Source organism: Cetorhinus maximus, chromosome 20 (genome assembly GCF_964194155.1).
Source record: "Cetorhinus maximus chromosome 20, sCetMax3.hap1.1, whole genome shotgun sequence".
Taxonomy (NCBI): Eukaryota; Metazoa; Chordata; class Chondrichthyes; order Lamniformes; family Cetorhinidae; genus Cetorhinus; species Cetorhinus maximus.
In genome coordinates this window covers 62,356,145-62,500,323 of record NC_135898.1, presented here as the reverse complement: position 1 = coordinate 62,500,323, position 144,179 = coordinate 62,356,145, and the positions used below count along the sequence as shown (strand labels likewise).

Sequence of the window (144,179 nt, the reverse complement as noted above, 5' to 3'; positions counted from 1 at the left end):
TGTCAGACCTGCTGAGTTTTTCAGGTATTTTTGTTTTTGTACAGCAGAAGCTTATTTTGTTGAACAAAGGGTTTCAATTGATCTTAAAAATGCATTGCATAATTTCAGGAACGTGGGGCTGATGTTACATTCAGATCAGCCATGATCTTATTGAATGGCAAAGCAGGCACAATGGGCCGAGTGGCCTACTCCTGCTCCTAATTCCTATGTTCATATGTTCAATGCAACTAAGAAGTTCAATATCAGTGATATCAATGCACCAGTCAACATATTTATAGTGTACTATCAACATCACTTAACAAAAAACAGATTAGTTGGCTATTATCACTTGGCTGTTTGAAGGAGCTTGCTGTGTTCAGTGTGGTGCCAGGTCCTCTGCATTACAACATTGTCTACACTTCAAATACTTCAACGGCTATAAAAGTACTTTGGGATATTCTGAGATTGGGAAAGTTGCTATATAAATGATTTTCTGGTAGATACACCATTGTGGTACTGATGGTAAATTCTTCTATGTTGAGATTTGTGATTCTGTCATTCTTGTTGTTTTGACAAGTTTGTATTTTTTGGCTGCACTTTTCTCTTGGCGTACCCTGATTTCTGTGTTTTACGGCATCAATGTGTGATATATTATGTGAGTGCGATTGATATATGTGATTTGTTGTTTGTTTAAGTACTAACACACAAAATTGACAGGCAGAAAAAGACAAGCTGATCCATCAAGCCTGCCACACAAAAATTGTTTGATGCGTCATCTTTTTTGAGTGACTTCTCTCTGCTGAAAGCACCTGGGTTTTGCTGGTGTATGTTTATGCCAACCTTTTATTCTGAAGTGTTGATCTAAATGTCTCTGGCTACACGATTGGCCAGAATGTTTGATGAAGGTTTGTTTTGTGTTATTTGTGCTGCTAGCTGCCCCATCTGTTTATCTCTGTGTTGAGGTTTTTGCTTCTAATTGCAATGGAATGTGATGCCTGTCTGATTGTGTGCTGCAATGTTTTTGTAAGCATCTTGTGAGCTTTAGCTAGTTGCCTTGATAGACCTGAGAATGGAAACTTTTCGTTGAAATGGGTCCTCGTGCCTCTCTATTTTTGTGCCCGTACAATGTCTTGTACACTGCACTATCGGGTAGGTCCATCCTTTGTCTTGAATGGAAACCAGGGCAGGTGAGCAGTTCACAGTGCCTGAAGTCCAATGTTTGGAGTTCCTGCCTCTAGCAAACTCCTCTTATGCTGATAGCTTTGTAGGGCTGGGATGGAAGCTCCTCCGCCAAAAGATAATCTTTGACACAAGAAGGCGGATTTTAACTGACAGAGGATTTCCAATCAAAGACCAACCACTGGCTTCAGTGATTGTTGTAATGTGCCTTTAAGGGATATCAGCATGACATCACTAGAAGGCAAACACGTCATGTGATCCAGTTTTAGTTTGCCTTTTGCTTTGAGCAGAGCACACACACACACAGATCTCTGATGCCTTCAAGTTTTATATCTATGTATAACTGTTCTCATGTACCTTGTCTTAATAAATGAACCTACAACGTGTTTACCCAGTCCCTTAGGAGTGATTGGTGCCTTGTGCCCTGTACAGTAAATAAGCCCAAGGTATTCTATCATTATAATAACACAACATGATGATTAGCAGTGGCCAGACATGTGGTCATAAGATTAAGTACAGATATGACATGGTGAACAGCCTTAGATTGTGTTAAATGGCATGAGGAGGCCCTTGACATTGTGGTCAGGCTGCAAAGAAGTCGCAGTGATAGAGTGTTGAAAATAGCAGGGGACTACAAAGAAAAGCTTGGAGACCCAGTGCTGAGCTAGTGCTCAAGTAAAGAGCTGGTAAGCAGACTGATCCCTCGTGGTGAGATTGCAGCATGTAGCCTGTCCATCCAGTGAGTGGGACAGCACATCGAGAGGACCAGCACCAGGTTAGCTCAGTTGGGAAAGGCAAGTGATCAAGGTGTGGGGTGGATTGATAGTGAGCAAGGGAGAGTCAAACAAATAAAAACAAAAAAAGCTGTCTTTAAAAAATCAGGCCAGAGAAGGTTACAATATAACTGGTGGCTTTGTGAGTGGCTGAACAATGAATTGAATAAAAACCAAAGACACCATTACTCTGTGGTGCATTCCCACCACAACCCATCTTCATGGGCGGAGCTTTAGAAAAGTGCATGAAAACAGCTATAGTAACGCTCAACCCAGGTACTATAGGATAAGGAAGGTTAAAGGGATGTTGTCAGAATATCCACAAAGTTCCCCAGTTTGAATTGGGATGCAGCTGATCTATTATCCAAATTCAGAATATTTAACAGCATACAGAGCTATGCTTTCTTGATTCAGGTGTATCTGAACCAGACAAGCAAACCATAAAAATTCACCTGGCAATTGGGAATGAAGGTCTACCCAGGCTGAACATGTCAGGATTAACAAAAGAAAAGCTAAAGGATCCCCAAAAGATAATGGACTACATTAGAAGACCGGTTCACAATCAGGTTAAACTTCCCTATTCATCAACTAGAGCTCATGTCACTTCAACAACAACCTACAGAGCCAATAGAGCACTTCATCAGCAGATGCAGAGGAAAGGGTACGTACTGTTATTTTTCAAATGCAGGGCTAGTAGACAGATTGTTGAATTTGTGATTGCATCCACTCCCATGGAAGCATTCCAGAAAGATCTGCCCAAAACATATAGCATTGAAGAGCTACTCAAGGATGGGTGCAAGTATAAAGCAATCCTCGCAGGTCAACAAAGTTTACAGGTCCTAAGTACAATCCCAATTGTTGACACACTCACTAGAAGATCAAACTTGTGTGGTCTTCTGCATGCACCAAGGAAATGCTCAGCTTTTCATCAATTCTGCAAGACATTTGGCAGAAAGGGGCATTGGCAGTGGCAGTGCACTAGAGCAAAGGCTGATGCAGCTACAAAGAGCCGTGTATTGATCTAAACAGATTGTACACAATGGGTATCTTCAAGAAATAAGAATGACCATTCAGTACCCCATCAGAAACAAACATACATGAGGCGATTGCCAAACCAGAAAATGACGATGATGTGCATGACAAGATGATGACCCGTGATCACACATTTCACACCATCAATCTTGTGGAAAACATAGATGCCATCTCACCATCTCATGCCAAGATTCAAATGATCTGTCCTAAGAAAGTTGGTAACGATTTGTTATTGGCCAAGATTGAGAGAGGGGCAAGTGCTAACATAATACCTGTGTGAACTCTGAAAGACATGTATCCACAGACACGGAAGGCCATGGTAAAATCTACTGCCGTGGAACTTTTAGCATTCAACGTTTCACTAATTCCATGTGCCAGATTCATAGGGCTGGAGTGCAAGTACAGTCGATCCTCCTGGGTGTCACAGATGTTTTATATCGTGGAGTCTAAAGGCCCAACAATCAGAGGTCTACCAGATTGCCATGAACTCACGCTAGCATCAATACATGGAATCAGTCAGACCCTACAAAGCAGATCAACCTCAGAAACTACTCCTATCACCTCAGTTCATGACCTAACATCAAAATAACCAGATAAAAGCAAAATACAGTGGATGCCAGAAATCTAAAACAAAAACAGAAAATGCTGGAAAAACTCAGCAGGTTTAGCAGCATCTGTGGAGAGAGAAACAGAGTTAACATTTCGAGTCCGTATGAAGAAGGGTCATATGGACTCGAAACGTTAACTCTATTTCTCTCTCCACAGATGCTGCTAGACTTGCTGATCAAAATATTCAGAATGCTTTGACCAAATTGGCAGTTTCAAGGGAGCTGCAACAACACACTTGCAGTAGAATGCAAGTCCATCAATTGGTCCACCACATAAGTGCAGTATCCACATGCAAGACAAACTGAAGGTTGACCTAGACAAAGTGGAGAAAGATGGCATCATTAGAAGAGTACAACAGCACACAGATTGCTGCAGTTCAATTACATATGTCATAAAGAAGGACGAATCATTGAGGGTATGCCTCAATCCATGATGTTTAAACGCAGATTTGAAATGTTGTTCTTACAAAATACCCACATTAGAAGAGTTAAATCCAAGATTTTCAGATGCAAAATTCTTCTCAAAACTTGATGCCAAACATGGTTACTGATCAGTACATCTTGCGGAGAAGTCCTAAGAGCTTATTAAATTTTGTACCCCATTCCGACGATACCCTTTTCAGCGACTTTCTTTCGGGCTATCTGTTAACCAGAATCTCTTTCAAGCTGACATGGACCACATCACACGCACGGTGCCAAGATGCATCTGTATCCAAATGATATCACAGTTGTGGGAAGGACAATCTGCATTTATTGATACAAGCAACATGGAATGAAGGATTAGCGTTCAGCAGTTTGAAATGCGATATCAATGTGCAGCCAATTAATTTCTTGGGTTCTATTTTTTCCCAGTGCTGCCATATGTCCTGCTCCAAGTAAAATAGAGGATATTAAGGCCATGCCAACTCCTCAAGATAAGGACGATCTTCAAAGATGTCTGGGTCTCTTTAATTTCATGTTTCCATACATTCCCAATTTTGCTCAGAAATCTTCATCGCTAGTGGAACTGTTGAGAAGGGACTTTCCTGTGGCACGAAGATTGCCAATATTTCTTTGAATCACTAAAACAGTCATTATCAGAAGCATCGATGTTGCAATTTTACAATCCTAGGGAGACAGCTACCCTGGAGATAGAAAAGTCTGGGAGCGTGCATATGATAAAAAGGCAAACCAATTGCATTTGCTTCAAAATCTCTGCCGTAATGCAATCAAACTACTTCAACACAGACCAGGAAACATTAGGTTTAGTGTTTGGAATCACGCGTTTTCATACCTAACTCTTTGACAAAAGATTTGTGATAGAGACCAACCACAAGCCACTGGAGATAATTTGGCGAAAACCATTTACCAGTGCACCACCAAGATTGCAACATCTCACGATAAAGATTTAAGGTTAGGACAGTGAGATTAGGTGCAAGCCAGGTAACTTGATGATCACATCGGATACACATATCAGATTGCCAAATGCAGCAAAAACAGAAGATCTACAAGTTGACCTCATTGACATCAAACTTGAAGATGTTCTCCAAATTGATCTGGAACATTTTGCGCAATGCAAATGCCAGCAGCTACAAGAAGAAATGGGGAAAGATTCTACGCTACAGAGACTGTGGAAAACCATTGTCGAAGGATGGTCTGATTCAATTCAGCATGTCCACAAACAGTTGAGACCATTTTGGCCTTATTGGGATGAGCTAGACATCTGCCGGGAAGTCATTTTTTTAAGACAGGCAGGTCATCATACCAGAATCTTTGCAACCTGATATTCTTCAATAACTTCATCATTCGCACGGGCATAGATCGGACAAGAAAACTCACAAGAGAGGCAGTCTATTGGCCGGGTATGAACAATGACATTGAAGTCATCATCAAGAAGTGCAAGGCATGTCAAGAGCATATGCTAGTTCAGCACAAACAACCATTGTTTCCACATGAATTTCCTATCCATCCTCGGTCCAATATCACACCTGACCTCTTGCATGTCCACGGCACTGATTTCATCGTCATCATTGACTAATTTGCCAAGTACCCCATTACTTGACAATTGCGCAATATAGCAAGCACAACTGTTGCACACACTCTAAGTGCTATTTTCAGTTCATTTGGTGTGCCTAGAGAGATCATTACAAATAACAGTCCATAATTTATTGGTAAGTCATTCCAGGATATGTGTGAAAAGTGGAATATCGATCACACTACTTCTTCTCTGCATTACCCTAGATCTAATGGCCTAGCTGAATGAATGATTTGCAGGATGAAATCCCTAATTGTCAAATGTGGACAAACCAAGCAAGATCTACACATTGCAATGTTACATCTGAGATGCAGCTATTTAAGTGCAACTATTCCATCACCGGCAGAGCTGCCTCAGGGAGATTTGCAAGTGCTCACTCGTGCGCAAGTGCGAAGTTTGCACTCACACTCCCTCCACCCGCCCCCCACGACACCCCACACGCAGGCAGCAGTGAGCACTGCCACTCATGTTTCACGCTGAGCAGGCCAGCCAGCATGAAATCGTGATCCAGCCCCGATCGTGGGCGGTGGTCAGCTTCTCAACCGCTCCTGTCCAGCCCCGCCGAGCCTGCCTGACAAAGGTTAAATTCTGCCCTAGATAAAATTGTAGCTTTGGAATTAAGTATGCAGTAAATGAGAAACATGTGACTTCAGGTTCACGACTGGTTAAAGGTGGCTTGCAGCAGGGGAAGTAGTGTTCCTGGTGGATTTCGGCTACCTAGGAGCTGCTTTTCCTGTTTGGGGAGCTTTGCTGAACGAGGGGAGAGGAGGCATTAGAGCAATGCGATTGGGTGGCAGCTGTGAAAGAGGAACGGGGCATGGCTGACCACAGGAGGGAGTTGGCAGTCCTCTGAAGGCTCATGGGGGACAGAGGGAGGAAGCTGAACTGCACAGGGAAGGCCAATGTCCATAGACAGTAGGTCAAGCTTGTTTGGGGGGGAGACCAAAGGTTATATAGGAAGGTCAGTGGTGAGGCCCTCAGAGTCGAGGGTAAGAGAGGGTAGGTCAAGGATGATTGAGAGGGGATTGAGGATGATGGATATCAGATTGTGAGTAATGGGGAAGGCAGTTCCAAGAATCCAGGGGCTGACCAATTCCAAAGGAAGGGGTAGTGTGGCAGCAGGATTACAAACTCCTCACAGTCACAATGATGCTGCTGGATGGCAAGACAATGTCTGTCTGGGTGCCATTTAAATATGGCGCCCAGACCTTTAACCCCTTGAGGTAATGGTGGGGTCGCTGACTTCCTGTCTGCCCCTGACATATGATTGACCAGGGGCCTCGACTCTGCGTATCCAATTGGCTGTCTGCTGTGTGGTTGTTATTGTGTGGTTGTGTGTGACCAGCTGCTGCACCTCTGAACGGAACTGCTACACACTTCGGATCCCACCTCGACATAAGAAGAAGATCTGTGCTCCATGCATGCAACATTCTGGAGTGATACTTACACCCACAGCCTTCTGTTTCATAAGCAAGAGTGTTACCACTGAACCACAGTTCTTGCTTTAGTAAGTAGGTAGATGTAGCCAAGAAAATGCAAGCTCTCAATTTCACACACTGATGAAAGAAGCTGACCTTTAGAAAATAAAGCTTACTGACTGAAATAGAGAAAAGGGGGTAATAAGTTCAAGAATTACTTTATATCTTCATAAAATTAACATATACAGGACCAAATAATACAGAAGTAGATAAAAACTGCATCAGAACATCAATAGAAGAACAAATGCAATTAAAATAACTTGGACTTTAAGAAACTGCTAACAAAAAAAGATTTTTCCAACTCTAAGATTTCATCAATAGTATCACATTGATGAAAGGAACATCTACAAAGAGGAATAATGATCAAATGAGCTTGCCAACATAAGAAATAACTACAGAGCAAGCTCTGACAGTGAGAAGATTATAGGCTATGGAAACGAATCAAAGGCCCCTTGACTAAAGTATGTGATCAAATCCTCCATTTGTCAATCATGTAGTTGGTTCACCCCTACAACAAGAACTCTGAGCAAACAAATAAATGTTTCTCACCATCCTCTCATTTAGACTTTTGCTGCAGTCAACAATGATTCAAGAAAGTGGAAGAGATCATCCTGGAGTGACCATCCTTCAACAACACTAAAAAGAAAACTATTTTTGGAATATATCACTCTATATGATTTAGACATGGATGATTAATCAGCTTTGGAGACACCAATGATTCTGTTTTTGAGGTCCATAGAGATGTAACCTATGAAATATCAGATTAATATCACATTGTTCTGAACAAGGGTCTGCATCCAAAGTTTCAACTTGTCTGTTCACTCCACTGATGCTCACTGGCCTGATGTTAGTGCCCAGCTTTTGCTGCCATTTGCTGGGAAGTTGTTTGAGATTGTGCGTGATTGTAGTGCAGAGATAGTTCCCTGATTGGTTGCCACATGTATGGTGAAAAATCAGGAGAAGCCCTAATATTTGTAACAGTACTAGGGGCAATGCAAGCTTCACTGACACCTCCCTCCGGGTAGTCTGTGCCATCATCTTATGAGGCTCCCTGTTCTCAGTACTGAGCAATCTCACCCTCTGGTTCTGACTTCTACCAAGGGAACTTCTAGGGTCGCATCCAAGAATCTGAAAGCTCTTCCAGCTGCTGACACCCTTCCCTCCAACACCCCTTCACCACCCCAGCCACCCCACCCTGCACACACGCACACACACACATGCAAGGGGTGCTGCTTCAATCATTCAGACAAGTCAGTCTGCCTTTTAATGGGCTATCTCACCCTCTGCCTCAAAAATCCATCTTGGATAGCATTTAAATGAGGCAGAGCCTCTGCATTCCCGGCCTTTCTAGGTTCATTACCTGCTACTAGGCTCCACCACAACCTTCAGACTTCCCTGTTATCAATGAGGCCAACATAAGTGGATTCAGCAGGCTCTAGCATTTTCCAGGTTTAAAACAACTTATCTTGTGAGTACTGCAAGTATTGAAGTAGTCAATAAACTGACTTTGGGAAATGGGCTATATAGTAGGTAATTAAGAAGATTTCCTCAAATGAGATCCTGTGCAGGATCATATACTCCTTAGTCAGTATTGATACGGATCTAGTTAGTGTCTGTTTCCACAAGCTGCAATAAAATAAATTAAGTCTGACAGCAGTAGCAATAGCCGACCTTGAGAGAGAATTAGAGAATCACTTCTCCTTATGATATTGTTCTCCTTCTCACACACTGAGCTGAAACTCCAATTATATTGATTTACAATTGGAGATTATATGCACTAGTGCCACAATGAACAAAAGGAATAGCAATATTGTTTGTTGGAACGCTGCTCTTTTACTCGCTTGAATTCAGCCACTGTTCCTGGATTTTTCACTTAATGTAATTTAGTGCACATTGTTCAAATCAAAACATTGCATTTGCAGTAAACAAAATACACATGGCATACGTCTGTTGAAAACAAAGGAAGAAAGATGTGACTTTACCATAGTGACTTTTATGACCTCAGGATACCCTGAAGCGCTTTACACTTTGAAGTGTGGCCATTGCTGTAATGTCGGAAATGTGGTAGTCAATTTGCATAGAGCAAGCTTGCACAAACAGTAATATGATAATGACCAGATAATCTATTTCTCACAAGTGATGTTGATTGAGGGACAAATATTGGTCAGGACATCAGGGATAATTCCCCTTCCTTAATCTAGTGCCATTGGATCTTGTATATCCAGCTGAGAGGGTAGATGGTGCTTTGGTTTAACATCTCTTCCAAAAGACTGAACTTCTTCAGTATTGAATTGGAAAGTTGGCTTCGATTTTTGTGCTTAAGGCTCTGGAGTGGCTCTTTAACCTATAATCTTCTGACACAGAAGTGCAAGTCCTACCAACTATGCCACAATGGACTCCAATATTTATTCCTTGCTGTCAATTAAAATAATCTCGTCATACGGATGTTGTGCTTATCACAGCCTCTCAAATCTTCCTGTTTGTCATCTTTCTGACATTCCTCTGCTTGCCCATTGCTTTCTTCTGAGAAACCCATTGTCCCATCCATCGTCAAACATTGGGATTAAGTACACTACAGGCACTGCAAGAGGTACATTGATTAGAATTAAAACAATTCTATTACCTTCCACTTCTCCAAGATGGATATTATCATTATTTTGCTTTCAAGTCAATGACTCCAATACCAAAATAATTTATTAAGTAGCCTGAGTAGATTAAGTAGAATTAAAGCCATCAGGCTGTCTTCCATTTATATAAAGGACCCAGCCATGTAGACTCATTGCAGTAGATTCTAGCAGGCAGTCGGCTAATGGACTGCACTGTTTGGCTGCCTGATCCTGCTGGGAGAGGTAACAGCCCTCAGCTGCTCTTGCACACAACTCAGAATGGGTCCACTGCTTCTGGAATCATATATGGGCATTCCAAACCCTGGACACTGGTCCTAGGTCCTCTCCTCAAGTTATTTTGTTGAATAGCAACCATCTAATGGTCTCCACCCCTCCATCATTTTCACATGGTCCATCTCTGACACTTCTCTTCCCTTCCTTGACCGCTCTGTCTCAATTTCTGATGATAGACTGTCCAGCAATATCCATTACAAGCCTACCGACTCCCACAGCTACCTCGACTACAGCTCCTCACACCCCGCTTCCTGTAAGGACTCCATCCCATTCTCTCAGTTCCTTCGCCTCCGTCGCATCTGTTCTGATGACGCTACCTTCAAAAACAGTTCCTCTGACATGTCCTCCTTCTTCCTTAACCGAGGTTTTCCACCCACGGTCATTGACAGGGCCCTCAACCATGTCTGGCCCATATCCCGCGCATCCGCCCTCACGCCTTCTCCTCCTTCCCAGAAACATGATAGGGTCCCTCTTGTCCTCACTTATCACCCCACCAGCCTCCGCATTCAAAGGATCATCCTCCGCCATTTCCGCCAACTCCAGCATGATGCCACCACCAAACACATCTTCCCTTCACCCCCCCTGGCGGCATTCTGTAGGGATCATTCCCTCCGGGACACCCTGGTCCACTCCTCCATCACCCCCTACTCCTCAACCCCCACCTATGGCACCTCCCCATGCCCACACAGAAGATGCAACACCTGCCCCTTCACTTCCTCTCTCCTCACCGTCCAAGGGCCCAAACACTCCTTTCAAGTGAAGCAGCATTTCACTTGCATTTCCCCTAACTTAGTCTACTGCATTCGTTGCTCCCAATGCGGTCTCCTCTACATTGGAGAGACCAAACGCAAACTGGGCGATCGCTTTGCAGAACACCTGCGGTCTGTCCGCAAGAAAGACCCAAACCTCCCTGTCGCTTGCCATTTTAACACTCCACCCTGTTCTCTTGCCCACATGTCTGTCCTTGGCTTGCTGCATTGTTCCAGTGAAGCCCAACGCAAACTGGAGGAACAGCACCTCATCTTCCGACTAGGCACTTTACAGCCCTCTGGGCTGAATATTGAATTCAACAACTTTAGATCTTAAACTCCCCCTCCCCCCATCCCCACCCTGTTTCTCCCCCCTCCCCCCTCTTTTTTTTTCAATAATTTATATAGATTCTTCTTTTCCCACCTATTTCCATTATTTTTAAATCTAAAACTAAAACTTTGTTAGTCTTTCCACCCCACCCCCACTAGAGCTGTACCTTGAGTAGCCTGCCTTCCATTCTTAATTAGCACTTTTCTTAGATAATATCACCACCTTCAACACCTCTTTGATCCTTTTGTCTGTGACATCTTTTGATTATCTGCTCCTATCACTGCTTGCTTATCCCCACAATCACCCCACCCTCAACTTCTCTCTCCCCCCGCCCCCCCACCTTAGACCAGCTTATATTTCACCTCTCTCCTAACTATACTCAGTTCTGCTGAAGGGTCGTGAGGACTTGAAACGTTAACTGATTTCTTCTCCACCGATGCTGCCAGACCTGCTGAGTTTTTCCAGGTAATTCCGTTTTTGTATCTAATGGATCACCGTGTTCCTTATACATGCAGGAATTAGAATTCTACCCATCTCCACCTCATTTTTACCATGCACAGTCAGAGCTCAGCTCCAATTTATCCATATATTCATGTAAAAGCTGAGTTTCGGAGACTAAATGTTTAGCCACAAAGTAAAATCTTTTATATGAGTAACATTTTCGAGGGGTTGAAGTCCACCCTCTCTCATCATCTCGCTATCGCAGAGTTGCCAGGTCAGAGACTGTTCTTGCCAATCCCACCCCCAAAAGTAGCCAAACAGTATTTTTATTATTGAATTTTAAAATAAGCTCCATGGAGACAGACATTAATTTGTCTAAACTAAATTCATCCAATTTATCAAATTTAAAAATAAAAGCTATATGTATAAATTTACACAATTTCATTCAGTTTTTTCACAGCAAAAAAATTACTATTTAGCAGCAGAGCATGCACTGAGCATGTATTAAGATCCATAAAAATCATCCTCCTTCAGAACCAAATAACGCACCCCAATCTGCTTCTTGATTGGCACCATCATATGGATCATCAACATCATCAGTAGCAATCATGTCATCATTAGCCATATCATTCCACAAATAATCATCTTCTGTGCCATCAAGTGCATTGGATATCCTTTTCACATTTCCATCCACATCCACATTTCCTGAATGATTTAATGACAATCTCTGTTTTGATTTCAACTCTGGCCTCTAAAACCCATTCACACAAAGTTACTATCGACTTGATAAATGTTTTCTCTTCTCTGATCATCCATCGTTCCATTTTTTCCTCATGCTGAAGGGCTTGTTTAGAGAGACAACTAATGGTTGAACAAGGCTGGCTAGACCATCAGGAATCACTGCAATATCACTGTTTTGTGATCTAACTTCAGCGACATAGTTGACAAGATGTGATGAACATATCCCAGATGAGAAGACTTTTTCTTTACATAATGCCCCAGTTAGAAACTCCAAACTTTCCTCAGCCATATTTTCAAGCCACCTTCATCCATCCATCCTTTCATCGTGAACGTGGATGACTATTTCTTTAGCGAATTGCTGTTTTGGGAGGTTTTCCCCTTAAATATCACCACTGATTTAACTTTGTCCCATTGGACATACACAACAGCACAATGGTGAATCTGTTCTTTTTGTGCTCAGTTATCTTCACTAACATTGTTTTCTCTCCAATTTTGCTCACCATTTGACTGGCTGCCACGTCAAAATTCATGGGAGTCTCATCTATGTTCCTAATACAGGTCAATCTGTATCCAGTCTTTTGTCGATTGTTTGATTATAAGTCACTGAAATCTGATAAGCCTGTCATCAAGTTCTGCTGTGAGATGCCATGAAATCTTTGTCTCCTGTTGCAGTACAAAACTGTTTCTCTTCATAAACCTGGTACACTATCTATGGTTGGCTTTGACATTTGTAATGTCCAGTATTTTTCTTGTTTCAAGGTGAAGCTTTGGATAGGTCCGGGGAAAGTGAGAATCCATTCTGGCGATTTTCACTGATGTATTTTGCAACTTCATTTTCCAACTGCAGCCATCTGCTAGGTTTTCCTCTGTTTGCATATTTATTCTTAGGCATCTGCCTAAGCTGTGAAGAGAGCTTCCTCCAATCCCTGAAGTTCTTCTCCAATACCTTGAATTATCCAGCTGCTGCACAATTGTTTTTATTCTTTCACAGGATGTGGGTGTTGCTGGCTAGGCCATCATTTATTGCCCATCTCTAATTGCCCTGCAGAAGGTGATGGTGAGCCACCATTTTGAACCGCTGCAGTCCATGTGGTGTAGGGTACACCCACGGTGCTGTTAGGAAGGGAGTTCCAGAATTTTGACCCAGCGACAGTGAGGGAACGGCAATATAGTTCCAAGTCAGGATGGAGTGTTACTTGGAGGATTATTTGTCTGCTCTGTGATCTCAATGACTTTAAGTTTGAACTCGGCTGTGTATCTGTTGTTCTCCTTGATACCATGTTGCTATATTAGAGGGTGAGATTGGCAAGAACACAGTGCACACAAGTGAGTGGTAGCCTTGATATCAACGTGTTGATGTGCATGAGGAGCTGAACAGCCACCTCCAATGGTGTGTTATTCTATGATTCTGTGGATGAGTAGGTTTGTGTAGAGTAAAGGGTGATGTAACTACTGATGTAACTATAATGCACGTAGAGTACTGAGATATAGATAGATCTGTAAATAAACAAAAATGTTTTTCACAAATAACAGTCTATGGTAGCATTTTTAGGGTAACAGGCAAACCCTAAATAAATGCCATCTAGACTCAACTCAAGATGAAATAGTTTGCACCAGGGTGAGTTTGACTTCAGCGGTGAGTGGGCAATAAGTAGAAAGTGTTTGGATGTTTTGGTCAAACGTTGGGTGTTGACTTATACACGAGATACATACAAAATGAAAGATTTTTGGCCAAAAGTTGGGGATCATCTTTTACACGAGATCGACCATTACTCCAGTATATATGGTAATTAACTTTGTTTTAAAAGCCAAGAGACTCGGAAGAGAAATGCTGTCATTCTATACCCTATAAGTTGTAGGGTCTACTGTTCAGTAGCTCTTAATAAGTCTTCATAGTCTTAAGTAGGTTAGCTGTATATATTTATTAACTACAAGAACTATGTACATACATAGAGTAAAAAGTTCAAGCTAGGAACTGTCTCCATGCTTACTTGTCCATCCGGCTATGTCCAACAATGCTGATCCCTAGGTGTGGGTCATGTGTTCTCTTACATCACTGTTTGGGCCGTATTGTACTCAGTCCCGTGTTAACCCTATATGTGCCAGACCCTTATGCTATGTAAGTGGGTACATATGGGGTGGGATTTTCTGGCCCGCCAGCAGTGGGCATCATTGGCATGATGATGCCTGCCTCTGGTGGGGTCAGAATATCCAGGCCATGGGGAATCGAGAAACAGAAGAATGCTCAATATCTGTGCCTGGGTTGTATGAATGCATATTTTCAGCAGCCATTTAAGGTGATGCAGAAATCTTACACCAAAAACACTAATATGTTAATATGAGTTGGATCGTCATGATTCTGGGCCATTACCTGGTTCCAAATGGATTTATAATAAAGCTCAGTAAAATGGACACTGAGTAGTGATAGGCAGAAGCTGGAGATGGCTTTTAAAATGTGAAAGGCCAAAAAAAAATATGCAAAGTACCAACTATGAAAACAACCCTAAATTTCTTCGCACTTTTCCTATTTTGTTTAAACCACTTACAAGAGCTCAAGAAATAGGAGTAAACCATATGGCCCATTGAGCCAACACTGCCATTCAACTTCACTTTCCCACCTACTCCCCGTGTCCTTTAATTCCCTGAGAGACCAAAAATTTGTCTGCCCCAACCTTAAATATATTCAGCGATTGAGCATCCTCAACTCTCTGGGGTGAAGAATTCCAAAGATTCACAAGCATTTGAGTGAAGTAATTTCCCTTCATCTCAGTCCTAAATGATCGGCCCCTTATCCTGATACTATGCCCCCCGTGTTTTAGATTCCCCAACCAGCGGAAACGGTCTGTCAACATTTACCCTATCAAGTCCCCTCAGAATCTTGTATGTTTCAATGACATTGTCTCTTGTTTTTCTAAACTCTAGAGAATATAAGCCCAATTTGCTCAGCTTCTCATCATAGGAAAAGCCCCTCATCCAAAGGGCCAATTTAGTGAACTTTTGCTGTACTGCCTCTAAGGTAAGTATATCCTTCCTTAAATATGGAGACAAAACCGCACACTGTATTCCAGGTGTGGTCTCACCAAAGACCTGTATAATTGTATCAAGACTTCTTTATTCCTGTATTCCAACCCCATTGCAATAAAGGCCAACTTGCCATTTGTCTTCCTAATTGCTTGCTATACCTGCATGCTCACTTCCTGCGTTCCTTGTATGAGCAGATGACGCTTAGTAGCAGGTGAGATTTTGTGACACTGATTCTGTCTCTGTCATATTTTACATCAGCTCTGGAAATTTGTACAATGTGTTTGCTCACAGGAATTTGCAATGTCGAGGTTTCACCAGAGAGAGGAGGAGCAGTTGAATGATGCCAGGCAGCTGATGTTTCAGTATATGAGGATTATGCTCAAGCATAATTAAACCCCCAGCCACTAACACTTGTGGAAGCACAGTTACTTTGACTCACCCAAGGTATTCTGTGCGAATAGCGTCTGATTCAGTTGCGACGCAGTGACAGAGTTGTGCCATCTGCTGCAATCTGACCTCCATCCAAAATGCAGTGCAGAAAAGCACTGCCATTGACTGTTATGGGTCACTCCAGCTTTTGTCTTTTAGGCCAATGATGTATACTATGGGAAAGTACCCTGGAGTGCCAAACACTGTAACCTTTTTCACACCCATCCGGCAGCATGTAAGTGGTACTATCATTATCTGGGGAAACGATTCTGTGGGTAGTGTGTCCACCCAAACATAAAACTGGCATTGCAAATTCACTACCTTTTATAGAAACCACCCCATTTTCATTGATTTCAAGTTAAAAATTACTCATGCAAGAACAAATCAAATTAACATTTTCCCTGTACTGTGAGCATTACCCTACCAAAGGCAGCAGGCTATAATTAACCTGCTGCTGTTGAGTTTGCTGAAGCTACATCCATCTTGACCAAGCTGTCATTGCAAATTCTCAAATGGCATATTCCCTATTACTGCATTTTATGACCAGCTAAACCTATCCTGCTGAGATTTCATTTCCTATTCACCTCAGAGTAAGCTTTGCCACTTCATATTTTTTTATTTGTTCATGGGATGGTCTAGGCCATTTAAGAGTCAACCACATCAGATTTCCTTCCCTAAAGGGCATTAGTGAACCAGGTGGGCTTTTACAACAATGGTCATTCTTAGACTTTTGAGTTTTTTTCAATTCAAATTTCACCACCTGCCATGGTGGGATTCAAACCCTGGTCCCCAGAGCATTACCCTGGGTCTCTGGGATACTAGTCCAGTGACAATACCACTACATCACCACCTCCCCCTTATATAAAGATCTTTTTTAGATGGAGTTAGGTCACAGATTGTGATGATTACATTGAATGGTAGAACAGCTTCAAGGGGTTAAATGGCCTATTCGTGTTCCTGTGTTCAGTTAGTCCAATGTTTTTATATCATGGCCAGCCTTTCCTGTATTTTCCAGGTGCTTTTACTGAAATTAAAAACAAGATTAATGATCCTCATTTATATAAAGAGAAATGATTTGACGAAAGGTTACATTTTATTATTTATAATATACTATTATCCCACACGTTTGTTCTTTTTTCAGTCTTTCTAATTGCTGCTGCTGTTTCATTGCCTATCCTCAGCTGTTTCTGTGATTTCTCATTGTCTTGATTTTGTTCTTTGTTTTCTTGTCTTTGTCTTTCATGTCTTTATTTACCATTCTCTCTGTTACCTTCGTTTCACCTCATGTTTATCTCTCATCACATTTGTCTTTCATTTAATTTGACTTTTTCTCTCAAGCAGGATAGATAAAGGGAAACCAGTGGATGTAATACATTTTCCAAAAGGCGTTCGAAACGGTACCACACATAAGGCTAATTAATAAGATAACAGCCCATGGTGTTGGAGGTAGTATATTAGCATGGATAGAGGATTGGCTAACTAACAGACGACAGAGAGTTGGGATATGGGGTGCATTTTCAGGATGGCAACCTGTAACTAGTGGAGTGCCACAGAGATCAGTGCTGGGGCCATAATTATTTACAATATATATTAATGACTTGGATGAGGGAAATTGATGTACTACCGCTAAGTTTGCGGATGACACAAAAATAGGTGGGAAGGGAAGTGGTGAGGATGACCCAAAGAGTCTACAGAGGGATATAGGCAGGTTAAGTGAGTGGGCAAAAACATGGCAGATGGAAGATAATGTGAGAAAGTGTGAGGTTAAGCACTTTGGTAGGGAGAATAGAGGAGCTGAATATTATTTAAATGGAGAAAGACTGAAGAAAGCTGCAGCACAGAGGGATTTGAGGATCCTCGTGCATGAATCCCAAAAAGCTAGCATACAAGTTTGCAGGTAATAGGTAAGGGAATTGGAATGTTGGCCTTTATTTCAAAGGGAATGGAGTATGAAAATAGGGATGTCTTGCTAAAACTATACAAGGCACTAGTTAGATCACACCTAGACTACTGTGAACAGTTTTGGTCCCTTTATCTAAGGAAAGATATACTGGCATTGGAGGCAGTCCAGACAAGGTTCACTAGGTTGATCCCAGGGATGGAGAGATTTTCTTATGAGGAAAGGTTGAGTAGGTTGGGCCTGTACTCATTGGAGTTTAGAAGAATGAGAGGCGACCTTATTGAAACATATAAGGTTCTTAGGGGGCTTGACAGGGTAGATGCTGAGAGGTTGTTTTCCCTTGTGGGAAAGTCTAGGACCAGAAGGCATAATCTCAGAGTAAGGGGTTGTCCCTTATGAGAGATGAGGAGGAATTTCTTCTCTCAGAGGGTAGTGCATTTGTGGCATTCTTTACCGCAGAGGGCTGCAGAGGCTGGGTCGTTAAGTATATTCAATGCTGAGATAGACAGATTATTAATCAGTAAGGGAATCAAGGGTTATGGGAAAAAGGCAGGAAAGTGGAGTTGAGGATTATCAGATCAGCCATGATCTCATTGAATTGCGCAGAAGACTCAGTGGGCTGAATGGCCTACTTCTGTTCCTACATCTTATGGTCTTATGGTCAAAGAGCATGTGCTCCGCAAAGTCATTACTAGTGAACTTCTGGAGAAAACATTTTCACCCGGAAATCTCATGTTGTTTCCAAATTTTTCCATTGCAATAGAAAGTTTGAGAAGCAATTGACTGTAGCGGGGATATTACTTTATTTGTATCCATTTTAATTTAGGGTTAACGTGATAAATCTGTGGTAAATTTGATTTACTTTTGAACTGCTGCCTTTACCCAATAGGAACAAGGTGGTAGTGGGCCGATAATACCTCCACTTACTAGCCCGTTTCCACAGTCTTCCTCAGGAACTTCAGCAGGCGTAGTCACCCGCCTGGTAGTAAAGCAACTGGTGATAAAGGGGGCGTGCAGGATTGTTATTGCACCAATCTCAAAGGACCCTAGCTGGCACTCACTGAGGACAGAGGATCGCAACTAAAACTGGCATAAACCAAGATTAATGCACAATATCAAATCAATTTAAGGGTAAATGTCGGGTGGACAAGCACAGTATATCCTGAAGTACCATTCGACCACTGAAAACTTCCACATTTTGTTTGTGTTTGTAATGCTGATGCTTCTTAAGGATTGATTGAATAAGTCACTTTGTCATTCCAGACAAAAGTTAGTTAATTCCGTCTGCTGAGTCTAACCACCTCAGGCAGACATTTAGCTGTTAGCTGCTCAATTCTGTTGGCAGGGAGTTCTGTGCTCCAGATGTGGCATAGTAGCTGTTGCTCCCACATGGATCAGTACACGAAGTATTTAATCCAGCATGAAACTGGTTAAAGAGCTATTGCTGTTACCAGAAGACAGCTTGTTATTCTAACTACTGCTTTGGTGGATTTATCTTAGCATCGTTGGTGGTGAAATTTATGATTAAAAATTGTAACTGAGGGAGACAATTTCATACCGTGGACCCTTAACTATTAATTTAATTTGTTTATTCATTTTCATGGAATGCTTAGCAGTAGGCATTAACAGCATATGGAAAATGCAGACTGGCACAAACAGATGTACCATCCCCCTGCCCCTCAGGAAAAAGCCTCTCTTACATAAGACTAGCCCAAATTATATTAGTAGAAAAATCTACCCTTCAATTTTTATGGCTCAGGGTCAGAAATGTTGGACATTTTTTTCTGCGATTTACAATAAAAAAGCAACGATCATTGCTAACTTACTTTCATTTTCTTCTCAATGCAGGGAATTCTGTATGGGTCATATGGGCATATAGTTTGTGGAATATGGTGATAAGTGTTTATTTAGTTATTTGGAAATCTTTTCACTGCTGTGTAAGTGCTGACTGTTCAAGTTTACAATTTTCAGTCATCCATTTTCAATTTCCAGATGTTCATCTTACCTAATTTATTAAGGACATGACCCCAATGAACCTTAAGCACAGCTTCCTTTATCAACAAATTAAGTGAGAAGAGAACTGAGTAAGCCAAAAAAACAAACCAATATATTATTTTCTTAATTGGTGATATACATTCCAACAAACTACATATTTAATTCATTTTTATTTGATGAATGTTGAATTTCATTTATTGCCCAGTTTGCACATCTGTGATCACCATTTAAGTCTTTAGATATATAGAAGGCAAGCTCACATTGCTGCAGCAGATGTGCTATTCTAAGGCAATAAAAACAGTGCACATTTGTATTTGGTACACACTGTATACTTGCTTCTACTGCTGTTGTGCTATCTCCCACACATACCCCACTCATACTCTCTCTTTCATTCTTAACACTCTTCTCTGGGTCTTGATGACATTTGAGCAAGTGCAACTACTTCCTCTCAGAACCTGTGTTGTTAATTCTTGACACTATTTCCCCATTCTCCCTTTGGTTCTATCTCTGGTCACGATTATTGACTGCAGTTATAAAACTCATTGGGCAGAATTTTGCCCTTGTCGGGCGAGCGTGGCTGGGAGCGGGCGGGACCGGTCAGAAAGCCAACCGTCGCCCGTAATCAGGTCTGGACCGTGATTTCATGCTGGCGTGCCAATTAAGACCCGCCCAGCATGAAAAACAAGCGGCAGTGCTCAGCGCTACCTGTGCAGGGTGGGAGGGCAGGACAGCAAGCGGGGCGAGTGTAAACTTCGCGCAAGCATGTGAGTGCACCCTTGAAAATCTCCCTGAAGCACAGAGTTGCCTCAGGGAGATGAGCAGTTTCAAAAATTAGATATTAAGATTTTAAAAATGTTATAAAGCATGCCCCCTCATGTGAGTTTTATTTTATTTTTATTTGATTTTGGAAACCTCATCCCGCCTGTGGATGAGGTTTCCAAAAAAATGCAAAGGCCACTTGGTCTTTTCATCTGCCTGCCACCCGTAAGGTTGGACGTGCAGCGACAAATTTGTTTCATTGACCTTGTTAATGGCCTTAGTAGGCCTTTTAATTGTTGGCGGACGTGCTGCTGACCCCGGGGCACGCCCGCTGACTGAACTATTGCACGACTGCGCATTGATGTTGGGACGCTCGCTCGACTTCAATGCGCGCCATTTTACACTCGAGCAGGTCGGGCGCACACCTGCTCACCGAGGTAAAAATTCTGCCCATTATTTTTGGCTTTTCAGTTTATTTCTCTGTGGCTATTTTATCATTCTTTTTTTGACATTCTCACACTGTCACAAAACAATCTGTCCTGGCTTTGACCTTTGAGTTATTGGTGTCTTTTCTACTACAGCAGGGAAGGTCAAGAGGAGATTTAATAAAGGCTTTAAAAGTATGAAGGGTTTTGCTGGGGTGAATTGGGAAATATGTTTTTGTCAGATGGGCCACATGACTTCTTTCTGTGCTATAAAGTTCCATGGTTTTATTGAATCCTTTTGTTTAATGCTATTATCCAAATTTAGGCTTGTATCTTAATATAGTTCTACTTTTCTCCAAAAAACCGCCCTCAAAAAAGATTTCCATAAAAACCTTCCGAGGGCATTTTTTTAGAACCAATGATTTATGCAAGGTTCCTGTTATTGTTGAAAAGAATCACATTCATCTTGCATTTCCCCAACATGCCATCCAATTCTTCAATTAATCCAACAATCAAATATTGAGGAAGCTGTAGTTACTTTTATTTCTATTGTTTAATATGTTTTCCAGATGTTACAATGAAAAACCTTTGATTGATTTAGAAGTTTTGACTCCACTGCATGAGTGACTAAGTCAAGGTAGTGTTTTCAAATCATTTTCCCTAGCTGCTGCTATGCTTCAATTTCATATTATTGCCAACCTATTCCCTTGGAGTATTGAGTGTATGCATTTCAACATTAATCACATTAATTATTTGTTTGCATTGCACTCAGCATTGTATTTTAATCATATACTTAATTCTTATATCGTATATATATGTTAATGAATCATTTTTGTACCAAAACTAAATTTTCTTTAGCCATTCCCCTCTGTTTCTAAGGCCGCTGGCAGCATGTCAAGAAAAGGGGTCTACCAGATGCTTCTACCCTCTAACAATAATGAGCAGGAGTGCGCAACTGGGATTTTTCTTTCCTCCTAATGAGAAAGTGCGTTCTAGTCTGTTATTCTGATAGTGAGATGTTGATCTCAGCAAAGCTATGTTAAGAATTGCAGATGTGAGCCCATTTCCTACTAGTCTGTGGTAGAGTGAGTTGAACAGACTGACCTTTCCAATCCTCCTCCCCTGTATTGCCATGTAGAGAACGAGTTTGTCCCTGCTTCCTTGCTGGGCTAAATTATATTCGTAACTAACTGTTATCAGTATGGGAAATTGTAGATGTAAAGTCATATGGTAACATACATTGATGACATTACAGTATGGAATACTGCTTCAGCAATCTAACAGAGAGGCTTAATGTGGTTGATGTGGGGTGCATAGACTTCTAAAAGGTGTTTGATAAAGTGCCACTTAATAGGTTTGCCAGCAAAGTTGAAGCCCAAGAAATAAAAGGGTAAAAAGGACAGTGACAGCATGAATAAAAAGATCTAAATAAAATAAAATAAAGTCGTGGTGACGAGTTATTTTTAAGATTGGAGGAAGGTACACAGTGCTGTTCCCCAGGCATTGGCGCTAGAACCACTGCTTTCCTTGATCTAGATTAATGATTTAGATTTGAATGTAGATGGTATAATTTCAAAATTTTCAGGTGACACAAAACTTGGGAGTATTGTGAACTGTGAGGAAAATAAAGATAGACTGCAAGAGGACACAGGCTGGTGGAACATGCAAACACATAACAGATGAAATTCAATGCAGAGAAGTTGGAAGAATGAGGAGAGGTGATATAAAACAAAGGGTACAATTTTAAATTGTATGCGAGAACGGAGAGATCTGGGAGGTAAATGTGCACAAATTGTTGAAGGTGGCAGGGCAGGTTGAGAAAGTGATCAAAAAGGCATCCAGCTTTTATTAATAGAGCAATTAAATATAAAAGTAAGCAAGTTATAATGCATCTCTATATAACATTGTTTCAGCCTCAACTGGAGTATTGTGTCCTATTCTGAGCACCACACTTTAGGAAGCGTGTGGAGATTTTAGAGAAAGCACAGAAAATATTTAAGTGAATGGTGCCAGTAATTTGGCCTTCAGTTAGGTGTACAAATTGGATAAAATAAGGATGAGAGGAAATTTGATAGAGGTGTTCAAAATCATGAGGGGTCTAGATAGAGCAGATATAGAGAAACTGTTCCCATTGGCAGAAGGGTCAAGAACCAAAGGATACTGATTTAAGCTGAATGGTGAAAGAAGGAACGGCAAAATGAGGAGTGCGTCTCACTGAGCTGCTGTTGCAGAGAGCCAGGACATGATGGGCCAAATGGCCTCTGACTGTGCTGTAACCATTCTATGGATCTATGGTGAAAAGACTTGACAGCATGACACCCAGCAGAAAAACTGTCAAATGGTACATTTTTACAAAGTTCCACTGCTGGAATTAGCTTTTATTGTGATTACATCAAAAATGGTTTGCATGTAAATTCAAAACCTATTACTAGATTTTCCCTCTTCTCATGCCATATAAATTATTGTCTCCCCGTTAGTTTGGTAATTTCTTGTGAGCTATCCTGATGAGTGCAATATGAAATGTTTAGATAGCATGTCTCTTTTTTCAGCAATATTAGATTGTCCTTATTTCTGTGACGTTTACTCTGTTAATGTAAGCTTTATGTGGGGAGAGATTTGTTTTGCATGGTGCCGCTTCTGGCTGGAATGATATCAGCGAAGTAGGTCACACGACCCATGGAGGTACGGGCTCACGGTGCTGCCTGCGCTCCCTGGGGAATCGACGGAGTCTTTTAGTGATGCTATGCAAATAAATTTCTCCCTCAGCTAATCTGGCAAGTTATTCTCCCTTTGGATTGGGAATGAGGAAAGCTCTGGGATACTTCGGCTTCTATGTTGTAGCATGTAAGAAACCATAAGTTCCCACCAGTTTTAGTCTCATTTGCAGTACTTTAGTAATATAATCCTGTGAAACTGGTGTCCTGTTTTAGCTACAGTGGGAACAAGCTGACATATTCTAACAATATTCTGCATTCGAACCAATCTTTCAAGAAGCCCTTTGTATTGTTCCTAAACTAAGACACAGTGTGTGAAAATGAATTCTTCTAATCTTCTTCTAAGCGGTATTTCCAAATGTAATGATTTTTGTCTGTTTTCCCTGCTGAATACACACTGTGGAGAAAGAAAGCCTCAAGAAATTAAAGAGAAGCTAAAAACCTTAATGACATTATTTCATAAAGTTCATTATTCCCATACCTAATCTGGTTCCTTGTTTTAATTAGTTGAAGCCCAGCTGCAGAGCAAGACTTTACTCAGTGGGATGCATCAGAGAGCAGACAGTTTGCACTGAAATAATTGCCCCTGACATTGATTTCAGTTTTAAAAAATCAAGTTGCTGATATTATACTGGTAAAGAAAGTCTGGCAGCTGCCTACCAAAGCAGAACAGGCTTCATGTTGAACAATTTCATTCATTTGCAGGGAAACATTTGAATAATCACTCCTTGTCTGTAGCAAAGTAATAATGAGACAGCATTCTAGCACTATTGTTCAATTTGAGTGGAAAACTAACAATGTTAAAAAAACTCCATAACAATGTTCTTGCTAAGAGGATCTATAGCGAGGAAATAAATCTCTAAGTCCTAAAGTTGTAAATATTTGCAAATGGGTTAACATAGAAGTTGGGGTATGTCAGACACAAGACCCTTGGGGGAGATATTATGTCTTGTTGAGCCCATTTTGCCAGCATAAATGAACGCAGCAAGAGCCAACTTCAGGGACCAATGCCTGCTCCCAGGGGCTGTCTGAAAGACATCAGGCCTGATATCATGCTAGTTCATTTTTCAAATGTTCTTACCAGATGACCAAAACAAGTATTAACCTTACACGTGTAAATGTGGGGATTAATACCTGTGTTAGGCCCCATCCTGCAAACAAGGAGTCAGCAGAGATCATCCCACGCCACCGGCAAGGGACAACATCATGAGTGGCACTTGTGGTGGACTCTGCTTTTCCAGAATCAGCTTATTCAGCCATAAAAAGAAATGTAACCGATGATCTCATCAGACCTCACCAAAGTCCTGAGGCTGCATTCCCATCATCTCTCGCAAATGGAAGGATGTCAATCATTACACTCCATCTTCCAAATTGGGTTGCGATGAGTGGAGAAAGCATTGGGTCTGCTCCCTTTGAGATTCTTAAGCTGTCACTACAGCCTAAGCAGTAACCTCCACTAAAAGGTACTTTATATTAATAAAATCACAAGAATCTTCCAATTGGGTCAGCTCTCTCTGCGCATCACTGGTTATGCACTAGAAAACAAATGACAACAAATCTCTAGGCCCTTGTTTCTATCTTCTCTGGTCTTTGGAGGAGTATAAATAATTTTAAAGGTTAGATTTTTATGTGATTAATTCTGAAGATTCCTCATTGCTATTAATATAAGTCTCTTGAATGTCTCAGCGATCATGCATGTCATGTGTTGTAGCACAGTGCAATTACAGACCAGGAATGAACCTTCCTGGACTGTAATCGCACTGCTGTGCCACAAGACATGATGTACATGATCACTAAGACTTTCAAGAGCCTTAAGTGCATAATGAATGCAACACAGACCAGGAATCCAACCTGGACCTTCCTGGTCTGTGCTCTGTTGGCTAATTTCAGCTAGGGCAATAATAATGTTAAGGGGTCAGTACCCTGAGAACACATTACTCCGATGTTCAGGAGCAGCATGTGCCCCCAGTATCGTTAGCTGGACTGTCTGCTAGAAGTTGAATACCCAGAGACCTGTCATCAGGGTCTGACGATGAAATCACCTTGCCAGACTGACAAAAGTCATTAAATCTTTTACTGCACCAGACCGAGATCCTTGAACCGCATTTCTGCTGTTGACTGTTTCAGCCACCTCCAGCCATGCCTACTTTGGGCTGGGTGGCCTTCATCTTCCACCCTCTGGGAAGAGGGCAGCCCTCCTGTCCCTCACAACCTCTAGGAGAGCCCCAAGGTCAGCATCTGAAAACTGAGGGGCAGCTGTACCCTGGATGCTAGGTCTTAGCCTGTCGTCACCTGTTTCCCTGGTTCTTGCATTTCTTCTTTCAAAAGGCTGCCTCAGTAATGGTTTCCCAAATGTTTTTTTATTGGGCTTCTGCTTCAGTGGTTCCACCACCCAACCAGCCAATTAGAAGCCTCCTCTGCAAAAACCATGGCTTGTGACTACTTCCTCTTGGGCTGAGGTCATGACCCAGCTAGGATATTGGCATGTTGGTATATGTTTCGAAGAAATTTTATTTGTTTTTTATTTATCTTTCATGTTTTGTTTGATTATCATTTGCTTTCTAATTAGGCTTTTATTTTGAGTGGCTAATTAACCAACACATGGTAATAAAACTCTGTTTTTGATTACCTAGTAACAGCAAAGTTGTTGATATTCTAATAGGTTTTTTTCACTTCCAATGCTTTAGTGAAATTTTTTCCTGACAAAGTAACTTAAGTTTCCTAAGAAACCTAAAAATTGTGCCAGGAAAATGACAAGGGAATATGTTAGTCCTCATTACTCTTGGTGTTGGCTCATTATTTCCATCTTTAAAAATATTTCGTTCTTTATGAATTTTAACTCACAGGATTACGTAAAAGCTTTCCTTAACTATAAACTGAAATAAAATGAACTATTGTTGGAATAGAGCTAACAACCCACAGAAGCTAGGGAAATGGTCTCAAGCTAATTCTGAATGGAGCACTATTAATATTTCATAGCAAAATGCATTTATGGAATATCATACATAACATCTAAGGTGAACAGAGTTTAGAGGGAGGCCATTTACTAAAATAATAATTTTGGGACATACCCTTTTAGGAATTCAAGGATTTACAAATAATCTTATATGGTTAGCACCTAGAAATCCTGTGCTCATTGCTGTGTCTGGAAACTACATGCAACGTCTCATGATTGTATGAATGATGTATTTATTGGCTAACTTAGAAAAATGTTGAGTCATGATGTTCCAACAAAGTGGTTAAAATCATTTACGTTGCATCTAAATGGTTGAAAGTTCAGGTCCCCGAGGTGGTTAGCATTCCAACCTGATGAGCAACACATACTGAGCTTCAAATGTTTCAGCTAGGGTTCCTAGCTGAACCAGGTTTGCAGTATGTGTGGTAGCAGGCGAGTAAAATGGCGTTTTATCTGCTGGCCGCGATGGTGGGTTTTCATGCAGTATCATCTCAAACCCGATGCATTATTTATGCATTCCCGGGAAACACGCTGTTTCCATGGCGGACGGGGTCTCATTCTCCCCCCACACCGTCACCTCGCCGCTTCAACACGCCAAGCACCACATTTAAAGCACAGCCGCGATCAGTGCTTCCAGCCCAGGACGGCAGCAAAGAAGACATGGCCCCGAAAAGCAAGAAGACTGAAACTCTAGAGCACCTTTTGGATGCCGTGGAGGCCCACTGTGATGTCCTCTACTCTCGCTCTGGCCACAGGAGGGGCAGCTACATTACGGCTTGGTAGGCAATGGCAGTGGCGGTCAGTGACAATGCTGCACAGAACAGGTTGGCCATCCAATGCAGATAAAGGATTAATGATCTCATCTGTTCAGCCAGGTTATGGCAAGCAGCTCATCACTCTAAACTCACACACTCAAGCCCTTCACACATTCACTGGCATCTCACTCACTGCCAGTTCAAGGGACATCACCACCCATTCTCACACACACACCCTCACGTGTCCATCTGGCCTCATCACCTCTGGAGACTGCCTCCTCAGCCCTCACCATCTTGGGGCCACTTTCACAGATCAACTTGTGCCCCTACACACACCCTGTACAGTACAGCCTTCATCCTGCAGCCTCTTCCTTTGCCTGAGGCCACTTCTCCCCCATCCCCAAGCAAGACCTTGCCCTGCAGCTGTTGAAAAGCCACCCATATATGGCTTATCTGGTAGGCAGAGACCTGCCATGAGCCCCCCTAAAAATGATGTGGTGCTGTTTGTGAAACCTAGTGCTGATGCCTGCGAGTGCTGACCAAAGCAAGGTAGGCAAACAAACCTTAAAGCCCTGAGTGAAGTGCAGCTTGCCAAGTGCACGTCACTTATGTGCTATTGTGAAACACGTCGGCGGGAAAACGTGGATGGACAGTCCAGTGGGGCTGGGGGATGGAGTCCAATGGGCAGGCCTAATAATGATGTGCATGCATTACACCGAAGTTTCCAACGCCCAATGGTGGAGAATATGGCCTGCCATCAGCAGGCTGAGTGGACGATCGTGAACTGATTTCACGCCCTCGTGAAACCAACCACGCCATATTGTCTGCTCACGCCACCGAATATGCCCGACGCCGGCAGGCAGGGAAAATCCCGGCCGAAGTCCTAAAACTGAAACAATATAAAAGGTTATAGTTATAGTAAGCACTAGAATTTATAACTAGACAAGTCAAATTAATTAAATTTTAATCTAAATTAAAGTAAATGTGTACTTGCTGTTTAAGAATGGTTATACAATTGTGTTCATTTGAATCTGTTGAATGTGCATGATGTACCTCTCAACTTCAACATATACTAGACTCTCGAGTGGCCAGTGACACAATGAAGCTGAAAAGATAGAGTAATTAGCTATAGTCCATGAATGACCATAGGAATCCCCCTCCATTAAAGAGAGACAATTGGTTATATGGCTTCAGGAGTACCACTCCACATTAAGCATGGGATATTGCAAGGAGATAGGCCAGCATGGAGGTTGAACCCATGCTGGCAGTGTTATTCTGCATCATACTCTAGCCATCTAGCCAACTGTGCTAAACAACCCCCTGATGCTGAAACCATCTGCCTTAGTAATTTAAGATTATATTTTGGGACAGAAGGTAAATATGGAAAATTCTATGTGATCTTCTTGATATGTAAAAATATGACTGGTATAATTTCATTGAATAAATTAAATAAAGTTTATAACATCCTGTTGATATTTCTATTAATGTCACTAACTTATTCTGGTCACTGTTGGAATTGTTTATAGTACTATCAGTTAGATCATGCACCTAGTACTGGTGGCCAGCAAGGAAATTGCCAAACAAAATTATTTACATAATACATTAACTTCATAGCATGAGGATAGTGATATGACCTAGGGATTTACAATTTTTCAACATAAAAAATCAGTATTGATTATTTGAAACTACAGATGCTGCATAGTCAAAAGCTGTAATCTAATCCTGATGTGCAGCTGCTTACAACAAACTCCTGCGACATACGAAGTCATCAGACCCCGTATGGGTTATAATCTTATAATTCCTTTCAAAATATGTGCCTGATCCTGTATATTTATTTTATGCAAAAGTGAAGGAATCCATGGTTTTAAGAAAATGACCAATATTTTATTTGCATGAAATAGTAATCAATTTGTGGGGGAGGATAGCTAACTTAAGTAGTTAAGTCAGTAACCCAATTAATGTGATCGTACGGTCCTCTTATCAATACCTCAAACTATCTGATCCAATTAGTTTCAGCTCACTGTTCCATTACCCAAAGTGAAGGAATCCATGGTATTAAGAAAATGACCAATATTTTATTTGCATTAAATAGTAATTTAACTATGGATTGTCTGATTCAAAACTATAGGAATGCAGTGTGCATGTGAAATTTATCCAGCATGGGCAAAATGTAACTTTCCTCTTCCTCTAAGATTTCTTTTGTTTTTAATATGATATTAAAGAATTGATGCTCAACCGAGTTGTCTCTGTCAGTTTGGAGTAGATTGCTCATGAAAAATGTGTAACTGTGAAAAAGACAGTGGTAATTTCTTATGGAAGAAACAAAATGAAAATGAAGGGTGTAAGTAGCAGACATTTATTTGATTTTTTACATATAAGAGAAAACAAGAAAGATCTAAGATATCACTTAATCTGTAACACACATACATTACTCCAGTTTTATAAATATGCAGGTTCAGATCTTCTTACAACATATTAACAAAGGTTATTGAAATCCAATAAAGTTAATTGAAAGTTGAGTAACTTTTGAGCTTAAATTTGCGACTAATGCACGGCTATGAGGGACGAAAAATAATTGTGTGCACAAAAAACAGGCCATGCAAACAGTGACTCAAACCATTTGAGATTGTAGCCTGTGGTTATGTAAAACCACTTACTGCATATTGTAGTAAATCCTGTGTTATTAAGCCAAAAGGTAGCTTTGTCTACATGCCATGCATACTTTCTTAGTTTAAGCACTTACCAGAAGGGCACATTTATCAAAGGAACCTATTGCTACAATTACTTATAATAAGTACTTATATTTATATGGTGCCTTCAATGAAATAAAATGTCCCAAAGTGCTTCACAGGAGCATTATATAACAAAATAAAACACTAAGTCATATAAGGAGATATTAGGTCAGATGATCAAAGGCTCGGTCAAATGTTTTAAGGAGTGCCTTAAAGCAGGAAAGTAAGGTAGAGGGTGGTGAGATTTGGGAGGGAATTCCAGAGCTTAGGGTCAAAGCTACTAAAGGCAAGGCCCCAGTGATGGGGTGATTAAAATCGGGGCTGCTCAGGAGGCCAGAATGAGAGGAGAGTAGGTACCCTGAAGGGTTTTGGAGCTAGAGGAAATTACAAAGATAGGGAGGGGTGAGGCCATGAAGGGATTTGAACAAAGGATAAGAATTTAAAACCAAGACGGTGCTTGACCGGGAGCCAATATAGGAGTGATAGGGAAAGAGAACCTGGTGCGAGTTAAGACATGGGCAGCAAAATGTTAGTTGACCTCAAGTTAATGGAAATTGAAAATGAGCGACCAGCCAGGAGAGCATTGGAATACTTGAGTCTAGAGATAACAAAGGCATGAATGAGGGTTTCAGCAGCAGATGAGCTGAGACAGAGGTGAAGTCGGCAATGTTATACAGAGGTGGAAAGGGCCTTACTGATTGCGCAAATGTGTGCTTGGAAGCTCACCTTGGGTTCAAGTGTGACATCAAAGTTGCAAACAGACTGGTTTAATCTTGGAGAGCTGCCAGGGAGAGGGCTTGAGTCCATGGCCAGGGAACAGATTTTTGAGCGGGATTCAAAAACAATGAGAATCAGCCTTCTTAATATTTAATCAGAGGCTCCTTTTCTTAGAGTAAATTTTTATGATCCTATAAGGTAGAATTTCTACAGTGATCTATCACTATAGCTTCAGTGGAATCCCTGGAGAAACAGCATAAATGGCCATTTTTAGTTATTTATATGGTTGATGTACAAAGGGACCTGGGGTGTCCTTGTACACCAATCACTGAAAGCAAGCATGCAGGTGCAGCAAGCAGTTAAGAAGGCAAACAGTATGTTGGCCTTCATTGTGAGAGGACACGAGTAAAGGAGCAAGGTTGTCTTACTGCAGCTGTACAGAGCCTGGATGAGGCCACACCTGGAGTATTGTGTGCAGTTTTAGTCTCATTACCTTATAAAGGATATATTTGCCATAGAGGGAGTGCAGCGAAGATTCACCAGATTGATTCCTGGGATGGCAGGATTGTGGTATGAGGAGAGACTGGGTCAACTAGGCCTATATTCACTGGAGTTTAGAAGAATAAGAGGAGATCTCGTTGAAACATATAACATTCTGACAGGGCTAGACAGACTGAATGCAGGGATGGTGTTTCCTTTGGCTGGGGGATCTAAAACATGGGGTCACAATCTCGGGATATGGGGTAGGCCATTTAGGACTGAGATGAAGAGAAACTTCTTCACTCAGAGGGTGGTGAGCCTGTGGAATTCCCTTTCACAGAAAGCTGTGGTGGCTAGGTCACTGAATATATTTAAGAAGGAAACATAGATTTCTAGATTCTAAAGGCGTCAAGGGGTATGGGGAGAGAGCAGGAGTATGGTGCCGAGATAGAGGATTAGCCATGATCATACTTAAATGGCGGAGTAGGCTCAAAGGGCCGAATAACCTAATCCTGCTCCTGACAGTTTCCGTCAAAGTTACAATAGCAGGTATATCAAGCTCTTAGAAAATAGAACTAATGGCAAGGTTTTCAACTGTACGGTGCAGGCTTATCTTGTGCCCTAATTTGTACAGGTTGTGCAAGGGTTCAGCATGGGCCAGTAGTCAATGTGCTTCAAGTAGCATCCATTAGCGACATTCAGTTGTGGGTCATCCATTTAGTGCATGTGATACTGTTGGATATTCTTACCTTGCCAGGTTGCTTAAAGCATGTTGCCGTCTTCTGCATGTGCTCCTGAGTCTTGCAGGTATTGCACACAGCATTGAGCCTGTCTGCCATCTTCTGTCAGGCATGTTGCACTGTTGTCTGGCAGGGACAATGTCCTAAATGCCAATCAGGACAGCTAAAAAAAATATTTTCAGCCTTTCTAAAAGCTGGAAGACATCTTGCCCTTGTACACTTACATTAAAGTGGCTGTATCCTTTTAAATTGTTTCCACAATTTTTAAGAGGGTACGGGGAAAATGTTATAATCACTTAATATCATTACCTCACGGTCTGAAGCTAAGTCAAGTCTTTCACCACTGGCTTGCTGTGCCCGCCACTATGCTAGGACTACATAATTAACCCCCAGTCTATTTCTGCTTGTAAACTTTGCCTTAATTAATCACTCAGTTGTACACTTTAACAAGCTTATTGATTTTTATGCATAGTGGTTTCATGTTCCTGTTCTGCAGTCATGTGTTTTATTAGGATTTCTTCACTTTCTGTTGAAGAATAAATAAAGCTTTAAAACAAAAGAAAAATATTGTTCAAAGTTTTTTCATAACTGTGCTTCCCTTACAATGTTATTGTCGTTTTGATAATAAAGGAAGTTATAATTATAAAATTCTTTCAGAAATATTTAGTTTTAAACACAAATCCCAAAACTCAAGATTTCTTAAGAATAGAAAAACTCAACAAACATTTATCTCTTTATCAGAGATTAACTCCAAATACCTACCTTTTACCACACCAACAGTTCCTCTTTCCAAAACAGCACCCACTTGCCTTTTGCATTCATTTTTTATTATCTGCTTTATAAATTATTCCATCGCTCAATTACCCATTGGGCACGATTTTAAGATCCCCGCCGGTGTGTTTGAAGGTCAGGGGAGAATTGTAAAATGCAGCCCTTGGTCTGCCGTCCTCCTACCTGCCCATCCAATACCTGTCTCCATTTTTCTGGGGAGGCGGTGGAGGTGTCAGGTGCCCTGTCCGCCCTTGGGCCCATTGAGATTTTTAAGTGTCCAATTAAAGGCCACTTAAGCGCCTCATTCTGCTCCACTGCAATTTTGCCTGTGACAGGGGAGGCCCACACTAAGCAGGTAGCCCAGCAGTTTTTACTACGCAGGTGGTTTCAAGCAGGGAGGGGAACCTCCTTTTGGGTGAGCACTGTGCCCCATTGGAGGCACCTCCCCCAGGCTCATGCCCCTCTTTAACCCTCCCCTCCTGGACTTTCAAATGCAGCCCCCCCAACATCCATCACCCCCACCTCACTGAAGCCTGCCAGCCTGGCCCTGCTATTTTCCCAGGCTTACTTGATGTCCGGCCTCCATTGGCTCGACAGTTTTTGACTCGGCAGGCAGCCTGCAGTCCCAGCAGTGGCCACTGCTTGAACCTGGCGCTGTCGAGACTACAAAGCTGCCAGCCAATCGGATAGGCTGGCAGCTCTCATAAGGCGGAGGTTCTCCCAGATGGGAGCCAAATTCTCGCCCTGAGCCAATTAACGGCCTGCCAAGCATAAAATGGCTGTGGGTCAGATGGCTTTCTTGTGGGGAGCTCCAGGCTATGTTTTCAGCTGGTGCGGGGAAGGGAAGCATAGTGCCCAGTAAATTCCAGCTCACTGGGTGAAAACATTTTGACTGACTTTCCCTTGTCCTTGATATTAGGATTCTTTGCAATTTTAAACAATTCGCTTGTCCATAGTTTGTTCTGGTATTGAAATCTTCCATTAGATCACCTCAAAATCTCTTTTCCAAAGAAAACAGCCTGGTATCTGAAATCATTTTTATTGTTTCTATCTCTACCCTTTCAAGTGCAATAATAAACTTCCTATGATTAGATAACCAAAACTGCATACCACTTCAACTGGACTCTAACCAATGCCTTAAACAGCAACAATTTGTAATCCCTTAATGCAACCTAATACCTTCTGTGGCTTTTATCTTTAGGACTGGAGTAATGGCTTTGTAGAATTATCCAATTAACCAATGTAGCTTCTAATTTATTTTGTCGTGCTGCCAATTTGTTGAAGTGTGCTGTCCCTTTAAATTTTTTTGTGTGACCACATTCACAGTAACTTAAAGAGGCCGACTTGTGCATAGCCTTTGTAGAAGCTTTTGGGTTGCTGCATGGTCCCATAGCCATGCAGCTTAGAGGGAACACTGACTCTAGCCCTTTAATCTCTTTTCCAAGCAGTGCTGCTATTGTATGAATTATTTTACACTTAATCACTTTAAAAAGTGCATGTTATCTTTTGGCCTATTTACATAAAAGATATAAACCTTCCAAAAATGGTTGTTTTCAAGCGTTTGCCATGTATTCAATTTTGATATCATCTGCAAACTTGGAGATTTTATTTAGAATCCGAGAATGCTAACAGGAATGAAAGAGCCATTTTGTCCATGAATAGAAAATGGTTTCAGCCATTTGTTAGCCTCTTGTCTGCTACTGTCAATAGGAAAGCCATTTGACAGGACATTAGTTGTGTGTGAACTGATAAAAAATACTAATGCCTGAATTAACACCAGTCTTATTTTGTTCATGGCTCAGTAGCAATTGAGCAATTAAAACATAAGCCAAAATAAGAATATTTAATGACATTAACAACTGCTAACATACTGAAGTGTCTAGCACTAAACATGTACAGCTGGAATTTGCATTGTAGCTTTTGAGTGTTGATGGCAAAGTCCTTAATTTTTTAATGCCTTTTGGATACCATACAGATATGCCTGCACCTTGATATACTTGTATTAAAATGATATTTAAAGTACTTACGTGTGCTTTTCAACACTTTGTCCTTTCCATTCCTGACATGTAGGCTCCAGTTGCAGCATGGTCCATTGGCACTTTCCAAAATGACCATTCTGCAAATGTGAATTTAGATAATAAATATATGGAGGGGTATTCAATTATGGAGTGCACCGCAACCAAGTCAGATCCTGTTCTCGTCTAACATTCACAAACATGCATTATCAAGCAGAGTTCTCTAGTTAGGAATCAGGAGCGTGAATTTCGGCAAAATTATTTCCGTCCCTCTAACCCTTAAGCAACGAAGCCGGTTGTGCTACCTGATTTTCTGCTCCTGCTAACTCAGCCTGTAACAGGAAGCAAATCTGATATCTGGTCTTTATGGCTTGCCAGTTTTAACTTATTCATTCATGGGAGTGTTGCTGCATGGCTAGGTCAACATTTTTTTCCATCCCTAATTGCCCTCGAGAAGGTGGTTGTGAGCCATCTCCTTGAACCACTGCAGTCCATCTAGTGTAGGTCCACCTATTAGGAATTAAGTTCCAGGATTTTGACACAACAAAATTGAAGGAACGGCAATATAGCTCCAAACCAGGATGGTGCGTGACTTAGAAGGGAACTTGCAGGTGGTGACGTTGCCTTCCATCTGCTGCCCTTGTCCTTTTAACTGGTACAGGTGTGGGTTTGGAAGGTGCTGTTGAAGAAGGCTTGGCGAGTTGCTGCAGTGCACCTTGTAGATGGTATACATTTGTGCGACCTTGCACTGATGGTGGAACAAGTGAATGTTGAAGGTGGTGGATTGGGTGCCAGTCAAGTGGGCTGCTTTTCCCTGGATGGTGTTGAGCTCCTTGAGTGTTATTTGAACTGCACTCATCCAGGCAAGTGGAGAGTATTTCATCACAATCCTGATTTGGGCCTTGTAGATAAAAGCTTTGGGGAGTCAGAAGATGTAGTGCTCATCACAGGCTGGGGGATGGTAGTGTAGTGGTAATGTTGCTAGATTAGTAACCCTGATGCCTGGACTAATGCTCTGGAAACACAAATTCAAATCCCACTAATTTTCATTTGGAATTATGCAACAAAATATGACTAATAATAGTTAAGACAAATGTATCACATGTTCTCTAAACACCTGGATTGTCAGAAATAATGGACACCTAACATGACATTTTGGTTTATTTGTATTGCATTTCCTTAGACTATATCAGTAAAATGTTTAATTAAAAGTTAAAATAAAGCTGCTGGGTATTTTAAATATGAGATTATTTGTCATTGCAAAATCAAAAATAATTTGAAGTAGTTTAAAACATAGACATTTTCCTAATGATTTGTAATGATTTCTTGGCATAAAGAAATCCAAATATGCATGAAATGACATTGCCAAAAACCATTAGTAAATAATGGCTGGCTGTACTATATTGATTTTTCAGGTCTACAGTTAAGAGTTTAAGGAGCTATTTTCTGGTAGCAATGCACATGCACTTCACATCTTCGGAATGGGCTGGAAACATCTCCAGATTTTCTGAGGATCTGTGTTATTGGAATTAACCATGGTCTTTTACTGTTGACTGGGTTGAGTGCTGGTAACAACGAGGCTTGGGCAGTGGGAAACCTGGGCCAGGCGATTAAAATTGCTACTGGTGCACAACATAGCTGCAGCTGCACTTCCTTTGTGGGAGAATTACCATTTTTCTGAGGCATTTTGAATGATGACGTAAGACACTGCAAAAGTGCAGGGAGGAGGCAGAAGTGCTCCCTTTCAAGGCAGCTTGTAACTCAAGGTGAAGCAGGAAATGCAAAGGAGGCTTGTCATTCAGGGACCTGAGGAGCAACCCTCTTGAAATGAAACTATCTGTGCTGCATTTAAAGAGATAACATAGCCTCTGCTATCAGGAGATCTCCGAACTAGATGTAGAAAAGCGATTCAGCGGTTTAAAGAAGCTTGCCAAGGGGCTCAGGCATCAGTTAGCAGCAACAACTTCTTTCACCTCAACCAGCAGCATACACACTCAGGATGTTGTCTCATATTTACAGACTTCTTTGGTTGTTTTATCATTAGTCACAAATATTGATTGCCTTGTGATAACAAAAATTTCATATTTCATGATTTTCAATAGGGTTTAAAAGTTCTCACCTACAACCACCTGCTTGCTGCATGTTCTTGCACTCTTGTTTTGGGAGGCAGGTGATCAATTGGCATAAAAAAAGCAAGACTCTGATTCAGTCAGGACTTCATCACATTCTTCAGGAAGGATATGTACACTGCAGAGGAGAAAGACAGTAAATTCGAGGAGGTACACTAAACCTTAACCCTTTAATCTGCCAGAAAAAAACTAATTCTCTAATCTATGGCCCTCTACCTGGTTTAGAGTGGGGCCCGCACGTGGCCAAACTGCACCTGCAGGCTATTATCCAACCTTAAAGCTTTTTCATCCATCACTGAATTTGCCAGGTCTTCTGTTGCTAGGAGACTTCCCAGGCACTATAACATTATAGCATGGGACATGCTGGTTACTGAAATGTGTTACAAGGAGTGTACTGCAGATTATAACATATGCTTCTTCCCATTGCAATTCCATAGGTCAAACTGAGGATCTTCAGACCCTTAGGATCCAGGGATATCTGCCTAACAAGACAATCACCGACTTCAACTGTGGCAAGCACCAGCCCAGGAATGTCAACTCTGAGGAAGAGCAAGGTGCATCAGATCAAACACACTGGGCCAAATCTTCCGTGGAGTGGCAGTCACTGTCAGATTTGCCACTCTGCTCCTATTTTCTTACCTTAGACTGCAGCTGCACATTTCTCGCCCAGACTTTCAACCTAGGCCTGCAGAGAAATATGTAGCGCAACTGTTTCTGGAATCCTTCACTGTAGAGTAGGAGCATTGGGGGAACCAAAGCCACGCCCCCTTTTTACAGCACCAGCTGCCATACACCAATAACCTTAAATGTCCCTGCCACTTTGACAAGCTACAACAGCAAGGTAAGTGTGTAAGGTAAGTAGGTGAGGGGTTAGGATGGGTCAGGGCGGGGGTTTGGCTGATTGGGGGGGGATGTTGGGTGGTTGGAGGGGTGGGGTGTAGGCCGGGATCAGGGGTTGGTGCTCATAGTTGGGTAGTCAGGGTGGTGTCAGGGGTGGGGAGGTAGTCACGTAGTCGGTGAGGTAGGGGCTAGTCAGGGAGTACTGGGTAGTTGGGGGTTTGGGAAGGTGGTTGAAGTGTCGGGAGGGTAGTCGGGGGGGTCGGGAGGGTGGTTGGGGGTGTAGTTGGGAGTTCAGGGAGGTAGTTGAGGGATGGGAGTGTGGGGAGTAATCAGGAGGGGGGTCAGGGAATGTAGCCAGGGGATCAAGTGTGGGCTTGTGAGGGTCAGTAGTATAATTACCCAGGAGTTAGAACTGGTTTTAATCCTGAATTTTCTTGGGTGACAATTCTGCTAAGAGAGTCGGAACCTTCCAAAGTCTCCGACTTTAAATTGGAGTTTCAGAAAGTTTCAGACTCAAGATAATTGCCCAACAGAAGTCGAAACTTCCCGGGCAATTCCCATACAGTCCTTGGAACTTCCGAGGGGTCCCCCAGCTCATCTTCCCTGGGTACCTCCAGGGAACGGAAGATCTGGTCCATTCTGTGTAACAAGGAGCAAGTTTAAGAAGGAAATGAGGACCAGGAAAACGTTGGCTGAAGAGCCAACTCCAGGTCACCTTGAATCACAAGATTAAGCTGAGATGTAAATAAATTGAAATGATAAGCGACAAGAAGCTCGGGGTCATTCTTGTGGACTGAATGCAGAATTCTGCAAATCAGCCCCCCCAATTCTGCATTTGGTCTCCCCAGTGTAAAGGACACCACATCGTGAGCAGTGAATACTGTGTACTAAATTGAAAGAAATGCAAGAAAATCATTGCTTCACTTGGAAGGAATGTTTGGGGTTTTGTGTGGGGAGGATGCATGTTGAGGTGCTATAGGAAAGGGAGGGGGTCAGCACATGACCCCTGCACTGGGAGCACACTATTATCTCCATTCTTTGATGCCTGCATGGAACAACAGCCTTCCCACCTGTTACAAGATCCAAACTCATTTTAATGGCAACTGGGGGGCCAAGAACTCCAATACCCAACAGGCCTCAGGAGAGGACCAGGAGCAGGGGGCGTTGTAATGTTTTGTAGTTCTTCGGGCCTGTAGAGTAAGAAAATGATGCAGAAGCCTGGATCAAGTGACTGTGAGCAGAGTGCCATAATCAGAGAAGAGCCCCAGGCAGGGGACAAAGAGACGGGACAAGGAGAGGTCCCAAAAATGAAGTCCCAGACAGGGGGCAGGGAGACGGGTCAGGGGTGAGGTCCCAGTTAAGGAGAAAGAGAGAAGAGCAGAGAAAGGGCTGGGGTTGGTAGACTTTAAGTAATGGGGGCTCAGGAGAAGTTCTGGAGTTAAGAGAAGGCAACAGAAGGTTGGTGATTCTGTGCTGCAGGTTGCTGGGGTGAAGATAACCCTATGAAGTAGTAATGTTCTGCTTGGCGCAACCGAAGAGCTGAAATTGTGCTTGTGAATTGATGCTAGCGTGTAGACTCGGGAATCCAGGGAAACTGAGTCAGGAAGACGAGCTTGAAACACTGTGAGGTGGGCTGTCATTGAGGCTGTCCAAGGTTGAGTGACGTTTGGAGAGAATGCCAAGATGAGGTCTTTGAAGGTGAAGATTATGAGAAGGACAGAGTTCAAACGAGATTAGGTGACCTACAGTGCTTACTGGCATCTGGGCGGGTTGTTAAGAAATCTATGGAATCTGTCTTGGTCGCATCTGATATCTGATATTTATTGTGCAGTATAGTGTGTTTGACCACAGTTAGTCTGATAACTCACATATACCTCATATTAACTCTGAATGTTAGATTATAAGATAGATATTGTAAGTTGTTTTATCTTTCTGGTCTTGTATAGTAAAGTTTATTTTTGTTTGTTCACAACCCTTGGAATCTTGTGACTTTATTCACTGAGCAAGTATCTTGGATCTCAAACTTCGTCTACTTTAAACAAAAAGTTATTGGTCCCTAACCGGATCTTACCAAAACCTTGGGGGTCTAGTCCAGGATCATAACACACCACACTTGCTCCACAACACTCAGATCATTTAGACACTGCACTTGGGCTGATAGCCCCTAAATTAGCTTATAATCGCCACTGTAGCAAATAATGGTAGTTATGGGGTACATACACAACATTTTTTCTGTTTTTTGGAGATTACCCAGTTTGGGTATTTTGTGATTCATCATATGTTTTATTGTGATGCCTATGTTTAGTCATATTTCTTGGACTTGTCCTTCTTTATGAATTTCATTTTTTTATTTTTTAGTTAGAAGTTCAAGAGTAATATTTAATGCAAATTAGCCACCAAACAAGTCAATGGTACTTTTTATAGGTGCATGTTGAGTGGGGTCTGCATTATACACACACCATGGCAAAGCTAGAACCATATTTTCTTAAGCAAATGCATTGAGGATAATTACTAGAAACATGTATTGTGTACGAATTATATTTTCAATAATTTAATTACTCAGTAGCCCTCATTGCATGATTCTTTTAGGTGGTCTTTTTTTAACCTCAGGCCATTTTAAACATGGGGTAACAATTCACATATGCACATGTCCTCAGGTAACCAGCAAAACATATTAATAACATGGACCCTGTATATCCCTCTAACTGCATACATTTGGCTGAGGAATTCTTTTTAAGGTTTCCATATGTGTATCAGGTGCACTATAAGATGCTGTATTTGTTCTGTAAATTTGGAGAGGTCAAGAAATTTCTAATCTGAATTTGGAGATGATTTTGCTTTCTGAGGTAAACGTCATCTCACAGGTTCCCCAATAAACGAGAGCTGATATAGACCAACATCTTTGCTTGATTTAATGGAACATTGTTTAGGTTACTGAACAGTCATGAGCTGTGCAACAAAATAACATCGTAACATAAAGGATGGTTTACTTGACAATGCTTGATAAAAGTTGCTTTGCCACACTACACAACCACCATTACTGGAGATCAAGTGGCACATCAATCTTCAGGTTTAAGCATTGGGCTTCACTTCCCAATATCCTGGTTCATTCTCACTTTAGCGCTGTGTGTAGGCTCACAATCATACAGTATGTAAGGTGACCCATTGTGTCTGCCAGTTCTTTGAAAGAGCTATTCAATTCGTCCCATCACCCCACAATTCTTCCTCCCATAGCCCTGAAAGTTTTTCCTATATATGGTGTCAGGTTGTGTTTGATTCAGTACTGAATCCTGTAGGTGTACTGCTTAGGATGTGATACCAGGCTATCCTTGGTGGAACTTAGTGGTGTATACATTAATGTACAGTTAATGTGCACGCTTTGATGCATCAGGGTGATGACTATTTGCCATATAATAGAGGCAATGCTGTGTGATGAATGACCATATTCTTTCCAATGTAAATAACTTGCAATGCAATCTGTGGCCCAGTTACAGCAGAATACAATGTTGCCACGTATTCCTGCATTCAACAGCCAGCATGTATTTTGGATCCAGGAACATAATGGAGAATTTCACTCTGGAACTGTGAAGCAAGGGTTTGCCAAGAAGGTGAGAAGCAGGACAAAAACAGAATTACCTGGAAAAACTCAGCAGGTCTGGCAGCATCGGCGGAGAAGAAAAGAGTTGACGTTTCGAGTCCTCATGACCCGAGAAGCAGGTATGGAGAATGGTAGTAGTTAGGGAGTCTATAGCCAAAAATCTGAGGTGGGGGAGGGCAGTATTTTGATGAAAGGGTGAAAACAGAGGCTAAATGGTCCCTCTGCTAAAACATGCCTGTTTGAAAGTCTGGTTTTAGCAAACAATTGTACCTTAATTGCTGATAACCATAATTTGAACTTGCCTGGAGGTGCTAAAGCGGACACCTGCTGGTTTAGCACTCAAATGCTATTTAGATGCAATTGCTGTGGAACAGTATATTGGGCACCACTCACACACTTGTACTAACGTGTAGAGTGTGCTGGCTAACACACAGTGTGACGGGTTTCAAGATGCCTCAAGGGCTGAAGCAAAGGGTGCACAGGTCCTCAGACATTGCACTGGTGGTCCTGGTTGAGAAAGGATGCGTGTAGCTGCAGGGGAAAAGGAGTCCACTTTGTTTTCTTGTCCCTCCCTCCTGTAGCACCTGGTTTAGCTCTGCCGGGCCTCATGTTCTCCTCCCATTCCTCTGCAGACCAAGAGGGACCCCTAGCAAGATGCCTATGACCAAGCAGTGCCTTTCTCCTGGTGACTCCTATAAGAGTAGCAAAGCACTTACTGTTCTTAAGTGAAGTGCTCAGAGAATTTCCAGAATAACTGTTGATAATGTGTTGGTGAAATCATGACAAACTGTTCCAGAAAGTCTCCTGATGTGTTTCAAAAGTCATCTTCAAACCTCCAGCAGCAAGTGAACAGTAAGAGGTGAGTATGCCTTTAAGTTGCATTCAACATCCTCAGCCTCCTCTTTTAGGAGACGGCATTAAGTCAAGCATTATTCACCAAAATGCCGTGCAGCTTCATTAATGAGCAATAGTGGGTAATTTAAGTGGCAATCAGCTCTTAACGATCCCCCTTTACCAAGATAACATCTTGCGCTAAATCAATATTTCAGTTCAAGACCTAAACTCAGACCTTGGAGACTTTTTAGCATCAAAATGAGCTGGCAAAAATTGCCCCCATAGTCTTTTTTGGAGTTGTGAGTTTCTCCAGGAGCATGGAAGACCAAGCTAAGGAATGCTTTTAAAGAGTTTTGATGGAGTGCAGTTATGTGCAATTATTGATTTAAAATGATTACTGAGAGCGAAGAGAAACGTTTGGAGACATTTACTTACATAGGGTTGTAGAGTATGGAATGCTTTGCCACAAGGATTCGTTGAGGCAGAGACTAATTAGGATAATTGAATGTGTTTTTCAAGATATAAACCTACAAGTTGATGGGGAGAGAGCAGGGCAGGGGGAATAATTTTGAATTGCTATAGCAAAAATTGGGACATCCACATTATCCATTTCCAATTGGCAGGTGTATCACATGGGGAATGATGTGTACATTTTCACAACTTTACTTATAACCAACCCTTGCCAGCATGTAGGCACTATACATTTGAATTAAATGACTTAAGCTCCTATCTCAGCATATTTCGAATTCTCCAGACTTTCAAGATAGTTAATTAGAGGTCAAGAGCTGAGCTTAATGGCATTAATTATCAATCTACAATGATTCCATGACTTTACTTTCTACCACGCTGAATTAAAACCTGGTTGGGTCGATAACAAGGCATATAGGTTGATATCTAATGCAAACCAACCGTAAGTATTTTTGTGGGGCAGTTTGAAAATTAGGCTCTTGTAGTCAAGTAATTTGTTGTATGACTCCTAACTGGCATGAAAGAGGACAGACAGTGGTTGCTGGATGGTGAGATGGCTATTTATCTATAGGGTGGGGAAAATGAGTTAGTTGCTGGGATAGTGTCTGGAGGGCTGTGAGCAGACTGTGCAGTGGTGTCTGGAGGACTGTGAACCAATTGTACAGTGGTGTCTGGAGCACTCTGAGCCAGATGTCTGTTGTACAGTAGTATCTGAAGAACTGTGAGATGACTGTGCAGTCACATAGGGAGGAATGCGAGCTGGCTGTCTCCTATGGAGTGGTATCTAGAGCACTGTGATCTGATGAAAAGTGATGGCTGAACGATTGAGAGTCTGCTGTGGAATGGTGCATGTAGGGCTATGAACCAACTGCACAGAGGTGCCTAGAAGACTGAGAGCAGTCTGTCCGTTGTACAATGTTGTCTGAAGGACTGTGAATGAACTGTACAGAGGTGTCTGTAAGGTTGTGAGCCTGCAGCTATGGACTGGTGTCTGGAGAACTGTGAACCGGGCTGGGAACCAAAGTGTCTGTTGTACAGTGGTGTCTGGAGAACTGTGAACCGGGCTGTCTGTTGCACTGTGGTGTCTGGAGGACTGTGAACCGGGCTGTCTGTTGTACAGTGGTGTCTGCTGGAGGACTGTGAACTGAGCTGTCTGTTGTACTGTGGTATCTGGAGGACTGTGAACCGGGCTGTCTGTTGTACTGTGGTGTCTGTTGTACTGTGGTGTCTGGAGAACTGTGAACCGAGCTGTCTGTTGTACTGTGGTTTCTGGAGGACTGTGGTGTCTGGAGGACTGTGAACTGGGCTGTCTGTTGTACTGTGGTGTCTGGAGGACTGTGAACCGGGCTGTCTGCTCCTGCACTGTTAGGTGGGAGGAGGGATTATGATTTGACTGGTTGCTGCTGAGCTGCAGCTCTATTGCCTGTGGGTTTGCTGCTGAGTCTGAGAGTGGAGCTCGGTGAGCCGGCTGCTGACTGCACAGTGGCCGGATACTCGTGTTCACTGTTTCTCATTCAAGAGCGGAGGAAGAACCCTTTACGGGAAGTTTATACAGAAAAGCCGGAGAACAAAATAAAAAGAGGAAGGACGGAGAAATCAAAAGAGAGAAGCAGCGACTGAACTCTCCCTTTGCCCTTGTGCAGCAAGATCGGGGGCGGCGATGAATTTTAAAACCCCCGAAGTGAAGAATCTTAACCGGGAGGTGGAAATTTATTGACTGCAGAGACATTTTTTAAACATTGGAAATGGGGTAAGTGGCAATTTTGGATGTGCCGACTTGGATTGAGTTTTGAAGTTGTTAACGGGCACCTCAGGAAAGTGCTTTGAAAGGCAAGGGGCTGGGTGGGGTGGGGGGGGGTCAGAGTCAGGGGGCTGGGGGGGTGGTAGGCAGAGTCAGGGGGGGGGTAGGCAGAGTCAGGGGGGGGGATAGGCAGAGTCACGGGGGGGGGGTAGGCAGAGTCACGGGGGGGGTAGGCAGAGTCAGGGGGCTGGGGGGGGTTCAGAGTCAGGGGGCTGGGGGGGGTTCAGAGTCAGGGGGCTGGGGGGGGGTTCAGAGTCAGGGGGCTGGGGGGGGGGTTCAGAGTCAGGGGGCTGGGGGGGGGGTTCAGAGTCAGGGGGCTGGGGGGGGGGTTCAGAGTCAGGGGGCTGGGGGGGGGTTCAGAGTCAGGGGGCTGGGGGGGGGGTTCAGAGTCAGGGGGCTGGGGGGGGGGTTCAGAGTCAGGGGGCTGGGGGGGGGGTTCAGAGTCAGGGGGCTGGGGGGGGGGTTCAGAGTCAGGGGGCTGGGGGGGGGGTTCAGAGTCAGGGGGCTGGGGGGGGGGTTCAGAGTCAGGGGGCTGGGGGGGGGTTCAGAGTCAGGGGGCTGGGGGGGGGTTCAGAGTCAGGGGCTGGAGGGGGGGTTCAGAGTCAGGGGCTGGAGGGGGGGTTCAGAGTCAGGGGCTGGAGGGGGGGTTCAGCGTCAGGGGGCTGGGGGGGGTGGGTCAGAGTCAGGGGGCTGGGGGGGGTGGGTCAGAGTCAGGGGGCTGGGGGGGGTGGGTCAGAGTCAGGGGGCTGGGGGGGGTGGGTCAGAGTCAGGGGGCTGGGGGGGGTGGGTCAGAGTCAGGGGGCTGGGGGGGGTGGGTCAGAGTCAGGGGGCTGGGGGGGGTGGGTCAGAGTCAGGGGGCTGGGGGGGGTGGGTCAGAGTCAGGGGGCTGGGGGGGGTGGGTCAGAGTCAGGGGGCTGGGGGGGGTGGGTCAGAGTCAGGGGGCTGGGGGGGTGGGTCAGAGTCAGGGGGCTGGGGGGGTGGGTCAGAGTCAGGGGGCTGGGGGGGTGGGTCAGAGTCAGGGGGCTGGGGGGGTGGGTCAGAGTCAGGGGGCTGGGGGGGGTCAGAGTCAGGGGGTCTGAGGGGGGTCAGAGTCAGGGGGCTGGGGGGGGGGGGTCAGAGTCAGGGGGCTGGGGGGGGGGGTCAGAGTCAGGGGAGGCTGGAGGGTCAAGGGGCTGGGGCTGGGGCTGGGGCTGGTGGGGTGGGTGGGTCAGAGTCGGGCTGGTCAGAGCCGGTCTCGGTGTCTCCCGCGTCGCTTTGTGTCGTCTCCTGACAGTCCGAGTGAGTCCCAGACCCGCTCCCCCAACACAAGCCCCTCTCCTCCCACCTCTCCATTACTATATCCCACCCCAACCATAGCGCCCAACCCTGAGGAAACCCACAAAAAATAACACGTTTCCTCCTACCTCGGGAAACATTGTTTAAAGGGACTGAGCGACCTGCGGAGTGTCAGCACATGACCAGGTATGAGGGACAGGGGCCGTGTGGGAATAATGAGGAGGGCAGAGGGTCCTTTGCCTGTCCACCCCTCTTATGGTCTGTCCACTTGTTTGTCAAGGTGTTGGTCAAAAGTTGTCCTTTGGCTGCTTCAGGCAGGATTTATTTCATTTGCTAACTGCTCATGGACCCACCTGGTGTGCTGGTTTGTGGAAAGTGAGTGCCTATCTAGGACTGGATCACAAAGCTGTGATAGAAACTGTGAAAGAAGCAGTTGAAAAGAAAACACAATGATAAACATGAAGATCAAAACCCAGAAGTGATTCGCAAATTGTTATAAGAATCCAGATAGATTCCCTCCACGACCTCATTTCCTTTATTAACCTTTTAAAATCCCTGATCTATTGGGAAGGTTACAGTTAAAGAAGAATGACTGTTTTAAAACATTTTCATCAGAGTGCATTTCTTATCATGTCAAACAGTTGCCTCTATTTTCAGTGTTCATCAAGATGTTGGTCTCTTGCCATAACCTTAATATTGTAGTTTGGTGTTGAAACAGACATGTATTCTTGCTTTGTTTCTATATTTTTTCAGTTTAATTTTTAAAGTGGATTTGACTGCTATTTTAATTATCTTGGATCTTGTTATGTTGCTGTAGAATAATTTTGTTTATAAGTTTAAATCATTTAAAAACAACTTATGATTGTCATGCGCTGGAGGTTTTTTGCTCCTCAGAACTTTTCAGGCGTCTGAAACACCAATCTAGATGGTGTTCACTTTCCCATTCGTTTGTATTCCACTCCCCAAAGGTGTCCTGCCAATTTGTGCCTTACAGACATTATAAATTGCACATGAGCAGTAATATAAAGTGGACAGCTGCATCTAAATGCAAAATAGTTTCCATTTGTTAATTAAAATGTGTGATAGGTAATGGATGTATCAATACTATTTTATATAAAAAAGAAATAGGTGTGTCACTTTTAAAATGCAATGTTGATTAACCTGTTTTTTAAAATATAAAAATTATATGTAGCAAGTATAATTTATATTTTTACATAACCAAATGTTGTCTTAGGAGTGAAGCGATTATCTTTTCTTATTAGAATTTTAAATATGGAAGACAATAAAACAATTACTAATGACAATTCAGCCCTGATCATTTGGTTCATATGTGGAATCTGCCATGGTACTTTTCTCACTTCTCTTCCAAAAAAATTGAAAACTGTGAAATAGATATGGAATAAAGTTAAGGAATTTCTGTATGCTATGCTGAATAACACACTTTGAACTGTATCCCAGGATAGTAAAAGATCTTTGCTAAGCCAACTGAGAAACACTGTGCCATTTCAGCCTCCTGAACCTGTAGCATTAAGCAGCCAGTATATTTTTGTGTATTAATATTGTAACCCAGTAAAATAATTTGCTACGGGAAAAAAAAATTCTCATCATATCCAAGACTCTTATTTTCCAGTGAGACATCTGGTCCAACAATATATTCTGAACAGTTTTTCCTGCCCATTTTGCAGAGTCAAGTATTAACAGTAGGAGCTTTGGGGTTAGTGAATTATATGAACTATTCTTAAATGAAGTTTGTCTTTTTCATGATAAGAGATGTTAGCTCTGGCATTAGAACAGTTTCAATTTCGGGCACCCAATATTTGCATCAATCAAGCAACAAATGGAAAGTCTCTAGCCTGTAGTTGGGTAAACTAAGTAAATGATGGAACATGAACTGCAAACTTGCTCCTGGTTTTATAGGCTTACACTAGTACAAAAACTAAAAAACATTGAATAAAGATGGAGAATTGTATCAATTACTTACCATAGTCTGGTTAATTCTCAACCAAAGCCAATATTTAAAAAGAAGTGTGTTCTTTTTAAATAATGCTTTTTTCCCTAAATATTAAATACAAATTATCATTTTGTGACAATATTGTAGGTTCTAGTTTTGAAGGCAGTTGTACTTCAATCTATTTGCCACAGAGAATATGTGGTAAACTTTAATCAGCCTACGTCATTATTCTACTCAGCTCCTCCACTGATGCAACTCTTACTCATGCTCTGTCACCTCCAGATTTGATGACTTTATTGTCTTCTTGCTGGCTTCCCATTCTTCATAAATTCCCATTTGTCCAAACCCTGCTTTGCTTACCCTGCCTTGCACTAAGACCTGCTTGCCCACTAGCTCAGTATTTCACAATGCATTACATTCTAAAGCAGTATCATTGTTTAAGTGTCTCTCCATAGCCTTGCTTAGGGTTGCCAACTCTCCTGGATTGCTCTGGAGTTTCCTGGAATTGATAGCCTGGTCACTTCTCTGAACATAGGGACATTTTCTTCTCCTTCTGTTTCACTCTAAGCATACTGACAGCAAGACCATGATGTGCCCAGGACTCATTGTTGGTCTGGAGCATGAGTGCTGTAATTAGTATAAACTACTGGAGCAGTTTCTGAGATCCAAAGAATTGTGGGTATTATAGCTGTCAAGCTACAAGAAGTAATGTGTAGGTGACCAATGGTAGGCATTTGGAAGCAGGGGGTCATATGATGATATGTCCTGGAATTCAGTCCAACAGAGCTGGTAACCCTAGCCTTGCCTTGCACCACACTGTCTGCAAACTCCTTCAACTCTTTTTTTCCCTTCCGAATACTCTTTTTTCCCCCTCTGGTCTGGATTTTTGTGCCTCTTCCATTGCCCTTCACCCCCACATCTCCAATTAGTGGCAGAGCTTTCAGCCAATTTATAACTTAATCCTAATCTCTGAAGCTTCCCTAAAGCACTATGTTTCTCTCGCTCCTCCTTCATAAGTTTTCAATCATGCTTTTAGCATCCAACCTAATTCTCCCCCTTCTTGACTCAGCATTCATTCCTTCCATAACTGTCTGGGACATTTGTTATGTTAAAGGGACTGTATAAGTTACATTTCTTTGAGAATTAAATGGGAGCCTAGCCCCTTTCTGCCCCCATAGATGTAACCTCTATTGATTATCTGGTGCAGCATAGGCTGAAGCTCTGTGGAACTCCATTCTTACTGTTCCCACTCAAGAGTTTCTGTGAACAAGAGAGCAATAAAGGAATGGTAACGTTTCTTAGAGGGAATATATATGACAGTCTAAAATGTTTGAAATTTAAAGGAGTCCATTTTTGCTTAAGGAGCTAGCATCTTCCTACTTTTAATTGAGCCAAATTGTCTTCATTTTGTATGTAATAGCTTTGCCAATTAGGGAATATTTTGATACAACTAAGAGACCAATATCTCTATAAAAAGCATTTTTGGGAAGTAAGTAAAGCTGGGGTGATTTTGTCGCAATAAAAGCACAGCAAGTGAGGCAGTCAGGGGTTGTAGATCTCGGCGTATAAGTTGACCCGGCGTATAAGACGACCCTATTTTTCTGACCCAAAAAAAATCATTTTTTGCATATACTCAATGTATAAGTCGACCCCTCTTTTCAACCATGACACACTGTGCTCACATTAGCAGTCAGCCTCAATTTTTCACCCTAAAAATGCATGTTTTACTTACTGGTAACTTATAACTAGGTACAAACGATCAAACAGGCAATACAGGCTGTGTTGCAAAGATGTGCGGGAGTTTAAGACATGCCCACCACACAGAGCAGACCCCGTGTCGTGAATGACAAAGATGGTAACCACCCACATCCAGGCAGATGGTTCACTTTTATACTCGGCATATAAATTGACCCCCATTTTTGGAGGGATTTTTTTGAGGCTTCATAGGTGGTCTTATATGCCAACATTACCATTTGTCACTGTGTAACTGAGCAAAAAAAGTATGCTACATTTTTTAAAAAGGCAGTGTCCTTTCACACTTTTTTGTGCATAATATTTCCCTCGACAGATGCTAATCACCACAGGTGACTTTTCTTTTTTGAAATATTTCTTTCCCCTTCCCCACAAACCCCCCCCCACCCCAACACCCGCCCCCACTATTTCCATTGGTTCATGGAGCTGGTTGCAGTGCCTTCCAGTTGGAAGCGTGGGATATTTGGATTATGCACTTCTTCATAGGGGTTGTTAATGATAAGGCTTTCAAGAGTTCGAAATCTAGCCAGTAATGTCAGCTATGACACCACACCTCTTCTGAAAATCAATACTTTTTGCCTGCATACTACTCTTTCAGGTAACCTTCTCTAAAACTGATAAAACTCACTCAACTTCTGTAGTCAGTCTGTGATTTTTTTTAGCATGAAATCACATTCTGCTATGATGCTGTTCTGCTTTTAATATTGGTAATCCATGATTGCGTAATTCAACATGGAGCTATGCTTTCATTTTATACTTAATACAGGAAATAATAAATATATATCTTCACTATATTTAAGCACGGTACTTTACACAGTTAAAGTCGTAACACACAAGTCCAAATAAAGATGAAAGAATCCAGGCCCAGGCCAGTGGTCTTACTGGAGCTGTATCTACGGCTACGTGTTATAGCAGATTTTTTTCCTATTTTGGAAAAAATGCATAGTAAAGTGAATAATATTCATATTGAAAAAGTCTTGAAAATGGAATCTGATAGAGTCCGTTAGTGATTATAGATGAATTTTCTCTGCAATGATTAATTATCTAGCAAAAATGTTGTTTTTTCTTCAAACCTAATATATATTTAACCCTTTTCAAACATAACATTTCCAATGTCTTTGGGTAGACTAGAGTTAAACCTGCTTTGGTTTTATGCAAGTACCCCAACCATGCTTTTGTTTTTTGTAGACCTCCTATTTTAACTTGCTCTTTTCCTTGGATGCTGTTCCATGGATGCCAGTTGCCATTTGGTGTACCTTCCATGCTAGTTATTCATGTGCACTTATACCTATCAGGAAAGGATGAGCAGGCTGGGTCTTTGTTAACTTTTGAAGAATTTTAAAGTGCTGAAAGGTTTTGCTATAGTAGACACACAGAGTGTTTCCAAGGTCAAGAGGGACAGTGGAGGCTGGGTCACTGAATATATAACATAGATTTTTGATTTACAAGGTAGTTAAGGATTATGGGGGCAGGCAAGAGTGGAGTTAAGTCCACAATCAGATCAGCTATAATCTACCAACACTTCTTGGTGGATAATTAATCGTTGTGGAGAAAATTAATCTATAATAAACTATAATTACTACTGGAAACTTACTGAATGGCGGTGCAGGCTCAAGGGGCCAGATGGCCTACTCTGGCTCCCATTTCTTATGTAAGATAGTCAGCAAGAAATCAGATAGGGAATTCTGAAGAAACTTCTTTACCTAGAGACTAGTGAGTACAGGAGTAGTTAACGTGAATAGTACAGATGCATTTAAAGGGAAACTAGATAAGCATATGCAGAAGAAGGGATTAGAGGGTTGTATTGATAGTTAGATGAGGAGGGGTGGGAAGAGGCTCAAATGGAGTGTAAATACTGCGTGGGCCATATAGCCTGTTTCTGTGCCATCTTTTCTATGCAATATGTGAACGTTTACATTGAATGCTACCTCACCTTTCTACATGTGGAGGCCATTACATCAGAACTGACCTTCCTAGCAGAGGTAGCTATAGATCAGGAGCAGGAATCCTAGTTTATTTTTCTTCATCCTAAAGAGATTGTAGCCAATTGTACCAATTCTATTTTCAGGTTGGGGTAGCAGTAGTTGTTTAGCATTGTTTAGGGAAGAATGATGGAGAATTTACCTCTAAGCCACCAAGTCTTCAAACAGATATCATTTTTTTTTTTGGACACTTGTAAATTCCATTTATTCTTGTGTAACAGTAACTCTATGATTACAGTTGGGCATGTGTCTGTATTGGATGTTGCCACAAGAAATTTTAAGCTGTTCTGATGCAAACAAAATATAATACATATCTTAAAATTCCGTTGTATACAGACTGCACTGTATAGCGACTGCGCAACGTTGATTTAGGTGAAAGTCAATAAACTAATTTTGAACTGGTGTGAGAAAATCACCTGCCTTTCATGTCGATGTTGTATTATGATCACTCATGCAGAATTTCCAACAAGAGAAGTGTGAATGCATCACAAACTCGTAGGACTGAGCTGCAAAACCTCATTCCCAATTCAGCTTCATTGCATCTGTTAAAAGTGACCAACCCGATGATGGAATAAGGCACTGATTCCGGTATTGGAGTTGAAGCTGACGCCTTGTCTAGAATCTAATGTGTGTTACAGCACTAAGACCAGTAGATATTATTGGGCCAGACATTCCTGGGCCTCACTCTGCTACAAGAAGGGTGGACCTTGGAACTGTCAGTCTGCTGTAGCCTTGGGACAATATCAAATCTTGGGATTGGGGTCCATTTCTTTAATAATTAGACGGCTATTCTTATAGATGCTCAAGAATTTTGTAGCTGTACCTTATTACTGCAATACATTTGGGGCTGAAGAGAGCCTAAAAATAATCTTTAAGAAAGAACCTTTGCTTCTTTTTCAGTGTTAATCAATCATTTTCATCAAAATTTTGAATATTTGACCAATTAAATTTCCAAGATTTCCAGAATATAATTTTATCTTATCTCTTATGACATAAAATAGAATGTAGTCACTAGTAAATCTACACTAGTACATTCTTACATTCATCTCTTTCCTTTTTGGTTTTGCTGCACCATTCATTATACCAGGGGGTACAGGAGGGGAAATTGTGGCTGAGCATTTACTAACATTTCTTTATAATTACTGGGAGATTGATGAGAGTTTCTTAGAGTGAGTGTCCTTATTAATCCTCCCCGCCTGTGCCAAAGTAGATGGCGGGTGCAGCTAAAATTGGAAAATCACGACATGGAAAATCATGGGCATGAACCCACATTTTTCCCCGCTAACTCAGGGCATTTTGACGTAAGTAGTTTGTCATCACATAAAAATTTAATAATTGTATAAATGCTAAAGAAAGAATCATATTAGCAAGTTGGGCCACAAATGTTGCATACTACTGTGAAAGTATAGCCACAGGGGTTAACTGTAAAGCTTTAATAGCATACTGTGTTTCTTTAAAGTGGTGCATTGGACTGAAAGAGGATGGTTCTGATGTGGATGACATGGGCACAGTGATTTACTTGGTATGCTAATTAAAGACTACCACATGTGTCCCGAGAATAAATCTTGACTGAGCTACATTCAAAATCCTTGCGATTCTAGCATCATACAGAGTCCCCATTTAAGAATAACTGCCTGGGTGTTGACTGCATATCAAGTTTCTCTATATTTAAATTTGCAGTAACAGAGGCTTACTGTCGACAGTAAGTGGTAGATAAACGCAACACAATGTTTTTTCTATTTTTATTCTGCATTTAGGTATGATAATAGGGTCACTATTGTATAACTATAAAATTGTAGCAATTGGAAGAATTTAAATTTGCATAAAGTTTGAAGTGTTAGATTTGAAGGGTAAGGGTAAATACATTGTAACCATGGTCATTCTGATCAATTGAATAATTAACTCACACTTTGGGAATTATCTCTTTTTCACCCATGCATCTGAAGAAAAAAGTCAACTTTTTCTGAAAAGGCTTTAAGCTTCAATATGTTATTTCATTTAGTTTGTTTCTAGTTCCTTGGGTCTCCAGGATGTGGCTTTGCAGTCTGAATCACCAGACGTTTGAACATCTCTGCTGTATGGAATCAGTTTGGTCTTATGATTTTGCAACTAGACATACTTTTAAAAGGACAGTATCTAGGTCAGAGATTCCCAAACTACAGAGGGTGATGGCGCAAGGAGGTTATCTGGGGGACCGTGATGATGCCAGCTGTAACTCAACAACAAACTAAAGGCTAAAAATTGCTGGGAGGGTGCAGTAATAGAATGATGCAGTAAGTTTGCTTGCCATTATTCGTAAAATAACTAGCAATTTATACAATATGATTGTGATGTTCCTTAATTTATGGTATTACAAATTATTTCCAACGTAGCCATTTTGGACTGATAAGTAATGTTGTAGAGGACCCTAGTAATGGTCCCAGCAAGGCACTCAGCTCTGGAGGTCCTAAAGGGACCAATGAAGCTGTGGAATCTTATTCCAGTTAGTAGTGAATTATTCCTAGAGGCTTTTTATTTTCTTTTTATGCCAGTACTCTCATCCACGTTCCTGGTAATGCCAGAAGATAGTAATTTTCATGATGCAAAGCTGCATTGACACTCAAAAAAGGGTCACACATTCAAATGCCAAATAGATAATATTTTCTGAAAGAAATCCATGAGATCCGGTAAGTGATGTGGTAAATATGGTTGCTTGGGAGGGAGGTAAGTTTGGAGTTATGGTTCCCAAACCTCTTCATCACTGGGATTTTCATTATGTTGTATTCTGTTTTAAACTAGTGGATAGAGATCAATAGCTGTGATCAGTCAACAACTCCTTTGTTGTTTCATTGTGCGACTACCAGGACAGTGGCAGACAAACTGGATAGGCCATGGTTTTTTAACCTAGAAAGTCTCCTGTTAGTATGAAAATAGAGCAATGGCATTTCTATGGAGTGTTCCAGGAGAGTTTTGTACTTCATGGAGTGACAATATTTGTACATTTTGTATACCTACACTGTCATTCATTCACTAACTTCTCAATGAACAATATAGCAATTGCTAAACACAGCTGAGTTATAAGATCCTTTTCACAGAATCACAGAAATATTACAGCACAGATGGAGGCCTTTTGTCCCATCGCGTTAGCACTGGCTCTATGAATGGCCAATTCATCTAGTGCCATTCCCCCGCCTTCTCCTGAGGCAGAATTTTACATCCTGTGGGCGGGCACGTGCCCGACCTGACTGGGCATAAAATAGTGGGCGATGATGTCAAGTGAACGTCCTGATGTCACCGCACACTCACACGATATTTTGGTCGTCAGGCATGCACGAGAGTCATCAGCATGCCTGCCAGCAATTTTAAGAGGCCTATTAAGGCCATTAATCTAGTCATTGACCTGGATTTTTTGCTGCCTGTCTAACGTTATGGTTGGTGGACAGGTAAATTGGCCAGGCGGCCTTTGCGTTTTTCAGGAAACCGAGGGCGGGATGAAGTTCCCGATATTAATTTTTTAAAAAATGTTTGGGCAGAATTATCATCAATATGATTCTTACGGATGGAAATTTTTTTTCGGAATTTAATGATGTTTATTTTTGGCTTTAAAATTCTTCAGCTCCCCGAGGCAACGCTCTGCCTTCAGGGAGCTTTCCTTCTGCGCGCCCCCGCTGACTTCAGCGCTCGTCCTCTTCCCGCCCCCACCGCGGCAGTGCTGGGCCTTTAACGGCCAGCCAGCGTGAAATCGCGGGCGGTGGCCCGTTTCCCGGCTGCCCCCAGGCCCGTCCACCTGATGACCCAAAAATCCTGCCCCCTGTAACCCTGCACGTTCTTCCTTTTCAGATAATAGTCTAATTCCCTTTTGAATGCCTTGATTGAACCTGCCTCCAGCACACTTTTTTTTTACCTTTTTCTGTTTATTTTTTTCCCTTTCTGTTTATTATTTTCTTCTGTCCTTTAATCTAGTCTCTTTATTCCTCTTTGCTTTAAACATGTAGAATGGTCACTTGGGTTTGATACCAAATGATTGATTGCAGCTGCCGAACTGTATCATGGCAGGAGTCACTGTGCTCAGGGAAGGGGGGAGAAAGGGAGGCAGAAAATAAGTGATGCATGCAATGTACTTGCACCTCTTGCAGCATCATTATTAGATAACCTCTCTGACCTAGATTCCCTCTCAACAGCACACCCTCCCTCCCATTGAGAAGGTGCATCAATATTGCAGGAGACCCTGGCCTCTTTTTTTTTAATCCAATTTCTCCAAAGTCAGCCAACCTCTGTTTTCACAATTCCTTCAATCTCTTTCCCTGTATATAATTTATTGCGCATCTAATTTTTCATTGCTACTTGTCTATTCAGTTTAGTGGGGGTGGGCATTTTGTAAGGACACTAGATATACTTACCATCCATCAGTAGCCCATGGAGGAAACAGCCAGCCCCTATAAACTGAAGTTATCATTATCTTTGTGTTACTGTACCACATACAGAGCTGTAGGTAAGGGAATTATTCATCCTTCATGACTTTTTAAATCTGTACTTTAGTGACTATAAGTTCATGAAGAATAGCTGTCAACAGTCTTTGTAGATATGGCACCCCCTACTGGAGTTTAAGTTCAATCCTAAATTGAATACCCTATACAACACTGAACTCGTACATTTCAAGACAAAATCACCTTTCGACCTGCTTCCTTTCCATTCCGTTTTTACATTTTGAGTGGTATGTGTTAATGCTTCTGAAGATGACCTTGTGATTTGTAAATACCTTTGTAATTGATCATCACAGAGCTTGCCTTTCCTTTTCTTTAAAAGCTTTGACTGTAATGAAAGCTGCAGCACTAATGCCCAGTTGTTGCTTTTGTTATTGCATGAACAACAAACAGATAAAGCGAAACTGGAATAACACAGCAAATCTTTCTGCGTCATTATCTTCTGTTTCCTCCATGTTCTCAGCAGCAAAAGCTTCAAATTAAACACAGAACTGCAGTGGAGCAGTTTCCTGTGGTGTGATTTGTGGAGGTGAAGTGCAAAAACATTAATAAATCAGTTATGACTCCTCGTGCTTGACCCACTTGATGTGTTGTTCAGTTTTTTCTGAGAATGCTCTTGATGTAGGCAAAAAAAACAAAGTCAAATTTTCTTCCACTTAATGGCATTGCTTGTGAAAAATCTATTGGACTGTGTTCTTCGGTCCATAGAATGTATTTAATTTTGTTTAACCTGATTAATGTGTGACAGGGTGGGTTGAAATGATTTATCTGCATGTTGTCCCTCACCCACTTCCATTGCCATCACCCTAACTTGGCGTGAAAAACTACTGATGTGAATAAATGCTGCTGAAGTTCCTTGTTGATTTGGAAACTTGGTTACTGAGAATTCTTTGGAAGCAGAGGATTGGTGGGGGAGGGGTGGGTGCAGGAAGAATACAGTTTTCTGTTTCAATGTGCACTTCTTTTTGTATGTCAAGAAATGACTTCAGGTCAAACTTTTTTTTTGTTACTACATTAGGCATAAAAGACATCATAGCTTTAGCTATAGGTAAAAAATGTAAAATTTCCTCCCAGTTAAATTACAGCCTGTAAAAAATCTATTGGACTGTGCCCTTCAGTCCATAGGACGTTTTAATTTTGCTTAACTTTATTAAGTTTCTTTCATTCTTTGTCTCTTCATGTGTTTTGAATTTATTTTGTGCACTTGCAAGTCAATTTCCAGAACAACCTGCTTCATTGCGCCACTCCTGATTAATGAGAAAGTCAAACATGAAAAACTAAATTCTAGGAGCATTTTTCTTCTGCAGTTTACTGACTTGAACATTAGTCAGTAAAGAGCACTGTGGCATCTAAAGTACAACCCCTATTCTAAAGTTGCTGGTGAAACATTTGGTTTATATTTTTGAAACATCTGCAAAAATTGAAAACCCTGAAATAACCTCACCAGTTGCTCCTCAGATTAAGCAGTTTTGTTTCAGATGCATAACGTCAACACTATATTCATCTTGCAACTCAATGTAATAAGGTTCGACCACAGGCCATTTTGGAAATAGTTTCCAACAGATTTCCAGCATCTGCAGTATTTTGCTTTTATCTTGGAAATAGTTTGCTTCTCTTTTGGCAAAACATGTTTCAGCGTCAATTAATTCAGTGGTATAATTAAGGGACATAAATATGAAATCCAGGAGAAATTTCTTTACCCTTAGAGTGGTGAGAATGTGGGACTCTACCACAGGAAATGGTTGAGGCAATTATCAATAGATACGTTCTTGGGGAAGCTAGATAAGCAGATGAGGTAGAAATGAATACTAGGATATGTTAATAAGGCAAGATGAAAAGGGGTTGGTGAAGGCTCACGTGCAATATTAATACCAGCACGGACCATTTGGACCGAATGGCCTCTTTCTGTGCTGTAAATAGTTTGTAATATGCTCTTCCTAATAGTCAACACATTTCTAGAATTTTTTTTTGTGTGGACAGGCACCCAGGAATTACAACAATGGAACCTTTAAGATTTTTTTTAAACAAATCAGCGGTTTGCAGCCAAAGTTATTTGCTCATTCTTCCCAAAATGAATCTGCTATTCAAATTCTCATTTAGCAATCTTAGGAGTTCGTGTCACAACTCATTCAAATTTGGTCAAATGCTTTAGAAAATGACCTTATTTATTTATTCCTGAAACATCATTGGTTTGTTATCTTTAAAGTTACAGAGCGGGATTTTCCAGTCCTGCCCACTGTGAGAATTGTCGCGGGCAGGACGGAATATTTGTCGGACCAGTAAAAGGTCCGGAACAGGAAAATCTCACCCTTAATGTCAAACCTTAAAATTGATCACTTTTCCTGAGGCTTCTGATTGGCAAATATTTAGTGTAATTAAATAAAATGTTGGTGGAGAGCAACAGAAGAGAACAAATAGCAACCTCTCTGCCAAGTTGAAAACAGGGATGGAACAAAGGCAGGTGGAATTCTGGCTTGAGTTCTGATGTTTTGTTTTGGTGATGAAAAATCAGACTTAATCAGATTATCAAGTTTCTGGGCAGCCAATGTGAACTATGATAATCTCCCACAAAGTTGGTCAGGGGACAACCCTATACACAAGATGCTCAAGAAAATTGGATCACGGGTCTGTACTGACCTAATGTGGATTAATAGGTGTTGACTCAGACATTTATACGTTTTGGGAGCCCAAAGCAGAATTAGTATGAGCTTTGCCAATAGCAAAAAGCTTCAAGCTGTTTATGTGGTCATTGGCTCAGAAAAATAAGTGAGCACGGTGCAGCAGAGAATTACAGATACTTAGAAAAATTAGAGCAGATAAGACCATTTTCTGTAGTGTTACGCAAGATTATAGATGCAGACATAACAATTGCAACATCTCAATGTGCTGTTTCATCCTGAGGTTTAAAAATAAATTGATGAGAAGAGTCCTGACCACTCTATTACAGTGACACCAACATGTTGCATGTTATGAATGATTCACCAACTGCTATGACTGTAACCTGTGTATTTTATTTAATGTCCTAAATTATCATTTTAATATGCCTGTAGAATACACAGAATTTCACCTAATGTTTTTGGAATATCTATGTCAGAGAGTACTTAAAATGTAGCTTTAAGATGTATGTAAGAGAACATAGTGTCATATATTTGCTAAAGTGTGACTGCAGCTGTTAGCTAGGAGTGGTCCTGCATGGTTACCAAGAATGAATTTGTATCTGAATGCACCTGGTGTGTATTTCATTGAATTGTAACAGGGATAATGGAAAGATTAAATGAGAACTTACCTGTTTGATCTTTTTATGAGGCAGGTTGAGTGAGACATAACGTGAGATCCTGTCCGCACATGTGCAGTCAGTTTTAAAAGTGAGGGCAGAGTTTATGAACCCTATCAGTGCCAACTATTGAACTTGGCTGTGAAGAGTGGCATATGTAATCAGTAAAGAAATATATATGAAAACATATAGATCTGTTTTGTGGTTCAATACAACTCTATGTCAACTTGAAATTGTATGAGAAGTCATGGGAGTGGGTGGAGGATACATTTCTCATTCAACCTACCTCATAAAATGAAAATCAAACATTTAAGTTTTCATTTGATCTTTCCATTTTATTTTGTAACGCTGTTTGAAATAACGTGAGATTTTCACAGCAAAACTCTGGCCCCGCAATGTCAGTTTAATGAATAACAAATTTTGCCAAATTTGCAGTTTCTGTAACACTCCTAGTGCAAACCAGCGACTGTTACACATGTAAGAAAACAGAGCCAAGAATGCCCAACACTGTGCTTCAAATGCTTGAGTTGTAAATCCAAGTACATGTGGAAAAAGAAAAACAGAGGCCAGGATTTTCCAGCCCTGTCGTGGGCAGGACCTGCCGCGGTCGAGGCGGTGCCCCAGCCCATTGACTTGTGGCAGGACCAGAAGATCGTGGCAGCGGGCAGTGCAGAAAATTCCGCCCATACCTTCTCAGGCATTTTCCCTCTCCTGAGGATCAAGTTGCTTCCAATTCAAAAACACAAAGAACAGTTCGTGTCTTTAATTCTGAACCAACACTATTCTTACAAGCATGCCCCTTACAGTGGGCAGTAGTGTATGTTCCAGTCCTGCAAGAGTGCCGATGCAAATGTACTTGCATTGTCTTTGATGGGCTCGTTGTAGAATGTTTGAAAAGTTTCTTCGCTTCTCCATCCTATGTGTTGCATTATGTCCACTACTGGGATCATGGCTAAGTTAGCTCCAGATGCAGCTGCAGCTCTTGTAGAGTGAGGTTTGAACACATTAACCTTTTCCTCCAAATATTTGGTAAGAGTTCCTCACGTCCATGTGCTGAGCACGATAAGGTTTTGCAACATGGTGGATGGCATGCATGAACAGGCTCTCCCATCGTTTTGAACAAACACCGTTACAAAATCAAACCTATCTGGGGACTTTTGCAATAACCGTGGCAATGTGTTTATTTTGGAGTGAAATCTCTTAACGTTGTAACAACAATACACATCAATTCGGTATAGGTTGTGCCTCCATAAAGCCCTAGTTTAAACCACACGTGAAGTAATTTGTCCAGTTCTGGGCACCACACCATAGGAAGTTTATATTGACCTTGCAGGGAGTGCAATGTAGGTTTACCAGAATGACACCTGGACTCCAAGAATTCAATTACAAGGCGGGATTACACAAACTAAGATGGTTTTCCCTGGATTTTTGAAGGTTAAGAGGTGATTTGATCAAAGATTTCAAGATATTAAGGGAACAGGTGGCATAGATTGGGAGAAATTTTTTTGTTGTTTGGGGAGTCTAGGATTAGGGGACATAGACAAAAAAATTAGAGCCTCCAGACTTTTCAGGAGTGAATTTAACGAACACTCTACACGGAAAGGGTGGTAGAGGTTTGGTACTCTCTTCCACAAACCACAGTTGATGCTAGGTCAATTCTAACTTTTAAATTGCAGATTGGTTAACAAAATTCTATCAATGTTAAGAGATTTGGGGAAAAAGTGGATATATGGAGCTAGATTGCAGATCAGCCATGAACTCGCTGAATGATGGAACAGGCCTGAGGGGCTAAACAACCTACTCCTGTTCCTATGTAAAAGCTGAGTGAGATTTAAAATAATTTTCCAAATATGAGTAAAACATAATTTGTAGCTTATGCAGTATGCTTAAAATAGAGAGATATAACATAAATTGCTAATGTGGATCATAAAATAAACATCCCAGCACCTTGTCTCAATATCGCGCAAAGATGTGGAATGTGATGACTCTTTGGTGAAATGACCTAGTCTTCCACTTTGTGGTAAATGAAACTGGCAAGGTATGAGGATTCATCATTTTATTTATGGTAATTGTGATGATGTGAAAACTGATTAGACTGGTGTCAGCAATGCAGTGATCACTGTTACATTTGTTTTCTTAACATTACCTTTTTTATTTGTGGATTTTGCTCGAGTCCTTTCAGACATTGTCTTAGCAAGGACATTTAATTAACTTTTGTTTCTTTGGTATCTGCTTCTTGAGTATCCCTTACACATAATTCTGAGATGTAATGTTGTATTATCCTTGTGTAATTGAGATATCTACCCATCCTCGAGAACTGAAATGTTGTTTCAGATACAGAAGTATCCACTTGTATCAGCTTGTCAATTTACACGAGCTGCTACAACCTGTCCTTCAAGGATTCATACAATACTGTTATTCTGAGAGTCAGTTTGATCATTTACCCGTCATTTCACAGAGTAAGGACTGAATCTCATCGAAATCCAAGGTTAAAAATGTTCTGATTCATTTAGAAAGTGTAGTCGTGTTAAGAATTAACAAATTAATTTGTCCCCTTTATTCCTCTTGTAAACAATTGTGCAAAACTCTCGTGCTCCTTTTGGCAGGTTGCTCTATAATTACTGTCAATTTGAACATTCTAAAAATGTAACTTTAGTCAGTTGATATACAATCATTAATACTTTGAATGAAACAATACAACATAAAATTGCTGAAGAGTGGTTTCGCCTGTAAAGTTACTGCATTAACGCTATATGCTAAGATATTTATGTTAACTCACAGGATGTAGGCATCGATGGCAAGTGCAGAATTTATTGCCCAGCCCGACTTGCTGTTGGGAGGCGGTGGTGCTGTAGGATATGGGGCGTTCGCACACTCATAGTTGTTAGGGAGGGAGTTCCAGGATTTTGACCCAGCAATGATGAAGGAACAGTGATTATATCTCCAAATCAGGATGGTATGTGAATTGGAGGTGGTAGTGTTCCTATGTGCCTGCTGCCTTTTGTCCTTCTAGGTGGTAGAGGTTGCGGGTTTGGGAAGTGCTGACAAAGAAGCCTTAGTGAGTTGCTGCAGTGCATCTTGTGGATGGTACACACTACTGCTACAGTACATCGATGGTGAAGGGGGAAACAAAGGTGGTGGATGGGGTGCCAACCCAGATAGCTGCTTTGCCTTGGGTTGTGTTGAGCATCTTCATGTTTTTGGAGCTGCACTCTTCCAGGCAAGTGGAGAATATTCCAGCAAACTTTTGTCTTGTGCCTTTTAAATAGTGGGATGGCTTTGGGGAGTTAGGGGGTGAGTCACTCTCTTTAGAATACCCAGCCTCTGGACTGCTCTCCCAAGCACAGTATTTGTGTGTCTGGTCCAGTTCAGTATCTGAACAAAGAACAAAGAAAAGTACAGCACAGGAACAGGCCCTTCCGCCCTCCAAGCCTGCGCCGATCATATTGCCCATCAACTAAAACATTTTGCACTTCCGGGGTCCGTATCCCTCTATTTCCATCCTGTTCATGTATTTGTCAAGCTGCCTCTTAAACACCACTATCGTACCTGCTTCCACCACCTCCTCTGGCAGCAAATTCCAGACACTCACTACCCTCTGCGTAAAAAACTTGCCCCGCACATCTCCTCTATAGTTTTCTCCTCTCACCTTAAATCTATGTCCCCTAGTAATTGACTCTTCCACCCTGGGAAAAAGCTTCTGACTATCTACTCTGTCCATGCCACTCATAATTTTGTAAACTTCTATAAAGTCGCCCCTCAATCCCCGTGGCTCTAGTGAGAACAATCCAAGTTTCTCCAACCTCTCCTCATAGCTAATAACCTCCAGACCAGGCACCATCCTGGTAAACCTCTTCTGCACCCTCTCCAACACCTCCATATCCTTCTGGTAATGTGGTGCCCAGAATTGCATGCAATATTCCAAGTGTGGCCTAACCAAGGTTCTATACAGCTGCAGCATGACTTCCCAGCTTTTACACTCAATACCCCTGCCAATGAAGGCAAGTATGCCATATGCCTTCCTGACTACCTTATCCACCTGCGTTCCCACTTTCAGTGACCTGTGGACCTGTACACCCAGATCCCTCTGCCCGTCAATGCACTTAAGGGTTCTGGTCAATGGTAACCCCTCAGGATGTTGCTAGTGGGGAATTTGGTGATGGTAATGCTGTTAAATGTCCAGGTGGGGTGTTTAGGCTCTAATTGGAGATATCACAGAGGTTATATTTTAAGGCAAATGGAATGTTGGTTTCTATTGCAAGAGGAATGGAATATAAAAGTAGGGAAGTTTTAAGGCTTTGGTGAGACAACACCTAGAACGCTGTATACAATTTTGACCTCCTTATTTGAAAAAGGGTATAACTTTATTAGAAGCAGTTCAGAGAAGGTTCACTCATTCCTGGGATGAAGTGCTTATCTTAGGAAGAAAGGTTGAACAGGTTGGGCCCATACCCATTGAAGTTTAGTAGAATGAGAGATGATTTTATTGAAACATATAAGTTCCTGAAGGGGCTGGATAGGGTGCATACTGGGAAGATGTTTCCTTGTGTAAGGAGACTAGAGCTAGGGGACACAGCTTAAGCATAAGAGGCCTTCCTTTTAAGGTGGACATGAGGAGGATTTTTTCCTGAGGGTCTTTAGATATGGAATTCTCTTCCCCAAAAGCCATTAGAGGTTGGTTCATTGAATTTATTCAAGGCTGAGTTAGTTAGATTTTTGGTAGACAAGAGAGTCAAGGGTTATGCAGCAGGGTGGGGGTGGGTCAGGTGTAGGAAAGTGGAGTTGAGACCACAACCAGATCAGCCATTATCTTATTGAATGGCAGAGCTGACATGAAGGGCTGAATGGCCTCCTCCTGCTCCTATGTCCCATGTTCATTTGTTCATTGTCTGGTAATTGTGTGGCATGAATGCTACTTATCAGCCCAAGCCTGAATATTGTCTAGGTTCTGCTGCACGCAGACATGGACTGCTTTGCTATGTGAGGAATTGTAAATGGAACTAAACACTAATAATTAGCAAATAATTAGTGCTGACCTTATGATGGAGGGAAGGTCATTGATGAATCAGCTGAAGGTGGTTGGTACTAAGACATTACCCTGAGGAACTTCTGCAGTGATGTCCTGGGGCTGAAATGGTTGGACTCCAAAAACCAAACCATCCTTCTTTGTGCTAGGTGTGACTCGAACAGGTGGAGTGTTTCCCCCTGATTCATATTGACTTCAATTTTACAAGGTAATTTCACAGAGACATAAGACATGGGAACAGGAGTAGGCATTTCTCCTCTTTGAACTTGCTCCACCATTCAATTCGTTTCTGGCAGATTTAAGACTTCGCCCCATTTTGTCCACCGTTGCTGTCGATCCTTTAATATCCTTACATTTCAGTAATCTACTCTTTCAGTTTGACTTGGCACCTACAGCCTTCTGGAAGAGAGAATTCCGGATTTCTATTACTTTTTGTGGGGAAGAAATGCTTCCAGATTTTGCTACTGCATTGCTTAGCTCTAATTTTAGGATCGAGCCCCATTGTTTTTGATCCTCCTCACCCACTAGAGGAAATAGTTTCTCTGTGTCTATCCTACCAAATCTTTTAACATACAGCAAGTAGCTGGTTGTGTAACGTTTGACATGGATGACGCTTAAACTATCCCCAAAACAAAAAAACAAAACTCTTTGAAGCTTTTTCATAATCTTTTAATTGAGTCTCTGAAGAAAGATTAGTGATGACCTCTACAGATGGGAAAGTAATAGTTGGAAATAATGAAGCAAACAGTGGATGAAAGTCAATTTGGAAGTGAGGATTCTACAGTCCTTTGAGAAATATAGGCTGGGTCTGGTAAATTGATATTGTTTCTTCGCTGCTGCTGAATGATTTATATGAGTGTGATTTACATTCAGCTTTAATAAAGTGGAAAACTGACTGTCGCAGTGCCTGCTTTCTTAAATATACCTGCTTATTTTAAGATGGCAGCGGAGGGTAATGATGGGAGTAAAATTTACAACAACAACTTGAACTGATATAAAACTTTTAATATAATAAAACAACCCAAGGCATTTCACAGGAACCTTATCGCACAAAATTTGACACTGAGCCACATAAGGCAATATCAGGACAGATGATCAAAGGCTTGATCAATGGGAGAGGTTTTAAGAAGCCTCTTAAAAGAGGAAAGTGAAGCAGAGATGTGTAGGGAGGATATTCCAGAACTTAAGGTCTAGCCAACTGGAAGCACGATCACCAACAATGGAGCAATTAAAATCAGGCATTCTCAAGACCTGGAAGGGTGCAGATATCTCGGAGGGTTTTAGGGCTGCAGGAGTAGAGGTAAGAAGGGGCGAGGCTATGGAGGGATTTGAAAACAAGATTAAGAATTTTAAAATCAAAAGGATTGCTTAACTGGCAGCAAGTGTAGGCCAGCGAGCGCAGGGACGATGGGTCAACCAGACTTCGAGTGAGTTAGTTCAATGGCAGCAGGGTTTTGGATAATCTCGTTTTATGGAGCGCAGAATGCGAGGGATTTGCCAGGAGTGCATGGGAATAGAACCGTCTTGAAGTAAGAAAGGCATGTTAAAGGTTCAGCAGCTGATGAACTGAGGCGGGGGCAGTGTTGGGCAGTGTTACAGAGGTGGAAGTACACAGTTTTAGTGATGGCACAAATACGTGGATTGGAAGGTCAATTTGGGGTTAAAAATGACACCAAGGTTGCAAACATGGCTAAGCCTCAAGGTAGTTGCCAGGGAGAGGGATGGAGTCAGTAGCTAGTGACTGAAACAATGTATTTAGTCTTCCCAATGTTTGGTTGGAGGAAATTTCTACTCATCCAATACTGGATATTGGGCAAGTTGTCTGACAATTTAGAGACAGCAGAGAGATTAAGGAAGGTGGTGGTAAGGTACAGCTGGGTGTTGTCAGTATACATGTAAAAATTGATGTGGCATTTTTTTTTTTGTTGATGTCACTGGGGGGCAGCATGTAGATGAGAAACCAAAGGGCACCAGGGTAGATCCTTGGGGGAATATGGTGCAGGAGCAGGAAGAGGAAGCAGCTTGGGCTGAGAAGTGGCAAGTAACAATCGTGGCCACACAAATGCCAGGCAATGACCATCTCCAACAACAGAGAATCTAACCATTGCCCCTTGACAGTCAATGGCATTACCGTTGCTGCATCCCCCACTATCAACATCCTGGGGGTCACCATTGACCAGAAACTGAACTGGGCTAGCCATGTAAATACTGTGGCTACAAGAGCAGGTCAGAGGCTAGGAATCCTGCTGTGAGTAACTCACCTCCTGACTCCCCAGAGCCTGTCCACCATCTACAAGGCACAAGTCAGGAGTGTGATGGAATATTCTTTGCTTGCCTGGATGAGTGCAGTTCCCACAATATTCAAGAAGCTCAACACCATGCAGGACAAAGCAGCCCGCTTGATTGGCACCACATCCACAAACATTCACACCCTCCACCGCTGATGCACAGTGGCAGCAGTGTGTACCATCTACAAGATGCACCCCAGGAACTCACCAAGACTCCTCAGACAGCACCTTCCAAACCCACGACTACTACCATCTAGAAAGACAAGGTCAGCAGACACATGGGTACACCACCACCTGCAAATTCCCTTCCAAGCCACACACCATCCTGACTTGGAAATATATCACCATTCCTTCAGTTGCTGGGTCAAAATCCTGGAACTCCCTCCTTAATAGCAATGTGGGTGTACCTACATCACATGGAATGCAGCGGCTCAAGAAGGCAGCTCACCACCACCTTCTCAAGGGCAATTAGGGATGGGCAATAAATGCTGGCCTAGCCAGCAATGCCCACATCCCATCAACGAATGTGAAATATAAGAAATCAAGTGATTCTTTGTCTATGCTTAGATAGATAGGAACTGAACTAGCTGAGAGCAATCCCACTGAGTTGGCTGACAATGAAGAGGTGTTGAAGGAGGATCATGTGCTGAACCATGCCAAAGGTTGCAGATAGGATGAAGGGATATAGTTTGCCTTTGAGGCATGATAGAGCCTGGTTTCCATTACAGTCCAGTAACAGCTTTAAAAACACCTTTAACTGGGAAGAATGCTCTTATGTCAAATGTGGTTTCTATTGATTTGGGAAGTACAAGAATTTTTTTTAACTTATGTTTTATATTGCTGTTCAACAGAAAAAAAACTTTGTTTCCAATGCTCTTTGTGTCTCTTGCAAGTCAGTTCTCCTTTTGCATTTGATGTTCAGATGGAAAACAATGGCATGGTTCTAATTTATCCTCCTTGGCATCATTGTTACAGATTCTGGAAATTTCTGTCACCCATTGTGCTATTGTCTTCTGGTCAGGCTTTCATTGTAATATATTAATTCAAAGTGTGTATTTTCTTATGGTGGAACATGTTATTTTATGCAAACTAATTGCTCTCCTAACCGGTCTCCCATTCACCACGCTTCATAAAAAGGAATCCAAAATTCCGCCTATATTTCTCACGTTCACCATTTTATTTAGTAGCTGTTATCTTTTTATGTTCCAGTTCACACCCGTGCTCGCTGACACACATTGGTTCCCAGTCCACTGGACTTATACATGCCTCACTTCCTTTCCCTCAGTTGACTGTTGTATCTTCAGGTGTCCAGGCCCTAAGTTCTGGAATTCCCTCCCTAAATTGCTTTGCCTCTCCACCATGCTCTCTCCTCCTTTTAAGATGTTCCTAAACCAATCTCATAGCTGTTCTACTGTCTCTTCCTTTGCCTCGGTCTCAATTTTTGTCAGATTAAACTCCTGTGAATTGCCTTGGGAGATTTTACTAAGCTAAAGGTGCGATATATCCAAGTTTTCAGTCAACTCTCCTAATATCTCCTTGTGTTGCTTGGTAATAAATGTTTCATAATGCTTCTGCAAAGCTCCTTGGGATACTTTCCCATATTTAAAGGCACTAAATAAATGGAAGTTGTTACTTTTTCCATTGAAATCTTTTAAGTTTATTCATAACACTGCAAAATGTATTGCTTTAAGTTAGTTGCTAATAAAATCTGGCCTTAATTACAAATCTAGCAGTAAAAGTATAATGAAGAATTGGAATATTCAGAATTACTTGTTAATTTGATCTGCCCTTTAATAAGTGGCTCAATGCATTTCCAGTTGCCTGGCCTTAGTCATTAGTCACTATATTAAACCTAGAATCTGTGGAATGACCTGATTACTGCTCAACCTCTTTAATCTCCAAATTGCAATGATCTGTCTGGTTTTAATTGGACCGTAAATTTACTGCCTGTACTTACAGCTTTAGTTCTTCTGAAAATTGTTTGAACAGTTTAACTTGCAGCATTTCCCATATCTACATTTCTGTTTGCATCAAGAGTTTTGTGTGCTTGAAATATTTTAAGTACATATCCTATTAAAGGGAATAAACCATTTTAACTAAAGGGATTAAATTGGTTAGGGCAATGCGCATTAATCAATAGTCAGCAATTGCATTTTTAAAATATACTCTTCAGAGATATCAAGAGGACAACTTTAGACGGTTATCAGATATTTTGGATATGATAACTATGACCATAGTTTGGCCAGGCAACATCTTGATGATTTAACTTTAGAATGACTGTTTCAACACTGAAATTGTTAGCTGTGTGCTATCTTCTATAATTGGATTGAATCAAGTTGAGAATTCTCAGTTTGTCTTGTATCTGGGTTTGCAGAAAGGTTGGAATACATCTTTTTAAATCTTCCTGGCTGGATAAGAATCAGTGGCATTTTTGACCAGTATGAGCAAGCATTTGCCATTTGCAGCATTGCACGTAGTTTTGCTATTTCCAATGCCCAGTTCAGGCACCCAGTACTAACTGCTCTTGGCCCACTAATTTTCCTTAGGCTAATGAATGTATTGTTAGCAGGACAGACATTTTTCTTCGTCTCTGAATCTTCAACAATGAGGACTTCTAAGGAGAAATGCAATGTTATTTTTGAAAAATAAGTACTATCCTCTGTCTTTGCAAACTATGCCATCTATCTCTGTAATCTAATCACAAAGTGTAACCATGAACTCACCAAAGCTATTTTCTAATGTCTGCAAATCCTTGTCCTCAGATTTGCCTTTGACTTTGTTCCTGGAGTTGAGAACTTTCATGGGTACACCCCTTCATATTTTGCCACTCTGCCTTTTTTTTGCTGGTTCTTCAAACTGTGCAAAATATCCATGCCTCACTGCCTTGGTGAGCTGCTGTAGTGCAGTCACTTTAAGCAATGTAGAACAAAAAGTGGCCTTTTCTGTCATTTCCTTAATACAGTTCAAAGCTCTTAGAGAAGGATATACTGATGGGGTGAGATGAGAAGAGGTGGTAGGAGGCTCATGTGGAGCTAAATGGGCTGAATGGCTTGCTGTAGACAAAATAGAGGAGGTAAATGACATGTAATGGTAATGGGTTGGGGGGTGAGCAAGAAATGGTGGAAGAGAGAATACATAGGCAGACAGAAAACTGGGGTGGGGGGTGGGGGGGTGCGGAGGAGATGAGTGAAGGAGGAGTATTGGGTAAGCTTGGAAACAAACAGGGAAATTAATGAATTAAAGAGAGCACAATAGAGACAAATTAAAGCACAGCAGACCAGAATAGGAAATGTGACTCAGACCAGAATAAGAAATGTGAATCAGACAAAAAGGGGTCACTAAAAGTGTGGAAGAAAAACAAAGCGGAAGTAACATAGAATTAAAATAGATTTGAAATAGTCATAGGAAGAAGGAGAATCATGTGTTTAAAGTTTCTCTGTTAGCAATGTCATGGGATCAATGACATCCTGTAATATAGCACCATGTATTACTGGACAGTAAATACAGAATCCAGCATTTGGCTTTAACTTTAATTACATCTCTGGCCACCAACAACAGTGAGGAGAATGTCCAATCTGCATGTTAATGTGAGTAATATTACTTTGAATAATACTGCTTTATAAGAAGGTGCATGAGTATGACCACTCAGTATTCCAGTGGAAATGCATGCCACCACTTTGCATCCTCCCACAACTATGGCTGACAACTCAATGGCATGGATGGTTAAACCTGTTTGCCACCACTCCATGATACTCCAAGTTATTTCACCATCTCATGCTGTTTTGTGTAAAGCATATAGTGGAATACTTAGAAGTAAGTTCATGAGTCGTGAGGTTACTCTGTGTATACCTACCTATTATTTGCTTTCAAGTCATAGGGTGTATTCCACCCTCTACATCTTGACAGTGTTTCTTGAACTTTTTATTATCCTCTAATATGTAATTTTTTCTTGTGTCTGGAAACATGTCCAGTAGATCTTGATTACTGAGTTTCATCCATTATGGCATCAGCTACATTTTACTTTGTCGTTGCTCAGTCCAGAAAAAACAGTAAAAAGGAAACTTTTGTTTGAAAAGAAGTTAGGCATATATCATAGCAATTGCGAGCTATCAATCTCTTGTCTGATCCTAGACCAGTCTGAACAATTCCAACAGTTGAAATTTGAAGCTTTTTGAGCAGGGGTACCCTGAAAATAGTAGCACCACAGAGCTAACTCCCAAACAGATGATCAGAGACAGGGTGAATCTCGAGCACAATGTATTAACTTAGAACAGAGGTAAAACAGTCAGCAATGCAATTAAGCTTAAAAAAATATTCAGGAAGTTCTTGCATGAGTGTGTGATCATTTAAAATTTGGTGAATACCTTAAGGCTGTGTTAACTGTTGGGACAGACTGTACAGTTTTAACAACTCAAGTTTTACCTAACAACCCTCAAGCTTCATTTTCATCATCTGAGATCTGAAAGGTTTATGACTGATTGATTGTTAAGCATTGTTCTTTAAATAATCCTAGACATTAAACAGTGAGGAAAAAAATCTGAACATGTTGAGTTTTGAAAAAGGTAACGAAATGCAGAATGCAGCGACTTGTTCAATAGGCACAAACCAAAATTAGGAAAACTACTACTCCAGGTGGTGGAAAAATAGTCGGCTGGAAATGGGATAAGAAAAACAGCTGACGTTTCACTCAGGAAACCACAAAAGCTGTCCTAAACTCTTGCTATGTGTATGCCATGAGGCTGCAGATCTAAAAAAGAAAAGACTATTCTGCACTGAATTAGCCTGGAGAAAAAATACCCCTGAGGCTGATGTAACATTTCCTGTTATCGTTGGCTTTTATAAAGAACTAGGTAACCCTGATTGTGCTAACAGGGCTATTTCTGCAGTAACCGCTGAATAAAAACGAAACATTTTTTTTTCTGGGTGTCAAGCAGCTTTATGCAATGATGCCAGTATTTGAAACAATCACATATTTCACCATATCTCACCCCCATTGTGAGTATCAATAATGGGACCCCAGTAACAGGTATTGCAAGCTGTAAGGAACAAAACCACTTCTGAGTTGTAGCATCACATCAAGAGAATAAAAAATGTGATTTTAGTCTCTTTCAACTTATATAGATGCTAGGCCCTCTTTGATATTGTTCCAGATGGCTTTCCTTTACATGTACAAGGCATTAAGTGTTCGCAGGTAAGAGACGATCATGATTATAAGATCTCACCGGACATATGGCTACATGCTATCCAACTGGTTTTCTTGTCTAGTGATCAGGAACCGACGTTGATTTTTAATTTTTCTTACTCCCGTTCCTAACTCTGGGGTACAGCCATGAATTGTGAAATTGTAGCCTGGCAAATCAAGAATTGACGCTGAAACACTCTTGATTGCATGGTTCAATTACCCACAACATTGTTTCAAGGCGTACTAACTAGCTGTTGAATGAGTTGACAAATAAATATCTATGAATGTGTGCAAGAATATTGATTCTACATTTGAGACTGTAGACAGTTCTGGAGTATATGCTTTTTATACTGAGTTTTGTCAGTAGACCATTATGATTAGTCTAGATAATTTTTTCCCAGCATGGGACTCCATGAACTGGCCTATGCTAATTATTGTGACATTGCATATTAAGTGACAATGAAGGGATGGAAAGGAGCGTGGGGAGGCAGTGGCGCAGTGGTATTGTTACTGGAATGGTAATCCAGAGACCCAGGGTAATGTTCTGGGGACTTGGGTTCAAATTCCACCCAAAAAAATCCGAATTAAAAGTCTAATGATGACTGTGAAACCATTGTACATTGTTGTAATGTTAATTCATTAATGCACTTTAGGGAAGGAAACCTGGTCTGGCCTACATGTGATTCCAGGCCCATGGGAATGTGGTTGACTCTTACTGCCCTCTGAAATGGCCTAGCACACCACTTGGTTCTCAAGAGCAATTAGAGATGGGTAATAAATGCCCACAACCCATGTTTCTTGAAGCCTATACATGACACTCTGTTTATCATGACCCTATTTTCTGCCCTCAGTACATTAACTGCAATGGAGAAATTAATTCTTATACACAGAGTTTGGTACATTAGGTAATTATCATGTCAATGATCTTATGGAGCTGGTATAGAAACATGTCACTGGCTCCAGCAACGATGAGTATGCAGTTTAGGGGAGATGGTGGCATAGTGATAATATCACTAGGCAGAGGCCCACGCTAATGCTTTGGGGACTGGTGTTCAAATCCCACTATGGCAGCTGTTGGAACTTAAGTTCAATTAATTAATCGAAAATAATTCAGTAATGGTGACCGTGAAACATCATCAAGCATTGTAAAACACCTGGTTCCCTAATGTCTTTTAGAGAAGGAAATCTGCAATCTTTACCTGATCTGGCCTACTTGTGACTCCAGACCCAAACAATGTGGTTGACTCTTAACTGCTCTCAAGAGCAATTAGGGGTGGGCAACAAATGCTGGCCTTGCCAATGAAAGAATTTTTAAAAAGGTTGTTACAGTACACTAACAGTGAGCAGTACCATTGTCAGACAAACGCATCTATGGTTAATATTTAACAAATAAAATTCTGAAGATAGGAAATTAACTTGGAGGAGAAAGAATTCAGTAAGTGAGTTACTGACATAGGGTTGTAATGTGACTTGAACACATAGCAATGCCACATACATAGGAATGAATAAATGTAGATGTACTTTTACAATAGTAATTTTATATACGTTTTACAAAAACACATCTGTTTTGATTTTGTTCTCAATAAAATAATGGGTTGTGATTTTGTATTGAGGCACCTGTTTGTGTAATTTGAGCTACCATTGAAAACTGGAAACTAGATAGTCAATGAATTAAATATTGTTAGCAGATGTTGAATGTGATACTCAAGTTGGGGCACAAGTAAGTGCACTTAAATATGGATAAAATTGGATACAGAAAAAATTTTGTAGTACCATTTACGCATCTGCAGTCACTTTACTATCTTGCGTGCTTCGATTGTATGTTGCAACCACTTACTTGATGGTTGTTAATGCTTGGGAAAGCATATTAATACATTTCACATCTCAGTATATACTTTACTGCACCTCGCAGTAACTTAAGTACTTTTCTTTGTTAATGGAGCATAATTTATCTATTGCCATAGTTAAAAATCGAAGCTTAACATTGCTTTCCAACTACAGCTGCAAACAAAGAACACTTCAAATAGTGATCTAGTATGCATTGGAACTTTATCTAACTTTTGAGTAGGGAATACCAATACTGCATAATGGAAATTGCTGCAGTCAGGGTCATAGCATCATAAGGTTTAATTTGTTTTGGAAAAGGGCACAGGGCAATCTGGAGTAAAAATCATTAGTTGGGGAGGGCCAACTTCAATGGGTTGAGAATGGATCTGGCCCAGATAAATTGGATTCAAAGATTGGCAGGCAAATCTGTAATCGAACAATGAGCTGCCTTTAAAGAGGAGGGATTTCAGTACAGTCGAGATACATTCCCACGAGGAGGAAAGATGGGACAAACAAAGCCAGAGCTCCCTGAACGACAAAAGAGATAGAGAGTAGGACGAAGCAGAAAAAGGGTGCACATGACAGATGTCAGTTGGATAATCCAAGTCAGAGCCAGGCTCAATATAGAAAATTCAGTGGGAATATGAAGAAGAAATAAGAGAAGCAAAGAGAGAGCATGAGAAGAGATTGACAGCTAACGTAATTAATTCAAAAAAAATCTTCTTTCGCTATATAAATAATAAAAGAGATGAGAGGAATGGGGCCATGAAGGGACTAAAAGGGGATTTATGCATGGAGACAGAGTAATGACTGAGGTACTAAAAGACTACTTTGGTTGCATCTTGTTCTTTGGTCAAGACAGTTTCAAAGCCATAGTGAAAGAGGAGATAGGTAAGACAACGGATGGGCTAAAAATTGATAAAGAAGAAGTGTAAAAGCCAGCTATGCTTAAAGTTGATAAGTCATCAGGATCAGATGCAATGCATCTGAAGATACTGAGGGAAGTAAAGGTGGAAATTGTGGAGGTGCTGGCCATAATCTTTCAATCCTCCTTAGATACAGGGGTGGTGCCAGTGGACTGGAGAATTGCAAATGTTACGCACTTACTCAAAGGATTTAAGGATAAAACAATTTAATCTCAGTTGAAAACTTTAAGAAATGGTGATCTGGATAACATTAACAGTTGTTTGGACAAATGTGGATTCATTAAGGAAAGCCAGCTCGGATTTGTTAAAGGCAAATTGTGTTCAGCTAATTTGGTTGAGTTTTTTTGACAGTTGAAGCCCATGGAGTAAAAGGGAATAAAAGTGACAATGGCGGCAGGTAGTGGTGATCCACGTTCCTGAAGTGCTGCAGTCCGTGTGATATAGGTGTTACCCATAGTATTGACTTTTCTGCCCGTGGTTTTGATACAACTCAATGGGTTGTCGGGCCATTACAGAGGGCAGTTAAGAGTTGCATATAAGCCAGACCAGGTAAGATTGGCAGACGTCCTCCCCTTAAGTGAATCAAATGGTTTTTTACTAAAATCTGGTAGTTTCATGGTCATTAATTCCATATCTATTGCTTATGACATATTTATTAATGAATTGAATTTAATTTCCCTAACTGCCACGGTGGAATCTGAACTTATGTCTCTGGAGCACTTAGCCAGATGTCTGAATTACTGGTCCAGTAACATTATCACTATGCTGCTGTTAGTTTGTGCTATCTGGTATAGTTAAGTGAACTGTTAAGTTTTTAGTTGTTGGATCAAATGTGTTTTCTATGTTTAATTTAAAATAACAGCATAGCATCTACATTGAAAAAAATGAAATTCCGATATGAAACTTCCATAAAGCATTCCACTGTGTTTCATAGGCTGATTATGAGATGCTTTATCCTTCCATGAATGTTAAACTATTGGATATTAGAAAGAAAGAAATGGTTCTATGTACATAGCACCTAATGATGGTTTTTCTTTACGTTCGTTCATGGAATATGGGTGTTGCTGGCTAGGCCAGCATTTATTGCCAATCCCTGACTGCCCTTGAGAAGGTGGTGGTATGCTGCCTTCTTGAACTGCTGCAGTTCATGTGTTGTAGGAGGACCCACAATGTTGTTAGGAAGGGAGTTCCAGGATTCTGATCCAGTGACAGTGAAGGAATGGTGATATAATTCCAAGTCAGGATGGTGTGTGACTTGGAGGGGAACTTGTAGGTAGTGTAAAGAACATATCTTTTTATTTGTGGTTAGACTGTTGTAAAGAACATATCTTTTTATTTTCTGTTGGACTGTGGATTAAAATACAATGGCTGCAGGTTGAACGACATGTACACTGGAACAGGATGAGAGATGTATACAATGTTGCAGTCCTGGAACAGTGTGCCATGAAAGACAGGGTGGTGCCGGAAAGGAGTCTTGGACCAAGAGAGCTGCTTGGCAGCAGCATTTAATTTGGCTCCTGACTAGGTGACCTGGTTTAGTGTGAGACCAGTGCAGCAGAATAGCTCCTAGTCTGAAAGGGAAAATACCTAAAACCTCTTTCCCCTGTGTGTGGAACATTCTAATAATTCCACAACAATAGCTAGCTGGCTTTTTCCCCTCGTATCTCTAGAACCTGCTTTTTCTCTGAAAACCCCATCAAGAGGCAAGGGGGAAAACCACTGTTAGAGACATTGAAAGGCAAGCACTCAACCAGTGAACTACATACTGAAAGTGCTGGAAGACCACCTCGTGTAATCAACAAGAACTGAAAGGTATTTGGAAGACATCGATCAAAATCAACCTATTGAATCCTGTACTCTGGAATTGGTGCTATTGAACTGTTTTATCCCACACTTAAGATCCATGTTTTTCTGTATCTTATGTGTCTTGTATGTGTGTGTGTGTGTGTGTGTGTAAGGATATAAGAAGGGCATAGAGTTTAAGTTATAGTGTTAGAAATTAGCAGTTCATATTCCTTTCTTTTGCCACTGCTTAACGATGGTTTATTCAATAAACAGTTATTTACTTTTTAAGTTTACAAACCTGGTGCTCATATTCTGTTAACCTAAATTAAACAATTAGGTAGAATTGGGACAATCTGGTGGTTTGGTCAAACTTTTCACATTTGTCGCGGCTCGGGGGACAGTGGGGCTTGATATTACAGCACACTATCCCCAGTGAATTGTGACAATAGTCATGTTCCCATGCATCTGTTGCCCTTGTCCTTTTAGGTGGTAGAGGTCTGTGGGTTTGAAAGGTGCTGTTGAAAGAGCCTTGGTGAGTTGCTGCCACTGTGCGTTGGTGGTGGAAGGATTGAATATTGAAGGTGGTGGACAGGGTGCCAATCAGCAGGCTGCTTTGACCTGGATGGTGTCACTCTTCTTGAGTGTTGTGGGAGCTGCACTCATTCAGGCAAGTGGAGAGTATTCTATCACACTTCTGATTTGTGCCTTGTAGATGGTGGACAGGCTTTGGGGAGTCAGGTGGTGAATTACTCTCTGCAGAATTCCCAGCCTCTGATCTGCCCTTGTAGCCACAGTATTTGTATGGCAGGTCCAGTTCAGTTTCTGGTCAATGGTCACCCCTAGGATTTTGATGGTGGGGGATTCAGTGATGGTAATGCCATTGAGTGTCAAGGGGAGATGATTGGATTCTCTCTTGGTGAAGATTGTCCTTCTGTGGCGTGAATGTTACTTACCACTTATCAGCCCAAGCCTGAATATTGTCCAGGACTTGCTGCATATGGGCATGGACTGCTATGGTATCTGAGAAATTGTGAATGGTGTTGAACGTTGTGCAATCATCTGCGAACACCCTACTTCTGACCTTATGATGGAGGGAAGGTCATTGATGAAATAGCTGAAGATGGTTAGGTCTAAGATGCTACCCTGAGGAGCTCCTGCAGCAATGTCCCGGGACGGCGATGATTGACCTCCAACCATGACCATGTGCTAGGCATGACTCCAACCAGCGGAGAGTTTTCCCCCGATTCCTATTGACTTCAGTTTTGCTAGGGCTCCTTGATGCTACACTTGGTCAAGTGCTGCCTTGGTGCCAAGGGCAGTCACTCTCACCTCACCTCTTGAGTTCAGGAGGTCAGGAGCTGAGTGGTCCTGGCAAAACCCAAACTGTGCGTCATTGAGCACGTTATTGCTGAGTAAGTGCTGCTTGATAGTAGTGTCCGTGACACTTTCCATTACTTTGCTGATTGAGAGTAGACTGATAGAGTGGTAATTAGCGGAGTTGGATTTGTCCTTTCTTGTGTACAGGACATACCTGGGCAATTTTCCACATTGTCGGGTAGATGGCAGCGTTGTAGCTGTACTGGAACAGCTTGGCTAGGGGTGCGGCTAAATCTGGAGCACAAGTCTTCACTACTATTGCCGAAATGTCGCGAAGAACTTGGATTATCCTGGCGTGTAGTGTCTGTTAGGTGGACACATGACAGCTAAGATCCCATAAGCAGCAAAGTTCCAATAAACAGATGCATATTTCAACATGAATACCCATATTAGAGAATTTAAGGAACAAAACAAAATTGCTGCAGAAACTGGAAACTCCTTTTAACAGTAGGAAGGAACTGTATTGGGCAGAGATAGAGGAATTTGTGCACAGTAGAAAGGAGGATATAAAATTTGCTTATGAATAAGCATTGTTATTTTAAGCTATTCTTAGATACATTTTTTCTCATTCATTTAAATGAAATTAGCAAACTCCCTTCACTCTTGGAGACATTGCCACTTTGAAATGTCCCACTCCAACTCAACTGCTTTTGTGTGGGAGCAATGGTGAAATGGCACTGCTGAACTGTATTGCTGATGAAAGATCAGAAGTTGGTGCCAAGCTGGTGATGCTGGCATTGGAAGGTGGTACTATCCATCAAAAGCATTCAGCAAGAACTCTTCAGATGGTTTACGGGGTTGCTTCTGAAATGCAAAGTCTTCCTTTCATTTCTCCCTTTCTCACTTTCTAACACGACTGTTGCTATTAGAGACCATCATGTAATGTAAAGGATGTAATTGTGCAAGCCCCTCATCAGTGCTGCTTGCTCTGTAATTATAGCCCACTAACAGTAACTTGGAAAGGTAAGGCTTTGTGATTATACAATTGTGAAAGAATGTGATTTCATTGGTTTGTTAATTGGAGAGAAAAGAAGGCATTCTTTCCATTTTAGTGAATGAGAAATTTTCTTTCCCACCTTATGCAGTTCTCACAGAAAATTGCACACAGGAGACTGCAACCTGTTCAGGGCAAATCTCAGAATCTCTAGGTCAATGCTTTCCCCTAAAAACACCATGGAAGGAATTTTGACCTTATTTGCACAAAGAAGACTCAATTATATATTTTGCAACACAATAATGTAACCACGCATCCAATTCTGCCTTGCGTTTTGTTTCTCCCTACAATTTAATCAATAGTAAGGTAAGAATTGGAACACCAAATTCCAAACTTTGTAATGCACGAGGTGTAGTGTCTGCTATACTGTACAGTGCAAGCTGTCCCCAACAGAAAAAGTAGCAACAACATAATCAGGCTTCCAATCCAGGATTTGAGTTTGCGGTAGTGACAGTACCCTGGCCTGATACTGTGGAATAATGGACAGGATCTTCTGCGAGGCGGCAGTCATTGTTGGATTGCCCTCTGCTCAAACCTTTCGACTCCCCGATGGTGCTTCGCGTTTCTGGCCAGGTATTCCGAACCTGACTTCTCCAGAAATGCAAAGTGTACAGTCCCACGAAGAACTCCATCGCAGTGCTGTAGCATTGAGGGCAAAACAAGCCACGCTCCCTTTTTAAGGCACTAGCTGCCATAAGGTAAGTTTAAATGTCCAATGTCAATATTAGTAAATGGGTAGGGTGGTAAAGTGAGTAGGTAAGTGGGTAAGTGAGTGCGGTGGTGGGGGGGTGTGGGTGGGTGTTGGTCAGGGAGGTTGTCATGTGTGGGCTTGTCGGGTGGTGGGTGTTGGTCAGGTAGGTGGGTATTCGGGGGCTCTCGCATGGTTGGGAAGGGTAGTTGGGCCGGGTCGAGGGTTGGTTTGGGAGTCGGTTGTCAGTCCAGTCAGTTTTGGGGGGTAGTTGGGTTTGCCTGGGCTGGGGGTTGGGGAGCTGGTGGAGGTCAGTTCTACAGCTACTCAGGAGTTAGAATAGAGATTTTTCTGTCTTACGTGGATAGTTACCCAGGGAATGTAAGTACCATGGAACTGTCCAAAGTCTCCAACTCTTAACTCCGAGATTCCTGGGTGCAAGGGAATTGCCCGTCTGAAGTTCAAAGGCAATTTCCACGGAGGTCATCATGTCGGGACTTGCGCGTGGTCCCGACAAGTGCCTTGGGTCTTTCATCTGGTCTCCGACAATCCCATTATGTTTATGTTGTAGAAAAATACAGGATTGTGGATCAAAATTCAAATATGTTTTCTAAGCAAGCTTCAAAGTTGCAAAATAAATGCCTTTTAAAAAAAGAAAAGGACTATTTCAAGTTACAAAATGAACATAAGAAATAGAAGCCAGGAGTAGGCCATTCTTGCCCCTCACATCTGCACTGCCATTCAATACAAAATACAAGGCATTCAATAAAATCCTGGCTAATCTTGTACCTCAGCTACACTTTCCCATACTATCCCATATCCCTTGACTCCCTTGTTATCCAAAGATTTGTTGATTTCTAATTTGAACGTACTCATCGACTGAGCACCCACACATCTCCGGGCTAGAAAATTCTTAAGATTCACAACCCATTGAGTGAGGAAGTATCTCCTCATATTAGTCCTAAATGGCTGACCCCTTATTCTGAGGCTGAGTTTGGTTGGTTCCAAACTTAGTTGGGAGGGTTGCCAAAAGTTATATTCATCTTTTTCCTTTCAAAGAGCATTGTATTATTTAGCTGTGTGATGAGAATATGCTTTCCAGCATGCCAGCCCTCTAGTGCAAACTTGAGATCAAATCATATTCCGGTTTGAACACAACACGAGATTATCCGCACTAGAATAAGGTGATTCCATGTGGAAGAAGAAAAATGGTTACCAACCATTTGGCAGTTCAGCTTTCGTGACAATAACTACTTACATGGGGCCTTTAACATAATAAAATGTCCCAAGGCGCTTTATAGGAACGATCCAAAACAACGTATGACACCGAGCCACATAAGGAGAAATTGGGTAAGATGACCAAAAGCGTGTTCACAAAAGGTAGGTTTTAAGGAGCTTTTTTAAGGTGGAAAACAAAGCAGAGAGATGGAAAAGTATAGGAAGAAAATTCCAGAGCTTGGGGCCAATAAACTGTTGAAGGCACAACCACTAGTGGCCAAATGGTTAAAATTGGGTATGCTCAAAGGACCCGAATTGGATGAGCAGATATCTTGGAGGGTTGTAGGGCTGCAGGAGATGACAGAGTTATGGAGGCATGAGGCCATGTAAGGATTTGAAAACAAGGATAAGAATTTTAAAATTACAGACACGCCCTTATTCTGTTTCTAACTGATTTGAAGTGTGAAATATTATTTCTTCACTGCTTTGTTAATGAACTGGTAAGTATTCTGGGTATAATATTGAAGAGAAAGGGAAGATCACATGATATTGCATGATAGATATTATCTTGTCTTTCATATTTAAAAATCCTGAAATATTATATATGCCCACTGATTTTTCCCTCCTGGATTATTGAGCCTGATCCATCGATTTGCAGAGGGATAAATTACATTGAAGAATAGGGTGACTGTGCTGAAAGTAGGTAGTCCAATTCCCCCTTTTTGCAATGTAACACATAACATCTATATGTGAAAAGATTTGGGTCAGACATAATACTGAGCTCTACTTGTGCAGCAAGCAGCTGAAATACTTAGCTTTAAGTATTTAAAGCTAAGACTTTAAATTCTGTCTCACTTCAGGAGTATGATTTTGAAATGGTTGCTGAGTCAGATATTTCAATTCAATGTTCTGTCCTTAAAATAAAATGTATTCGAGACTTATAAAACAGTAAGCTGATTTAAAGGTTGCGAACTACTATGAAGCAGGACAAACACTGCATTGTATTTCAATACAGAGTTTTAAGCAAAGCTTTGGAAAACATTCAATGGTTTGCTGGGGTTTTGGTTGAAGTAAAACCTTTTTTGGTTAGCATGAATGCTGGTGCTTTCTTTAAAGTGTAAATGCATGAATTGGACATGTGGCAACTCTTGAGGCATAGAAATAAAACTTTCCACAGCAGTTGATGTGACTCATCTAAACACCAAAGCAACATTTTTGACAATTATTAAATACCAAGGCAATCTTTCACTGTTTTAATAACCTATTATTTTCCAACTGCTCCACTGGAACCAAGAACATCATCTTGTATTTATGAAGCTGTTTAATGTTTTTTTTTGCCATGGGAATCTATATTTTAAAACTTTTTTAATTTGTTGGTATTAACTTCATATTACTTTTGAGTTGCTTCAAGTGCAATTAGAAGGTTTACTCTGACCAGTTATGGATGTACTTACTGTAAGTTTAATTTCTATTCTGTATATTTGGTTTGCAGTGACCTTTGCTTTTGCCTTTTTTCGGGATGGGATGAGAAAACACTCAGGTTATACTGCAGTTTCTCATTTTTCCTAGGCCATTGTCTAACCATGGTTTTAGTTTACTAATCAAATTTTAGCCAGGTTTCATGCTAGCAAGTGTTATGTGAGCAGCTAACAAAGCTGTGGTTTGTAAACGTTTGTAGATAATGACTTAATAGATTCTGTTGGTTAAATTAAACTAGCATCTCTCCTGTGGTATTGTCCATGGTTATTTTGGTGGTTTGGAGCATGGTGTGATATTTCACTAAAACTACCATGTGTACCTTGTGGCCACCTAGGTAATTATAGGCCAGTTAGAGATCTACCTCTCCCATATCCTCTCTTTTGCTCTCGCTCATTGCCGCTTGCACAAAGTTTACATAGACATGTGTCTCTTGTCTGTCTTGTGTCAAATAGAAAACACCTATTGTCTGATGCAACTTTTATGGTGATGCATGAGAAAGGCAGTGGAGCACAACAAGGCAGAACTTTTGGAATCAACAAAGAGATTCTGCAAAATATAGCATAACTGGATGGAATTTTCCCAGGCCAGTGGAGGTGGATTGGGGGATAGGGAAAATTAAGAAATTGACATTGGGTTGGGACCCCGCCCCCCGCCCCATTGCGGCTTTCCCAGGGCGAGCTGAGAGTGTAGCAGGGAAGCCCCATGGCTGCGACAGGAAGGCAGCTGAAGTACTGGAAGCAATTGAGCAATTTTGTGCATGGAGCCCCTCTTTTATAACAGCACAGGAATCCCACATTGTATCAGCAATCAGTAGGTCAGAGAAGGTGAGTGCACGGTGAGAGGAATTTCCTCAGGAAAACTGACAGGCCGGGAAACCAGTTGCACTGAAGAGCTGCAGTCACGGCCAGGCGAGAGGCTGCTGTGCAAAACACTCCTCCTCTCAGAGAGTGCTTTCACTGCTTGGTACTTCACTTGTTCAGCACTTCACCCACCTTCAGCTGCATTGTCCTGCTGCCAGTCTTTACCATGTCATAGGTGCTAACTTATAAAACCCCACTGTCCATCTCTTCTAAGGGTCAATAGCAGCAGCTCACACTGCCAGCTGCCCCACCAACAGCACCAGCTTTCTTCTCCTCAACTTCACCCCCTGCCACAGGGTAAAGGGGGTGGATACTGAGATTCATTTGGAAGGAGGCAAGGGGACTTGCTATCCCAACATGCCTGAGTACTAGTGCCTCAGGAGGCTCAGACTGCCCTGGCAGGTTGTTGCGGACATCTGTGTCTTTAAGGAGCACGGCTCTCCTTCCCAGGTGGCTAGCTGGGTACACATTTGCATTGGCCGACAAAGTGTCTCATGCTGGAGGTCCATGTCCCCCTACCCTTTGGTCTGCCCCCAACCAACTTGTGTGCTCTATCCTCCAGCAAGGAGAGCAAGCAGTTAGGTTCGAGTGCTGTAATGGCTTTTATGCAGAGGAGGAAAGGACACCACTATGGAGGGTCACTTTTAAGGCATGGGTGCAAGAGGGCATTAAGCTGAAGGCAAGGGTGAGATGGGGATGTGAAGTGACTGAGGGAGAGGAATGAGTGGCGCTGCAGGTTGTGTTGAACTGAGGCTAACTATGCAAAGAGTGCTGGGCAAGTGAGAGTGTAGGGCATGGCACCTGAAACTTTTTGTCTTGCCCTCCTGAGGTCCTGGATCTTTGATTGAAAGGAACATACTCTGGCTGCTGACTTCGTCGGCCACTTCCAACCAGGCCTGTTTGGTTGGCGAGGTTGTCCTCTTCCTCCCATCCTTGAGAAGAGCTCACCTCACTGCTGGACCTCCAAGTAAGAGCAAGAGAACCAAGAGGTAGCCTCCCCATTCCTGTGGGCGCTGTGGCCTGAAATGTCTACGTGAAACCTGCCATGGGCCCTCTAAACAGAAATCCTTCCTCTGACAAAATGGCCGTGTCATCTTGCTCGCCTTCTCTAATAAGCCAGGGAGTTTGGAGAGAGCCTCCTAATTGATTAGCTTTGGTAAAGAGCGATTGGAAGACCTGTTATTTGGGAGGTCAGATTCACGATCTGAGAATAGTCCCATTGCTGCGCTAGAGACGAAGGCAATAAAATTCTACCACAATGACTGCAGTTTCTTAATTGACTTTTACTGTAAACAAAGCCAAGGTTCTGATCTCCACCCTGAATAGCAACTAACTTCTGAATGAACCCAAGTCAGTGTCTGCTTAACTACAATTTGACAATTCGATACACGCCTATATTTAAGCATCACAACAGTACACTATACTTTGCATACTATAATGTTCATATCCTTATGAAATAACAGCCACAGGTTTACTGAGAACAGCGAGACAGGAAATGACCTCCTGTAATATTATGAAAACTTTCTATATGGTTATACTTCCTGTCTCATACTTTCACGTCAAAAGCAAATATTGCAGATGTTGGAAATCTGAAATAAAAACAGAAAATGCTGGAAATACTTAGCAGGGGACCAGGCAGCAACTATAGAGAAAGAAACAGAATTAATGGGCACAATTTAATGGTCATGGCAGGGGGTGAAGGGGGCCTGTCAAACCAGCCAGAAAACCTGTGACAACCCCACCACTGCCATTTTCAGGATACCCAATGGGATTATGACCCAATGGCGCATTTACCTGCTTGTCAACAGGCTTCCTGTCTCTTGTGAGGTAAATTTCTCCCTGGAAACTCTGGTGCAGTGCAATGTCCCGCCCCTGACAGCTACCAACCAATTGGAGGCCTGCAGCTCTCAAATACCAGCAGTGCTGCCTGGACCGTTGGCCACTGCTAGTACTACAGTGGGGCCTATACCAGGGATAAACGATGGAGCCCAAAGAAACAGGAGAGTGTAGGGCGTGTTCACTGGGCCAGACAGGCAGGTCCCAGTGAGGGAGGGCAGGTTGGTCAATTTGAAGGGACGATGGGGGGAGACGGTGGGGGGGGGGGGGTCTTACTCCAAGTCTCTTCAGTCCTGCCTGTGGGTGTCTTTGTCAGGCATAGTGTCCAGTAAGAAGGAAACTTCCCCCCAACCCCCACCACACGACTGCCACTCCATCAGGCTCCAGGCCTAACCGCCTGAGTATTCCTGGTGTTGTAGTGGTAGACCCATATGGTGTGACCCTATGGTTGAATACCAGTGCTGGTCAGATGAGGCCCTTAAGTGCTTAAGTGCTTCCAGGCAGGAAGGCCATCCCCCAGCCTTTCCATACAAAACTTTATCGGTGGGAGATGTGAAGAAGATGGGATGTTCACCCCGCACCTTCCAATCCGATCACATGGTTGCCTCACCTCCCCCTACTCTGAACCCACCTCCAGGTTGGGGGCATTAAATTCCAACCCCTGTTTCAGGTCATTGACTTTGCATCTCTAACCTTTTCTAGATCTGATGAAAGACCAATGACCTGAAACATTGGGCTGGACTTTCTGGGCACCACGGTTCCTGCTCCCCCAGTTACAAAATCAGGGGAGCTCTCCCAATGGCTGCCCCACAGCAATTTAACTTTGGGAGCAGCGTTAATTCCTTTGCAGCAAAACATCCGCCCCATTCTTGGGAAGAAGTCCTGTGTAGAGAGCTACCAGCCAGTCAAGCTATTGTACAAATTTTAAGATGTTCTTTGCGCTTTTTAACTTGCACTATCTGTAGGTCGAGGTTTTTAATCACCATCCTCACCGATGACATGTTTGGATGCCCAGCAGCGCCAGCCAGGAGCACTGGCCATTGCTGGGGCTACAACCACTCCCACCATGCGGAACAGTCCAGGTAAAATCGGGGTCTCAGCAAGTGAGGCATTGGGGGGCCGGGTTAAAGGGTGTGATGACCTATGGGGGTGTGCCTCCGATGGGCCCAGGGAAGATTCATCTCCGACCCCATCCCCCTCCCCTTGCCTGACATCATGTATGTAACATGGTTATCAGCATTTTCCAATAAGTGAAGAAAAATAATGTAAACGTGCAGCATATATTTGTATTTATTGTTTTTTTTTCTATCTTTGCAGGTATGTTTAAAGGCAGACTGATTACCTCCACTAACTGACACCGGCCAAGTGTCTTCACGGTTTAAGAACAAGATAGTGTCAAACCACTTATCAACTGAAGTTGACTGTTTTCAATGCTGGAGTGACAAAAGAACTTAGTCCAGAACATCAGCTGAAGATGTAGCTCTTCAATGCACAACTGCCGCGTACTTTTGCTTCACTATTACAAGATACGTGACTGAGTAAAATGCGTTCAGGAACTGATCGTACAGAAAATAAATTTGCTTCATTTACTTTTAACAAAGACTATCAAAAACTTCCTCGACTATTTTATGAAGCTGAGCAGCAGCCAGTGAAATTACTTGCAACACTGGAGGTCAAAGCAGAGCGCAGGTTTGGGTGGAGTGGACATATTTTTGCTTGGAAAGCCAAACATGGCACCCTGTTTTTGGGAGTAATAATACTATGCCTAGTTATGGCATCTTATATTTTAACTAGAGACCAGCAGAAATTACTGCTGACTCCATCCCCGTTCCAGTATAGTACAGCCACAAATAATGAAGAATTTCCAGAATTGGACTCTGCAGAAATTGAGGGTGACACTGATGGGTTTTCCTCGCCATTTAATTGGTTAGAAAAAATCACTTATGCAACACCGGAACTCATCACTGAAACTAGTGATTCCAAACTTCAGCTCATGCCAAGAAGACTGCCAGGGTGGGAGGATCTTGTAAAACAAGAAGCACATGTAAGTTGAAATACATTTTTCTATAATATATCTGTTGCAATGTCTTCCATGAAGTCTTCAGAAAACAATACTTAAGTATTTTTACAACTCTCAGATGGGCTATTAAGTTAAAAGTATACAGTGCACAACAATCTTCTACTTAGTGTTTTTATTTGTAATTAAATTATACTATTTGGCATCACTATTTAAGGATCTTGCTCTCAGTGCTGTAGTCTAGACTAATACTGTACATGCCAGCTTTACAAGTTGTTGCATGTAACTAATAGGTTAGAATCACTTTAATGGAATTCAGTTAGTACTAAGGAGCATCTGTTTCAGACATTGAAAAACATCTTTCATTGGTACGCCAACCAATCACCATTAAATACTGAAGTGCAATGCCTATACCTTGTGTGGAATCCAATACTGGCAGTGATTTTGTTTTAAAAATTATTCATTAGTGCTGAGGAGGATGATTCATTTAGTTAAGGATGATTATTGGAAGTATAGGATTGTGAATATTAGTACAGTTCTTAGTTGGCTACCCCGATGGCTCAATGCTGTATGGTATAGCAGAAAGGAAAGTTTCAAGTTCAATCTTTGATGTATGGTGCATTGGTTAATCTTAACCAGTGTAGTAATAGTATGGAAAAGGTATGAAAGCTGTGCAAAGCCTTTCTCACTTTACATAATCACATGTAAATGCATGAAATGAGAAAATCTCTTTGGCCTATAATCCTGCTTCTTTCATACATTTAGTACAACCTACCATTTTATGGTTCCAAACCCATCTATTTAATCATGACAATATCAAATTATATATAAATACATCATAATTCACTTGCTCAGTGATGAACAAAGTTTCACAACATTCATCAATCGTAACATCTGCACTATTGAATCCTCGCTATTGTTCACTAAAACACCTCGGCCCAACAGCACAGAACAGGATCCTATGGAGCATTTGTTTATCTAAGTCTATACTTATTGCTGTAACCTTCAATGAAGATTGTGTAATTCACATACAATGATCAAAACCATTCTTTTAGTTTATACATGATGTATCTTGAGATTTATAAAATTAAATACGCTTTAAACTGGGAAGATGCAAAGTGCATCTTAGTTTTCACATCAGTCTATCGAGAATATCCCAAAATACTAAACTTCTTAGCAATTGCCAAGAGGCAGCATAATTTTCAAGGTTTCAGCAGAACCATAGATGGATTCATATGCTTCATGGAGGCCTAAAAAGGAATTATGAAGAAGTTAATAATTTTTTAACCAAGGTAGAGTTTCCATTTATATAGTGACCTAGCACATCTTCCAGAAATGTCTCAAAACACTCAGTGAATTAATTATTTTGTGCATTTAGTGCTGTTAGCTGGGTAAGTTTGGCAGTCTTTTATGTACAGCAAGGCCCCACAAAGGCATTGAAACAAATGACCAGTTCATCTTTTTTATTGCGTGGTGTTGTTTGTTGGAGGAACGTTGGCCAGTTAGCTCCTTGAGATTCTTAATGCTAAACTAAAATCAAAACAAACAAATTAGGTTATTGCATTTTGAAATGAAATTTGAACCCACAAATATTCAGGATTGTTGGTAAGACTGCTGTCCCTGATTGAGCCACACTGGTATTTTTCTGTCATGTAAGAAACTAGTGTGCACACAGCACTCACCCAAATCCAAGGTTCACCCGAAATTGGGTGTCAGATCTCATTTCAGTAATTTGAATGAGCTGTTGGCATATGCCATGCCCAGTGACCCAGCACAACTAGCTAATAGTATTAATTTTTGCCTTCAATGGAAATAAAGATCAGGAGAGATGTAAATGGGCTGCTGATTTGCTATCACCCATTTTTTTACTGTGACATAAAATTAAAATTACCCTCAAAGTGTCTACAGCAGCCTAACCTTCAGACTGCAGACTGTCTGAGTGTAGAACTTTGAGTTCTGATAGGGTTCAGTTGGAGGTTAGTTCTACAATATGCTTGATGGCAGATGTATTTGTGTAAGTTTTATTTTAGAAACTCTCGAACAGTGTAGGTATTTAAATTGTGTTGACTCAACAAAAAGCCAATGTTTTCAATCCCTTCACTTAAACTGAGGTTTGTGGTTGGGATGTTTTTTTTACACGTGATGTTCTCTTTATTCATGTTTTCTGGAATCCAGTGCCTGTGATGTCAAACTATACAAGAACCTTTTGAAAGTGGGCAGTAAGAACAATGGCCCAGATCTTCCAGTCTCTGGATCATCGGAGACCGGATGTACAACCCAAGTTGTGCAACAGGACCCTGCAGAAGTCCCAATGTGCTGACTCCATGGGAATTGCCCGGGAAGTTTGAACTTCTGATGGGCAAATTTTCTTGCTCTCCGGGACCCTCCGAAGGATAGGTTGGACTTAGTTATCTGGATAGTTACCGACATGTTAGACAGAAAAATTCTTGTCTAACTCCTGGATAACTACAGAACTGACTCCACCCCCAATCACCCTCGCTGACCCACCCACCCGAAACCCACTCCACCTCCCAACTTGACTACCCCCACCACCCAACTACAGCCCCGACCCAACCTGACTAGCCTTTGATCTGGCAACCCCTCCCGACCTGATCCCACTACCTGCCCCCCCCCACACCGATGTAACTACCTACTCACCCTCCTCACCTACCTGCCACCATGCAACCTCATCCACCCTACCACCTACACGTTTACTCATTCCCAGTCATCCATTCACTAACACTGACACTGGAAATTTAGATTTACCTTACAGCGGCTAGTGCCATAAAAAGGGGGCAGGTCTTCTGCACTGAGTACCTTCACTGCTTTCTGGGTGGATTGCTGCACTGAGGTTCTTCTCCATCATGAATCAGAAGTTTGTCCTTTTAAACCGTATCCAGGTAAGTGAGTAGTTTACTGCATGATCAGCATTGGGCACAGCGGTTCTGACTCTGATCGAAAGACTTGGGCCAATATTAAATGTTTTTACAATTTACATTTGTAGCTGCAAAGATCACACTGAACAGAATATTGGGTAATAGCTAAGACTATTGCTTACAAATATTTTACAAGGTTTCATAATGGCACTGTGTGCCACATGGCACTAAATTACATGATCAAACATTCTGTAAATAAAATGTTGTAATTAAATATCTAACAATGTGGGGTCAAGATGGTTTTTGAATGAAAACTAGGTATTGACTTGATTAACTAATTTGTTATTTTTATATTGCAGCTATTTTCTGTCATTCCAAGAAGGTTTCTTCAAAATGTGAAGAACCATTGTTGGTATACAAGATACACAGGGACTGCATCCACGGACCCTTATAAGAAAAATGCCTATTTTCTACACACAAAGCATTTTCAGGCTATATTTGATTACTTGAAAAAGGTAATTTGGAAACACTTGCAACACCGTGGTGATGAACACTACCGCCTCCGCTGTCTTCCTTACTTCTACATCATAGGGCAGCCAAAGTGTGGGACTACAGATCTGTATAACAGACTTCGCCTTCATCCGGAAGTGAGTTTTTCCATAGTCAAAGAACCTCACTGGTGGACAAGGAAAAGGTTTGGTAAGTGGCCTGTTTTATTGCTTACTCCCATGGTAGGGCTAAGAAAGTTTGAACAAAGGCTACTGTAATGGAGCCTACTTGTCAAAGTTGGCATCACCATTTTGGATTACAAGCGTATGAGGAATTGTCAGGACTAATACTACCTCACAATTTTGCGAATGAAGGGAAACAGTTACCGTAAAAATATTTAACACAGGGCAAAGCGTGTTCAGGACTGTCTGTACCTGAGAAATGAAAGACGAGATTCATTTCCAGTTTTAAGAGTAGTTATGTTAAACTTGTATGGGGCTCTAGCCTGGTTGCAGTCAGAGTATTTTGCAGAGTTCTGGGGCAGAATTTTTCCCGCCCAGCGTAATATGCGAGTGGTGAGCATTACATGTGTGGACGGGTGGAGGAGGGAGAGTCAGGTCCAGAGCTATTCCGCGCATGCGTGCGAAAGAGCGCTTCAATCTCCCTGAGGCACAGAGCTGCCTCAGGGAGACTGAAGCACTTTTTAAAGAAATTATTCAAAACATTAAAAATTTTATTAAACATGCCCCCTCGTGTCACATGAAATGGGACATGTTTTTATTTTTAAAAAAAAGTTTTCATTCAATTTGTAAAAGCTTTCGGAAACCTCATTCCACTTGTGGATGAGGTTTCCTAAAAAAATGTAAAGGCTGCTTGGCATTTTCACCTGCCTGCCAACCGTTAGGTTGGAAGGGCAGCGTAAGTTTCAACTTAATGAGGTTGCTAATGGCCTTAGTAGGTCTTTTGATTATCGGCGGGCGCATGCCCGCCGGACGAAGCATCGCGAGACTGCACGCTGACGTCTGAACACACGCCCGACGTCACCACGTGTCATTTTAACTGCTGGCGTATCGGACCCGCCCCCGCATGCCGACTGTAAAATCCTGGCCCTGGCCTCCAAGCCATAAAAAGGACATAGAAACACTAGGGAAAGTGCAATAAAAATTTACAGGGATGGCAACAGAACTGAGAGAGTATAGTTACTATGAAAAGTTGAACAGGTAGGGGCTCTTTTCTTTGGATAAAGAGAAGGATTAGAGGTGACTGCGCTGGAATGCAGCTTTGTGTGCATTAAAGTTCTTGAGTTGGAGTTTTAGGGATTAATTTTATTTATGGTTAATTTCCATCAAAAGTCTAGTCTTTTCTTTAATTTAGCAATTAACTAAAAGTTGCTCTTTGGGTTGGGAGATGTTGAGGTTTAGCCCAGCTTTAAATCAGCGGTGTACAGGTTCTGCTTGGAGCTGTAGCTACTTAAGTAGATAACTGGCTTAAACTGGTTTTCAGAAGCTTGAATCGGAGCATAAAAACAGACCTCCTTCAGTGCTGCCTTGTCTGCGCTGGAGCGCTGCTTTGTGTGCATTAGAGTGCTTGAGTTGGAGTTTGGTGAGGGAGTTCGGTGAAGAGGGAAGGAGGTGATCTTTCCATTTTCTATCGTGCCTCAGCCTCTGGTAGCTGGCTCTTACTTTGCTACAGGGGAAGCCCATAAAGCAGCAGGGAGAGAGAGCCCATAAAGCAACGGAGGGAGAGAGAGCCCATAAAGCAGCAGGGAGAGAGAGCCGGGAGTTTACAGATAAAATCTTAAAGTGACGTCACAGGAGTCCCGTAAATTGATTGGTTGGTAAGTCTAGGCCTTACCGGACTTGGCACAGACGAGACGATTGGTGAGTGACAGATGAGTAATTGTACTATACTATACCATTCTGTAGTGAACACTTCATATAAAGTTTAAGGTATGTCAGTGTAGCTCCGCTATGTGGAATATGCATCTTGCGGGATGTGGGAAGTTATGCAGAAACAAAGTGCCCTCGATGACTACATCTGCAGGAAGTGTCACCAGCTGCAGAAACTTGAGCTCTGGGCTGCGGAACTCGAGCGGCAGCTGGAGTCACTGCTGCATCTGCAAGACTGAGGATAATGTGGGTAGCACATTTAGAGAGGTGGTCACGCCGCAGCTAAGGAGTATGCAGGCAGAGAAGGAATGGGTGACCACCAGAGTATCTAAGAGAAATTGGCAGGTAGTGAAGAAATCCCCTGAGGCTATCTCACTCTCTAACCACTTTTCCATTTTGGATACTGATGAGCGTGATGGATCCTGAAAGGATTGTAGCAAGAGCCAAGTTTATGGCACCCATGGGGTAGCTCAGCTGCACAGGAGGGGAGGAGGAAGAGTGGAAATGTTATAGTAGTAGGGAATTCCATAGTTAGGGGAGCAGCCAGGCGTTTCTGCAGTCATAAATGTGACTCCAGGATGGTATGTTGCCTCCCTGGTGCCAGGGCCAAGGATATCACAGAGTGACTGCAGGACATACTTTTGGGGGAGGGTGAACAGCCAGAGGTTATGGTCCACACTGGGACCAATGACATAGGTAGGAAAAGGGATGAGGTTCTGAAAGCAGAGTTTAGGGAGTTAGGAAGGGAATTAAAAATCAGGACCTCAAGAGCAGTAATCTCAGGATTATTCCTAATGCCATGTGCTAGTGAGCATAAGAATAGGAAGATTGAGCAGTTCAACACGTGGCTGAAGAAATGGAGCAGGAGGGAGGGCTTTAGATTTCTGAGGCATTGGGACCAGTTCTGGGGCAGGTGGGACCAGTACAAGGAGGATGGGTTACACCTTGACAGGACTGGGAATAATGTCCTCATCTGGAATACTGCATCCAGTCCTGGGTGCCATACTTGAGGAATGACGTGAAGGCATTGGAGAGAGTACAGAGGAGATTCACAAGAATGATTCCAGGGATAAAGAATTGTAGCTATGAGGATAGATTGGAGAGGTTGGGACTGTTTTCCTTGGAGAAAAGAAGGCTGAGAGGAGACTTGATAGAGGTATTCAAGATCCTGAGGGGAATGGACAAAGTAAATAGTGAGAAATTGTTCCCACTCAAGAGAACAGATTCAAAATAATTGGCAAAAGGAGTAAAAGTAATGTGAGGAAAATCTTTTTCACCCAGAGGGTGGCTGGAGTGTGGAACAAACTTCCTGAGAGGGTGATAGAGGCAGGTTTGATCAAGGTATTTAAAAGGGAATTGGATTGGTACCTGAAAAGAAAGAACGTGCAAAATTACGGGGATAAGGCAGGGGAATGGCACTAGGTAGAATGCCCTTTCAGAGAGCCAGCGCAGATTTGATGGGTCAAACGGCCTCCTTCTGCATTGTAAATATCCTGTGATTCTGTGACTTGACAGAGGCCTTAAATTATGAATGGGTTGAACAGCCTCATGCTTTCTTTTAATCGGCGTCAATCAAACAATCATCACCGGAGTAACTCGAATTTCAATTACTTTTTAAAAGAAACCTATAGGACTATTTTCTAGTTATGTTGAAATAAATTAGTCAGGCTCTTTGTGAATTAACACAAATCGCATTTAAAAGCTCAGTGTCCTTAGGCCCAAAAGAACCTATTTAATTTTTTTGAATTTTTGAAGCCTCCCTGAAGGCCTGCAAGTGAACGCGATTAGCAGATACTCCCAATGCTGATAACCTTGGGGATGTGGGTGAAGACTACTCCCAGCCTGATGTCTTTAAAACCAGCTCAAATGATTGCAGAAACTCTAGTCGCACTGAAAGCAATTTATGCTTAAAATACTGCGATCTTTTGTGTCGATTTATATTTTGAATTGAGCTGAGAAAGCCAGTGGAATGAAGCAGAAATTCCTGGCCCCTTATGGTCCCTCGTTTTGTTTTTTCCAATAAGTAGAAATACTCTTTCGATAAACCTGCTTTCTACTGTTTTAATCAAACTTCACCATGTTACCACTTATAAATGTGCAACAGAAAATTTTTTAGAGCAAATTTTTTTCTGAAAAAATTACATTTTAAAACACTGCCCAATTGCACTGGTTCACAGATTTTGCGTTTGGCAATATATAAATGAGTATGAGCAGATACACACTTCAAAATGGGCGCCGTTTGTACTGGAATCTGCAATAGACCATAAGACATAGGAGCAGAAATTAGGCCATTCAGCCCATCGAGTCTGCTCCGCCATTCAATCATGGCTGATAAGTTTCTCAACCCCATTCTCCCGCCTTCTCCCCGTAACCTTTGATCCCCTTACCAATCAAGAACCTATCTATCTCGGTCTTAAATACACTCAATGACCTGGCCTCCACAGCCTTCTGTGGCAATGAATTGCTTTGAACGGAGAAACTATATCCCAAGGTAGTTATTAATAAATCCAATTGGGAAATAAGTGGAAATGTCCTTACTCAGATAGTGGTTAAATGTGGAACACTCTTCCACAGGAAGTAGTTGAACATAAGAGAAAAGGGAAAAGAAAGATATCCAGATAGGCTGAAATGAAACAGATGGAATAAGAGGGAGACTCATGCAATATTTACACTAAAAAAGACCAGTTGAACCCAATGACTTGTTCCTGTGCCGTATAACTTATGTAATTCTATGTATCGCATTGCAAAGAAAATCGTTATACCTTTCTACCAGTCACAAGATATAGTATCATTTGTTTGTTTGTTTCATAGTGGTTTTTGCAATGTTGCAATTATTACTTCAAAAGGTCATGTGAAAGTCCACAAACTTCCATATGTTGAAGAATATGAGGAAGTACAATAATTTTGAAGCACTAGCGCATGCTCTGCAGCTGGTTAGTTTCTAACTCAGGCACGCTACTATAAAGAGGAACTGAATAATGCTCAGTCCAGAAGGAGGTTTCTCCCCCAGACATATTGTACATGATTGTCAACTCAAAGCAACATTGGAAAGGACCTGGAAATGGGTTGACCACAGGTTTTGTTGGCTATTCAGGGGTCTGGGATTGAGAGAAGGAATAAACAAAGAAGAATTGATTTATCTATATATCCCCCTTAAGCCATTTACATAGTTTAGCCCAATCTAAGCCTTTTGCATTATTGCTGTATTTCAGATTTCAACCTATACATTATTCTATATTTGAATTTTAAATATAAGTTCCAGGCTGTGGTATGTTCTGCACCATGGTCTCTAATTTGGATAATTTAGTCATCTGCTAGAACTGGTGATGCTTTGCCACTCCCACAATGACCAGAACTACTACTTTCGAAGCTCCAAAAATGTATTTTAATAATTTGTCAGAAGGGTTTGTTTAAAATTCTCATTCCGTGAGACTGTAAATATTAAACCCTGTAAATAACTTCTTAAAAATTATGATCATAAGCTTGTGCTGATAACAGGAATGTGCTGGACACTTCATGTTAGCATTCCTTCCGCAGCAACACAAAATGCAACTAAATATGGAACCCGAGTGGCTATATTTACTGATGTGGCCACATAATGTTAACCACGTCGAGGAATTGTAGAGCTGGAAATGTAAGATGGCTCTATGTCATGCTAAGTGTTTTGTCAATTGTATTGGTTCCTAATTTCTAAATTCATTGTGGAGAACTTCTATCAACATAGGCAAATATCCATGAACAGAGATGCCCAGGATAGGCATAATGGGTTCATGGCTTCCTCAGTAACGTTATTATATGATTCTAACGCAAAGCCATTGAAACCAGAAATGCAATTCTATATCCTGATCAGTTGTAAATATGTCTTCTGGTTCAGTGGTATCATTGACTCCTCTAAGTGGCCTTGAGTGCACAACAAGAAGTGGGAGGAGCCATGGATTGGCAACGATTCAGAAGCGGTGAGGAAAGGAGAGAAACTGGAGGCAGGGCTGAGGAGGGAAAAGGAGGAGCATTTCCAGAATTAACTGAGGAGGTATTTTAGACTGAACAGAGCACAGGATGAATTGATGGCACTGGAGCGAACGAAGAATCTCATTGAATGGGAGGATAGAAACCACCAGCTAGAATTGGAGGGAGGTGGACAATGTCAGAATAACAGGAGAGGGAGATTGGCAGAGGAGATGAGTGCTTGCTTGAGTGGTGGGACTGAGTGGGCGGGTTTGCTGAGAAGGGGAATGCGAGTTTGAACTGAGAGATGGGAAGATGGGTTGGAATGCCAAGGTTAATTGAGGGAGAGAAGAGTGCGCCCAAATAAAGTGGCAGTGAATGTTTTTGTGACAAGGATGAAGAGAAATTTGAAGGGCTTATAATATTGCAATGAATGAGGGCTCTAAAGCGTTTTGAACTGTTGAATAGAGAGAGCTCCACTGCGAAGGGGGGGACGCTTGGTCTGGTTGGTCTGTTAAAAATCCAAATGTGAGTTTATTTTTCCTGCTTTTTTGATTGGAAATCTAGCAATTGAGAATGATTTAAAATGAACCAGAATGATCTAGTTTTAATTTAAACATCTTAAGTGTCCAAGGAAAGCATGTCACAAACCTTCCAGCTAGATTAGAGTTGAGAAAAGGAAGCTTGAACAGAATAAACAATTCTCAAATGGCAAATAAAGTAATTTACAATAAAATCAGGTAAATGCTTCTACCTTTTTAAATGAAAATATTGCAATGACAATCTCGGTTAGAAAATCCACTGAATAAAGTAGCAAACCTAATTTTTCTGGCTGTTATGCATCAGATTGCTCTAGAAAAGACATCTTTAACATTAGTGTCCCCCTTCAATCTTACTTTTTTCTAAAAGCAATAAAACAATATCCTTTATTTCTGCACATTAAAATATATGCTAGTGTCCCAATGAATTTCCAGTATAATTTTTTTTCACATGCCATAGATTTATACTTAGGGTTGTTTTTGAATTTTTTTTTTTTAAAGCTGTTGGTAAACTTTTAGGTAGTTTCCCATGTCACCAAAAACAGTACCATCTGTGTTGGAAGACTGCATTTTCGCTCCATCTTCAATGTAACCTCTGCAATAGAGGTGGTCTGCTTGGTATTGTACCTCCATGATGTCACCTGATGTCAGCTAATGTCATGCTTTGAATGATTCTGACAGACTGAGATTGCTTCAGAGAAAGTTAAGTCTGTTTTTGATTTTAAAGTTTTTTTTCTGGTTCTCCCAATGAACGCTTCAAAGTTGGATACAATGGCATATTGTACATTGGCAAAATGATTTATTATTTTTGACATTTTGTGCTTGAGCCAGATTTGGATGTGTGCCCTGATTCCTGAGAGGCTAAAAGAGCTTTAATGCTTGGCAGGCAAGTATAGGCACAGCATTGTGTCTTAAAATTACTGGCAGCAATTCAATTAGGACATGATCTGGCTATCATGGTATGATTTCACTACCGACTGGGGCAAATTCAGCGTACTCCAATTTATCCACACTTACTTGACTATTATTATCAGATACTTTTGTGTTTCAACTTCCCTTTAATTAATGTGTTAAAAGCTTAGGGTCTTCCTGTAGAGTTTCTCTCAGTATAGTAGTGTCAGTATCTCCCATAAGCAGCCTAAGCACCTTAGAGACATACCCATTCTCTAACATCTAACTAAATGTATTGTAACTTAGGGATCTAACAACGGTAATCCCTTGTGATCAGAGCTAATATTTCTATATTTGCACAAGCCCTTCTTTGATCACCTTTTACAGTGTCCATACACAATGGTTAGTACAATGAGGCTAAATATGAATTGTTAAGCTGTCTGTTTCAGAGCAACTGAGCATACAAAGCAACACAAGTAGGATTCACCATATTAGGTGAACTCTTTTGTGCAGATTATCTCCTAACAGCAAGGAGATAAACTTTTGGGCTTTCATCAGTTTGAGTGTTACTGTCTCTTCAACAGCTGGTCACCCTGCAAAGTTCCAGTTTGAACAGCTAATTCTGCCCCGTTCTTCTCCCTCAACCCCTCACCAGAACAGTAGCTCCATGTCTGAAAAGATCTCCACAAAATCAGCCCAAATCTATGTTCCATCTTTACTTCCAGCTCAAAAGATAACAAAGAGCCTGAAAGAAGTCTAGGAATGAGACATAGGCCATCAGACGGAAGAGTAATGAAGATGGGTATAGATATTCAAGGATGTTACCTGCTTTAGAGCACATGAAAGCTTTATTTTTGGGGACAATTTTCTGTCTGACACATGTAGAAAGCCGTCATTTTTCCAAAGTCTTGAAGTTGAACTTTTTCATATTTGATCTCAGGATATGAGAAAAGCATTTATTGCTCATTTCAAGTTACCCAGAGAAGCTGATGGGCCTTTATGAACAGTGATGTCCTTATGATGTAGGGAATTTCAGGGTCCTGATCCAATAATAGTAAAGAAATGGTGATAAATGTCCAGGTCAGGATGGTTAAAGGAGAGCCTTGAGGTGATGGTGTTTCCATTATCTTGCTGCTGGTGTCCGTCTCAGTATTAGATCTTTCAGGGGTGGGAGGCATTATTGAAGTAACCTCAATGAATACCTACCTCAGCCAAGGTGCACCAATGCTGAAATGGTATAAACTGAGTCCAGTAACGCTGATCAAGTGGACTGCTTTCTACTGCATGGTGTCAAGCTGTTGCAGTTACACTCAAGTGAATGGTGAATATTCCATCATATTCCTGACTGGAGCCTTGTAATTGCTTGAGAAATTTTGAGGGGTATGGAAATGAGTAACTCATCAGAGTATCTAGTGTCCACCCAGGTCTTATAACCATATCATTAATGGGGCTGTTCCAGTTAAATATTTGGTCAACAACCCCAGGATGTTGATGGGATCTCTATTATGGTCATGTTGTTGAAGATCAGGGAGATGTGGTTGGGCTTTTTCTCGGTGTAGGTGGTTATTAACTGGAGTTTACCTGTATGTGGTGCAACCTTGCCTTCCAGTCGACAGTCCAAGCCTGGATACTGTCCAAGTCCTACTAAGCTTTCAGAGGTTGCATCATTATCATTTTTTTCAGTGGAGCTGATCACAGTAGAATCATTAGTGAACAGCCTGCTCTTGATCTTGTAGAGAGAAGGTCATTGATGTACAGAACCTGAGGAGGTCTAGCAACAGTATCCTGGATCTGTGGTGATTGGCCTCGGACAACTGTGACCATCTTTTTGAGTCAGATATGGTTCCAGTGGCTGGAGGGCTTTCTCCATTATCTCCATTGACCTCAGTTTTGGTAGGTTTCACTGGGGCCATACTCAATCAAGTGCTGCATTAATGTTGAAAGTGCTAACACTTGCCTCTCATGTGGCATTAAGCACTTGCCATGTAGTTTAAAACTCTGACAAAATCTGGATATGGATGGTGTTGGTGGAAACCCAACTGAGCATTTGTGAATAGGCATCAAATGGTGGTTCCTTCCATTAGTTTCTGACAATTGGGCAGTGATTGGTTAGGTTGGATTTGTCCTGCTTTCCATAGGCAGGATATCCTGGGGTAATTTTTCACATTGTTGTACAGATGCCAATGCTGTAGCTGCACTAAAATAGCTTAGCTAGAGGGGCCGTGAGTTCCAATGAGTAATTTATCAACACCGTGACCAGAATTCTGTAATTGCCCTTTGACCTCACTTTGAGCTCAATCAACCATTTTTTAATATTATGTCATGTTATGAGAATCAAATATCTTGGATATTGGCAGCTATGATGATGTATTATCCACTCAGCACTTCGGTGGAAGGAAATACTTAAAAACAAAAAGGAAAAAGAAAACGTAGTCTAAGCATTAGTCCTTAATGTGATGTGCTGGGCTTCAACATGTTGATGATTGAATGTTTATATGTCCTTCTCCCCCAGTGGTTGTCTGGTTGTCCACCACCATTCTTGACTGGGTGTGGTTGGACTACAGCACTTTGCTCTGATTGATTAGCTCTATCTGTAGCCTTTGATTTTAGCCTTACGGGAACATTTTTGTAGCTTGACCGGTATAGTGCCTTGTTCGAAGGTTGATCTGGTACAGCTCCTGGTATACTCTACTGCATCTGATTTGCACCATATTTAGTCTTTGGCTTGATAATGATGGAGATTGTGATAGTATGCAAGACTGCTGCTGAAGGACCAAAGTCCCTATTGGATGTTTAGTTTTGGACTGCTTGACTTATCCTTAAACACAGTAACAATGCCACAATGCATGATGGAAGATGTCCTTGCTGTGAAATTAAGACACTCTTTTCAAGTATTGTGTAGATCATTCCATAAATGCTATTGTGGACAAAAATATCTGAAACAGGTAGGTTGGTAAGCATTGGATCAAGTAGATTACTTCCTTGTGTTGTTTCCTCTTGCAGGCCAAGTTTGACACCTATCTCACTCAGGACTTGCCCAGTTTAGTGAGCGGTCATACCACGGAACTTTGTATGGTGGTGAACATTGAAGTCCTCTATTCATATTACCTGTTGTGCCCTTGTTTCCCGAAGCTCTTTCTCTTAAGTGATGTTTAATAAGTAAGGTCACTTAGTCACTGATTGATGGGTATGGCATATGGGAATCACTAGATTTTCTTGATTTGCTTTGACCTGAAGCCTGAGACTTCATGGGAACCTGATGTTAAGCACTTACAGGACCAAGCACATCTGACTACATACTGTTCTCCCACCTCTCGTGGGACTCTCCTGCTGTAGGACAGAATATACCCAGGGATGGTATAGAGTCCAAGATGTTGGCTGGTAGATGTGATTTTTGAGGGAGTGATTGCCAAACTGCACAACAATCCCTAGATGTTTGTGAGGAGAACTTTGCAGGGTTGACTAAGGTGGAATTGTCTGGACATTGTCCTGATCTAGTGCCTGAGTCATTGTTTCATTCAATATTTTACTTATAGTTGTGCCTTGTAGTGATTGTTCACAACGGAATAATCTGAGTTATAGAGTTCAGTAGGATATAACAGGTCAGTCAGAAATTGTATGACTGAAGTTTCCCTTCCCTGAAAGACATTAGTGAACCATTTGGGTTTTTATAACTGAATGGTACCTTTGATAATGTTTTATGGTGCTAGCCCATAAGTTCCCCAGCTCATCTGAATTGAATTTCATAACTTGCTGTGGTGGAGCTGGAGCTCTCAAACTCTTAGTCCAATATTGTATATCATCTATAGGGAGCATAAGCAATTCTTAATCTGTAATTTTATTACAATGTACTGCAGCAAGGTAAAACAGTAGCAGCTCCTGGTGCTTAAAAAATGCAGTGCTGCCTGTCGGTTTTCTCCACAATACTAAGACACAATTCAGAATTTTGAATGAGTAATCTTGAAATTTAACATTAAATTGGTTCCCTCATCCGTCAATTTAATGAGAAGATCATTTTAAAATTGAATGGTATGTTAATTCTATACTAAAGCATGCTTTTGTTTGCAGGTATTATTCAGCCCTGGAATGGGTTCCATGACCGATATCTAATTGAAGATTATCTGGATCTGTTTGATCTCGCAGCACATCAGATTCAGAGTCAGATAGCCAATTCATCTGCTGAACAGCTAATTAAAAGCAACATGCTCATTGGTGAGATACTTATTCCCCCACACCGTATTGAAATGATTACTTCAGCTCCCAAAAATTGTGTCACTCTGAATCACAAGTTGAGAATGTTACATGCATGTCGTAGCATGGTTAATATCATTTAATGAGCACAATTTTTATGGAAAAACTGATCATTTATTTGACACAGTTTCAACTTTTGACTGTCTGATGGGAAACCTGATAATTCATAGGAACAGTTCAGTCTTGGTTTGTAATAATGCTGCTGCAATTGAACTTTTACTGGATCGCCACATGAAAGTAATTCTAAGTAAAAGCAGCTGTCAAAATTTCATTTGTCTCTGCGTGCTTTTTAAAAAAAGTACATTTTGTTCCCTTTCCCCACTTTAGTTTCCCTGACCTCACACCGATCCCAAAGTAAGATAACAGGGAACTGCTTCATTGTTGGGCCTCTGGCTTTGCTTCTTTCCATAGCAGAGGTGAGGTTTAATGGTGAATTGTTTATGTGGACTGCATCCAAGCATTCTGACACAGTATGTCAGAGCTGTGGTATGATGTGCTCCTGTCCAAAACATGCAAATGCTACAAGCAATGATTTGTAACAAAAACAAAGATTGCTGGAAAAACCCAGCAGATCTGACAGCATCTGTGGAGAGAGAAACAGAGTTAACGTTACGAGTCCGTATGACTCTTCTTCAGAGCTGAGGAGAAGTATGATGAAATTTATACTGTGTAAAGGGGGTGGGGCACGTGGAGCTGGATAGAAGGCCAGTGATAGATGGGGACAAAGGAGGGATTGACAAACATGCCATGAACTAAAGGACAAAGGGAATGTTAGTGGTAGTGGTTAGTGCTAAAAAAGGTGCTGATAGTGGCATTAAGGTAAGAAAGCAGAATGTGATAATAGCAGAACAAGGGTAGCATTGTGTGAAAGAACAACATGAAACAAGTAACAGATGGCCCTGTATGGGACAGGGTGGGGGGAGGGGGAGTGGTGGGGGATAAAAAGTTAGAAGGGGGGATAAAAAAAGGGGATAAATCCACGGATAAATGAATAAAACTAAAAGTAAGTGAATAAAAAAATAAAAATGGATGTAGAAAGAAGGGGATAAAAAAGGGGGTGAGGATGGAGGAGAGTTCATGGTCTGAAGTTGTTGAACTCAATGTTAAGTCCAGAAGGCTGTAAAGTGCCTAGTCGGAAGATGAGGTGCTGTTCCTCCAATTTGCATTGGGCTTCACTAGAACATTGCAGCAGGCCAAGGACGGACATGTGGGCATGAGAGCAGGGTGGTGTGTTGAAATGGCAAGTGACCGGAAGCTCTGGGTCATGCTTGTGGCCAGACTGGAGGTGTTCCGCAAAGCGGTCACCCAGTCTGTGTTTTGTTTCCCCAATGTAGAGGAGACCACATAGGGAGCAGTGAATGCAGTAGACCAAATTGAAGGAGGTGCAAGTGAAGCGCTGCTTCACCTGAAAGGAGTGTTTAGGCCCTTGGATGGTGAGGAGGGGGGAAGTAAAGGGGCAGGAGTTGCACCTTCTGCAATTGCATGGGAATGTGCTGAGGGAAGGGGATAAAGTTTTGGGGGCGATGGAGGAGTGGACCAGGGAATGGTCCCTACAGAATGCTGACAGGGAGTGTGAGCGGAAGATGTGTTTGGCGGTGGTATCATGCTGGAAATGGTGGAGGATGATCCTTTAAATGTGAAGGCTGGTGGGATGAAAAGTGAGGACAAGGGGTGCCATAATCATGGTTCTGGGAGGGAGAGGAAGGTGTGAGGGCAGAGGCGCAGGAGATGGGTCGGACATGGTTGAGGGTCCTGTCAACCACAGTGGGGAGAAAACCTTGGTGAAGAAAGAAGGAAGACATGTCAGAAGCGTCGTTTTGGGAAGTAGCATTATCGGAACAGATGTGACGGAGGCGAAGGAACTGAGAGAATGGGATGGAGCCCTTACAGGAAGCGGGGTAGCTGTAGTCGAGGTAGCTGTGGGAGTCGGTGGGCTTGTAATGGATATTGGTGGACACTCTGTTACCAGAAATTGAGGTCAAGGAAGGGAAGGGAAGTGTCGGAGTACTTCACCTCCATCGCATCTGTTCCGATGATGCCACTTTCCAAAATGACGCTTCTGACATGTCTTCTTTCCTCCTTAACCAAGGTTTCCCCCGCATTGTGGTTGACAGGGTCCTCAACCGTGTCCGACCCATCTCCCGCGCCTCTGCCCTCACACCTTCCCCTCCTCCCAGAACCATGATTGGGTCCCCCTTGTCCTCGCTTTTCACCCCACCAGCCTCCACATTCAAAGGATCATCCTCCACCATTTCCACCAAATCCAGTACGATGCCACTGCCAAACACATCTTCCCCTCACCTCCCCCATCGGCGTTCCGTAGGGACGGTCCCCTCTGGGACACCTGGTCTATTCCTCCATCACCCCCAACACCTCATCCCCTTCCCACGGCACCTTCCCATCCCCTTTACCTCCTCCCTCCCTCACCGTTCAAGGGCCCAAACAGTCCTTTCAGGTGAAGCAGCATTTCACTTGCACCTCCTTCAATTTAGTTACTGCATTCGCTGCTCCCAATGTGGTTCCCTCTACATCAGGGAGACCATATGCAGTCTGGGTGACCGCTTTGAGGAACACCTTCGGTCTGTCCGCAAGCATGACCCAGACCTTCTGGTCACTTGCCATTTCAACACACCACCCTGCTCTCATGCCCACATGTCCATCCTTAGCGTGCTGCAATGTTCCAGTGAAGCTCAACGCAAACTGGAGGAACAGCACCTCACCTTCTGATAAGGCACTTTACAGCCTTCTGGAATTAACATTGAGTTCAACAACTTCAGACCATGAAGTTCCTCCGTCCTCACCCCCTTTTTTTAACCCCCTTTTTTCTACATTCACTTTTATTTTTTATCCGCTTACTTATATTTTTATTCATTTATCCGTGGCTTTATCCCCCTTTTTTTTAAATCCCCCCTTCTATTCCTTTTTCTATCCTTTTTTTCTTCCCCACCGCTGCCCCCTCCCCCACCCCGTCCCCCACAGGACCATCTGTTACTTGTTCCATGTTGTTCTTTCACACAATGCTATCCTCGTTCTGCTATTATCACATTCTGCCTTCTTACCTTAATGCCACTAATAGCACCTTTTTAGCACTAACCACTACCACTAACACTCCCTTTGTCCTTTAGTTCATGACATATTTGTCAATCCCTCCTTTGTCCCCACCTATCACTGGCCTTCAATCCAGCTCCACCTGCCCCACCCCCCTTATACAGTATAAATTTCATCACATTTCCACTTCTCTTCAGCTCTGAAGAAGGGTCATACAGACTCGAAACATTAACTCTGTTTCTTTCTCCACAGATGCTGCTAGACCTGCTGAGCGTTTCCAGCATTTTCTGTTTTTATTCCTGTTCCTTTGTTACTTTGAGCAGATCCTTTTTTACTTTTGCTCCTCCTACCTACTGTGCCTCGGTATTAGATTATGCCACACCTTTCCACTTTTGGTCCTGTAGCCAAGCCCAAAGAATATTGTCAGGATCAGCTATATCGCAGTCTCCCATGGGGAAATGAATCTCACTTGCTTCCACTCTTCTTAGTTAAAAAAAAATCATTTTATTTCTTTATAGGTGAGGCAAGTGCTTCCACAATGTGGGATAATAATGCTTGGCAGAATTTCTATCGTCGCACTACTAATGGTGAACCACCATATTTAATTCAGGACTTCCTTCATGCAGTTCTACCGGCTGCTAAACTTATTGTTATGCTGAGGGACCCTGTTGAGAGGTTAGTTTGCAGCCTTTGTTGATTGTCAGTGTCTCTATTGCCAAACTGTTAGGAAATTTGAGTTCTTGCAAAGAGTTGCACCTGTGCATTAATGACTGGTGGAAATTTCCAAATTCTCTCACTGTATAATGTTACTGGTTCTCCAGCACTTTCATGTGTGATTCAACATTTCTGTGACTAGGAATTTGGCTTAAATAATCGGAAGAAATGAATTTAACCTGAAATAGATTCTCAATAATAAACATTTTTAAAACATTACGGTCTACTCTTATTATAGAAGTTCATTTTTTTTAGAACTAAATTCATACTTAAGTTATGTGTATTATTTAATTCAAATGGAATAAATGCAAAAATAATTGATTTTATCAGGAGTAGCCTGTGGGGGTGGGGGGTGGGGGGCAGGGTTTTTTGTTTCAGAAGGGTTAGTGGATGAATGGAGCCTATGGACATGATACTGAATCTTACTGTCCAGAAAAGCCCTAAAGTTTGATTCTGTGCTGAGCTAACTGATCTCAGCCAGGGCAGTGTATTAGGACCATTATAGTGCATCTCAGTATGTTGAAGGTGGGGAAGGGAAGATCAAGCAGAATTAATGCGTCTTATTTTAAGTCCAGTGAATCCCGCTAGGTTTGTGCATGTAACACAAGGGTTGTATGGAGCTCTGCTATTAAACTTCCCAGTCTATTGACTCCAGTTTTCTAGGTTTTCTCACTCTTGGACAAGGTATCTATGGATTTCGACCCTAGAAAAATTCAAGGACATATGGAGAAATAGCATAATTGACAGTGGTTTGGAACAGTTAACAAGGCTAAACATTTTGGATAGCTATGGCAATTATTGCTGAAGTACTTTAGATGTAATAGCCAGTTATGGATTTTGCATTGAATTGGCACCAGGACTGTGGTAGGAATTTGGCATTGAATTGATGTTGTGTAACCACTAAATCTGAGATTGGCGCACCTATACTGGCTGCCTCTGAGAGTCATCCAAGTCAGTGGCTTGGCACTGAAATAAGGCTGCACCACTGCTAGAATTTCAGCTCTAGCCAACGTGGCAGCCAAAACTTGATGTATTTTTGTGACATGCAATGGAACTATAGGTTTTGTAAGAAACTGAAGCCACTGTCTGTGCGCAGTACAACCCACCAATATAAGGGAGGCAAAAGGATGTAACTCACCGCTCCCGTTCCCATGCCATTGATGTAACAAAGGAGTAACTCTACTGAAAATTCAATATCCCTTATACAGATGCCCTGAGTATCCATTTCAACCCAATCCCACAGGATTCAAAATTATTGACCAGGTTAGGCGCAGTAGAATCTGCATTCTAATTCTTTGCACCCACAAGTGCAATTATTTGATTTTTTAAAAACTCTATGCTGACAAGATTTTCACTGAAAAAAATAATTTATTAACTTGCATTGCTTCATTTTATTTCATTTCATTTCCACTGGAATATATAACTGCTCCATTTATAATCTTAAATTCCAATATTTCTGTTGTGATGCTGTTATTTATAATATCCTGACAGTTCCTCATACATAATCTTTAACATAGTTACAAAATGTCTTCTAACTTTTTATTATTGTGCAGAATGGCTGCTAATTAAAAATTTTGTGTGGCTTTTCTTCAGTTTTAACATTTAGCTTTAAAGATATTAACAGTAATATTTTGGTGAACGTTTGTGCTCATCAGTATCAGTGCCAGCTTTTTGGAATACTTTTTCTACTTTGGCCATCAATTGTTAGCATCATGCACTACCAGCTCAGATATGATGTGGCTAAATGTCAAGTTTATTTTGCTGAACTTCACCTTAATCTTTATCTAAGAAAATCTCTCCAGTGCACAACATTGGCATTTTTCCCTTTTCCATCTCAATCATCCTTATTGCTTTTTTTTTGGGAGTTGAGTTGTTAATTGCTGCAGAATTGTAGGACTGCCCCTGCTAGGAACTGGATATAGACTAAAAACTGTTTGAAGTCTTAAAACAGAGGCGGGCATTTTCCTAAGCTGGATATGAACCCATGTCCCAGAGAAATCCAATTGCTAATACATTGCCAGATCCAGTCCCACAAAATAGTGCCTGACTTTGATCTGAGAGAACAAAGACATTTCAAAATTATTTTGGAAAAAGAGTTGTCAAATACATTGGCAGTGAGGAACTGGTGAGCCACTGGCTTGGTTAGGGGATGTGAGCTGGGAGTAGGTAGACGAGATAGCCCATCAGGTATAGTTAGTCCGTTTTAAATTTGGACTGGAAATATCTCCTGGATCTGATGACACACTGGAGTTAAAGGAAGTTACATGGATTGTCTTCCTTGAATTTCCTTGAGTCTTGCAGCATTCTGGGATCATGGATTGAATATTTTAACACACAAACTGAAGAAGCATCCAGGGATCTGCTAAAGCACATTGGGATTGCCCTTTAATGGAGTAAGGGAAGGACATAATTACAAACTGATCCACATATGCTAGTGCTAATCAGGTAGTGCATATCAGTTTGGGAGTAGATCCCTTACATTCTAATGCTACCTATGCCTTCTTGAGCAACTCCTGACCCGCATTCTGTTTTCTGTCCACTACTGATTTCTTTCTCAATTTATGGTTCTTCTTCCTTTTGAATATTTCTGTGTCATACTTTATACATGGAATTCTTGCAGAGTAATTCTAAAATGTCTCTCCCACTTTTTTTATTTCCTTTTGTTGGTTTCTTCCTCCTATAATGTTCTGAATAGCTAAGGCCTGTGATCATCATGACTGTTCTCCTGTCACCTGAGGACTGAGGGCCAACCAGCCTTCATTATAAATGGATATGCTCTTCTGATGTAATGGGCTTAGGTTCCCCCAACTGTGAGCATGCACACATGCAAAACACACACACTAGTGTGGAAGGGCCTATGTTGTGAGGATATAATGAGAAGCTCCTATTACTTGTGTATTGATTTCTTTGCTTTATATGTTTACTTGCTAAAAATGTCAAGTTTAAAACTTTTGGGAAGGCAAGGGGACATAAGTGCATAAGCTTAAAACCTGGCCATTAAAGTCAAACAGTTGTAAAGGATTATGACTAATTTTAAAATCCCTTTTCATTACTTTTCATTAATCCTCTCCCTCAAGCTTTTTATTTAAAGTGATGTATTCTAAGGCCTTGATCAACCAAATCTGAAAGGAGTGGAAATTTATTAATATGCTGTCACTTACTTTCCTTCAACAATTCTATTGTTCAGCTATGTAGCTCTATTAGTTCAGTTCCCTCACGCTACCAGAATCAACACACATCCATGTTAAGCTCCTCTCAAGTCTTTAGCACATCTTGAATCTTTTCAAGCAACCAGCAATTATAGAGAAAAGGATGTTGATTGTAGTTGTTATACAATTTTAAAGGCAATACTGATAGTGAAACTTCATTTTTGTTTCTTATTCTGAATCCACAACGCACTACCAGGGCTTAAATAGGATATCTGTGGAACACAATGACGATATTAAGTGAAGGCAATAACTAACTTATGGTTTTAAACCAGGCTAATATTTGAAGTCTGGGAAGTTTATCATTCCACTCCTGAAACCATCAGATTGATTACTGTGACCGTAGAAAATATTAGTTTTCCAAAAAAGTCACCATGTTAAGGAAAAGCACTAACATGGAAAAAGAAACCTAGCTTTTGTAAAAATGGAACAGAAACATAAATTGCTGGAAAAACTCAGCAGGTCTGACAGCATCTGTGGAGAGAAAGACAGAGTTAATGTTTCGAGTCCGTATGACTCCTCTTCAGAACTCTTTTGTAAAAATGGTATGTTTTGGTATTCTGCTGAGGGTAAGTCACTCAATTTATGCACTTGGATGATACTAATATATTCACACTTTTTTAGGCTGTATTCTGATTACTTGTACTTCATAAGCGCTAACAAATCTGTCGAGGATTTTCATGAAAAAGTAAAAGATTCACTGCAAATATTCGATGGATGTTTGATGCACTCTTCCCTTAGATCCTGTGTGTACAACTGCACCGTGAACTCTGCTATGCCCGTAAGTACCTTTTAGTGAGTCACTTAAACAGTCATGACAGTCGATATTTGTCAAACTGGATGTGAATTAATAAAACAATATTATTTCTGACTATCCTTGGAGTAATACAATTGGATATCTTATTTGATGAGAGGCTTTGTGGTGCAGTGGTTAGTGTCCCTGTCTCTGAGCCAGAAACTCCGGGTTCAAGTCCCGCTCCAGGACTTATTGGCCAAGGAAGGCGCATTTATAACGCGGCCAAACTGCAAATCCTTTCAGTGGCAAGTGGTAACAGCGGGATAGATTCCTCATCAGCCATGTGATGGAAAGAATGTTGAAGCCTCTAGCATCACAACCTATAGCTCCAGACTACAAGTAAAAGTTTATTTTGCCACAGCAACTTGGACGCCTTGAAGTGCCTGTTGGCTCAGTTGGCTGGACAGCCAGTGTGGATCAGATTGGTGCCAATAGCATGGGCTTTGATCCCTGTTCCGGCTGGGGTGGATTCGGGACTTGCCTCCTTGCTCTACCCACGGTGGAAATCGTGACGCTGTGGGTTGTACCTGCCTTCGGGCAGAGAACTGCAGAAGAAGAAGAATATCTCATTTTATGGTGCTGTGCTTAAGACACATAGCTGCATGTCAATTAAATTCATTGTCGTATTTGGGAGGGACTTTGCAATTCTGAACTTGTTGGTTAGAAATTGGAACAACTCATGCTCTCATTGCATTTGACAACATTAAAGATCTGACCACATAAGCTGAAAGAAGTTTTGAATGGGCGTGTAACTTGGAAAATAGGAGATAATAAATATTTCTAGTATATTATTAAGGGAATGAGTGATTAACTAACTAGATTGCCACAGTATTATCATTATCCTTAGTTGTTTTAATTCCATGGCATGCAACAACTTGCTAGCAAACATGATACTCATTCAAATTACCTCAGCGCTGTTTTTCTCCATTTTCATTTTGAGGTTTTATTCTATACTCAGGAAATGGGGAGATATTGTGGCACAGTGGGTAGCTCCCTGCTAGAAGCTCCGGTTTCAAGTCTCGCCCTAATACTTAACAGCCAAGGGGAATGCATTTATAACGCGGCCAAACAGGTTAAGTATCAACCTGCAAATCCTTCTAACACAGGCCAGTAGCAGGAGGTGAGAGTGGGAGAGACTCCTGCTCAGCCATGTGATAGAAAGAACATTGGAGTCTCTACATCACTATCCATAGCTCTGAACTACAACATGCATGTAAAAGTGCATGTTGCCACAGCAATTCTGTCTCCCTGAGTGACCTGTAACATACCACCACCAGTCAGGAAGGAAACTGGCATTTCACGTTTTTACTGTTAAGACCATTTCAGTAGTGACCTTGCAATTTATAATGTCTTTACAGTCCTTCACACACAATCTTTAACATCACTAGGTACAAAATGTCTTCTAACTTTGCATTATTGTGCAGAATAGCCACGAATTAAATTCTTGTGTGGCTTTTCCTCAGTTTTATGGCACATATTTTAAGATCATTTGCTCCTTGATCTACAGATTTATGTATTAGCGACTAAACTTATTAAATTTAAAATTAAATTTAAGTATTAGCATTTGTGTGCATCCATCAAATTGGACCTTGTATCCAGGCCCCATTCCTGGTTTAAAAACAAAAAATGATGGAAAAAAGTCAGCGAGTTAGGCAGAATCTGTGGAGAGAAACAGAGTTAGCATTTCAGGTTGAGTGACCTTTCATCACAGCTGGATGTCCTTCCTGTATAATTCTTCAATATTACTGCCCCATTTGGTTCCCATTGGCTCTATAAAAGGGACAGCATCAGGCAGCATGAGCAACAACATGAAAGGGAACATTCCCTGGCCCCAAGCCTCAGAGAAGATGAGGGGAGAAAGACATAGTACCCGGATGACCACTTGCTCTCCTGCAGAACCACAGCTAATGGTTATCTCTGGGTCTCTAGTACACAGTGCAACCCTGCCATGTACAATCCTGCCAACACAATCAACACTCATTTGTAAACGATCAATGCGAAACTACCATGTGAACATCATCCAAGTTGAACGGATCTGATGTACAAATGCATGTTGACATTTTAGAAAAAAAGGTAAAATTGGAGCTGAAATATTTGGCAAGCAAACCTATACTTCATGCCATCAAACAGTCTCCATTTCTCTTTTTATGCCTTGGTTCATGAATCCAATTTACATTGGCAGAGTCAAATTAAATTTAATGCTTTTAATTCTAGTAGTGGTATATTAAACTTTATTTTTCAAAATTTGGGTGTGCACCACAAACCACATGTCCTTATTAAAGTGAGGAATGTGCGCTGGTGCATAGAACTTTTTTGGTACCAATTATCAACACCATGTACTTGTAGCTCAGGTATAGAATGAAGGGATGCAAAGTAAATCTTTTTCCAGTGTGTTCAAGCCTTTAAGGAGACTTCCTTACTACATCAATGTGATACCTCTGTTTGCCAGAGCCCCATCCGCTCTGTCCCCACAGAGTCTAACTATCGATTTAGTGTCAAGAAATATTACATTATATGGAGTTTAGTGCTATAGACACATACCCATTAGGAACAGGGCTGACACTGCAGAAAGTCACTTCATTTAGGAGCCTAACGTCTAGTACTGGGAGGAAATGTCATCTCATCAGTCTTGGGTGGCTCAAAAGCCATCGTCCAAAAATTTGCTAGGCCATAATGTGCAATCCAGCCCTTGAGTTCCTAAATCTTCAGAGGTGTTTTACATTATAGTTCAAGAATAACCAGATTAAAGGCAAGGCAGGATTTGCCAACCCATTACAGTTATTTTCTTAGTCATTTGTGTTGATTTCTAATAATATTTCTTTTCCTTTACAAATATTCTTTAGCAGGTATGTATGATGACAAGAGAATAATAACCAGCTGAAACAGTTTAAAGAGTTTTAGAAGATGTAGTGACACAGTGCGTTAGAGTACACTTTCTACTTCTAGGACACGTATTAGAATCCAGCCCAGACAGCGTAAGTCTTCTCTGGCTATTAAGGATCTATAGTGGTGTAAAATCCTCCTGACAAAACTATGGGTTTTCATATCTACACCAGATTTCTCAAATAACACGTTACACATTTTCTCAATATACTAAAATAAAAATGTCGTGTTGACTTAATTGTTTTTCTGGCACTAAAAACCTTGGAATATATTACCTACACCATAAACCTTTATTACCAGCATATATCAATTTGTGCCTCCACCAATTCTATTTCCTGTTGGCTAAATGACACAGCCTCAGACTTTTCACAGATATTGCTCTCTATCCTTCCGTACTTATTTATCCAATTGGTTATTGAGCTTGAGGTAACAAGTTTGGGCTTGACTGTCTGACTGTAAGAAAATCTTTATTTAGAGAACAAGATTCCAGTTTCTGTTCCTGCTGATCACTACCCAGTAAAGTGCATATTTGTTTATTTAGATTAAGGAAAAGATCAGACATGCAATGCTCTCCACTAACTCCTTGCCCATCATTTAGTCTCACAGATAGATTGGTAATGAATAAAGCTAGTTCTATTTTGGCTTAACTACCTTGAGACTAACTGCATAAAATTGTGAATGCATTGCAATTATAAACACCCACTCAATTTACATAATATGTTGGGTTAGTAGGATTATTGGCATCTCATATAAGGGGCCATCAAAACTGCTAGCTGATTTACCATACCTGTAGTGATAAGTTCAAGTTTAGCCTTCAGTAGTACTTTAATTCTTGTCCATAACTCAGTGCAATTGATGCACAAAATTTTCTGTTTGCCATCGCCTTTTGTTAGGTTACTTTTTTCTCCCTGTAGAATTTTTCCAACTATAGATCATTTGAAATGCTGTAAGTAAGTGGTGTTGATTTGCTTCTGCTTGCCCATATATGAGCTGTATGTCTTCACCTTGCATTTTAATGTGTTAATATGAATTATTTGAAAAAATATTCCAAATTAAACAAACACTCCTAATCAAATATAGCCAGTGTCCCTATATCATCAAGGGTGAGGAATGTAACAATCTTTTTACTTGCATCATTACATCTTAGGCTACCTGGAGTCTTTGGAATTAAAGTGCAGGTTGTTGGGAACACACAGCTGCAATCTTATGTACTCTTTCCTGCAAAATGATAGTCTTGTTGGGGTAACAGGAATGTTGTACTGCTTTCCATTTTTCAGGCAACATTTCTTTATCTAAATTACTTAAACCTAGAAGTTACAGCATATAAAATTAATGTACAAACACAGCATGTTTGTATCAAAGCATTTTGTATGCTATGTTATGACAATTCTAATTTGGGCCCCAAAATAAAATTAAAACCAGAGGGATCACTCCTTGGTAACCTTCTGTAAGTATTTGTTTTGATTCTTTCTTCCCTCCTACCCCTTCCAAATGGTGTCTGTTTTTAGAGGTATTGATACCATGGACATTTCATACAGTTGACATGTAATTATTTCTAACTGTAGGATTATTATAACATGATCATTGTAAGCTTTTTGAGTGACAATCTGCATTTGATTACCAGAGGATAACCATAGCCTGAGAATATTATTTGCCAATATTACAGTTTTGACTACAAGATAATGTCAAAATAAAATATACTGCATCTTCAAGTGTATTGAGTTCCACTGCTACAATTTACCTCCATATTGTTGGAGGAAACTGTTGCCTAGCTTCTCTTTAATGTGGATTAATTTTATTTCCTCCTTCAGAGGGAGACTGAGAGTTAGTGTTTGGAGAAAAAAAATGTTTGTGTGGAATATGCAATACGTGCAATCCACAGTATTTTTCCCTTCAAGGTCTCTCAACCCTTTATAAAAGCCCATCCAAGACTGATTATTGGTCCCATATTTGGGGAGGTTCCATAAGCATTTCTCTAACACTCTTGGACAGGATTCAAGATAGGCCAACAAGCAATCCTTTTCTCACTTCAAGCTACTAATGTCTCTTCCATTCATTTCTGCAATTGTTCCCTTGCTTCCTTACCACGGTTGTTACTTCTCTGCTAATTATTCTTGTATCTCCAACATCAGATGTACGCCATTCTGCGTGCTTTTCCTCTTTGCATCTTAACTGTGTTAAAATCAAGACCCCCTGTCCTCTCCGCAATTCTCATTTGTTGCCAGGGTTTGAGAACTTTGAACATTCTTACTTGCCCTAGATCCTCCCTCCCTGCTTGATGTCACCTGCCTTATCTTGGTTCTTCATCCAGGTCTCTGGAGTCAGATGAGGAACCCCTCATCTGCCACTCGTACTGAATGTTTGTAATGCTTTTTTTAAAAAATAAAGAAAGCAATTAAGAACATTAGGCCATGTGTCTTGTTTATTTCTTTTGCAGTCCCTGATATTGAAACTTGATGGTAACTGCACCATTCCCTGATCAAGAAGACAGTTAGATCATCTCTTCTTTGGCCTCTTGTCATGATCTCTTTCCATTTGGTCAACAACATTTTTTTAGGGTGGCGTGGGTTGACTTGGCTTTCTAAGCCGGGAATTTCTGTCGGGACTTTTCATGACCTCACACCATAACTTCAACAGAAGATCGCTGGAATCCTGGAGAAATAGGGTAAATGGCTAAACATTGCTATTCACACCATTTCATTAGGATTTCTGCTGAGGTTACAATAGGGGATTGGGAAACCCCCATGGAAATTTTCCCTTGTTGTCTTATTCCTTCCTCCTGTGTCTTCTCCATTGGAAACTCCTAGTATGGGGAGTTACAGAGGAAAGGTCCTCCATTCACCTTTAGCGCTGTGCGTCAGTGAACTGGTGGTGTGCCACTGACCTTTAAAATGCTTGCCTTATAATCCAAAGGGAAAAACTGATTTGAATCCTTTTAAAATATTCATTACTATTGGCCAAATATTTTTCATAAAGTGATGGGCCACAAAAGAAACCGATGTACAAGGGTAGAATTGCCAAACAATATGTTGTCTTTCTTTTTTTTTTAGGTGAGATTGCAAATTGGGTTGTATGCGGTCTTTCTGTGGGACTGGTATGCAGTTTATAACCGAAACCAATTCCTCATTCTCCGACTGGAAGAACATGCCGCTAACTTGAAAAAGAGTATGCACAGAGTCTTCGGATTCTTGAGCTTGGGTATGATTTCAGATTAAGCTGCGCTTCTGTGCTAAAAGCATTGCTTAATAAAATATATTTCTAGAGTACATTAGTCAATAGCAGTATGCTTCATTAAGTATATTGTTATGAACTCAGAGGATCAGCAGATTCAATACTTAGATTCATTCAGCAAATACTCAAATTGAAGTCAATTTTGACACATTGGGCCTGGATTTCAACCCCTCAATTACGTCACTTCTAAATAGTTCGGAACTGGTGTTAATCTTTCTTGAATGGTTAAGTGAAAGTAACACTCAAGATTCCCTTAACATGTATTTGTTTTTTTAAAAGCCCTCCTGGCTGAAGGTTGTTCTTCAGCCCATTCCCTCCAAGACAACCCCTTTCCCATATAATTTTGTATATTGCAATGAAGTTCTTGCTTTAGACTGTTGCTTCAAAAATCCAGACCTGTGGGGTTGTCGATTCTTTTGGATTGTATGGCCACTGCTGCTAGCAACCTGGGAAATAAAAGGCTTTGTTTTCACGGTATGTGCTTGTTTGTTTTTTCTTCTTGTACAATAGCTGCAGCTGCAAAACTTTTCCCTTGTCTTATGTTCTCATCAAACACGGTTAAGCTGAAAGACAGACCAGGCTCAAGGGGCTGAATGGCCTATTACTTTTCCTATGTTCCAGCACTGAGACAATCAGCTACTTATATATATATATATGTAAAAAATTCTATTAAGCAATCAAGTAGGAGTCCAGACCCTAACAGTATTCTAAAGATAGGCATGGGGGTAAAGGAAGAGTAGGGAGCCAAATTCTGGATGTCCTAACTGAATAATTGTTTAGTTTCTATTGATTTTTATTCTTCATTATGATTGTGTAGTTAGAATGTGACCCTGGTAGCCCAACAGCTGGTATACATTCATACTGGGCAAAGTAATAGCAATATATCAGATTCAATGGTACTGTAATAGAATAAGAAAACATTTTGTGGTTATTTGGGAGCAAAATAGATCTGTAAATTTCATGACGGAATGACACAAACCAAGCTAGGTTATGGCTTTGAGCACTGGGTTTTAAATCAGCTTTGTAAATACCTGAATTTGAGAGCCTTATTGTTGAAATGCTTCCCTCCTAAAATTCAGACAAGCAGAAACTCTATGCATAATTGATGCTAGACATTAATGGCCACAATAATTCTGAATGGACCTGATTAACTGAACTTATAAGTGGTTCAAATGATAAATTAGTCTTGATACCGTGCTTACTAGTTAGTAGTCTCTTCACAATAAATTCACAAATTCCATTGACTCCAGCAATAAAACCAAAGCTTTGTTAAACTGGCTCACAGAAATACCAGCCTTTCAGTGAACCTGCTTTTCAGTTGGAAGTTGAAGCTGCTCAGCTGTTTTTTTTGGTCAACTCCCAAACACATCTTTCCTGGTCATCAGATTAACCAAGCTACCAAAGAAGTTGCTAGTGCAAATAGGAATGCATACAAAGCTGAACTGGTAACCTAATGCCTCCCTCTTTTTAAAAAAAACGCTTTATTAAGCACTGGCAATCTATGCTTCAGATTAATTTCCTATTACAGGGTATGTTTTAAATCATGGTAGAATAGGTCATTGAATATTAATGAATATCTAGGTATTAGTTTAAGAAATGACACACTAGTAACTGCACTGAACCATGCTATTTAACTCAAAAGTAAACCATCTTCCTTGTCATTTTCGGCCTTGATTTGCTGGCACAAAACTCAACCAAATATATCTTGTCCCTTATTTAAATCATGGCAGGATAAGGAACAAAAATAAAAGACAACTCATAGAGGAAAGAAAAGGAGTGCCAAATTCAGAAGGGAAGGTTTAAGTTTGCTGTGCTATTATTAGATTTCTTTTCCTAAAGCTCTACTGTTACTTTTCAACAGGAAATTTGACAGAGCAACAAGAGGCAGCCATCATCAACAATCCTGCGTCAAATACCAGGCGTCCCAAAGACAAAAGCCTTGGACCTATGTTGCCAGAAACTAGGAGAATTCTTGAGGATTTCTATAGGCCATTTAACGAAAAGCTGTCTATGCTACTAAATGATGATTCTTTCTTATGGGAAAAATAAATACAGACCAAATTCACAAAACTGTAAAATATCAAATGTTTTGTATAATGCTTTTTTCACTATTGTGGAAGGTTCAACAAAATGTTGATGTTCAAGTTAAAAAGTTATTTTTTTAAGTTTATTTTTAAACTCTTATCTGAAGACTTGTCCAAAACTCAGCAAAAGGCTTGTTTGAAATTTAACCCTAATTATAAAGAACCCTATCCATATGCCCGCATTTAACTTCCCATGAAATATATAGATTCATAACATTTGACACTGTGATCATAACAAATCAAAAGCCCTAAGTTTGTGTAAATAATTTTTTTAAAAAGTAATTCCTCATGATTGTTTTAAATATTTTGTAGGATTTTCAATGACACATGTATTTGGTAAAAAATGAAATCTTTGCAGAATATGTTTAAATATTGCTGCCAAACAGACACAAGGGGTTTCAATAGTGCCTACTTTAGTCTTCCAGGAATTCATATACCATAATTATGGTTTGGTAAGGGATGTAAGAACTACTATTTTTAACTTATTTTCTATTCCTTTCCTCCCTGTCGGTTCATGTCTTGGAGCTGTAGAGGAATCTCTCCAATGATTGTGAGGATTCAATTTTGCAAAATTCATTATCTTCATTTGCCACCAGTCAAGAATAATTGCAAACTTTTGTTTCTTGTTCTATTCTTTGCATATTCTCAAACAGATAATCGGGCTGTCTTAGTTTTGCCTGGAAGCAAGTAAATTATGACTGGTGAAATGTTAATTATTACATCCATGGACTGAATTGGACAAAATTCAGTGTGTTTTCAAGGTCCATATGCACAGAAAACCTATTTTTGTGTGTAACACTCAGTTACTGTTATACACAGAAGCTTGCACTCCGTATTATGCAATTAATCTATGATTTGGTTTTACTGGGAATGCTTTGCTGTCCACGGTCACACCATCTGTTTTTGTTAAGAACTGTTAGGAAAGATTGTGTAGCAGTGCCCCCTATTGTCCAAGTGGTTTATAATTAGAAAGGTAACTTATGCTGGTTCAAAGAATCTTAAATGTTTGTGGTAATAGACGTAAATTTGTTGTGAAATGTCAAACTTCATCAGAACAAAAGTTTTCTAAAATTTGTCCTTGAAAACTGCATCAGGAAGAATATGCATTAACTGGTTGATACTCCTTGGGAGCATTTAGCAATGAGTACCATTAACCTGCCGAATAATGAAAGGGCTTTAAATATTTGAGAATACTAATATTTTTCTGAATTAATTTTTATATTCAACAGGGCTAATAGGATAATAGAACACCGTTTTACCTCTGTTACCTAGTCAGTTATTTCCAGGTCAAGCTTAATCCAGTGATTTACAAAGTAAAGCAGGTTTTCCGTGTAGCTCAACAATAGGTCACAACTTTCAGGATCATTAACCAGTTTTTTAATGCCAATCTAATGTCCTGTTTTTCTCTTTTTAGTTAGTGTTCTTTTAAAAACAAGAGAAAATGGGTGCAGAGGAATTGAACCTTACAAAAAAAAAATCTCTGTAAATTCAGAAAAAAATAAGTTTTTCTATTAAATATCCCTAAAACTCAAAAATAGTGAGTTTAAAAGAGAATGGCCCAAACTAAAACTCAATCTGCAATAATTTACCTTGGTCATGGACAGTACTTCAATGGATCTCACCATCAGATTCTTGCTAAACTTCCAGATAGTTATTTTTAAATTAAAGCTAAAATATATATTGTGGCTCCAACCCACTTACCTGTCATTATGATGATGGGATAATAAATTGGAAAATTATCTACAGAGGCACAGTAGCGATCTTGCTTTCAGTGAAAAATGCCTTCATCTGTGAACTGAATCAGCCTATGATGACTTTAGTCTTCAAGGGGCTCTGTGGTAATTTGACTGAGTTCATTATTGCATTGTCCTTGCAGTATTCTGGTGTAGCGCTTAATCATTGCCTGACTATATGTCATGGGTGTCCACAGCTACTAGGGGTGTGGGGGATGTTGGGGCGGTGGAGGTTTAGGGTAAGCAACAGCAACTTGAAGCTACATTTGAATTTTTTAATAACTTTTTCTAGTTCCATTCATTGGGCACAAGGACACTTGCCCAAATGTTCTGGCATTGCCGGATGTTATATCGATGAGATTGAGCAGTGGGAGCCACCTGTTACTTGGATGTTTTTTTGGAAGAACAAAGGAAGACTGGCTCATTGTTAGCCTCTCATCCTCATTTACAGGCAGTGGTGCTGCTGCCTAACAATCTCTATGCAAAACCGGCAGTGTAGGTTCTGGATTGGACCACAGCTACTCTGAATAATTCTGCAATCTGCTGCATGACTTCCTGCAGTTAACATGCACCATAGGATTGGTGATGCCTCTGACAATAACAGTCAGCCGTACTGCCCCCTGTATCACCAGTCATTTAAAAAGGGGGGTTGGAGCATTACTCCATCACGTGGCCACAGTTTCCGTTTCCTGCTTCCGTGTTTCACTGTGTGGCAGCCACTGAGTTTTAAACAAGCATTTTTAGAACCGGAACAATCTTTACAAAGTCTGAAGTGTACATTAAGAATTAGTTTTCATTAAGGCTGCCATCACTTTTATTCCTGTTTAAGGACTGCTTGTTATTAATTTCCTGCCCCTCTCTGGTATCATTCCACATACGGAGTGTGGAGGTAATTGTTGAGAACCATTGTTGCATTCTGCAGCGTTACAAATTTGCAAGCATGCAATGTATAACCACAACCGCCAGTTCACACAAACGTGTTAACTCAGTGCTATGAAAACCACTGTATCTCAATACACTTCATGCATAATTTGAAAACATCAAGCCATTTCCTATTCATTTCTATATAACTGACCACATTTTCTCATCACAGATTGTTAATTGTACTGCCTATTTTTCTACAATAAACACAATTAATCTGAATCTAATGCGTCTACACTGAAATATTTTTGTACAATGCAGACATAGAATGCCTTGCTTTTGCTCCCAAGAAAGTAAGGTGTTTGTGTGAACAGTTAAGTTTGCCTTTTGATCTGTGCTTCTGTTGCAATACATCTACAAACTCTGTTTTCATGCCTTCATTTTAGTATATTATGATTTCCTTTTGTTCTATTTTCAGATCCTTCTACCCTTTCAGTTTCTCTACAATCTTTCTTAATCATCTGCTGAACAAGATAAATAACACACAGTGAGACTCCATGGCATTTTGGGAAAACAAAATGTAACTTTAATATATAAATGCAAGTTGTATATTTTGTCATTATGTGGAAATTCTGCTGCAGTCACTGAAGGGCTAATTGGTACAAACTGAAACTAATGTTTGTGCCAATTACTAGAATTTAGTTCAATTTAAGATTGTTGGCGTTTAGTGAAAGTGCAAGCCAGGTATTTTTGACAACCGTCCAGTCAGATTTCCTTACCGACTATGGGGCTAGAAGACTCTGGCTTTTCTGATACAATATTACTTTAAGCCCTGATGGGCACAGCAGAGAGCCTGCAAATTAGGCCGTAAACTAGATATCTGGGGTCCAGGCTACCCACACAGCTTCAGCAGTCTCATATAAAGGGGCACTTGCCCCAAACCGCCCAAAAAAGGGTGTAGCCAGGGGAGGGGACTCCAAGGCTGGATATTTTCTGGTACCTGTCCTAGCAATTTGCCAATGTCCTGATGCAGCATGTGAAGGCTGCCAGTCAGATGTGGGAGCAACCTGGAGGGCCAGACTGGATCATGGCTTTGTCCCTTCTACCAGGAAATCTATTTACCTTAGCTTACCTAATGGCGAGAGTGTGCTTGCTATTGTAATGAGATGAGCTCCCTTTGACTGTCATATGCTTGCAGGGTTAATGCTGGCAGGGTTAGCACCAAAGGCCACTCTGAAGAACATACACTGACACCAAAGATGGATTTTTGAGGTCTATATTTTCCTCATAATTTTTTGAGAAATGATATTCGTTCATGCAGGATAAATAATTGAACAAATTCAATGCTTATACCATTGATGGTGGCCATATGATTAAACAGCATGTCCTGTCTTCACACTGAGCATACCGTCCATTGTGATGTGTGGCACTATTGCTGTGCTAAATGGGATAGATTCAGTACAGATCTAGCAGCTCAAAACTAGACATCCATGAGGCACTGTTGGCCATCAGCAGCAACAGAATTGTATTCAATTGTAATCTATGACATCAGTATAGCCCTCTCTACCATCAAGCCAAAGGATCTACCTTGGTTCAATGAAGATAAAGGAGGGCATGCCAGGAGCAGCACTAGGCATACCTAAAAGTGAGGTGTCAGCCAGGTGAAGCCACAACACAGGACTACTTGTGTACCAAACAGCAGAAGTTGCATGTTGTAGACACAGCTAAGCAAATCCCACAGCTACTGGATTAGATCAAAGTTTTGCAGTCCCGATACATCCAGTCGTGAATGGTGGTGGACAATTAAACAACTAACGGGAGCAGGAGGCTCCACAAATATCCCCATCCTCGATGATTGGGGAGCCCAGCTAGACGGTCCAAAAGACAGGGCTGAAACACCTGCAACCATCTTCAGCCAGAAGTGCCAAGTGGATGATCATTTCTATCCTCCTGAAGTCCTCAGCATCAGTCTTCAGCCAATCACTCCATGTGATAGCAAAAGAAAGGCTGAAAGCATTGGACACTAAAGGTTATCGGCCCTGACAACATTCCAGCAATAGTACTGAAGACTTGTGCTCCAGAACCAGCAGTGCCTGTAGACAAACTGTTTTATTACAGCTACAACACAGGCATCTACCCAGCAACGTGGAAAATTGCCCAGGTATGTCCTGTACACAAGAAGCAGGATAAATCCAATCCAACATCCTCTCAATCATCAGTAAAGTGATGGAAGGTGTTGTCAACAGGCAAGTGGCACTTGCTCAGTAATAACCTGCTCACTGACGCTTTGGGTTCTACCAGGGCCACTCAGCTCCTGATTTCATTTCAGCCTTGGCCCAGGCTTAGACAAAAGAACTGAACTCAAGGGTGGAAGTGAGAGTGACTGCCTTTGATGACAAGGCAGCATTTAACTGAATGAAACATCAAAGAGCCATGGTAAAATTAGTGCCAATGAGAATCAACAGGAAAACTCCACTGGTTGGAGTCATACCTAGCACAAAGGAAGACTGTTGTGGTTATAGGAGTCCAATAATCTCTGTCTCAGGATATCACTGCAGGAGTTCTTCAGGGTAGTGTCCTAGGCCCAACCATCTTCAGCTGCTTCATCAATGACCTTCCTTCCATCATAAGGTCAGAAGTGGAGATGTTTGCTGGTGATTGTACCTCAGATACTGAAGCAGTCTATGTCAATATGCAGCAAGACTTGGACAACATTTCTGGCTTGGCCTGTTAAGGGGCAAGTAACATTTGGGTCACAAAAGTGCCAGACTATGACCATCTCCAACAAGAGAGAGTCCAACAATCTCCCCTTGACATTCAATGGCATTATCATTACTGAATCCCCCACTATCAACATTGTACAAATTACCGTTGACCAGAAACTTAACTGGATCGGCCATCTAAAAACTGGCTACAAGAGCAGGTCAGATATTCTGAATTCTGAGGTGGGTAGCCTACCTTCTGACTTCCCAAAGCCTGTCCACCATCTACAAGGCACAAGTCAGGAGTGTGATGGAATACTCTCCGCTTGCCTGGATGAGTGCAGCTCCCACAACATTCAAGAAGCTTGACACCATCCCGGACAAAGCAGCCCACTTGACTGGCACCCCATCCACCACCTTAAAAATTCACTCCCTCCACCACTGACGCACAGTGGCAGCAGTGTGTATCATCTACAAAATTCACTGCAGCAACTCACCAAGGCTCCTTCGACAGCACCTTCCAAACTCGCGACCTCTACCGCCTAAAAGGTACCGCAGCAGATACATGGGAACATCACCACCTGAAAGTTTCCCTCCAAACCACACACCATCCTCACTTGGGAATATATCGCCATTCCTTCATTGTCGCTGGGTCAAAATATTGGAACTCCCTACATAATAGCACTGTGGGTGTACTTGCAATAGATGGACTGCAGCAGTTTGAGTAGGCAGCGCACTACATCTTCTCGAGGGCAATTAGGGATGGGAGGAGTTGTGGGGAAGCAGCGGTGTAGCGGTAATGTCACTTAACTAGTAATCCAAAGGCTCAGGCTTATGCTTTAGGGACAGGGGTTCAAACCCCACCATAGCAGATGGTGGATTTTAAATTCAATTCATAAAATCTGGGATTGAAAGCTAGTCTAATGTTGACTATGACACCATTGCCAATTGTCATGAAAACTCATCTAGTTTATTAATGTCCTTTAGGGAAGGAAATCTGCCATCCTTACCTGACTTGACTTACATGAGACTCAAGACCAACAGCACTATGACTGCCCTCTGAAATGGCCAGCAAGCCACTCAGTTCAAGGCAATTAGGGATGGGTAACAAAGGCTGCTCTTGCCAGCAACACCAACAATTATTGAGACATCCACCCATGTAGTGTTTCTAAAGTTTAATGGAGTAGTTTTAGGGACGCCAGTCCCCTCTCAACCTAAGAGAATGCAAAGAGCTTAGGTACAGCTTGGCAGAATTGTATGATAGGGTACTGCTAGAGTTTAACCAGCTCAAACCACACAGGGTGTTGGTAAGCTCCCTGTCCAGCTAAGAACACCCGATTGGGGAATTCACAGGCAAGAATAACTGGAGCTGAGTAGGAGGAATCACAGCCTCAGCGGGGAGTCCACCTCTCCAGGTGCCATTAGTGAGCCAGAGTGGCTGGTTAGTCATTGGCAAAATTGGTTGGCTCAGTTATCAAGTTACCAAGTCTGCCATGGGGGGCTAACTCATTTCTAAATTACTCACAGAAGTGTTCTCTTGAAGCCATTTTATGTTAAAAAGTCTCCAGGTACCTCACCTCCCAAGAAGTTTAGGGACTAGTGAGATTAAGCAAGCAGCAGGTTTCAAGGACCCACTATAAGCAGCATGGTGAGCAACACAATTCATTATAAAGCAAGGTGCAATGGCACCAGTTTGAATGCAACATAAGCACAAATCACATAGTCCATCGAACAAAGGTTCAAACGGAATCGGAGGCGAATTGTATCAGCAGCAGCCAATTGCATTTCTGTAGGCAAGTTATGCTAAGCAGCATGTCATAGCTTCAGTGATTCTTTTGAGCAACTATCATCCTGAGTCTAGTTTCCTCATCACTTCTACAATGGGTATCTGCCTTCAAGGTGTTGGAAGGACCAACACGGCATAGCTTGTAAAACACAAGACACCTTGATGAGCTAGAATTTTAAGTTTTATAACATATGCCATGGTAGCTCACAACCAGTTGCTTAATTCAGTTCCTCGTGTGAGGGCTTTGGCAATACGTTGTGCCCAGTGTGAAGGTGACTTACTCAGTGATAGGTGAATGAAAGCCAGGGTAACAGTTCCTCCCTTTTTTGTCACAAATTTAGCTCTCAGATTTATCCTAGAGTTCATGCCAGGGCAGGAGAAGCCCTTCCATTGGATGCTGAGATGTAATGAGCTCATGGAGACCAGAAGCTGAACATCTGACTGAATAATAACCAAACTGCACTGGTCAGGATCGTCCTGAAGAACTGTGTTAATTATTTAACAAATTCCATTCCTAGTAAAGGGGATATTAAAAGCTAACCTTATTAGCTGATTCATGCATAGCGCAAATAAAATGGAGATGGAACAGTTATCTTTAGTGAACATAATTATATATTGTGTTATCTGAAGTCAGGGTACTTTTTAATACCATTACAAATAGCCTCTGCCAATCATGGGGGCATGTGGGGAGGGGGTGCGGTCCACGTGGTTTCCACTCTTGATGCTATTCAGTGATCCCTACTGAAAAGTACAGGTGGATGTCCAATGAGAATACAATCTGGTCTGGTTGTAATGTTGTCCATAGGTTCAATAGCTCATCACCACTTAGGTAGGCTTTATTGGAACTCTCCTGCTTCCTGTGAGTTCAGTGGAAAACCCATCATAAACAGCTAATAATGTATTTTCAATGCCACTTGCACTGAAGTAACGATGAGAGATCGGGAAAACCCCTTTAGAAATTCCACCTCCAAGTTGACATAAGGATGCAACTTAGATGAAATGCTGGATGGCCTCTGGGAGACATGAGGAACTCTACACAAACAAGAACCAGGAGAGAAAATTGAGGAGGAGGAAGAAATGAAATAGCTAAATCTTAAGTAGTGCAAAACATTGAAGAGAATTGTTTCACTCAAACTTTGTTAAAAAAAAACTTCTCATAAATTAAAAGGCTGATTCTCCAAGTGAGTGGTCCTGGTAAAGGTCAGCGCTCATAAGAACAGGAGTTTAGGCCATTTAACACTTTGAGCCTTTTTTGCCATTTAATGAGATGGCCTGTGTCCTAACTCCATCCACCTGCTTACTTTATACCCCTTAATACTCTTGGACAGCAACAGTCCAGGAATCTCAGATTTACACTCATGCCACACGTTGGCCAGTGAATTGCAATGCTGCGGCCCCTGATTTTTTTTGTCCATTATTGATTGAAATATGTAAAAACCCGGGGCTGTGGCCCATGATTTCCCAGCCCACATTCCTATGAGCACTGCACCTCACTGAAAATACCCAACTGAGGATCAGCCCTTGTGTTTCCAACAATGCCCAATGTCACAGTGAATTTGTTGTTGATTGACAAGATAAAATATTGCTAATTTCACCTGGTCATACTCTCGCCTCTAAACAAGAAGATCATGTGCACGAGCTCCGCTGTGGGATTTGCGCACATAATCTAAGTTCTCACTTCAGTGAAGTGTTTAGGGGCTTCCATGTTGTGCTTCAAATGAGTTATTAAATTCATTTCCCACCTGCCTGTTTTGGTGGATGTTAAACATCCCATGGCACCATTTGAATAGTAGAGAGTTCACCTGGTCCCCTCACCAATATTCTTTCCTCAAACAACAGTGTTAAAAATTGATTCAAAATGGCTCCTGTTTTGCCTAAATAACAATAAATTCACTTAAGTATAATTCAATGTATTTGAAGTGTTTTGAGATGTTTTTGAGAGGCTTGATAAGGTGTGATACCAATCCAGGTTCTTCCTTATTTACAAATAGTCAGTTTGGTGTGATAGCGATAGCAACTGAAATTCTGAACCACTTTCACAATAAAGTTTTCAAGACTGTCATGAGGCTATGTGTCCCTTTATTTTTGAAAATTTGATTTTTCAACTTTCAACTGACTAGAAATTTTGCAATTTGAAATGGAACAGAACAAACTACTTAAAAATGCAAGGCCACCTTCCAAGGCGTAGGTGAAAAACCAAAAACTTTCAGAGACCCATCGAAATTCGTCACTGTCTAAAGAAGAGACATTAAAATACAAAGTGCTGGATATTGAAACAATGGCTGCCACAGACAGACTCACCCAAACCCCCTTGGAAATACACAATGGATGAAGTATAAGAGGCCAGGATGCAGCTGCTGCAGAGAGATTGAAAGAAAAACTTCAGCAGAAGAGACTGACTGAAAGCTCTCCCTCTCTCTCTTTTGGAACAAGTGTATTTACCAGCTCAGAAGACAATGTCACTAGAAATCTACCAGCAAACCGAGATCTCATAATAATTGCAACATTCTACATCTGACCGCATCCACGAAACCATCCAATTCAAATCGACCACAACATTTAAAATCTAAGCTTCAAGGACAATCAATGGTTAAAATAATATACGGTTAATTATCCTTTTTTATATTGGACTCTAAACTTCCCTTTTTGATAGCTGTGAATGTCTGACATTGCATTTTTATTATTTTTCTTGGGTTTAGTGGTTAATAAATTTGGTCTTTCTTTGACTCAAGAAAACCTTGTTTGATTAGCTCCTTATTGCTCAGAGCTTAAATAGTTAAATACATTTAGATTCGGAAAAGGCATATCCTAGTTTAAAAGAAACTTAAACCTTTGTTGTGACCAACCGAGGAGGCTAATTAGAGGGGACCCAGTTCATTCCTGCTCACCTGGTCATAACAAGAGAATTATTCTTGTGGCCAAAAGATTTATTCCACACTACTGCATTTATGTTGACTATGGATTCAGCAACAGTGAAAGAAGAGTGACATAGTTTAAAGGCAAGATGATGAGTGACTTAGAGGGAAACTTGCAGGTGGTGGCTTTCCCATGTGTCTGTTTCCCTTATCCTTCAGGTGGTAGAAGTTGTGGGTTTGTAAGGTGCTGTTGAAGGAGGTTTGGTGAGTTGCTGGGTGAATCTTGTAGATCAGGGGTGGGGAGCCCCTGGGCCTTTGCACTTTTTCATCCAGCCCACAGTGAGATTTCAAAAAATATATCACCTGCATATGACGCCTATGTCTCCACCATTTTAGTCTTTGCACTTCCCTGCCCATCTCCCGAAAGCTGTTGAAATGGACCACCCCGCACCCCCACCCCCGCACCCCCACATCACAGGCTACGATCTGGGCCAGCTGCTGCCATGTTCTGATGACTGAACCTTGGCCACAGTCACCAGAGAGAATGGGGAGAGAGTTAGACCCCAGATCTAGGAGCAGGAGCGCAGGGCAGGGACAGGAAGCTGCCAGCTACTAATCGGGTGGTAAAGTATGAGTAACCCGGGCTGGGGATAAAGGAAGCAGGACACCCGGCTCCATCGGTGGCTCACCCCCACCTCCCCTCTCTCAGCTCTATTGGTGTCCCAGGACAGGGGCTTAGGCCCTGCAGACTGAGGAAGAGGACCAGGCTCCAGGCCCAAGTGCAGCCTTGGACTGGGAGTTGGCCAGAGCCTTGGGTTGTTGAGTTACTGCCCTGGGCTAGTTTGGGGGTGAGACAGAGTGGGAATTGGTGAGAGAGAGAGAGAGAGAGAGTGGGAATTGTAGAGAGAAAGAGGCAGAGTGGGAATCGGAGAGAGAGAGACAGTGTGGGAATCAGAGAAACAGAGACAGACAGAGTGGGAATTGGTGAGAGAGAGAGAGAGACAGTGGGAATTGGAGAGAGAGAGAAAGACAGAGTCATAGAGCCATACAGTTATTCAGCACAGAAATAGGCCCTTCGGCCCATCGTGTCCATGCCGGCCACCAAGCACCTATTTATTTTAATCCCATTTTCCAACACTTAGCCCATAGCCCTGTATGCTATGGCATTTCAAGTGCTCATTCAAATACTTCTTAAATGTTATGAGGGTTCCTGCCTCTACCACCCCATCAGGCAGTGAGTTCCAGATACCCCCCCACACTCTGGTGAAAAAGTTTTTCCTCAAATCCCCTCTAAATCTCCTGCCCCTTACCTTAAATATCTGCCCCCTGGTTATTGACACCTCCACTGAGGGAAAAAGTTTCTTCCTATCTACCCTATCAATGCCCCTAATATTTTGGAAACCTTTATCAGGTCCCCCCTCCGCCTTCTCTGCTCTAAGGAAAACAACCCTAGCCTATCCAGTCTCTCTTCATGGCTAAAACGCTCCAGCCCAGACAACATCCTGGTGAATCTCTTCTGCACCCTCTCCAGTACAATCACATCCTTCCTATAGTGTGGTGACCAGAACTGCACACAGTACTCCAGCTGTGGCCTAACTAGTGTTTTATACAGTTCCAACATAACCTCCCTGCTCTTATATTCTATGCCTTGGCTAATAAAGGCAAGTATCCAATATGCCTTCTTAACCACCCTACCTATCTGTGTGCTACCTTCAAAGACCTATGGACATGTACATCAAGGTCTCTGGGATCCCCTGTACTTCCTAGGGTCCTACCATTCATTGTGTATTCCCTTGCTGTGTTATTCCTCCCAAAATGCATCACCTTACACTTCTCAGGATTAAATTCCATTCTCTGCCCATCTTACTAGCCCATCTATATCAATCTGTAATCTAAGACTTTCTCCTCACTATTTACGACACCACCAATTTTCATGTAATCTGCAAACTTACTGATCATACCTCCTTTATTCATGTCTAAATCATTAATGTACACTACAAACAGCAAGGGTTCTAGCACCGAACCCTGTGGTACACCACTCATCACAGACTTCCAATCGTAAAATCAACCTTCGACCATCACCCTCTGCCTCCTGCCACAAAGCCAATTTTGGATCCAATTTACCAAATTGCCCTGGATCCCATGGGCTCTTACCTTCTTGACCATTCTCCCATGTGGGCTTTTGTCAAAATCCTTAGTGAAGCCTCTGTAAACTACATCAATTGCCCTAACCTCATCTATACAACTAGTCATCTCCTCGAAAAATTCAATCAAATTTTTTAGACATGATGTCCCCCTGACAAAGCCATGCTGACTAGCCCTGGGTAATCCCTGCCTCTCCACGTGGAGATCAATCCTGCCCCCCAGGATTTTTCCAATAGTTTCCCTACTACTGATGTGAGACATAGTGGCCTGTAATTACCTGGTTTACCCCTACTACCCTTCTTGAATAAGGGTACCACATTTGCTGTCCTCCAGTCCTCTGGCACCTCTCCTGTTGCCAAACAGGATTTGAAAATTAGTGTCAGAGCCCCTGTGATCTTCCCCCTTGCCTCATGTAGTGGTCTGGGTAACATCGCATCTGCGCCTGGGGATTTACCCACTTTTAAGCTGCTAAAACTACTAATACCTCATCCCTTTCAATGCTACTTTGTTCAAGTATATCACAGTCCCCCTCCTTGATTTCTACACCTACATCGTCCTTCTCCAGAGTGAACACAGATGAAAGGTAATCATTTAAAACCTCAATTATGTTTTCCGGCTCCACGCACAGATTGCCACTTTGGTCCCTAATTGGCTTTATTCTTTCCCTGGTTATCCTCTTGCCTTTAATATATTTAGAAAATGCCTTGGGATTTCCTTTATCTTGCCTGCCAGTGTTTTTTCATGCCCCCTCTTCGCTCTCCTAATTACTTTTTTAAGTACACCCCACTACACTTTCTATACTCCTCTAGGGCTTCCGCTGTTTTCAGCCCTCTGTATCTGCCATAAGCCTCCTTTTTTTATCTTATCTAATCCCCTATATCCCTTGACATCCAGGGTTCCCTGGACTTGTTGGTCCCACCCTTCACCTTTAGAGGAACATGTTGGCCCAGAACTCTCACTATTTCCTTTTTGAATGACTCCCGCTGGTCTGATGTAGATTTTCCTACAAGTAGCTTCCCCCAGTCCACTTTGGCCAGATCCTGTCTTAACATATTGAAATCGGCCTTCCCCCAATTCAGGACCTTTATTTCCATTCCACCTTTGTCCTTTTACAAAACTACTTTAAATCTTACAGAGTTATGGTCACCATCCCCGAAAAGTTTCCCCATTGACACTTCTACCACTTGCCCGACTTCATTCCCTAAGATTAGGTCCAGTACCGCCCCTTCTCTTGTAGGACTTTCTACATGCTGGCTCAAAAAGCCCTCCTGGATGCACTTTAAGATTTCTGCCCCCTCTAAGCCTTTCACACTAAGACTATCCCAGTTAATATTGGGGAAGTTGAAATCCCTTACTATTGTTACCTTATTATTTTTACACTTCTCTGAGATTTGCCTACATATCTGCTCCTCTATCTCCCCCTGACTGTTTGGAGGCCTACAGTACACTCCCAGCAAAGTGGTTGCTCCCTTTTTGTTTTTAAGTTCTACCCATATGGCCTCATTTGAGGAACCTTCTAAGATATCATCCCCCCTTACTGCAGTAATTGACTCCTTATTGCAATAATTCACTCCTTGATTCCTTGAGTGCAATGCTACCTCCTCTTTTACACCCCCCCCACCCCCAAACACCCCCGATATGCCTGAAGATTCTATACCCTGGAATATTGAGCTGTCAGTCCTGCCCTTCCCTCAACCATGTCTCTGTGATAGCAACAATATCATATTCCCATGTGTTAATCAACGCCCTCAATTCATCTGCCTTACTTGTACGACTCCTTGTGTTAAAATAGATGCAATCCAGCCTTGCATTATTCCCTTGTGCCTTAACAGGTCTACATTTGCTCTGCCTTCCAGGCTGACTTAATTTCTCTTCTATATTTGGCTGTGCATCACCCCCTACTGTACCTCCACTCTGCATCACACCCCCCCTGCCAAATTAGTTTAAACTCCCTCCACCCCCCCAAACAGAGCTAGCAAACCTCTCCGCCAGGATGTTGGTCCCGTTCCGGTTCAGATGGAACCCATCAGACTTGTACAGGCCCCACCTTCGCCAGAAGCAGACCCAGTGATCCAGGAAACTAAAGCCCTCCCTCCTGTGCCATCTCTTCAGCTACACATTCATCCTCTCTATCCTCCTATTCCTGTACTCACTAGCATGTGGCACAGGGAGTAATCCAGAGATTACAACCTTTGATGTCCTGTTTTTCAATCTGCGACTTAGCTCCCAAAATTCTTGTTGCAGGACCTCATCCCTCTTTCTACCTATGTCGTTGGTGCCAATGTGAACAATGACCACTGACTGTTCGCCCTCCCCCTTCAGAATGCCCTGCAGCTGTTCTGTGACATCCTTGACCCTGGCACCAGGGAGGCAACACACCATCCTGGAGTCACATCTACAGCTGCAGAAGTGCCTATCTGCACCCCTCACTATTGAGTCTCCTACCACTATTGTTATTGCACTCTTACTCCTCCCCCCTTGTGCAGCTGAGCCACCCACAGTGCCGTGAACTTGACTCGTGCTGCACTATCCAGAGGAACCTTCACCCTCACCATTTTCCAACACAGAAAAACGGTTCTTGAGTGAGATGCACTCTGGGGCTTTCCTGCCTCCTTTCTTCTGACTGGTGGTCACCCATTCCCTCTCTAACTGCACTACCTTGAGCTGCGGAGTGACCACATCTAAAAACGTGCTATCCACGTAACCCTCAGCCTCGCGGATGCACCGCTGTGTCTCCAGCTGATGCTCAAGCTCCGAAATCCGTTGCTGAAGCGGGTCAAGCCGGTGACACTTCCTGCACATGTGGTCATCCAGACTGTAAGGAGCGTCTAAGAATTCCCACTTGCTCCAGGCCGTACAACACATGGGACTGAGCTCGACAGAGAGAGACAGAGTGGGAGTTGAAGAGAGAGAGAGAGAGAGAGAGAGACAGAGTGGGAATCGGAGAGAGAGGCAGACAGACAGACAGAGTGGGAATTGGAGAGAGAGAGAGACAGAGAGGGAATTGGAGAGAGAGAAAGAGACAGAGTGGGATTCGGAGAGAGACAGACAGACAGAGTGGGAATCAGAAAGAGAGAGAGAGAGAGAGGCAGAGTGGGAATCGGTGAGAGACAGACAGAAAAAGAGGGAAAGGAGAAAGAGAGACAAAGGGAGAGAAAAGCCAGTAGCAACATCATCAGTGCTAGCAGACATAACAAGGCTCATTAAGGAAAAGCAAACTCAGTCATCGCATTAAAGCAGTGGGTCAGAGCTGGGCCAAATGGTTTCTTTCATTGTACTTATTGCTGAATGCATGGCAAGCTAGTCAACATTCACAAAAGGTCAGAATAATGTTGAATTAGAGTCCTTCATAACAATAAATGACAAGATTAGTTTGTAAGCTCCCTAATAGTTATATCATTGGACATAGCATTAAACAAGAAATAATTGGAGCTTGTAAAAAAAGCAATGTAATAATTGTCAGGGTCTATCATCTTCATATAGACTGGACAAGTCAAATTAGCAAAGGTAGTCTAGAAGATGAGTCTATAGAATACTTTTTCAACAGTTTCCTAGAAAATACATTGTGAAACCAACTAGGTATACAGATATTTTAAAACTAGTACTGTGTAATGAGACAGGTTAATTAGTAATCTCATGGTAAAAGATTCTCTGGGAAAAGATGAATTCCAAGATACAATTGAATTCCATACTAAGTTTGAGAGTGACACACTCCTGTCCAAAGCAAGAATCATAAACTTAAAACAAAGCCAATTACATACAGTGGGCTAAAGTTGATTGGGTCAAAAGACTAAATGGTATGTCTTTGGCAGCCTTCTGTCTCATGAGATAATGATTTGAGCCTTGGTGGGCAACTCTGTGTTAAACTTTGCTTGCTGTGTCTCAGGAACCGCACTCTGGCACGGCATTCTCTGCTGCATTTCCTTCAGAGGAAGAAAGTGGGCTAAGAAAGTGCAGGACAAAAACAGAATTACCTGGAAAAACTCAGCAGGTCTGACAGCATCGGTGGAGAAGAAAAGAGTCGACGTTTCGAGTCCACATGACTCGAAACGTCGACTCTTTTCTTCTCCACCGATGCTGCTAGACCTGCTGAGTTTTTCCAGGTAATTCTGTTTTTATTTTGGATTTCCAGCATCCACAGTAGTTTTTTGTTTTTATCTCTGTGAGAAAGTGCAGGATTTGCTGCCCTCTGTTTTCTGTGGGCCCTCTTCGCATTTCTGCTCACGTCTTCTAATGCCACTCCAAACAGCCATCCTCCAGAGCTCACGGCTAACAGCGACTGTCTCCAAGTCATCTGTGTTGATGGCTGCTATCTTCATATCTCTCATGCAGGTATTCTTGTAGTATAAGTATGTACGTTCAGCCAGTCATGACCCAGTTTCCTTCACATAAGATCTTTGGGCATACTGCCATCAACCATCCAATTAACATGGTTGAACTAGTGCAGATGTAGTTGGCTTAGTAATTAGCGTATGTCGATGGAATTAGCATGCTCCCGGACCTTTTAGTTGTTGCCCTTGTCCTGCCAAGAGATGCTGGGGATACATCTGAGACAGCACAGTTGAAAATTGTTCAGCCTTTTCTCCTGCCTAGCATATGTTGTCCTGGTCCGGCTACTGTAGAAGAGTGTGTTGAGGATGCAGGCTTGGTAGACATGCAATTTGGTGTTCTCAGTCAGGTTGTTGTTGGTCCACACCTTGCCCCTCAGCTTGTAGATAATAGCTGCAGCTTTTGCACTGTGTGTGCTGATTTCAGCATCAAGTGACAGATTGCTGGTGATCATGGAGCCTAGATATGTGAAGCTATTAACAACCTCCAGGGTCACATTGTCAATGCTGATAGATGGCAGCATGGCAACATCCTGGACCATGAAATTTGTCTTCCTGATGCTAATGGTCAAACCAAATTCTTTACAAACGAGAGAGAGTCTGTCCGTTTGCTCCTTGATGTGGAATATTAGTGCAGCATCATCAGTGTAGAGCAAATCTCTGACAAGGACTTGCTGCACCTTTGTCTTGGATCTCAGGCAGGCAAGGTTTGAACAGCTTTCCGTCAGTTCTGGTATGTAGATAGACACCCTCTGTAGATGAACTGAAGGCATATGACAGCAGCAAAGAAAAGAATATGTCAAAGAGTCACAGCACCAGACGCAACCCTGTTTAACCCCAGTATAGATCTCACAGAGTTCTGATGTTGTGCTGTCATAGCTGACCTTACCCATCAGGTTGTCATGGAAAGAAGAAATCACATTGAGCAGCTTCAGCTGGCAGCCAATTTACTTCAGCAGCTTAAATAGACCTCTGTTCACATGGATGCCTGGGTGAGATTGATGAAGGCAATATATGTCTCCTTTGCTCACAACATTTTTCTTGCAGCTACTGGACTAGGATCATCATGTAGATGGTGGATCTTCCAGTTTTGAAATGACACTGGAATTTGGGATACATGCCAAGATATGCAGTCTGACAAGGGCAACATAGATAAATACTTCTCCCACAATTCTCACCAGGGTGATGACTCAATAGTTGTTGCAAGCGCTGTGGTCGCCCTTGTTCTTACATTGGATTACAGTCTTTCCATCATCCATATCCTGGGGCACTGTCCCTCCTCACAGCAAACACAGAGAAGTTTGTACAGATGTTTCAGCAGTGCTGGTTTCCCATGCTTGATGGGTTCAGGCAGGATAGTACCATCACCATGTGCTTTGCCCATGGCAAGCAAGACAATTGTTCTTCTAAGCTCCCCCACTGTAGGTTCAATATTCAGCTCTCTGATGACAGCCAGGTTCTCTATGATATCTAGAGCTCCCAGTGACCTAGAGTACAACTCCCTAAAGTACAACTCAAGGTAGTGTTCCACCCATCTTTCCAATTGTTTATTGCACAATGATGACCTCTGCTGCCTTTGTTTTGAATGGAGCTGTTTTCTTTGCTGATGAAACTGTTACCTTTTTAGTCCCATCATACATGCCCCTGGCATTCCCTGCATAGGAGGGCATCTGGATATTCTGGCAAAGTTGTAAACAGTAGTCAAAATGTATGGAAGTAAATAAACATTGGAAAAAATTTAAGGGAATGATTCAAAGTTTTCAAAGAAAAACCTTCCATTGAATGCGGGCGAAAAGAGGACCTGGAGGCAGTAACCACCACCTAGCAGAGCAGGCGGGAAGAGGACCCAGGGGCTGTAATCACCAATTGCTATCCTATCCTGTCCAGCCCAGTTTGTGACTCCAGAGCGGAGCAGCTGTTTTATGAGTGAAAGCAAAGTTTGATATCATAGGAAAACAGATAAGTGATTAGTTGGTGAATATTTTGCTCAGTTATCTTCAAAACTCATGTAATTTAATAGTACTTATAAGGTTTTATTAGCTGTAGTAAGGTTTACTAGCAGTAGTAAAGGTTACTGGGAGTTGCAGCATTTATTAATTATAAATTAATTAAAAATAAATTAATTAACACATAATAAAGATGGCAGGGAAGGTGATGTGTTGCAACTGCAGAATGTGGGAATTTCTGGATGCCGAGGTAATCCAGGGCAAACACATCTGCAGTAAGTGTCAGCAGCTTGAGGAAGTTTGGCTCAGAGTCACTGAACTGGAGGCTGAGTTGTAGACACTATGATGCATCGGGGAGGAGGAAAGTTACCTGGTCATTTTGTACCAAAAGCAGTCACACACCTTAGGATAGGGACTTCTGGTTTAGTCAGTGGTTAGGGACAGGAGGGTGTGAGTGTGAATGAGGCAGGTATGGGGACAAAGAAGGTAGAAGTGGAGAAGTCTTAGCCTTTTCCGTTGTCCAACAGATCTGAGTTCTTGTAGCCTGTATGGATGAAAGCAGTAGCTGCAGGGTGGAAGAGCAAACTGACCTTAGGACCATGGTACAGGAAGCCATTCAAGTGGGGGGAGTTAATAGGAATGTAGTGGTAGTGGGGGCAGTATAGTTAGCAGGATAGACAAAGTTCTCTGCAGCTGAGAGTAGGAGTCTAAGTGATTGTGTTGCCTTCCAGGTGCCAAGTTTAGGACATATGCTATGGGCTGGAAAGGAACTTGCAGTGGGATAGAAATGATCCAGTGGTCATGGTTCATGTAGGTATCAACGGCACAGGTAGAACTAGGAAAGAGGTTCTGCTTAAGGGAGTATGAGCAGCTAGGGGTTAAATTAAAAAGCAGAACTCAAAGGTAATAATCTCTGGATTATTGCCTGAGTCACAAGCAAATTGACATAGGGTAAATCAGATTAGAGAGTTAAATGTGTGGCTCAAAGGTTAGTGTGGAAGAAATGGGTTTCTATTCATGGGGTACTGGCACCAGTACTGGGGAAATTAGGAGCTGTACTGTTGGGATGGTCTTTACCTGAACCATGCTGGGATGAATGGTCTGGTGAGTCATATAACTAGGGTGGTAGAGAGGGTTTCAAATTAAATAGTAGGGGCAAGGGATCAAGTTGGGGAAGATGTGATAAATTAAATAGAGAAGATGAGGCAAGGTAGGAATAAGGAAAATGATAATCAGAACAAAGTGTCCAACCCTGAGTACACCAGCAGGTAAGGCCAGAGGTTACAAAAATAGTAAAAAGACAGAACTAAAGACTCTGAATCTGAATGCATATAGCATTCATAACAAAACAGATTAATTGAAAGCACAAATAGGAGGAAATATGTTTGATCTGATAGCCGTTACAGAGATATGGCTGCAGGATGACAAAAACTGGGAGCTGAATATTCAAGGGTGCATGGCATTTAGGAAGGGTAGGAAGCTGGGAAAAGTGGAGGGGTAGCTCTGTTAATTAAGTATGACATTGGTACAATAGGGAGAGATGACCTTAGTTGCGGAGACCAAGATGTAGAATCAGTTTGGGTAGAGGTGAGAAATAGTAAAGGTAAGAAGTTACTTATGAGAGTGGTTTTTAGACCCCCTAACAGTAACCACACTGTAGGACGGGGTATACTGGAAGAAATAATAGGGTTTGTGAGAAAGGTACAGCGATAATCATGGGTGATTTTAATCAACATATAGATTGAACAAATCAGATTGACAAAGGTAGCCGGGATGATGAATTCATAGAGTGTTTTTGGGACAGTTTCTTAGAGCAGCACTTTTTAGCACCATCCAGAGAACAGATTTTATTAGATCTGGTAATGTGCAACGAGACAGGGTTAATTAATGACCTCATAGTGAAGGTGCCCTTTAGTAGCAGTGATCATGTTATGATTGAATTTCACATTCACTTTAAGGGAGGGAGGAGTGGATCTATGACCAGTGTTAAACTTAAATAGGGCAATTATGAGGCCATGAAGACAGAGCTGGCTGAAGTGAACTGGGAAATTAGGTTAAGGGATAGGTCAGTAGAGATGCAGTGGCAGAAAGGGGATATTCCAGAATTCTCAGAAAAGATACATTCCAGTGAAAAAGAACAGCTCTAAGGGAAGAAAACATCATCTGTGGATAACTAACAAGTGAAAGATAGTATCAAATTTGAAAGAAAAAGCATATAATTCAGCAAAGATGGGTGGCAGGTCAGAAGATTGAACAGAATATTAAGAGAAGCAAAGAATGACTAAAAGATTAATAAGGAGGGAACAATTAGAGCATGAGAGAAAGCTAGCTAGAAATATAAAAACAGTTAGCAAGAGTTCCTATGGGTATCTAAAAAGGAAAAGAGTAAGTAAAGTGAGTGTTGGTCCTCCAGAGAGTGAATCTGGGACATTAATAATGGAAAATAAGGAAATGGCAGATGAACTGATCAGATATTTTGTGTCTGTCTTCACTATTGAGGATAAAAATAACATCCCAGAAATAATTGCGAATCAGGAGGTGAGAGGGAGGGAACTTAAAACAATTACAATCACCAGGGAAAGGGTACTGAGAAAATTATTAGAATTAAAAGCTGACAAGTTCCTAGGTCCCAATGGACGTCATCCTAGGGTCTTAAGAAGTGGCTGCTGAGATGGTAGGTGCATTGGTTTTAATTTTCCAGAATTCTCCAGATTCTGGAAAGATCCCATCAGATTGGAAAATAGTGAATGTGACTCTTGTATTTAAGAAAGGGGAGAGACAGAAAGCAGGAAACTACAGGAAACTAAGGCCAGTTAGCTTAATATCCTTCATAGAGGAATTGCTGGAATCCATTAAAAAGGAGGTTATAGCAGCGCACTTAGAAAATCTCAATGCATTCAGGCAGAGTCAACATGGTTTTGTGGAAGGGAAATCATGTTTGACTAATTTGTTGGAGTTCTTTGAGCTAATAACAAGCTATGTGGATAAAGGGGAACCTGTGGAAGTGCTGTACTTAGATTTCCAGAAGTCATTTGGCAAGGTGCCACATCAACACAAAATAAGAGCTCATGGTGTAGGGGGTAATATATTAGCATGGGTACAGGATTGGTTAGCTAACATGAAATAGAGAGTAGGCTTAAATGGGTCATTTTTGGGTTGGCGAGATGTGATGAGTGGAGTGCAACAGGGGTTGGTGCTGGGGTCTCAACTATCAATGGACAGAATTTTCAGTTTGACGTGGGGTGGGAGGGGGGTGGGGGGGGGGGGGGGCGGTGCAGGCCCAGGCCCCGCACATAAAATGACCCGCGGTGATGTCGGGCAAGCATCCCGTTGTCACCGCGTGCCATCGCGATATTTCGCTGGGCAGACACGTGATGAAGACCGACATGCAACTGCCATTAATTAACGGGCCAGTTAATTCAGCTGCATTTCATGCCCCTGCTGCGTCGCAGACGGCTCCAGAGGCACATCATCAGACACCGACTGAGCATGTGCCTGGTCCCCTGCAGTCCTCCGGCTGCTGGTGCCATCGGCAAACTCTGACTCTGCCAGCTCCTCCAGAGAATGTGAAGTGCCCTCTCCACTGTGCCCCGGGATACTAGCCGATGTTCCAATGTCCACCAAGGTGCAAGTATCTGTGCTGGTGCCTGCCTCGCAGAAATGGTGTGATGCTGGTGAGACTTAAGGGCCCCCAGGTGTGAGAGGGGGCATCTGCTGCTCCTCCTACCGGCTGTGCTCTGATGATGCTGAAAGGAACAACAAGGACTGTGGATCAGTTAGTGTGCACACACTGACAAACTTCATCCCTGTCCCCCTGCGCTCAGCCTTCCAGAACCAATTGATACGAACATTGGTGGGGTGCTAAATAGTGAGGAGGATAGCCTTAGGTTACAGGAGGATATAGACGGGCTGGTCAGATGGGCTGATGAATGCCAAATTGAATTTAATATAGATAAGTGTAAGGTGATGCACTTGGGGAGGACAAACAAGGCATGGGAATACACGATGAATGGCAGGACCATGGGAAGTAACAAGGATCAGAGGGACCTTGGTGTGCATGTCGACTGGCTCCTTAAGGTAGCGGGACAGGTATATAAGGTGTTTAAGAAGGCATATGCCATACTTGCCTTTATTAGCCGAGGCATAGAATGTAGGAGCAGGGAGGTAATGTTTGAACTGTAGAAAACGCTGCCTAGGTCACAGCTACAGTACTGCATGCAGTTCTGAAATACACATTAGGGATGTGATTGCAGCAGAGAGAGTGCAGAGGACGTTTACCAGGATGTTGGCTGGCCTGGAGAGTTTCACTTATGAGGAGAGATTGCATAAACTGAGGGCAGAATTTAGCCCTCGAACGGGCCCCACTGGCTCGGCGGCGGGTAGGCAGCCGAACTCCGCCACTGAAACGGGGCCCGCTGCCATTTTGAGTGGGTGGGCCAATTAAGACCCGCCCAGCGGCCTGCCCAACGGGAAGCACTATGTGCTTCCTGTGCGGGGGGGGAGGGAATCCCCAACTGTCAAAGTGCGCTCTTTCGTGCATGTGTGCGAAAGAGCGCACTGCTCCCTGAGGCAAAGTCCTGTCTCAGGGAGTTTACTGATAGGTAAGAAAAGTTAAAAAATAGAGAAATATTAAAATTATCAATATGTCCCCCTCATGTTACAATGTCACACGAGATGGGACATGTTAATAAGAAACACATAAAGTTTATTAAATTTTTTAAAAATGGACATGAAACTTCATCCTGCCAGTGAATGGAGTTTCATGAATAATCTGGAGCCCGCTGGGGCTCCTGGCCTGCCCACCAGCCTTAAACTTGGACGGGCAGGATCTTTAACAATCTTAATTAGCCTGTCAATGGCCTTAATTGGCCATTGACAGGTCGGCGGGCGGACAGCTGATTTCTCTGTCCGCCCGCCTTCCTGAAGATTTAAATGGACCGGGATGACGTTGGGGGTTCCTCCCAACATCATCCCACGTCATTTTCCCCTCGGTGAGTGGGCCCCACCCCCAAATCGCCAAGGGAAAATCCTTCAGTGAAGCTATTTCCTTTGGAGCAGAGGAGATTGAGGGGGGACATGATTGAGGTGTATAAACATATGAGGGGTATAGATAGGGTTTTTTTTATTCATTCGCAGGACGTGGGCTTCGCTGGCTGGGCCAGCATTTATTGCCCATCCCTAGCTGCCCTCGAGAAGGTGGTAGTGAGCTGCCTTCATGAACCGCTGTAGTCCATGTGGTGTAGGTACACCCACAGTTCTGTTAGGGAGGGAGTTCCAGGGTTTTGATCCACCGACAGTGAAGGAATGGCGATATATTTCCAAGTCAGGATGGTAAGTGACTTGAAAGGGAATTTCCAGGTGGTGGCGTTCCCAACTATCTGCTGACCTTGTTCTTATGGATGGTAGTGGTTGTGGGTTAGGATGGTGTTGATTAAGGGGCATTGGTGAATTCCTGCGGTGCATCTTGTACATGGTACACACTGCTGTTACTGTGCATCAGTGATGGAGGGAGTGATTGTTTGTGGATGTGGTGCCAATCAAGCAGGCTTCTTTATCCTGGATGGTGTCAAGCTTTTTGAGCATTGTGGGAGCTGTGCTCATTCAGGCAAGTGGAGAGTATTCCATCACATGACTGACTTGTGCCTTGTAGACAGTGGACAGGCTTTGGGGAGTCAGAAGGTGAGTTACTCGTCACAGGGTTCCTAATCTTTGACCTGCTCTTGTTACCACAGTATTTATATGGCTAGTCCAGTTCAGTTTCTCGTCAATGGTAACCCCCAGGATGTTGATAGTGGGGGATTTAGTGATGGTAATGCTATTGAACATCAAGGGTCAGTGGTTAGATTCTCTCTTGTTGGAGATGGTCATTGCCTGGCACTTGACTGGCACGAATGTTACTCGCCACTTGTCAGCCCAAACCTGGATATTGTCCTGATCTTGCTGCATTTGGGCATGGACTGCTTCAGTATCTGAGGAGTCGCGAATGGTGCTGAACATTGTGCAATCATCAGCGAACATCCCCACTTCTGACCTTATGATGGAAGGAAGGTCATTGATGAAACAGCTGAAGACGGTTGGGCCTAGGACATACCCTGAGGAACTCCTGCAGTGACGTCCTGGAGCTGAGATGATTGGCCTCCAACAACTACAACCAACGTCCTTTGTGCTAGGCATGACTCCAAACAATGGAGAGTTTTCTCCCTGATTCCTAGTGACTCCAGTTTTGCTAGGGCTCCGTGATGCCACACTTGGTCAAATGCTGCCTTGATGTCAAGGACAGTCATTCTCACCTCACCTCAGGAGTTCAGCTCTTTCGTCCATGTTTGAACCAAGGCTGTGATGAGGTCAGGAGCTGAGTGGCCCTGGAGGAACCCAAACTGGGCGTCAGTGAGCAGGTTATTCTAAGCAAGTGCCGCTTGATAGCACAGTTGATGACCCCCTCCATTACTTTACTGATGATCGAGAGCAGGCTGATGGAGCAGCAATTGGCTGGGTTGGATTTGTCCTGTTTTTTGTGTACAGGGCATACCTGGGTAATTGTCTACATAGCTTGGTAGACGCTAGTGTTGTAGCTGTACTGGAACAGCTTAGCTAGGGGTGTGGCAAGTTCTGGAGCACAAGTCTTCAGTACTGTTGCCGGAATATTGTCAGGACCCATAGCCTTTGCAGTATTCTGTGCCGCTTCTTGATATCTCATGGAGTGAATTGAATTGGCTGAAGACCGGCATTTGTGATGCTGGGGACCTCTGGAGGAGACCAAGATGGATCATCCACTCGGCACTTCTGGCTGAAGATTGTAGCAACTGCTTCAGCCTTATCTTTTGCATTTATGTGCTGGGCTCTCTCATCATTGAGGATGAGGATATTTGTGGAGCCTCCTCCTCCAGTGAGTTGTTTAATTGCCCAACACTGTGTGTGGCAGTACTGCAGAGTTTAGATCTGATCCGTTGGTTGTGGGATCGCTTAGCTCTGTGTATCACTTGCTTCTTAAGCTATTTGGCATGCAAGTAGTCCTGTGTTATAGCTTCACCAGGTTGACACCTCATTTTTAGACATGCCTGGTGCTGCTCCTGGTATGCCCTCCTGCTCTCTTCATTGAATCCAGGTTGATCCTCTGACTTGATGGTAATGGTAGAGTGGAGGATATGCCGGGCCATGAGGTTACAGATTGTGTTCGAGTACAATTCTGCACTTGCTGATGGCCCACAGTGTCTCATGGATGTCCAGTCTTGAGTTCCTAGATCTGTTCAAATTCTATCCCATTTAGCTTGATGGTAGTACCACACAACACGATGGAGAGTAACCTCAATGTGAAGGCGGGACTTCGTCTCCACAATGACTGTGTGCTGGTCACTCCTCCAGATATTGTCATGGATAGATGCATCTGCGGCAGGAAGGTTGGTGAGGATGAGGTCAAGTATGTTTTTCCCTCTTATTGGTTCCCTCACCACCTGCCACAGACCTACTCTAGCAGCTATGTCCTTTAGGACTCAGCCAGCTCAGACACTAGTGATGCTACTGATGGACATTGAAGTCCCTATCTAGAGTACATTCTGTGCCCTTGCCACCCTCTGCTTCCTTCAAGTGGTGCTCAACATGGAGGAGCACTGATTCATCAGCTGAGGGAGGGTGGTACATAGTAATCAGCAAGAGGTTTCCTTGCCATATTTGACCTGATGCCATGAGACTTCATGGGGTCCAGAGTCAATGTTGAGGACTCCCAGGTGGATGTTGAAAAGTTGTTCCCCCATGTGGGAGAGACTGAAAAGAGGGGACACCATTTAAAAATAAGGGGCCTCTCATTTAAGACGGAGATGAGAAGAAATTTTTTCTCTCAGAAGCGTGCAGTCCTCAATGAATACTTTGCGTTGGTCTTCACAATGGAAAAGAATGATGCAGGTATAGACATCAGGGTGGAGGACTGTGAAATATTAGGGGAAATTAACATAGAGAGAGAGAAAGTAATAGTGGGTTCAGCAGCCTTAAAAGTGGATCAATCTGAAGGCCTGGATGAGGTGTATCCCAGGCTGTGGAGGAAGGAATGGGAAGAGAAATCAGGGGCCCTGGTAGTAATTTTCAAATCCTCTCTGGTGAGGTGCCAGAGGACTAGAACCCTGCTAACGTTGTCCCATTATTAAAAAAGGGAGAAAGGGATAGACTATGAAATTACAGGCTAGTCAGTCTAACCTCGGTGGTGGGGAAGTTACTAGAAAGAATTCTGAGGGACCAAATATATCTGCACTTAGAGAGGTACGGATTAATCAGGGATAGTCAGCCTGGATTTGTGAAAAGAACATCATGTTTGACAAATTTGATTGAATTTTTTGAGGAGGTAACCAGGAGGGTTCATGAGGGTAATGCATTTGATGTGGTCTACATGGACTTTAGCAAGGCTGGATAAGATGCCTCATGGCAGACTGATCAAGAAAGTAAGAGCCCATGGGATCCAAGGCAAAATGGTACGTTGGATCCAA

General features: G+C 41.9%; 1 protein-coding gene across 5 annotated transcripts; it reads left to right on the top strand.

Moving 5' to 3' along the window:
* Positions 1 to 43,740: 43,740 nt before the first annotated feature.
* On the top strand, positions 43,741 to 120,225 carry LOC144694432 (carbohydrate sulfotransferase 15-like). 5 transcript variants are annotated; one of them, XM_078564829.1, is made up of 9 exons: positions 43,747 to 44,256; positions 47,213 to 47,296; positions 85,808 to 86,534; positions 89,743 to 90,082; positions 101,205 to 101,348; positions 104,954 to 105,110; positions 108,980 to 109,136; positions 115,085 to 115,232; positions 117,127 to 120,225. In XM_078564829.1, exons 3-9 carry the CDS (start codon positions 86,034 to 86,036, stop codon positions 117,312 to 117,314), a joined length of 1,635 nt encoding a protein of 544 aa, XP_078420955.1. In that variant the 5' UTR covers positions 43,747 to 44,256; positions 47,213 to 47,296; positions 85,808 to 86,033; the 3' UTR covers positions 117,315 to 120,225. The 5 variants fall into 5 exon arrangements, 3 of the variants coding, with proteins under 3 accessions (XP_078420955.1, XP_078420954.1, XP_078420956.1); XR_013579752.1 differs by lacking the exons at positions 47,213 to 47,296; positions 117,127 to 120,225 and adding an exon at positions 111,998 to 112,126 and having other exon boundaries at positions 43,741 to 44,256; positions 115,085 to 115,214; XR_013579751.1 differs by lacking the exons at positions 47,213 to 47,296; positions 117,127 to 120,225 and adding an exon at positions 111,995 to 112,126 and having other exon boundaries at positions 43,741 to 44,256; positions 115,085 to 115,214.
* The last annotated feature ends 23,954 nt before the right edge of the window (positions 120,226 to 144,179 follow it).

Excerpts from the sequence above, each read along its gene's own strand:
- LOC144694432 (XM_078564828.1), top strand. The coding sequence starts at position 86,034 with ATGCGTTCAGGAACTGATCGTACAGAAAATAAATTTGCTTCATTTACT. Across the intron at positions 90,083-101,204 it reads GTGGACAAGGAAAAGGTTTG|GTATTATTCAGCCCTGGAAT; the intron begins GTAAGTGGCCTG and ends TTTTGTTTGCAG. Across the intron at positions 109,137-115,084 it reads CCGTGAACTCTGCTATGCCC|GTGAGATTGCAAATTGGGTT; the intron begins GTAAGTACCTTT and ends TTTTTTTTTTAG.